Source organism: Hemibagrus wyckioides, linkage group LG03 (assembly GCF_019097595.1).
Source record: "Hemibagrus wyckioides isolate EC202008001 linkage group LG03, SWU_Hwy_1.0, whole genome shotgun sequence".
In the NCBI taxonomy this organism is placed as follows: domain Eukaryota; kingdom Metazoa; phylum Chordata; class Actinopteri; order Siluriformes; family Bagridae; genus Hemibagrus; species Hemibagrus wyckioides.
In genome coordinates this window covers 25861641-26005819 of record NC_080712.1, presented here as the reverse complement: position 1 = coordinate 26005819, position 144179 = coordinate 25861641, and the positions used below count along the sequence as shown (strand labels likewise).

The 144179-nt window shown below is 39.2% G+C and overlaps 3 protein-coding genes and 1 long non-coding RNA gene across 14 annotated transcripts; 1 reads left to right on the top strand and 3 right to left on the bottom strand.

The window, feature by feature from the left end:
- Positions 1–5024: 5024 nt before the first annotated feature.
- On the bottom strand, positions 5025–9926 carry tsnax (translin-associated factor X). 2 transcript variants are annotated; one of them, XM_058385647.1, is made up of 7 exons: positions 9706–9926; positions 9452–9509; positions 9263–9355; positions 8874–8988; positions 8473–8603; positions 6854–6975; positions 5025–5586 (listed from the first exon to the last, which is right to left on the bottom strand). In XM_058385647.1, the coding sequence occupies exons 2-7, from the start codon at positions 9465–9467 to the stop codon at positions 5209–5211; spliced, it is 855 nt and encodes a 284-aa protein (XP_058241630.1). In that variant the 5' UTR covers positions 9468–9509; positions 9706–9926; the 3' UTR covers positions 5025–5208. The 2 variants fall into 2 exon arrangements, with proteins under 2 accessions (XP_058241630.1, XP_058241629.1); XM_058385646.1 differs by having other exon boundaries at positions 9452–9926.
- Positions 9927–14133: 4207 nt separating this feature from the next.
- Positions 14134–24105, bottom strand: gpatch11 (G patch domain containing 11). The gene is made up of 8 exons (XM_058386662.1): positions 23984–24105; positions 19360–19586; positions 17841–17882; positions 17622–17742; positions 16831–16921; positions 16600–16710; positions 16440–16521; positions 14134–16356 (listed from the first exon to the last, which is right to left on the bottom strand). The coding sequence occupies exons 1-8, from the start codon at positions 24031–24033 to the stop codon at positions 16298–16300; spliced, it is 783 nt and encodes a 260-aa protein (XP_058242645.1). The 5' UTR covers positions 24034–24105; the 3' UTR covers positions 14134–16297.
- Positions 24106–33820: 9715 nt separating this feature from the next.
- On the top strand, positions 33821–143974 carry LOC131351347 (signal-induced proliferation-associated 1-like protein 2). 10 transcript variants are annotated; one of them, XM_058386752.1, is made up of 20 exons: positions 33823–33985; positions 54529–56285; positions 67161–67294; positions 70722–70910; positions 74418–74592; positions 76149–76252; positions 89529–89686; positions 90017–90593; positions 91472–91746; positions 101925–102182; positions 108273–108422; positions 114875–114981; positions 115226–115308; positions 118162–118550; positions 119029–119170; positions 124461–124680; positions 137168–137299; positions 139412–139529; positions 139892–139973; positions 142401–143974. In XM_058386752.1, the coding sequence occupies exons 2-20, from the start codon at positions 54896–54898 to the stop codon at positions 142554–142556; spliced, it is 4839 nt and encodes a 1612-aa protein (XP_058242735.1). In that variant the 5' UTR covers positions 33823–33985; positions 54529–54895; the 3' UTR covers positions 142557–143974. The 10 variants fall into 10 exon arrangements, 8 of the variants coding, with proteins under 8 accessions (XP_058242737.1, XP_058242738.1, XP_058242740.1 ...); XM_058386753.1 differs by lacking the exon at positions 101925–102182 and having other exon boundaries at positions 33822–33985; XR_009204377.1 differs by lacking the exons at positions 139412–139529; positions 139892–139973; positions 142401–143974 and adding an exon at positions 132485–132598 and having other exon boundaries at positions 33821–33985.
- Positions 85224–94614, bottom strand: LOC131351349 (uncharacterized). The gene is made up of 4 exons (XR_009204379.1): positions 94485–94614; positions 94079–94235; positions 93266–93353; positions 85224–86092 (listed from the first exon to the last, which is right to left on the bottom strand). It is a non-coding gene; the product is annotated as an uncharacterized LOC131351349 (long non-coding RNA).
- Positions 143975–144179: the final 205 nt, after the last annotated feature.

The following is a 144179-nucleotide window of genomic DNA, read 5'->3' as shown; positions in this document are numbered from 1 at the left end:
TATGTCAGATAATATCGATTAAACATTTGGCTAGTGGTTTGATTATCTAAGGTTGGTGACATGGTGGTACCTGTACCTGACCTAATTTGTTGGAGTGCACAGGCTACAATTTGTATGGGACCTCAGAGAGCTCAAAGTATTGCAAGATCACACAGTCAGCCCAGGGCCATGGTCAGCCCAGGAAAGAGTGTGCCAAGATATATTCAGGATATATTAGCAGTTGCTGTCTAAAAAGCTGAACCTGGGCCACATCATGAAATCTGTGCAGGAACTTGACAAATTTATACACACATGCTCACACCCATGCTCACAACTGCAAACAGTTCAAAAGACTCATAGCTGAACTAGATCAAGAACTGTTAAGATCTATTTCTTCATTAAACTGTAATCGCTTTCAAGAGGTAATTTATTAGTGAAATTTTAGTGAAGCTGTTCTTTGCTGAGAAACATAAGGGGGCATGACACCGCCAGTGGATTTTGTGTTTGGCATTTTTGGTACTAAACTAAACATGGATCTGCAAGGAAATTAAAGATCAGAATCAGAATGTGCTTTATTGCCATGTATTCTCACACATACAAGGAATTTTTTTTGGTGCTTGAGAATATACAGACATAAATTATAATATAGAAAAATATAGAAATATCAGATATAAGCAGGGTGGAAGTATAAATAGGGTACTCATGTACAGGAGGCATAAACGTGCAAAATGTCCAGCTCAGGAGCAAGGTATGAAGTGTGATTCAATGAAATAAGATGCAACAGTATTGTACTTGTGCCTATATACATACATGTATATATAGATTATTATATTGCACTGGGGGAGATGGCCGACAGATTAATTGTTCAGAAGATGAATGGCTTGGAGGAAGAAGCTGTTCTCGTGTCTGGATGTACAGGTGTTTACTGCTCTGTAGCGCCGGCCAGAAGTCTGCATTTATTGTCGATGTGAATTCAGTTATCACCGCAGCACATTGAGTTTAAAATATCACTTGATGGCGAAGCATACAACTGATGCAAATAGCTCTCCTGCCCCTCGCCAAAAGCAGACAACAACTACATTCTTTTCAGTTGAGATGTAATGTGAACCTGTTTTTTCTATGTTCTTTTCTTTATGTGTTTAATAGTCATGAGCAAGTTATTTGAAAAACATGTCTATGTTCTTTATGCTCTATATTTAAGGTGGTTTCAGTAATAAATGTACACTTTGCGTGTTTAGAAGAAGTGATCTGAAAATGTAAACAGGCTTGTGTAAGTAAATAGCTCAGTGCAAAGAAAGAAGTAATGGGAACCTGTGGTTTTTCTATGTTCTTTTTTTTTTCATATGTTTAATAGACATGAACAAGTTCTTTGAAAAATATCTATGACCTTTGAAACATCTCAGTCTTCAGGCTCTATGCTGAGTATGGTTTCACTAATAATAAACAACATGCATTTCAATATTTGTCCATGCCCATGCTGATTAGAGTATTAAAAACTTGAAAAGTATTAATTTAAGGTACATTTAGAACGGATAAAAATGTGCAATTAAGTTGCGATTAATCACGAGTTAACTCATGACAATCATGCGATTAATCACGATTAAATATTTTAATCAATTGACAGCCCTAAGAGGTACATAGGACAGACTCAATGACAACTGAGCAGAACTGTGTTAACAGCTCCTGTGGCTGGTTGAACTTCCTCATCTGGAGAAAAAAAAACAACCTCTGCTGGGCTTTTTTGACAATGGACAGATGCTGCCTGACTTGGTGCAGAATGTTTTCATAATTTTCAATTAACCTAAGCTGTTCTAGACACACATACAAAAGAGAGAGTCCACACATTTTCTGTCCATGTTGAAGGCAAGTGGAGAAGTAGCAGAGCATGTAAAAGTGAGTGCATGGTATGCCACGCTGCTTGAAAATCTCCAGCAAACTTTTGAGGACAGATTCTGCAACCTACGGCTAAAAAAGGCCATAGATTACATTTCACTTCAACCCTTTAACTACTGAATCAGACTGTTTAAAGCCCCTTTACTAGAAGGGACAGAGCGTGGTCTGAGGAAAGGAGTTTTGGGTGATTGTTCTGATGGTGAGATATGTAAAACGGGCTGCACTCAAACTATCAACTATCAACTATGTCACTTGTTTCAGTGTAGAAAAATAATAATTTACAGATGAAAGTTGATAAAACTTACATCTGTAAATTATTTTTTTTCTACACTGAAACAAGTGACATCAAAATCATCATTCTATTATACTGATACAAATGTTAGTAAGTTACAAATAAGTTACTTTGAGTAATACAAGGACTGCCAGGTGCTCCACTGAGTCTAGTTAAAGGAGACTGGAGTCAGATACAAAAGTTCAAATCCATGAAAACTGTTTGTTATTGTAAAACACTGTTGTACATCTGTTGTAAGGCTCTTTGCAGTGATAAAGATTTTTTTTTTTATCATGCCAAAAGTTTTACCAACCTTAGTCAAGGGTAAAATTGTGGTGTAGTTATTTCCTTGCCTGTTAAAATGCTGTGTAGCTAAGATTCACTTTCATTATTTCCTCTTTCACGCAATACACTGATCAGGCAGAACATTATGAGCAGTGACCAGTGATGTGAATAACATTGATTATCTCCTCATCATGGCACCTGTTAGTGAGTGGGATATATTGTGCAGCAAGTGAACATTTGTCCTCAAAGTTGATGTGTTTGAAGCAGGAAAAATGGGCAAGCGTAAGGATTTGAGCGAGTTTGACAAAGGCCAAATTGTGATGGCTAGACGACTGGATCAGAGCATCTCTAACAACTGCAGCTCTTGTGGGGTGTTCCCAGTCTGCAGTGGTCAATATCTATCAAAAGAGGTCCACGAAAGGAACAGTGGTGAACTGGCGACAGGGTCATGGGCGGCCAAGGCTCATTTCAGCATGTGGGGAGCGAGGGCTGGCCTACTTGGTCCGACCCAACAGACAAGCTACTGTTGCTCAAATTGCTGAAGAAGTTAATGCTGGTTCTAATAGAAAGGTGTCAGAATACACAGTGCATGATGGGTCAGGGCTGTTTTGGCAGCAAAAGGGGGACCGACACAATATTAGGCATGTGGTCATAATGTTATGCCTGGTCGGTGTACATACCAGGTGGTGCATGGAACAATATACTGTAGCTGAACACATATGCCAGATCAGACTGCTCTTGGCCATTTCAACTTGGCATTGGTTATTCTTGAATCCATCTTTGAATATGCCTATAGATATGGATGATTACATTATATATGTAACATAGAATTAATATAATTCTCTGATAGTGCATGATAATTTGTTAACTACATGTTTAATTCTTTCTGCAGGTATTCACAAATGTAAAAAAATTTCATTACAATAAATTAAAAATATCTTTTTTCATACATATTTATTATATTGCCTCATCAGTTATGCAAGTAATGAGATGTTTATACATGTTTGTAGAATTGTACTTTAAATATTAGCAAGTTAATGTCAGTCATTCTTAGAAATGCAATACAGTAGTTATCAGTAGTTGTACTAGCAATTTATTTTCAAGGGATTCTTTTCTCCAACGCAAGCTTACATTTTATTTTTATTTCATATACTCTGCAAATGAGATTATCCCTATCTCAAAAGGTAATCCATTTTGTGTCTGCTTCCTCTCAAGGTTTCTTCTTTATAGTCTCAGGGAGATTTTCCTTTGCTTTACCATTGCTTCAGGTTTGATCTTTAGGAATAAATCTAAATTTAATTTTAAACTTTGTAATTTCTATTCTTCTGTAAAGCTGCTTTGAGACAATGGCCATTGTTAAAAGCACCATACAAATAAAATTGAACTGAATAACATTTGTAGCATTTTATTTTTAAAGAAACCACAAAAACCTTTATATAGTACAGCCCTACTACGTATGAAATAATAAACAGACAGATAATCAGTGGTAAGAGGATGGACTTTTATGTTAGAGCATAAAATTTATGTACTGTTATGCACAGTATTTCTGCGAGTCTGTTGTGCTGTGTGGCTGCTTCTTCTCATTCGGCGAGGGCTGCATAAGAAGAAATGGAAAGCTTTTGCAAGAGTTTTATTGATTCTTTAACAGGAAACGTTACGACCGATTATGTATGTGTGACCTTTAATATCTGTAGGGACTATTCCATGTTCTGCCACAATTAAAGGGATATGCCTGTAGAGATGCTGTTTCAATGTTTTTAGTTATTTGAGCCATGAGTTCTGCTCTTAATGTTGTTGCATGTAAAGCTCAGCATTACAAGTAAATGTCTAATCAGCATCAGCATGGGCATGTACACATTTGGAACATCTTACAAACTAAATAATATACAAACTAATAAAATTAATTAATACTAACCTAATATATCCAGGAGTATTGTTAAAACCAGTGATGTGATAAGGTGCTGGACATCAGCATTTGACTTGTTCCCTTCCAGCAATAAATGACCGTCAGGTAGGGTACCAACTCCAGACATTTTTGAATGTTCCCTGAATCTGAATGTATGTTTGGAAATGTATGTCTAGGACTAACCTCTAGAACCTCTTACTAACATGTATAATGTGCTGGTAATGGTCTATCCTGAACATTACTAAAATGCACAAATAGGGCTGGTACTGACATTTACCCCTTGATACACTGTGCAAATGCTAAATTGACTAATTTAAAGTCAAGTTCTTTATTCTCACAAACAGCAAGAGGAGGCAACTAAAAGAAAGAGATAAGAACCAGAACCTGCCTTTTATATTCATCACAGGCCTCTTCAGTGTTGGGATATTGCATATTTATACATCTTGCTGTTCACTGTTTCATTTGTGTAGAACATATACTAATCCTCAATCATACTTGGGAAACAGTCAGTCTCAAGCAATACAATAATTCACAGGCATCTTATGCAAAAAAAACTCAACATAATGTAAAAGAGACTAAATAAACATTTGAACCAACATACAGAAAGGTAATTTTCAAAGCAAAAGTTAAGGACAGCTTAGACACATGTTAATAACAAAAACAAGCTTTATTGGCATCTGTTATTATATTAACAGGGAGAAGACTGGAACATTTCAACATGTGTTCTGACATGCTACAAACCCAGGATTCATAGTTGATTACATCATGCTACAATCAAGGACCTCTAAAATCAATTACAGGGGCATGATTTTTCCCATAATAGTAGATAAAGTTCTGACCTTCATGCATATTTCAGACACAAGAAATAGGCCCTCTATACTGCTCCATCATCTTCCTCCAACACTGCTGCCCTGTTTGAAAAAACATCCGCTAACATGTGTTTGGGAATCTCTGAACCACGCACTCTGAGTGTGTAGCAGGCATCCTCCACCTTACCAAGGCTCTGTCTGAGAGTATGCAACTTTTTAGAGACCTCATAGGGACCCACATTACCAATATAAGAAAAGCCATCATGGATCTGCCGCAGGAAGTTGCTGAGCTCAAAGGGTGTATCCACATCACCATTTCCAACACTGCTGATGCACATGCGCATCAGCTCACCAGTCAGATCAGCCACACCCAGAAGGTAGTCGGTCGGCGTTACTTGGAATGTTAACACGCATGCTCCTGGCCACAAACCCCGGCCACAAACCTGAACCAAAGTGTAGGACACATAATGAGCATCTGTACAATAAAGAGAACCTAAAAACACTAACATCACAGTGACATGGAGGTGATCAAGAGAGGAAAATTAAGGAGTGAAATCAGAGCTGGCAGAACTTACAAAAAAAAATGCACGTGATGATATTGAGCCCAATGTGGAAAAGGTGATTTTTGGAATTTTGGTCTTGAAAAGGTAGTTATAAAAAAAAATCAGGTATAAAAATATAAGCTGTTAAAAATTCTAATTATAGGCATTAATCCACCCAATTTACATTTGGCGCAGAAGGGCAGGCCCTGACAGGAAGACTGGGCAGAGAAGTGTTTATGTATTATCAGCAACCATTAGGGTTTCTGGTGCACATAGCCTTGTTCATACTAGGTCTAAAGCAGCTAGTTGGTCAGCCATAGCTGTAATAAAAATGATGACAGCAACACCCCCACCCAAAAGTTACCATGGTTAACTAATATGTGAGTTCCAAGCAGCATTAGCAAACGGAGATAGGCTCATTTATTTATTTATATAAAGAAAAATAGTTGAATAGTACCAGCCAATGGTCTGTTTGAGCAAGACTGCTTTCAGATAATATGGCCATCATCAAAATTCCATACCCTTAATGATGATGATAATAAAAATCAACAAGAAGCAGTCTTCAGGGTCTAAGCTGTCTTAGTAAACATGTACAAAGAACAATATTTAGATCATAAATGCCTGCTGAAAACTGTCTAGATGAAAGTAGCCATGTTTTTTGAAGCAATTTAAAGGTGATTAAAAAGTCATTTAAATATTAAAAAATTAATGCATGACATGAAACTTCAGCACAAGCTATTTATACTTATCCATACTTAAAAATTAAACTTAACTCCATCCCTTTTCAATATAAACTTTGCATATCACCTCAGAATACTTAGGCCATCATTAAAATTTCCAATTATAGAGAAGGATAATTATGCACTATGCTGAATTTCTGCTCGATCTGACTAATGGTCTGACAATTTAATTCAGAAGTATCTGAAGTGTCTAATTGAATTTTTTCTGTAAAGTATTTACTAATTCAGGTTCTGCTGACCCTGATTTCACAAGTTTCCTGGGCAGTAAACTCTAAAGTCTTGATCAAGCAGTTATTTAAATTGATAAAATATGTAATGAGAAGTACAGTGTGCAAACAACTGAGAGAGCAATGACATGGGCTTGCATTGACATTTTGTTTTTTGTACTATTCCGATCCATGTCACTTCCATTTTGAGTAATCAAATACCTTTGTTTCTGTCTTCTCATCTCTCATGAATACAAGACAGGCGTTTATCTCCTCCAGACTGATCAGGGTACGGTGCTTAATGAAATGATTGAAGGACACCGCCTCCACATACTCCTGAATACCTTATAGAGAAAAAAAGACATTATAATTTTACTTACAGTTGCATGATTGTTCCATGAAAATGTGACCTGATGAATTTAGAATATGTTTTCTAAATTATACATGTCTTGTGTATTGTAATTGAACTGAACAATTGAGCTACTGACAAAAACACTTATGCAAACATGTGCTTAAACACTTGTGACTTGCTTTCCTTATTTGGTATTTAATGCAATAATATAAAATCTCTGGATATTGGGGGTGTCTGCTAAATGTTGTAAACATAATAAAAGTAAGCCATTCACTGGCTGCAGTACAGGAGGCATGTAAGGGGAGAAATCATTGCTTATTTTGCTTACAGTGTTTGGTCCTTACAACAAAAACTAAATACAATACATCTTGAATACTAAAAGGCAGTTTAAGCTCTACAAAACATAATTATGTATATAATTATGAAAATATAAGCATATTCAACTTCACCAGGCGTAATCATCTAAACAAATGGCACTAGCTATTATTTATCTTGAACTTAAAAATTATATAGATCTGCTTTTATGTAGTAGCTATAATCCTATTTCTTTAGTTTGTGCTATCAGATGTTAGCCAAAACTTTAGCACTATGTTTTGAACTTGACCTCCCATATTTTATTTCTAATAAACAAACTGGATTTATTTGGGAATGCCACTTCATAATGTTATATGCATCACTTTGGATTCCAGACTCCTTTGTTATACCCCCTGAACTTAAACCCCGTTTCCCCCTTCCTAAACGAAACAAGCAAAATATTGAGGAGCTTGATCTATTTGGGAACTTTAAGAACAACCTCTTGAAGTTCCTGCATGAAGATGGTTGGAAAGATATCTAAAAAGTGCAAAATAATAAATAAATAATAAACACTGAAAAATATTGTAAATCTAAAATAGTCTATATGTGTTTTGCAATGCTAATCTCTTCCTTTGTATTGTAAAAAAAATATATAATAATAATAGGATAGAAAAAAATAACAGAATAAAAAAAGCCAAAAATAGCTCATGAACTGCATGCTTTCTTTTCTGGTTGTGGTAACCTCCCCCTCACAGGGTTTTAGGTTGATGCTATCTATTTGCTATTAGCTATTTGTTTAGAGATTGATCTAATAAACTAGCATAAAATTAGGTTTAGAAACAGACACTATTGTAAATTACTATGGATAGGGGGCAGGCAGAATTCAGGACTTATAACAGTAATGCAGCCCTAATTTATGGTATGAATTATAAATGCTCAAGGACATAAACAAAATGATAAACTATAAATATGGTATAAATTTCATATCACATGTTTTAATTCATAATTTTGATAAGCATAATTTTTACTTTTTTCATTTTTCTTTTACTCTAATTTTACTTGCATTTTTATTGCATCTATTTTTAATCAGTTATGTATCAAGTCTTTTCTTAAACCAATTATATATTTGTTCATAGCAAAAATAAATATTTCTATTAACTATTAACTTTTATTGATTCCATGATGTGAAACTCACCTGGCATGAAGGCTTTGTGGAACTGATAGAGATCATCTTCTCCAAGCTCCTCAGCTACATGACCAATCTTCTGCCTCACAGCATCCAGTCTGATGTTTGCCTCATTTAAAATCTCCTCAACGTTGGGTACACTGTTAGTCGACAAATATTTCAATTACACTATGTTCATACTAGAGATGCACCAAATTATAAGCCACCAAAAATTTTACAGTACCATATTCTAAAAAGATGCAACACAAACAATGATTAAAATTCTAAGTTGACAGACAAGCAAACTGTTTGAAACCACTATGAAATAAACAGTAAATGTATTTGGTCTGTGACTTTCTTGAAATACATCTGAAATACAACTTTTACATAATTAGATGTATTTCCAGATATCCAACCTAGCCAGCTTTTACCTCGTCACTCTGTGCAGCAGAAATATTGTCCGCTTGCTCTCAATTGTAATGTCTCGGCTGAGTTTGACAAGGCGCTCATATTTGTCATGCTTGGTGTCAAGTTCTTGTTGAAACACTGAGGTTAAAAAAACAACACAAAACAACACACTTTTTTTTCTAAAAAAGTGTTACAAATGATCATAAAGAGGTAAGTGCAGCTTAACTGTGTCAACTAATGAAATGAGTTTGCCAAGCATTATCCTAATAGTTTACAAACAGGTTCAATATTTTATTTAGTTAGATTGGCTTTCGCTTCCCTTGCAGTAAATCATGTTAATGTCTTGAAATCATTGGTGCATTACTGACTATGTCCAATAATTGACAATATATCATAGTGCGAATAGCTTTACATTTGAATGCCTCAATCACAGGAGATGACCTATCCACACATTCCTCTGTTTTCTGCGCTGATTCTGTCTTCCTTTTTCGGCCACATCCATCTCCTATGATATTAAAATCACAGTTTGTTATAACAAACATTTTAAGGTAACACAGATCTACTATTCATGTTAGCTAACATGTAAAGATAAAAAACCTACCTTCTCTTTTACTCATTTCTCTTGAGAGTAAATAAGTTGCAAATCAAATAAATGTGCCCTGTATGTTATACACCGATACATATGTCATATGTTATTAAGAATGTTGGAAATGTAAATGAAAATTTTCTGATTGTCTGTGTGTGTCTGTGTATGTACGCATATATGTGTGTATATATATATATATAGAGAGAGAGAGAGAGAGAGAGAGAGAGGGAGAAAGAGACTGGTGCACAGGTTATTTAGGATACTCTTACCGCCTGCCTATATTCAATAATGGATAGCTGTGTATTTCCATAGACTGTTTATCGGCTTTTGAACGATCCGATTTTAATGTGTTTTAATATTATCGATTTTTCTGTTTACAGCACACGTTACGATACGGCAAGATCAATTAGGCGTGAGAAAGAAAGCTCATAAGTATAAAGAGGAAACGCGTGTAGGAGCGTTGTGAATGAAATGGCCGGTAACGCGCAAACAAATCTTGCAAAATAAAAGTCACAAATACTGACGTATACTAAAAAAAGAAAAGTCGAAAGTAAAAAGCAAAGCCTCTTAACTTCTTATAGAGGTAAATTTAACATAAATTTAAAATATTCTCTTAATGTTTTTCTTAACGTTTTTGTTAAAGAACACTTTTAAAATGCATTCACTGATAGACTTGAAACGTGTCTCTGCCACACAAGTCCCTGTGAGTCAGATGTTACTATAGAAACGACAGGGCATTATTATATAAAGCTGCATTACTGTTAGTGTTCCTGTCATTGAAAATTAAATCATCTGATTAACATGAATCTGGGGTTCATTTGTATTGTTATAAAATTGTCAACACATTCCAACACAAATAATTCATTCTCTCTCTCTCTCTCTCTCTCTCTCTCTCTCTCTCTCTCTCTCTCTCTCTCTCTCTCTAAATACAGATAGTTGGTTAGCATTTCCCTAACATTACAGTGATGATGAATATGAGTTCATGATTAATTTGACAACGATTCTAAAATTTCTCTTTTCTTTTGCAAAGACTCTCCTTCATTGTAGGTTGATTTTCTTCGAAATGACAGAGGGACATTTTAAGGTAAAAGGGGGACAGTCTCTAGCAGTAGGAACAAACAAGTACCATTATAGCAGCCATTCAACTCACTTACTGAGTGTTACTTAAGATGCAATTTTCCTTAAAACAAATAGAGTTTTATGTATGCATACCCATCAAACTCTACTTCCATTTAATGAAATGGCAAAAATATATATGTATATATAAATACAAAACAAATTAATATTTTGCTTTACTCCAATTCTGGGTCTCAAGCCTGGTTAAAAAAAATATTAGGGTTGCATCAGGAAGGGCATCCGGCATAAAACCTGTGCCAAGTTGTTGTGTGGACCAGTTGGTCCGCTGTGGCGACGCCTCACAAACGTAGGGAGCAGCCGAAAGATCAACAACAACTTTACTCCAGTTCTGGCCCAGCAAAAATGAGACATCTGCCAGATGTTTAAATTGCATCTATATTATATCAGTCAGTCCATGACCTTATCGTATGCCTGCATGATGCGCATCTGGACATCTCACTATGACTCTTCTTGGACGTCGATATGCAGTTCAGTATTTAAACAGCTGGCGAAGAGTTTTTGTATGCATGTGGATGTGCAAGACAGGTGCAGAAAATCAACATACAAACTGTCAATTCAATTAAAATGTTGTCCATTGAAATGTCAGTTAGAGCTCATGGTTGCCTGTTGTAGAGTAATCTTTGTATTGCTGTTATTGTGTGCTGTCTAAGTATTTTGACAAATTGTTTGAAGATTTGGCAAAAGTTCTTGAAACTTTTATGGCAATATAGCCCTTATAAAATGAATTGAATTAAACTGAAATAGCAAAAATGCTATGCTATACTCCAATGCTACCCAAAATAATATGCCCTTTTGAGGCAATGTCAATTGTTAAAAGAGCTATACATATAAAATTCAGTTGATTCAAATTGAATGTGCACCTTTTGCAAGGACTGTGTTGCAGCAATTGACAACTGACGAACAACAATCTTTTGTCTCTCTGTCATTTACTGCTTGGAGGTCACTTAAATCTCTTAACACACCAAACATGTAACATGTTCAAATATCCAACTGATGTGTTTCCATTGAATGTTAATTCAATAGGTAACCATTTAATATATTTTTGTCATAGACAAGTCGACTAGATTTAGAGTGTAGTGAAATGATCTAGTTTTGCTAGTTCTATTTAACCAGGCATGTTGTAAATACATGTTTTTAGCATTGAGATCTAGAAGTTCTGGTACTGATCTTAAATGTATTAATGGAATTTGAATGCAATGTCTTATTAAAATGAACATGAACTTTTATATCTCTTTGTCATTTATGCTTATAGTCCACCCCCAACTGCCTGGGATCTGTAATATATTTGTAAAATGTTATCTAATGCAATGTGCATTAAGTTTTACTTTTTTACATAATTTTGGATTTTTGTCATGTCTTTAGCTACTGTGGTCTTTTGATGTTCTTGTGATTTTTTCCATTGTATTTTTGTTATTCTTTTATTTCAGCCTTCAGCATTATACAAATGGTCTTGAGCATGTTCTTTGCATGTACCTCAGTATATGTTTTCAACTCATGTTTCATCTATATTGGACTATGGTGTGCCCAGGCTTTTTGCATGCAATAAGCATCTTTGTTTTATTATATATTCTTAATATTCTCTTTGATTATACCCTGGGTCTTAGTCTCCTGAATATTCAGTCATCAACAGCAGTGTTTTGATCATTTAGAAAGGTTTACAATAATTTCTGGTGTACTCAGGATAGGTTGGTCATCGATTGGTCTCAGGATAGGCCACGTGCTGTGATGACACAAATGATAATCACCTATCTGATCTGGTGATCCTGTTTCCTTGTGGTCCTGAAGCATATGACAGCATAGGCCAGGGAGCTCTCTTAGGGGAGAAAAAAAAACAAAACACAACCTTGCTTGAAGACAGAAAATGCACTAAAGATAAAGATCTTGAAGCACCAGATCAGGTTATTAGACAGCAACATGCTTTCCTGATTCAAAACGGGACAAGAAAGTTACTAAGATGGACAAGCAGGTCACTAAATTGGTCAGGAGTGTGCTAATAATAAACAAGCTGCTGTCTCCGCTCAAAAAACTTGAGCAGGTCCAATGCTCTAATAATCTTCTCCAAACTAAAGTTGTTGGAAAAACAAACATTGCCTTTGACTAAACCATCTAAATCAATGTATCCACTGAATACCTTACTACCATACCAAGGCCAGTATGCTGTTTTGCTAGAGTACCACACAGATAACATGATAATGAGACAAATACCACAGCGGCAGGAACACAAGAAGGAATAGTACTGACCCCAAGACAGCGTGAAAATCAAACGTTTGTGTTACCTCCAGTAGAACCATATGAAGATTGTTTGATATGATATGGTATCATATGAAGGGTGGTGGTAGCTCAAGTGATTCTGGGTTGTTGATCAGAAGATTGGGGCTCAAGCCCCAGCACTGCCAAGCTGCCACTGTTGCCCCTGAGCAAAGCCCCCAATAAAACCTGCTCCAGGGGTGCTGCATCATGGCTGATACTCTGACCCCAACCCTCCAAGGATGGCATATGCATAGAAGGAATTTCACTTTGCAGTAATGTTTATGTGACAAATAATACTACTTCTAATAATACCTAACTTAAAAACATCAGACAGCAGCAGATTTCTGTGTGTGACAAAACAGCTTAGAGCTACATTACCAAAAGGATGGAAAGAAGTATGCACTAGGTAACTTTGATTCAGGAGATTACATGCCCTGGTGTGAGACCTGACCTAAACTCTCCCCAAGCTTGACCTTCAATGATAATCATCAAGCAATCAAAATCTACGACAGACAGACAGACAGACAGACAGACAGACAGACAGACAGACAGACAGACAGACAGACAGACAGACAGACAGACAGACAGACAGATAGATAGATAGATAGATAGATAGATAGATAGATAGATAGATAGATAGATAGATAGAAAGATAGATAGATAGACAGACAGACAGGCTCTGAACATTCTGTCAATTAAGTGATTGGGAGTTTTTGACAGGAAACCCACATGTCCAGTCAGTTAGAAAGAAAGGATTTGAACAGCCTGAAGGAAGTGTTAATAAATGTAAATAGCAGGACAGAATGTTGGCTTTGTACTAGTCACTATAAGCTTAAGTTGTATAGCAGAATTTTGGCTTTGTGCAAAATTATAATAACAACAATAATAATAAAATATAGCTGCAAGCAGCAATGAAGGGGCCAAACACCTGAGGGTAGTAACTAAATATAACGGTGTTTAAAGCTGTTTTTCAGTACAGCACCCCAAAGTGGGCAAATTCCACTAAACTTGGCATGTGCCACTTATTCCTGAACTAAGCACATGTACTGGCGTTTATGCTAATGAACCAAAGCACTGCAGAGATGGCAACTTTTCCTTTATGGCACCTTCAAGGGTGAATTTGTGGGTACACTGTATTGTTCATTTGTTCTCTTAACACCTGTGGGTGACAAAGAAATACAAAGGAAGAAAGGAAGGAAGGAAGGAAGGAAGGAAGGAAGGAAGGAAGGAAGGAAGGAAGGAAGAAAGGAAGCAAGGAAGGAAGGAAAGTAACATTTTATTGTACCAAGAAGCACACACACACTCTCTCAGTTTGTGAAATTAAAACTTGTTTTATCTAGAAAAATTTGGTAGGAGGGGTGGAAAAATAATTTACAAAGACTGAACTTACAAAGGCTGCTATTGTTACTCAGAACAAAATCATACTTTCAAATGGTATTTGACTGTTCCAGACCAATGAACCGAAGAAACTGAAAAAACAAAGGAATCAAAATAAAAAGATATAATAAATCCTTCTGTTTAAGTGTTGTTGAGATTACTGTGGTACCACTAGAAACCATGAAGATGGCTTTGGAATTCAACTGACACAAACAGATTTGAACTCGAGTCTCTATGAACAGCTAATATCTTCAACAAAATAGATCATTAAAACTAGAATGAATTTTCTGGTTATCTAAGTGCACTTTTTGACCATAGAGTACACAGTTTCTTTCTAATATAATCCCAGAGACTGTGACTTGCTACAGTCATCTCTGTCTTGCTCATTAGGCAAATTACTTTTTAAAATGTATATATATGTGAATATGCTAAAGTGATGGAAATTGCAAAAAATAAGCAAAAACAAAGAAAACTTGTCAGCACATTCGTGATGGCAGCCAACCTCACTGCGATCGTCCTGGATCATTCACTGAAGAACTCCCCTTAATTTTGAAATAATCTAGTAGAAATCACAGATTAACAATTTTACAAAATTTCAATGGGGTGGAGTTAGATTCTCAGGTAGACAGTTCTTAGACTGTAAGTCCTGTGAAGTTGAAATTTGTTGTACTGCATTGTTGTGAATGTACTTCATCTATGAATGGATTTGAACTAGATTACTTCAAAAACAGAAGGCCATCAGCCAATCAGATTGCAGCATACACGTCACAGTCTAAACATCAAGCAACTATCACCAAATAGTAATAGTATATAAATCTATATTAATATATTTTAGTGTTATATATTGTGCTTTAGTGTTACAGTGTTCAATGTGATCGGTACACTTTGGTCGCGGGAGTTGAGGAGTTGCTGGTCTGCCATCCACTGCAGGTGAAGAAGGCATGCAGGACCTGGTCACTCTCCTGGGCATGCCCTTATTCCAAGACCTACTGGTGTGCTGTGGTGGGGACATGTAACTTGCCCAGAGGACTGTCTACTGGGTCAAGGTCTCAAGAGCCCAGCAGAGCAGAGCCACAATTCAAAATATTAAAATAGTCTCAGAATCACTGGTCTACAAGTTGAAGACTGGAATAAAGAACAGGTGTTTTTTTTCTAATCTAATTGTCCAGTGAATTTGTACCCATGGTAGCCTTAAATTTCTCAAAATTATTTAAATTATTTTTGCTTTAAATTATTTATTAAATTATAAATTTATTTATATTTTATTATATTTACTCTGTCTTATACAATAGCCTACCTGGTAGCTCAAACAAAAAGCCATTTCCAGATGCTGCCTGATTAAAAACTGATTAGAAAAAGTTTATTAGCCCAACAAAATAAGCTTAGTGCTTGGGAAACTGCTTCTTTGAATGAGGTATAAAATTAATATTTAGTACAGTGGTGCATGTTATATTCATTCTATCACCATATAACCTCATTTCAGCCTACACATTTAAATACAGCCTGTCTTACATTTAAATACATGCAGAGCAAAAATAACATTAAAGAGAGACACTCTGAGTTTGAAACTCATGAGACACTCATGCCATGGACTGAATGCCTGAACACTGGTAGTAAGGTGTCAATTTGCTCCCCCACATAGCCACAGAGATTAATTTCTATAGACTAATTAAACACAATCCCGGAGTCCTGGTCACAATTCATCATATTACTTAGAACATGCACCACAGAGCTTGGGCGTGGTTGAGCTATTTACAACAATTCCTCTTTCTCAGTAAAATCCAGGCTCTCTTACATGTTTCTGTGAACAACATTCCAGTTGTTGGGACTAGTGTGGAATAGATGAAATTTGATCAAAATGACCCAATACAATTACAATTTAATTAGTATAAATGAACCGACACCATTACAACATGACAGGTGTTCTTAAAGTTATAAGTCTAAAACAACTTCAGAAGGGAAATAAAAAAATCTTTCCAAAAAAATAATCTAACAAAAGAGAAAATGTAATTGGGCAATTAAAGATCTGTATGCAAAATAAGAAGAGGAAAAATAAAAAGGCATAAATAGGCATTCTTCCATATGATGGTCTTTGCATCACTCGTCATGTTTTGATGCTGTACAACCAGGACAGTTCGTGTTTATATCCTCCTCATCTGTGAAGTGAGAAATGTCAGGTTATATCGTAGTGCAATTTGTCTCCAAAACAAGAAACAGGACAAGGGACTATATTACCTACCACTATATGCTGTCCCACACCATATGCAGTAGAAATGCACACTCCTCAGGTATGATGTGATAAACTGCAGCTTCTCTAATGACTGAATATGCAATGGTACAATTTAGATAACAGTTTAACAGAATACTAATCATTGTCATATTTATTATTATTTATTTACCGTCAATTCCATATCGTCTTTACTTCCTTCAGTGATGGGCTCTTCATGCTCTGCCTCTTGATTCTTAACTACTTCAGGCCAGTACCAACTGTCCTTTGGTACAATTATTCCCTATCCAGGGAATAATAACATCACAGCAAAACATCACTTCAAAATAGCAAGAGACATGAGTGGGGGGTATGAGTGAGGAGGGCAAAATAAACATTTTTTTTTCTCTTTTGTTGAGCAGACCTTTTGTTTGTCCAGCTGTTCACAGGCCCACTGACTCTTCCTCAAGTCTCCCTCAGTTTCACGATGTTCTCTTTCAGTTCTTTTGCGGTCTCTAAAATTAAGATATTAAAATTAAGATTAAGCAAATTAGATTACTTTAAATACAGTGTGCCCCACTGGGCAAGTTTAGGCTCCAATGTGCTTGCCCAGCAAATTGTTTTTGCACCATCAGCAAAAAAGCAGAAATTCATTTAGGTTATAAGCATGGCTACTAAGAGGCCACAGTGTGTTGTGCTGGCATTAGAGGTATGTAACTGGTTTTGTTTTGCAGTCAGTTTTGTCAGTGTTTCCAGCATCCAATCAAGCTAAATTAGATCCCTAATAAAATAGTTCTACAGGATGCCAGACAGTACTAAATGCACATTTAGAATAAGGAACATTAGGACAGTCCTGAATGTACCTCTTAAGGTCAAATTCATAAAGATTTTAAATCAGATAGGATCTTTTAGCCTTAAGTTTTTAGGACTCCCTTTTTTCACATTTAAAACTAACAGAACGTTGAAGACCTATATATTTTTTAATTTGTTAATAATCTGCTTTGTAATTTATTTGATTACATTTATATTTATTCATGTATCCATAAAATAAACACCAAAGAAGGGGTGTAAAATTTATAAATTTATCAAAGATAAGCAACTTTGTCAAAGATGATATCAACAAATTTTCTGATAACTAGTTCAGAAATAATGAGCCATAATTTAACGAAACGGTACAAACAAGAAAACGTGTTCGGAGAATATCTATTTGCAAACCTGAAATCCTCAAGAGACTTCTTCTCCATATGCTGCCTCACTTGCAATCTTTTTCTGTAATTTGTTAACTTCTCTTCGGCTTTTCTTTTCTTTTGTTCTTCCATTCCAATGCCCCCTCTGTCTAATAAAGATACATGTTAATTTGTCAAAGTTTAGCTTATCCATGTTCACCAATGAACAGTATTTAGCATTATAAACTAAACATAAAAATGCACTAACCAGTTTTTATGTTAAGGGGAAGTGGTTCAACTCGTCCGGTACCTGAGAGATGGAAATCATCTTTTAGTACTAAAAATTTTCAGTGTAAGGGAAATAGGAAATATACTAATTATTCAAAAACCACCAGAAATGCAAGGAATGCAATATTACAAAAAGTAAATAGTCAGTTCTCGAAGTTGGAAGGAAAACCAAAAGGCCAAATAATGATGGCTAGTTGATTAATTCAGCATATCTCTAAAACGGCACTGGTGGCGTGTTCCTAGGATGCAGTGGTTAGCACCTACCAAGAATAGACCAAGAAAGGACAAACAGTGAACCAACAACAGGTTCATGGGAATCAAGGCTCAGTCATATGCATGAGAAGCAAAGATTAGCATGGTGAGATCAAACAAAAGAGCTAATTTAGCTGTAGCTATGATAAAAAGGCGTCAGAACATACAGGCTATACAGACACAGACCGGTCAGGGTGCCCATGCTGACCACTTATCCACCACTGAAAGTGCCCACAATTAAAACAGTAACAGCAGTTCCTGGACAATGAAGTGATGAAAGAAGGTGCCCTGGTCTGAAGAATCACATATTCTTTTGCATCATGTGGACGACTGTGTGTATGTGTGTCCTTACCAGGGAAAGAAGTGGCACTAGGATGCACTATGCGAATAAGGAAAGCCAATGGAGGCACCGTGATGTTCTGGGCAATGTTCTGTTGGGAAACCTTAGGTCCCAGCATTCCTGTGGAAGTTACTCTGACACCTACCTAAACAATGTTGCAGACCAAGTACACGCATTCATGGCATCAGTATTCCCTAATGGCAGTGGCCTCTTTCAGCATGATAATCCACCCTGTCACACTGCAAAAATTATCTTGTTCCTTAACCATTCCTGAACAAAGTTCACAGGGTAAACTTGGCCTACAAATACAACAAAGCTTAATCCAATCAAGCATCTGCAACAAGTGTTTTGTCTTCCTTTATGTTTTTGTTACATTATTAGAAAATAACATTGCACAGAAATGTTGAACATTTTTGCATCAACACTATTTGTGTAGCATAAACTTAACCTCTGAAATGTTATGGACGTGACAAGGCTGTGGAACTCGCCGACAAATTTAATAAGAGGCTTATAAATTTATAAAGCTGCTAACTGTACAAAATCCTCCGTCATCCCCTTGTCAAGCAAAGATTGCCAAAACTTTGTGCAATAGTTTGTTATATAGTTATGTTAATAGTTATGTTTTATCTTCCATACTGTTCCCCGCTGATACCTACAACTAAATCTGTAATGATCATATTGTTCAATATGAGGCACTCAATTTGATTCAAGGTTATCTATTTAATATGTTTGGATATTGATCAAATATTGTTATTGAACACACCACATAAAAATGAGCGTCCACCATAAGGTATTTAAGATTTTCACCAACAAATGAAATATTCTGACCAATATATTGTGACTATTTTTGTATTATTAAGATTACTTTTCATTCATTTGTTTTTGCTGTTTTTGTATCAGTACTGACCTTCTTTTCCCAGACCTTGTCCTGCAGTATAGCCCATTTTCTGCAGTAAGGCAAACCCTTTATTTTCACTGCTTAGAGAGTTCTGCAAAGCAGCATCTCGTCTATTCTTCTCTTTTTCCTTGTAGCTTTTCTGCTGGTTAAGAATATTCTTCTCTTTGTGCAAAGTCTCTCGCCTCAGAGTCTCCTTTAAACGTTTCACCATTGGCATGCCAGGCCGAACGTCCAATCTAAAACAGTGATGAAACAGTGATTATATTCTAAAAAAAAAAAAAAGTCAAACTCCATTATTTTCCAAACTTATACCTATAAAACACAACTACACCGACATAATTTAAAATCTCTATTTTATAAATGTTAAACTATGTAACATTTTATAATGTACATCTTGCAGTATCATAAAAATAAACATTAACATCATGTGACAAAGAAGCATCAGCCCATCCCATCTAGGTGTATGAGATTTGAGCCAGGCTCTGAACATTCCATCAATGGTGGTGAATGGGAAGTTTTGGGAATTTGACGTCTCTTACTGGAAAACTGCAAGTCTGATCAGTTAGAAAAAATAAAACAGATTCTGCTGAGTGTGGTGAAAGTAGCTTGAAAGCTTGACAAGTTATAAAACTCTGACGTTTTGTAGAAGTGGAATTCAAAGGGAATTTTGGCAACTTATGTCAGACCAGGATGAAACTAAGTGTGGTGCATGAGCTCCAGGAGGAGAAGCATTTAGAATATAAATATTATAAAGAATTTTATAGAAAATAATATAATAATATTTTATAATAATAATAATAATAATAATAATCTTAGACAGCAGAACATCTTTGTCAATCCACATAATTATAACATATACAAACATTGTACTGTAAGCAAAAATCTCTCCATACTAAGTAGTATGAATGAGTGACATTATTTTTCCAGACTACCTTGATGACATCATTTATATATAGCTGAGGAGCAATTCATTCATCCATTTATATTCCTTCACTTTTCCTTTCTTCCAATATACCTAAAATTGCCCTATTTATAAATCCCCTTCATATGGGGCATCAAAAATGCGAAAATGACCATGTAGTGCATGTTACATTAATTCTGTGTGCATTTTATACAAACATACGACACCCCGCTGGTCACATTTCCTCATAAAATTAATATTTAATATTTACAGATCTGCACCCATACAACACCAGGTAACCCATTTAAACACCAGATCTGCACCCATACAACACCAGGTAACCCATTTAAACACCAGATCTGCACCCATACAACACCAGGTAACCCATTTAAACACCAGATCTGCACCCATACAACACCAGATAACCCATTTTAACACAGGATCTGCACCCATACAACACCAGATAACCCATTTAAACACCAGATCTGCACAACCCATACAACACCAGATAACCCATTTAAACACCAGATCTGCACCCATACAACACCAGATAACCCATTTAAACACCAGATCTGCACCCATACAACACCAGATAACCCATTTAAACACCAGATCTGCACCCATACAACACCAGATAACCCATTTAAACACCAGATCTGCACAACCCATACAACACCAGATAACCCATTTAAACACCAGATCTGCACCCATACAACACCAGATAACCCATTTAAACACCAGATCTGCACAACCCATACAACACCAGATAACCCATTTAAACACCAGATCTGCACAACCCATACAACACCAGATAACCCATTTAAACACAGGATCTACACCTATACAACACCAGATAACCCATTTAAACACCAGATCTGCACAACCCATACAACACCAGATAACCCATTTAAACACCAGATCTGCACAACCCATACAACACCAGATAACCCATTTAAACACCAGATCTGCACCCATACAACACCAGATAACCCATTTAAACACCAGATCTGCACAACCCATACAACACCAGATAACCCATTTAAACACCAGATCTGCACAACCCATACAACACCAGATAACCCATTTAAACACCAGATCTGCACAACCCATACAACACCAGATAACCCATTTAAACACCAGATGTGCACCCATACAACACCAGATAACCCATTTAAACACCAGATCTGCACAACCCATACAACACCAGATAACCCATTTAAACACCAGATCTGCACAACCCATACAACACCAGATAACCCATTTAAACACCAGATCTGCACAACCCATACAACACCAGATAACCCATTTAAACACAGGATCTACACCCATACAACACCAGATAACCCATTTAAACACAGGATCTACACAACCCATACAACACCAGATAACCCATTTAAACACCAGATCTGCACCCATACAACACCAGATAACCCATTTAAACACCAGATCTGCACCCATACAACACCAGATAACCCATTTAAACACCAGATCTGCACAACCCATACAACACCAGATAACCCATTTAAACACAGGATCTACACCTATACAACACCAGATAACCCATTTAAACACAGGATCTACACAACCCATACAACACCAGATAACCCATTTAAACACCAGATCTGCACCCATACAACACCAGATAACCCATTTAAACACCAGATCTGCACCCATACAACACCAGATAACCCATTTAAACACCAGATCTGCACAACCCATACAACACCAGATAACCCATTTAAACACCAGATCTGCACAACCCATACAACACCAGATAACCCATTTAAACACCAGATCTGCACAACCCATACAACACCAGATAACCCATTTAAACACCAGATCTGCACCCATACAACACCAGATAACCCATTTAAACACCAGATCTGCACCCATACAACACCAGATAACCCATTTAAACACCAGATCTGCACAACCCATACAACACCAGATAACCCATTTAAACACCAGATCTGCACAACCCATACAACACCAGATAACCCATTTAAACACCAGATCTGCACAACCCATACAACACCAGATAACCCATTTAAACACCAGATCTGCACAACCCATACAACACCAGATAACCCATTTAAACACCAGATCTGCACAACCCATACAACACCAGATAACCCATTTAAACACCAGATCTGCACAACCCATACAACACCAGATAACCCATTTAAACACCAGATCTGCACCCATACAACACCAGATAACCCATTTAAACACCAGATCTGCACAACCCATACAACACCAGATAACCCATTTAAACACCAGATCTGCACAACCCATACAACACCAGATAACCCATTTAAACACAGGATCTACACCTATACAACACCAGATAACCCATTTAAACACCAGATCTGCACAACCCATACAACACCAGATAACCCATTTAAACACCAGATCTGCACAACCCATACAACACCAGATAACCCATTTAAACACAGGATCTACACCTATACAACACCAGATAACCCATTTAAACACAGGATCTACACCTATACAACACCAGATAACCCATTTAAACACCAGATCTGCACAACCCATACAACACCAGATAACCCATTTAAACACAGGATCTACACAACCCATACAACACCAGATAACCCATTTAAACACCAGATCTGCACCCATAAAACACCAGATAACCCATTTAAACACCAGATCTGCACAACCCATACAACACCAGATAACCCATTTAAACACCAGATCTGCACCCATACAACACCAGATAACCCATTTAAACACCAGATCTGCACCCATACAACACCAGATAACCCATTTAAACACCAGATCTGCACCCATACAACACCAGATAACCCATTTAAACACCAGATCTGCACCCATACAACACCAGATAACCCATTTAAACACCAGATCTGCACAACCCATACAACACCAGATAACCCATTTAAACACAGGATCTACACCTATACAACACCAGATAACCCATTTAAACACCAGATCTGCACAACCCATACAACACCAGATAACCCATTTAAACACCAGATCTGCACAACCCATACAACACCAGATAACCCATTTAAACACCAGATCTGCACAACCCATACAACACCAGATAACCCATTTAAACACAGGATCTACACCCATACAACACCAGATAACCCATTTAAACACCAGATCTGCACAACCCATACAACACCAGATAACCCATTTAAACACCAGATCTGCACCCATACTGGTAAAAAATATAGAGAGAGCATGCTGAGCCCAATAGCTCTAGATCACAACAGTTACACAACAAATAAAAAGCCTAAAGACTAAAAGGTGTACTATTTCCGATTAAAAAACTAAAGGCTACTACGCAACTTATTATGGTTGTATTATTATTATTTTTATTATTATTATTTACAAAAAAACTCTTTTGATTTAAAAAAGAATTGCCAAACTTATTTCTTAAAATACGTTTTAGACATGATTAACCTGTAGCACATTTTGTTTACATGGTTACATGTTAAGCCTTTGACTTTTATACCGACAAAAATGCACATTGATTTCAGTTCTATATTTTTTCATTTTCTCATGTACATTTAGCTCAGAGTTCTGGAAGAATCGAATTGAATCTAAACATGAAGACAGCATCGAGCATCGAATCCAATCGTGACAGGAGCGTATGGTTACACCTCTAGTGTTTAGACAAATGTTAAAGATATAAAACAGGTAGTGATCATAAAACATCCTGAAGAATATGGCACAACTCACAATGGGTTAAGGAAAGCATCAGACATATAATCATCATCTTCAGACGACATTTTGCTTCTTCTTCTTCTTCTTCTTCTTCTTTTGGTGTTTATTGATAGACCGACTTAGAAGGTGCATTTCCGCCACCTACTGGATTGGAGTGTGGAGCACAGAATGGAAGAGAAGTCAAAAAATGAAAGGATTAGTTAATAGTACTGTAGTACTGAATCCTAAATTCTATTATTCAATCTTATTTCTTTTAAATAATTTATTAGATCATGATAAATTCTTGATTTATTCTCAATGATCTTAAAGTGTGCGTTAGATGAAACCTTGCTCTTTCATATGCGACACATTTAATGAGTACATGTTCTACTGTTTCTTCTTATTCACATTTATAACAATTCCTAGTTTTATGTTTCCCTATTCTGTTCAGCCAATTATTTTACAAACAGTGTCCAATGCACACACTTGAAATTATAACATCCTCTTTCCTGATTCCAAATTTCTTTCTTTCTGCATTTTTTTTCTGAATGGGCTATAAGTGACTTCCTTTTATTCCGGTCTCCCACTCCTTCTGCCACTTCTTTCTTTTTTCTTTTGCTGTAATCCCCTTCACTTCCTTTTTACCTAAAGGTACATGTATGTCCATTTGTGCATGATTCAGAGCCTGCTTGGCTAGAAGGTCTGTCTCCTCAGTTCCTATTACACCTATATGTGCTGGAACCCATAAAAAGTTAACTGTAAGTCTATACTGAATTGTCCTGTTGAAGATGATCCACTTGATTAACTGCTTAAAACCGAAAGTAAATCTGTGCCAATCACTGACCTTGTAGGCTGTACTTCTTCTAATCACTGAAGCACTAGAGATATTGCTGTTAGCTCAGATGAAAAAAGAGAAATATGATCTGAATTTATTTTTTGGATAATTTGACTTCAACTTGTGGGATGAAAACTGATGTTGCTGTTTGTCCAGTGTCTGGATCCTTAGAGCCGTCTGTACATTTTTGCACTGCTCTGCTATGTACTGTTGCACTGTTAAACTGTTTATCATGTTCTGTTCCTTGTTCTGTTTATCATCATGTAACTGAGTGTCTACTTAAGGCTTAGGGAAGAGCCAGGGAGGTACTGCTAACAAAGGCACTGAAGGGGCAATATCTATATTACATAGGCCCATAATCTGTGCCTCCTTATTAATATTCCACCTAAAGCTTATTATACTTTTACACTCATATTCCCAGCAATCTTTTGCAACTTTTCTCCCTGGATGGTTGTTCAAGTGACCTTTTAGGTTAATCCAGTACCTCATTCTTAACTTTAGCCTTCTAATTTCCAGGGGCATTTAACCTGTATCGCATTTATTGGAGAAGATCTTATTGCTCCACAACATATTCTCAGTGCTTGTCAATGTAGAGTGGCCACCTTTAAAAGTTGTGTTTTAGCTGCAAAACTGTACACTATACTACCGTAATCTATAGCTGCTCTTATCAGTGCACAGTATGCCCCCCATTCAAAAGTCTCAAAACATTAATTGTTTTTTGTTTGTTTTTGTTGTTTTTTTTACAATTATGTATAAGTTTCTGGATATGCACTCTGAAACTTAATTTTGAATTCATCCACATGCCCAGAAATCTGACTACTGGCACTTGTTCCAATTTTTGTCCATACATTTCAATACTCACTGTTGGATTTGTTTTGGATCTGGTTCCTCTCAAGGTTTCTTCCTCATATCACCACAGGGAGTTTTTCCTTGCCACTGTCACTGCAGGCTTGCTCATTAGAGATAAAATAGGGATAAACTGGTTTAACAATTTAATTTAATATTTCTCCTTTCTCTGTTTCTCTACTTTTGTAAAGCTGCTTTGAGACAATGTGCACTGTAAAAGGCATTATACAAATAAATTGAATTAAAGTGAATTGAACTGAAATTGAACAGGACTGCTAACACATCCTTGAGGTGTTCCATTATCTACTGTATAAGTCTGTGAGAATGCAGATCCTACTCTTAGTTGTATAGTTTAAACAAGAAATTCATGATCCAGTTATACATTTTTCCTTTTATTCCCATTCTGTCCAATTTTATTAAAAGGCCTTCTCTCCGCCGGATGCTAGGCATATGGTTTCACAATTTGTGGTCCTGTTCTCTTCACAGGTGAATACCTCTTTGGATAGTTTCAAAGTGGCTTGGGAAAAGGAGGCTGGTATCAACTTGTCTGTTAACCTCTGGTCTACTGTCCTGCAGAGAATACATAGCTGTTCCATCAATGCTAGATTACAATTAATCCAGTTTAAAATTGTACATAGACTGCACTATTCTAAAGATAAACTTCACAGGATTTATCCAGTGGTGTCTCCAATTTGTGATCGATGCCAGGTTGCAGACGGAACCTTATCTCATTCTTTTTGGTTCTGCTCAAAACTACATAGGTCTTGGCAAGATATATTTTCTTGGTATTCTGCGGCATATGACCAGGTTATTTTGCCCGAAATGGAGTTGGCCATTTTTGGCTGCTCTGATACAGTTTTATCTTTATTATTTGCAGTTGGCCTTAATGCTGGGCATGGTGGTGGCCAAAAGAATTATATTATGGGAATGGAAATCTACTACCTCCCCATGTTATCAGAAATGGCTTGCGGAGATGGTCTCTGTCTTACATCTTGAGAAAATACGGTTTAGGGAAGCAAAGTCCCTCAAAAAATTTTCCAAAGTCTGGGGTACCTTCCTCAAATGTTTATGTGACAGTGGAATTTCAAGAGTTTGACATATTTGTGAAGTTAGGATTTATATGCTGATTTTTTCCCCTGTTTGTGATTTGCTTTTTTCTTTTGTACTTTATTTAGGCATTTGCTGTAATTTTTGTCTTCTGGCCTCCCCTTTTTTCTACTTGTTTTGTTTTTGTTTTTCTGGTAAGTTCTTTTTTTGTTGTTGTTGCTATAAAACCAGTAAAATATAATATATCAAAAAGGCCTTCTCTCCACATCATGTCATATGCCTTTTCAAAGTCAAAAAATACTCCAACTAACATTTCTCTTTTCACCTGCACCTTTCTCATTTTATTTTCCAAAGACAGCACAGAATCCATAGTGTTTCACACTTTCCGGAAACCACTTTGATATGCAGAAAAAAGTTTTTTTTCTCAATTACATGTACCAGTCTGGTAATGATCATACGCGCCATCAGTTTGCACAGATTTGTAGTTAGTAGTTAGTAGGCTGTGAATAATCCTTGCCGGGCTTTGCAACTGGCTATATTACCCCATGCTTCTAGTCTGCAGACAGCTTCCCTGATTCCCACACCTTTTTAAAGAAAAAAATATTTAAATATTTTCCTAAGAGGCGTTTAACCATCTCATAGCAATGGTTAACTCCTGGAAGAGATTTTTTCAATTCAAAAAGAGTAAACTCTGCATCTAGCTTACATCCAGATGGTACTTTTTTCTCTAATATTTGAGGGCTCTCAATCAGTTTCTGATCTCTATACCTCTTCATTTCTTCTGATATGTTTTTATTACTGTGCACTTTAGCAAATGTTTCTGCTAGCAACATACAGAGGGGCCCGAAAAATGTATGCACACTTCAACAACATTGGCAGCAATGTGTAGTACGGTTTATGCAGATGAGCAATTTTACTTCCAGCAAGATGGTACACCATCTCACTACCACTGAGACATGAGAGCCTCTCGAAGGGAAGGAAACGTGATGTATCTTACAACTACTGGATTAAGTTTTTTCAGCCGACTACTGCATCTATTGTCCTCAACATTGACATTTTCTTTGAGCTTCTTCAAAATTGCTAGAACAGCACATCTTGACAACCCAATCTGCTTTGAAATCTTTGCCTGGGAGAGACCTTGCTGAGGCAATATAACTACCTTACCCAGTTTTTTTCCTCCTACACAGCTGTTTCTGTTTCAGTTAATGATTGAAATTGATGATCATTACCATCTGCTTGGTATAACTGGTTAATCATACACCTGACTCTTATTTTACAAAATCCCTGACTTTGTGTACAAAGTGTGCAACATGCTGGTTTGAAGGGACCATCACACCAATTAGTGATTTGATTTAGATTTTTGTTCTGTTCACTCTTTAACCTGATATTCTGAACTGTACACAGCAGGTGCATTCTCTCCTGCTCTGCCGACTCGTGAGCTAGAGGGCAGGAGGCCAGTAAAAAGGCCAGATGGATGGCTGTAATAGGAGATTTAAGGAAACATTTCCTACCCTGAGATGCAGGGCAGGCCACAAATTGCCATATGCATTTCACCACCTATGGGTAAAGATGCCATTCCCTGGGTCTCAAACCCTGCCTTGACAGGAAGCCTGCTTCCCAGTCCTGGAGTGTAAATCGCTCTCAGCAATTCAGAGAAACCTGGTCTCTACCTAGGGCAAGATCTAGTGTGCCAACCTATCCAGAGGGTGCAAACACAGACTGCCCTAATGATTGATGTAGGGGATTACCAAAGGTAGCCCCTGAGTTTCAGTAAGAAGTGTTTCAGTAATAGAAACACAGCCCCCATCTTTCACATAAGAAGGGTATGAAGCTTGTGTTGCATAACCCTTGTGACCCTGAAAAGGTAGTTTGCAGGGGTGAAAACCCCCTGCTCCTGTCCCAGAGTTGAAAACAGCCAAGCACCCCCTGCACCTGGGCAGCAGAAAGACATTGGCCTAGCCTAATAAAAGTGAACCTGGACAGTCTCATATGCTCTGGCAAGATGCCTATGTGAAGATAGGCATCCTTCAGGATTTTTGTTGCAAACCAGTGCTTGGACTTGATCTGCGACACAATGACCTTGAGCGTTAACATCTTGAACTTTTCAGGAAACTTTTTATGTTTCAGTATTCAGAGCATGCAGTTCCAAAATCCAGTGTAGCCCCCATCCTTCTTGGGAACCAAGAAATGCTGGCTGTGAAGCTTGAGGCTCAATCTGGGAGGGGATTTTGCGCTAAAGCCCCTTTTTCAGAAGAGAGAGAAGTTTCTCCTGGAGAAATGAAATTTGCCCAACAGTAGGCAGCACACTTATAAAGAAGACAGGAGGCGAACTGAATTCTATAACATTTTCCCACAGTATCCAGAACCCACTGCGACTGAATCTGAGAGAGGTGTTAGCCTCTGGCTGTTTTCACCCTGCCTGTTGCTCTGAAACATCAAGCTGGCAGGGACTAATCCAGAAGGTGGTGACACATAAGGAGCAGGAGTATGGTTGGGAATTGGCAACCCCCAAAGCAGGGTAGGCAGCAGTGAAGATGTCCCTAAAGGGACACCCCTAGAAAGCTTAGCCCTCAAGTGTTAGGATTTCTTTCTGGCCCGTCTGGTGGAACAACCACTGGTCCACTCTCACCTGGTGGGCCTGCTCCTAAGCGCTGACTGGCTGCCCAGATTTTACAAGGGGGTGGGCTTGGGCTGCAATGTTTGCCTTCTTTTCCTGCCTCAGCAGGACAAGGAGTCCTTAGGAGTAATTGTGCCATCTAAAATAAAGGTTTTGTCCTTTTTTTTTGTAGCAACCAATGGAGGCAACCAATGGAGGCATGGAACGGCCGATGGCATGGGCCATCTGCTTTGTGGTAGGCTAAATAATTTTTTTGAAAGAGTTCAGACCTCATTGGTGAGCCCCTCACAGTGCTGCCTTGACCTGCGGCCATGTAGGCCTACCCTATAAGGGTCGACTTGACCCAACAGGGATTCAATGGGAGTGCAGATTTTCTCCATGCAGCCAATGAAATGTAGCTTGCATGCATCAGTATCTGTGTGTAGCTTGTATCTTGCATCTTGTATCTTGTATCTGTGTGTAGCATGTAGCTTGCATGCGTCTTTTCAACCCTAGGCATCACCACATACCTGTGTTCATCTACGGTCACGATGGCTGAATAATTAGCAGTGGCTAGGGAGAACAAACAGGCAGAATAAGGATTATTCTACGACAGTGGTAGGCAGTGTAAAGGTAGTGGCTGTCAAGCTCAGAGCAAAAAATGCTAAGCTTTTAATCAGGCCAACCTAAGCTAAGCTTAGCAACAGCACATGTAGTGAACTCCTGGAGCTGAAGCGAAGGCATCACAGTCAGCTGAGAGAATTAGACAAAGGGATTCATTCTTCTCTCATTCCACTTCCACTAACTCAACCTGTGACCTCCATGACCGAAGCTGGTGTGCTGCCTTGACAGATGTGGGACTCAAGCAACAGGGCACAAGCACTTGGCTGGAAATACAACAATAATTCTTTGTTTGAGTTAGGAGAAATCGCAAAGCGAGCTCCTGAAACTGAAGTCAGAAAATCTAAGTCAGGAGAGAGGACAAGAGAAAGGGGATCAGTCATCTCTTGTTCTGTCTCCACTAACTTGACCTGCAAGACTCATGATCTAAGTCAGACTGCAGCCTTAGCAGACGCTGGACACGAGCCATGAGGCACAGGCACTTGGCTTAAAAAAACAGCCAAGTGGGAGCAGAGCTTATGGAGAAGAAAAGTTTCACAGTGCACACAGCTGACTCCCTATGACAGCTGGACGTACATGCTCCTCTACCAAGCAAACAACACAGATAAAGTGTGAATCATCAACTCTAATGCAATGGTGGAACCGATGCACACACTTTCTGAACTGTTTGCTAGACATTATTTATCTATATCTTCTTTTTCCCTAATGTAGATGGAACAAACAATAAACCCACACATACACCGAGCACTTCCTGAAAACAAAGAAGCTTAAGTAATTTGATGTAGATGCCATTTTATAGTCTTGCTGGCGTGCTCCGCTTCGTCACATGACCTACCCGAGTCGATAAATTGGCGTGATATCACAAAGAGCTTCAGACACAACTTCCGCAAAGAAGCATTCCCATAGTGTCAGCCATGATGCAGTGTTGAATTCCCTCGGAAAGGAACCAATTATACCAAGCAGGTGCTAAAGATCATCAATTTCATATGTAGGTTAAACCAAGTAATTATCTGAAACAGAAACAGCTGTCCAAGAGGCTTAAAACTTGGTGAGGAACTGCCAAACTGCAGTGCACCTAAAGTACGGCTACTAAAGTGCAGTTGTGTTTCATGTCACAGGTCATACACCATTGCAAGACTGAACACAGCAGCAAGATATTTATACTGCATCAGCAAGGTCTCCCCCAAGCAAAGATTTCAAAGCAGGTTGTGGTTTCAAGCTGTGCTGTTCAAACAACTTTAAAGATACACAAAGAAATATTATTTCATGTTGAGGACAGGAATATTTTTTCATGTTGAGGACCATAGATGCAGTGGTCAGCCAAGACACATCATGCTTACTTCTCTTCATCATTGGAAGATGTCCAGCAGTGCCATCAGAACTGGCAGAAACCAGTGGGAGGAAACCAGGCACACCCATCTACTGTCCAAAGAAGTTTGGCCAGAACTTGTCTTCATGGAAGAATTGTGGCCAAATAGCCATACCTCTAACATAGATACAAGGCTACATAGACTCAACTATGCATAGAAACATAGGAATTGGGCTGCAGAAAAATGGACTGGTAAGTCAAAATTTGAAATACAAGTATCTGGCTGTTGTATCTGGCAGGTTGTTTGCCTAGGGTTAGCTGCATTTCTGCAAATAGAGTTGGAGATTTGGTTAGGATTAATAGTGTCTTCAATGCTGAGAAATAAGGCAGATATTTATCCATCATGCAATGCCATCAGGAAGGTGTCTGATTGGCCCCAAATTTACTCTGCAGCAGGAAAATGACCAAACATACAGCCAATGTCCTTGAAGTGAGAGTTTGGCCACACAGAGCCCAAATCTCAACACCATCGAGTCTGTCCGGGATTAAATGAAGAAATGGAAGGAATTGACGCGGCCTACATACAGAGATGTATTGGAATGTAAATAATTATTTTTGCAATAGGTAATAATGGCACATAAGCAGATGTTCCCAGCTTTTCTGCTTAGAAAATAGTTATAAGCACCCAGACTGCAATAAGCTTTTACAGCTTGTCTTGTATAGACACACTCAGTTTCAACCAGATAATGATACACTTTTGGAAAGGTTATTTGAGGTAACTGGTGTAGGCTTTGACTGAAAGATTGTGGCCTTAAAATCTGATTTAGAGCAATTTCAATTGATCGTTTCTTTTTTAGTTTTTGGAAATACTTTAACCGTTCGGTTCAAATCAAACGGTTAATTTGTATGAGCTTTTTTTGTTTTGCATTTTAAAAATGACACCAGTGGAAATGCTTCAGGATCTGCAGAAGCATTGCAACACATTTTTATTGTGTGTGTGTGTGTGTGTGTCCCAAGAAAAGCAATGCTTATGAGGAGATGTCTATAAGCTTGGCCAGCCCTGCCAAAATAGCAACAGGTTAGTCTGAAACATTAAACTCGCTGAGCACAGCTTCAGTGTGCAATGTGAAATACTTCACTTCATGCAGTGCTTCAAACATGTAGAGATGAATATAATAAAGTTGGTTGTAAGGTCTCTTACGGACAAGGACTAATGCTGGTGTCTTTGTCTCTCTCTTTCTCCAGATTCACCATGAGGCCAATGACATATCCTGCCTCAGCTGCAGTGAGAAAGTATAAACTGACAGCATCAGCACTTCACTCCACTTACGTAAAGCTTCACTTAATGCTTTGCTGCTTGCACTATGTAAAATTTTTGTAAATAAATCACTTTTTGCCTCTTTTTGTCGCTGTGCTCAGCCCTATGCAGCCAGAGTGCGCTACAAAAGCATATTCATTTCTTTGTAAAAGATACTTTATTATGCCTTTAAATTTTAATTAGTGTGTCATGATGGTGTAATGCACAATTAGTATGACTAGGTTTTAAGGAAGCCATTTTTAAAATGTTGTAAGAAAATTAAACAATGAGGGTGTTGAAAATCTTAATGAAGAAGTTTATTGCAGCACAGCAGTGACAAAATACATGAAGTACTTTGGGTTCATCTGAATCTAAAAGAACACAGGACAAATCCTGCTTATTTTATACTTTTTTCTTGTTTGTAATTTAAATGGGGTTTCGTTTTAAATATAAACTGAGTGTAAGAACTGAGTATCATTCAAATGGCATGGTGATACTATTTTCTAGCCCGATGTCTTGGTAAATCATGGTAAATGGTAATCATGGTCAGGTACACCTTGGCTTGGTATTTTTACAGGTGTTGTCACCCAAATGGTCAGGTGATAATATTGTTTAAATGGCACATTGCACCTTTTCAATAAACATTACTGGACTGAGGCCAGAAAGAGAATGAAGGATCTCAGCTATCTGAACAATGAAGCACCTATGCTCCCTAAAGGCCAACACAGAGAATGAGGAGGAGCTTCTTCCCACAGGTCATTTAGGCCCTAAAAGAGGACAACATTAGGTGCGTTTACATGGACACTTTTTAATCAGATCGGACTGAAATTAATCAGATTGATGAATCACTGCACATTGTACTGTGTATAGTGTGTGACTAATAGAATTTGAATTGGAAAAGTTTCTGCAAGAAAATGTTGTCTTACCTGGTGAATAATATATACATATAATAACATGTGAATAAAATTTTAACTAATTATTTCTGCAATTATGCAAATGACTTGTCATTTCCTGTAAAAAAAAGAAAAGAAAAAAAAGCTCAAGTTAAACACATTACACAAACTTGGTAAGGTTTTGTTTATTATTAGAGCAACAGTCTAAGAAGAAATTTCAGGTCAATGTTTATTTGCACATAGCCACACATGATTTTAGATCAGTCACGTTAGTAAATTCCCCTGTTGAATTGATTTAATTAAAACTAGTCTTTACACATTATTCTTAAGATGATTATTATTATAATTATTATTTGTTAACTGTTTATGTGAACTGCTAAGAGGGTTTCATAAAAAGCACTAAGCGTAAACTCAAGGGGGTGGAGCTTCCAGAGGGGCTTGGAATGTTGGGGGAAAGCGGTATCACTAGTCGGGTGGACTAAGCGTTGTCGGGATGGTGGATAGATTTGATTAAACTTAGTGCCTTCGCAATAATCCAAGAATAACAATTTTTACGTCATTAAAGTACTTGAATTTCATCTCCTCATATTAAAGGTAAGGTCATTTTTTCATGTAGCAAAATTCTAGCTAGAGGCAGCATCCTGTTACGAGCAAGTGTTTAAATTAGCTTTCTGTTGCTTTGAGTGTAGCAATGTTGTCTTTGATAAAATAAGAAAATAAAAGAAGAGTGAACGATAACGCTGTTAGAAAACTGGGTTTTGTTGTCTTTCATCCCCCCCCCCTTTCGCCTAATATTAACTGATGTATAAGGCTAGCCTACTTTTTGTGATGCTCTAAGTAGGCTACGTTGTTTGATTTTGTCTCTTTCTCTCTAGGAACAAAACGAGAGGACCATTGTGCTTGTGCTTTACTAGCGTTTCTGACAAGTCGATAAAAATGCATTTCTGTGCTTACGACAGAGTTAAGACACGATCAGACAGTGAGCAGTTCCATGTTTTTTTGTAGGCTAAAATAAACAAACTAAAGGCCTTTCACCTTTTTGTTAGTGTGTGCTCCTGTTCTAAAAATATTTTTTTCACTCATGTTTCACGCATTAATATCCAGCCAGGCCAAATACATCGATGTAGATTGAGGGAGCTGTTTGTTTGTTTGTTTTTTTCCGAACTGAAAAAATCTATTTATTATACAGTATTTATTTCTCTGGGGCGGTTGACGTGACCTCTGTTACATTGACTGTAGTATTTCTGTTTCATGTACTGAAGTATTTTGTAATGTAAATGTTAGGGCGACGTTAGCTTCTTAGTACGGATATACCAAAAGGCTGCAGTATGTGATGATATACCACTATATGTATGTATGTGTGTGTGTATATATATATATATATATATATATATATATATATATATATATATATATATATATATATATATTATATATATAAAATTGCACTCTACCTCATTGGACACGAGTGTTTCTCTTAGGTAGTGGTGAGTCACATGATCTAACCATGCACATTTGGGACCTGATGGAAGCCACTTTATATACATGGTAACCGACCTCAAATGGAGGGCACATTTCAATTAAATACCATGTAGTAATAATCAGAAATAGATTCTCATAACATTTCAAAACAAAATTGAAGTGAAAAAACATTAGAATTGAAAAAAAGAGCATTTTGTCGGTATGATGCAAAGTTTATTTTTTTTTAAAAACAAGGTAGGAATAGAGGTTTATTAAAATGTACATCAGGTTCTGTATCTTGAAAAGAAATAAATACATGTATAAATTCTTCCAAACGTGAGGATTTTTTTCTGTTATTATGAGGTTTTTTTTTTGTTTTGTTTTTTTTGTTTTATCATATCTGATGTGTAATTGGAGTTGCAGTACGGAGTTATCAGGCTGTCACAAGTGCAGATCTTGCAGGCTCTTTAAGAAAGAATGTGGTCACATGACCAGAGTGCACTCTGTATATTTTAACTCCATGGGTCTTGCAGATTGGGACCGCTGGGGCCTTGTCTATAAAGAGTGTGCACAAAAAAAAAAATGGGTTTGAAATATGTACACAGAGCCTCCAATGGAGAAAAATGAATTTTATTGAATTCTTGGTAGAAAATTAAGTGCGTGTTTATGCTTTAAACCATTCCAAACTAGGGTTAGCTATTGCATTTTATGTTTGTATATGTGTATCACAATTTTTGTCTGTAATTGTCTGTTCAGCACATTGTTCTTTCTTGGATATTTACTGTGACTGATGGCACTTCCAAATACAAACACGCCTTTAGTATATGTTGACTCCCAAGGCAAATGCAAAGGTTTCTATTTCTATTTTTGTCGTCTCTATGCACACTATAGAAGAAAGGAATTTGATCATTGGAAGTGAGGGGGTAACTGCTATTACTATTTCAATATGACAGTGTTGTAATTCATAAGGCATATCAAATGCCATTCTAAATAGACCTTGTTTTTTCATCTGAAATTTGTGGACATTACATTTAAATGAATTATTTAGCCTTCTGGTGGTCCAGTGGCAGGATCCCTCCCTCTCATTGCTGCGGCCCGGGTTCGATTCCCTGGCAGGGCACTAACCCAGCCACTAAAGAGTTCACTCTCAGTGCCGGTCCCAAGCCTGGGTTAAATGAGAGGGTTATGTCAGGAAGGGAAAAACCTGTGCCAAATTGAAACATGTGGACCAAATGATCCGCTGTGGGCGACCCTAAATAGGGAGCAGCCGAAAGAAAAACAACAACATAGTTAAATGAATTATTACACTCATAATATCTGATTTGCATTTTCCAATAGAAAATGCAACTGTAAATACAATTTGCCATTAATTTTTAAAATTGTCTAGAAAATATATGCGTAGAGCCATCCACAATTTTTTATAAAATACAGGAATTAAGGACAGCCTGAGGATATGTTGAGAAGTACAGCGAAGTGTGCAAATCACCGCTCTCACGCATAGCACACCATATCAAAGCTCCATATGCACCTTCATATCTGCATACATAACTGCATGTACAATTGAATTTCCCCACTGTGGGATCAATAAAGTTTTATCTTATCTAATATACTCTGCCTGGACAATCTGTTGCTGTTGGCCTTTGGCTGCTCCCTGTTTGGGGTCACCACAACAGATCATTGTTCTGCGTATTTGATTTTGGCACAATTTTTATACCAGATGCCCTTCCTGATGCAACCCTTCCATTTTATCTGGGCTTGGGACCAGCACTGATAGTTAACCATATACTCTACCTGGACATAAGTTTTAAAACATATCAGTATTGCTCTATGTTTCTATGTTACTTAGTTATTTCCTGACATAAAATAGTCTGCCTGTTTGAATGTATTGATTTTTTTGCTGCTGCTGCTGACTGCATAATGAGCTGAATTATTCATGTGCCCATTGTAGATGCTTTTGGCAGTGGACAGGGGTGGACAAGTTGTTATCTAAAGCGGTCACATGCTGTATTTATCCAATAAATATTGGATACAGCACATATTCAAATAAGAACATTAACCTAGGATTAGCCTAATTATTAACCTCAGGTAGATGGTGCTACCTCAGTAGTGGTGCTGCTTCGGTGGTGGTGGTGCTTCAGAGGTGCTGTTGGCTTTAGCTACCTCTAAAATTTGTTGCCACCATTAGTCTTTTAGGTTTTTTCAGTTAGGAGAGGTTTTCTAAAAATCATCCTACCACATGTATTTTCAGGCACCTGGGAGAGTTGGCAGATAAGACACAGAGATAGGTTTTTAGATGGCAAGATCTTAAAGTTTATTCAGAAGTATAATCATGTATACAGAACCTGTCATGGAAGTGGTACCAAGTTGTTCCAGTATGTGGAGGGTTCTGATTGGCCAAGTAGAGGAGTGATTTTGTCTAATACAATGGCCAGCACAAACTTGGGGAAAGACAACTCCTTATTTGGAGAGATAGAAATAAAGTAAAGGTTGTATTGTTCAGGGCTTGGTTAAGCAGAAACTGATGATGATTGAGGATTCTGGTGCTAAATAAAACAACATAACATATAGCTACAAAACAACACAGAGCTAAGGAAAGAAAGTAAGTTGTCCTAGCTACACAAAGTGCAGTGTGTGTAAACAATGCAACAGACAGAAGACAGTCCAAACAGACAATTCAAAACAACAGTACAGGACAGATACACAAAATAAACAATAAAGACAGAATAGTGCTGACCAGTATACATTCTGCAATGTTTGAGCAGTGCAATGTGCAAAAGAGGAGAACTGTAAACAAGAGGGTTCTTGCAAACATAATACACTTCTGTTCAGTTGGAGGCAAAACAGCAACAGCAGCAATTGGATAAATGTGGAAATACAGCATGTAAACAGTTATAATGTGGGTGGTGCTATAGACATGTAGGTGTTGAGTCTTGAATTTGGAACAGATCAGTTCACACAGTTGAGTGTGTGCGAGTTTGGTACAGTTCAATTCTGGACGTTGAGGAGCCTGAAGGCTTGATGGAAGAAACTGTTACAGTCTTGTTGTGAGGGCCCAAATGCTTTGTTACCTTTTTCCAGACAGCAAGAGGGTGAAGAGGGTGTGTGAGGGGTGTGTGGGGGCAATGCTTTTGGCTTTGCAGATGCAACGTGTTGTGTAGATGTCTGAGATAGAAGGTAGGGACAATGAGCTTCTCAGCTGTCCTCACTATTTGCTGCAGGGTCTTGCAATCTAATACGGTGCAATTCCCCAAAGCAGGCAGTGATGCAGCTGCTCACGATGCTCTTGATGGTTCCTCTGTAGGACATAGTAAGGATGAGGGGAGGGAGAGCCTCAGCCTCCATAGGAAGTAGAGACGCTGCTGGGCTTTCTTGCTGATGGAGCTGGTGCTGAGTGACCGGGTGAAGTTCTTTGCCAGATGAACACTGAGGGATTTAGTGCTCTTGATGGATCTCCACAGAGGATCCATCAATGTACAGCAGAGAATGGGCACTCTGTGCTCTCCTAAATGTCAACAACCATCTCTTTAGTTTGTCAACGTTCAGAGACAGATTGCTGGCTCTACACCAGGCTGTTAGCTGTTGCACCTCCTCTCCGTATGCTGACTCATAGTTCTTGCTGATGAAATCCACCAAGGTCGAGTCATCATGTAGGCCAGTTTATTGTCCAGTGAGCAAACGTTCAATAGAATAATGGATGGGAGAGCCGGCCGGCTAGGGTATGTTTTTAGCCTAGCATTGACACCGGCCTACTTTCCGTGCTCCCGCTTCCATGAGCACCAATTCTGACGTCCCCTCTCTCCACCACTCCAACGACAGTCACCCAAGCTTAGCTGTGCATCGACAGGTGTCAAGGGAACAGAATCACCAGGCTGAGGATTAATGGCAGATAATCGACAAAATCAACAGTACTTATTTGTGTATAAGTGCTAATCCAAGGATCTCTATATGTGTATGTGTTAAGGTCAGAAGAGATGAGGCTTGTAAAGAGCTGCTTGACTGCTGATTCTCTTCTTTTTGTCCCTTATACTGCTGACATGAATACACTGGGGCTAGGCTTCCATGCAAGTAACTGCCATCATCTTTGAAAAGCTGCCACACCTACCTTCTTTGGGTTCAGGCTGTTAACCTCCTGGAAGAAAGGGGAGAGTAAGCTTTCTTACTTTCTTAAGGGAGGCAGAGTGAGAGAAGCAGAAACATTACCATGCATACTGTTCAGTTTTTCATTAAGTACTTCTGAATAATCACTTATGATCAAATATAGCTCTCGGGCTGAAACATATCGATAATAATCAATAATAAAAATCTTTTTAAACGAATGACATTCAATCATAGTGTTGTTCCAGGCGTGCATCGGAAGAATGGCGGAGAGTGCAAGCACGTCCATGTGTTGGTCATTGACACAGAACATTTTATTCCTAATTCCTTTTCCATTTTTTCAATGAATGCAATATACGAATGTTTGACTGTTGTGCTTTTCCAAGCAGCACAGCTCATCAATGTCACTCACAGAACATTGGACGAATCAGAAGGCCCCAGAGGTGGGGCAAGCTTTGCAAGCTTCGTTTACAGTAGCAGGTTGGCATGGCAATTTCATGGCACATCTTGAGACCTTCGCCTTCTGTATTGTGCCTTTTAAAACCATTCCTAAACACCATGTCTTGCATTTGTAGACGCAAAGATGCCTTCTGTGTGAATGCTTCACCTGCAGGCTTACAGTGTCCGGTGTTTATTGTGTAAAGAGCGCTGCGCTGCGTATGACCGTTAAGTACTGTCAAATTAAAACAGTATTTGTTATAAATTAAAAAATAATGCAATGCAAAATTTTTGGAAGACTGAATGAATCATACCTTGGTAGTCTAGTAGTTCTGCCTCTTTAAGAAACACAAACAGTTTGTGGTTTAAGTTTTAAAAGTTCAAAATTTTTCTGCTTAAAAGCTGGAAAAACATTGTGGTAGTGTAAAGTTTTAGTTTTACGTTCATATTTGTAACACCCAATGTGTAAATTTAATTTGAAATAAAAATAAAAAGGTATTTAAAAATGTGGTGTTTTTATCTGATTCATCAGTTAATAGAAACATTAATCGCCCGATTATTCGATTATGAAAATAATCGTTAGTTACAGCCCTATATAGCTCTTTGTAAGAGTAATGCTGGGGTTATCTTTAAACCATGTGGGCTGCCCAGTACAATGTCAAATCATTCAAACCATTTTTTACCAGTCTCTGTTATGGCTTTAGTCAGACTGACTTTGATAGTTTGGTTCCGAATCGGTTAATGAGAAATATGAAAGTTCCAATTGATATTGATATTGAGGTGAGTTTTTGTGTCACCTTTGATATAAAAGGAGTCTCATTGTCATGTCTTACCAGTTGACTGAGTGATGCCGTACCTTGGAATGAATTGTTTGGCTAGAATTTTGGTAATGCGTCATGCTTAGCTGCTTTGCATTGTACATTGGTCCTGGTGCAAATAATACAAACATCGATGACTAGTTCATCAGTCTTTTTAACATCCAAAATGCAAAAATGTGATGTATTGATGTACTCTTGTTGTGTGACATGAGACGCTCTGTAAAAATGGTGCACGAGAAATGGTAAAACAGAACGTGGGAAGGCAATACAACCACAAGGGCAAAGTGGATGGCAATGGATGATCCCATCAGATGAGTGCATACAGTTCTCTTTGGATCAAAAGTTATATCTTCTAGTGAGGCTGCAGATTGGAGAAACATTATGTCAGTGTCAAGGGTACATGCGTATGCTGGAAAAGCCAAAAGGCATTGAGTCATATGTGCATGTGGTCAAGGTGGGCCCTCTTTAGTGGCCCATTTAGCAACCTCGTCAGCCAGGCAATTACCTCTGGCCTATCTCGAGTTAGTGTATATAGTTAAAGTCACAGCTTCTAACTTCTAACAGCTTCTAACTGCTTCTAACAGCAGTTTTAAAAGAAATGGAGTGAGCTTCATGTTTAACATTTGGTAATAAGCAAATAGCATAACCAGATGGGGTGGTAGCATCACTAGGTTTTTCACAAGAGCCGTCTACATAAATGTTCCACTTTCTGTCAGGTGAGACAAATCAGGATGTAATGAAGAAGAATTTTGAGAATTCATCCAAGTCAATCATGTTTCAGCTAGGTGTCTAAAGCTTGAACGAGGCAGTCACGTAACACAGCTGGACTATTAAACGAAGTAAGTTGTTTAATTGAGAGATTGTGAGTTAACTGACATCTGTATCATGATCATTTCTCAGACCTTGTATTAACAGGCTTGTGTGAGTAGTTAGAGATTCTTCTCACATCAGATGAATAGTTAATTACAAAAATGACAACATTCATAAGCTAAAATAAATGTAGTACTTTTTTACTTAGGTACATTTGGATACAAGTACTCTTATACTTTAACTCAAGTAGAAATTCAAATTGAGTACATCTACTTTTACTGGAGTAACTTTTTAACTAGGGTTAAACTAGGGTAAAACTAGGGTTTCACTCAAGTACAGAAGATGTATACTTCCACTCTCTACAGCTGAGTGCAAAAGTTTATATAACCTTACTTTGTGTCCTCATAGGTGTAATTTTATCCCATTTGTCCTGGCATATTTGTTCCAAGGCTACCAGATTGCTTGGCTGTATGGATGGCAAGCTATCTATAGGTTTTCTATTATACACTATATTGCCAAAAGTATTCGCTCACCCATCCAAATAATCAGAATCAGGTGTTCCAATCACTTCCATGGCCACAGGTGTATAAAATCAAGCACCTAGGCATGCAGACTGTTTTTACAAACATTTGTGAAAGAATGGGTCGCTCTCAGGAGCTCAGTGAATTCCAGCGTGGAACTGTGATAGGATGCCACCTGTGCAACAAATCCAGTCGTGAAATTTCCTCGCTCCTAAATATTCCACAGTCAACTGTCAGCTGTATTATAAGAACATGGAAGTGTTTGGGAACGACAGCAACTCAGCCACGAAGTGGTAGGCCACGTAAAGTTTGGTGGAGGGGGGATTATGGTGTGGGGTTGTTTTTCAGGAGCTGGGCTTGGCCCCTTAGTTCCAGTGAAAGGAACTCTGAATGCTTCAGCATACCAAGACATTTTGGACAATTCCATGCTCCCAACTTTGTGGGAACAGTTTGGAGCTGGCCCCTTCCTCTTCCAACATGACTGTGCACCAGTGCACAAAGCAAGGTCCATAAAGACATGGATGACAGAGTCTGGTGTGGATGAACTTGACTGGCCTGCACAGAGTCCTGACCTCAACCCGATAGAACACCTTTGGGATGAATTAGAGCGGAGACTGAGAGCCAGGCCTTCTCGTCCAACATCAGTGTGTGACCTCACAAATGCGCTTCTGGAAGAATGGTCAAAAATTCCCACAAACACACTCCTAAACCTTGTGGACAGCCTTCCCAGAAGAGTTGAAGCTGTTATAGCTGCAAAGGGTGGACCGACGTCATACTGAACCCTATGGATTAGGAATGGGATGTCACTTAAGTTCATATGCGAGTCAAGGCAGGTGAGCGAATACTTTTGGCAATATAGTGTATTCAAGTTTGGAGACCTCACATTATTCTTTTCAAACCATCCCTGAATTGACTTTGCTTTGTGTTTTGGATTATTGTCTTGTTGAAGGATCCACTACCTCTTCATTTTTAGCTTTTTAGCTGATGGTAGGATGCTTTCATTTTTCCTTTTACTTTATGGAGCGCTTCAGTGTCTAATGCAGGCATACATCCCAAAAACCTCAGCAAGCCTCCACCATGTTTGACTGAGAATTTTGTTTCTTTTCCTCATAGGCAGCTGTTTTCTCTCACAAAGACCTGTGCAAATTGTGACCAAATAATTTGACTTTGGCTATCAGACCGTATAACCTAATTCCTTAACTCATTTGGTTTGTTCATGTGTTCTTTACTTTAAGACGCAATGCAGCACGCTTGGAGTATGGTAAACAGTGGCTTCCCACATGCTTTTCTTCCAAACAATCCGGTCTTATGCAGACTGCGCTTGACTGTGGAGATGTGGATTTTTATTCCACCTGCCATCAAGAACTTTGTCAGGTCCCCTGCTGTTTGTTTTAGTCTAGTTATGTCCATCTTTCTGGATTAATGTCTTCACAGTCGGTACTGGTATCCCTAAACTCTTTGAAATTTTTAGAACCCTCTCCAGCTGTATAAAAGTTTACCAATTTCATTTCGAGGTGTTTTGCTTCCCAGATCCCATTATTGCTCGTCCCTGGGGTTCTACTCCCTTGCAAATATAAATTTTACACCAAATGTAACATATCTGGTGTCCTTTATCAAGCATTAAGTACCTGTAATGTTTTTTTTAAGATCAGGCATCTAATTTTAAATATTAAAGTTAAATACCTAGAAGGCTTATCAAATGTGTTGTAAGATTTTTTTTGTTTGTTTTACATTAAAGCCATACTATACCAAACGTTTTCAGAGAGGAAACACATTTAAATCTTCAAGATAACCTGTGCAGTAAAGGCAGATTTATATGATTATTTACTCAGGGACTGAGGGGGATGTAAACTTTTGCACTCACTTATGTGCGAGTTTGAATATTGTTAAGGATCATGCCGACCTCATGAGATGTGTGAAGAACAAGTGGGTGTAAAAATACTATCTTCCCAGTTTCTGAGATGACTTGAGTAGAGGCAGCCTGCTACCGGCATACCTTGTACCACAGGGTCAAGAGATTTGGACAAATATTCCACTGGACGATAACTACTGTGGTTTTGGTCCAAGACCCCCGCTAGTTTTGCCTTCATCCTCTGAGATATCTAGATGAAAGTGCGAGCTGTAATCTGTGAGACCTAGGGCTGGAGATGGAGACATCAGTCGACATTATCAGAGGAGAGGCACCATACACCTTGGGTGATTATGAACCCAGGTAATGCACCAGTGTGAGGCAGAACTGGAGCTTTACGAGGAACCCTGAAATAACCCATCACTGTCTTCAGAACTCATTTGCTGCACTCTGAAAAAGCAGTTAATCTGAAGATAATGGTGGAACAATTCCAAGCAAAGTTGGATGACCTTGAAAATTGGGGACACCATAACAATCTGAAATTAGCATCCCTACCAGAGAAAGTGGAAGGTACCATCCCACTTGCATTGTTCATCCAAGTTGTAATCCCAAAATGGCTGGAGCTGCCTCCTGATTTTCACAGCGCAGACATCGGGAGGGCTCAACTGAGAAATATTCAAGTTTCAGTTCTGCTTTTTACTGACAAGGAAACCATCTTGAAAGTGGCCTTGAAAAAGACTATAACCCAGAGTGGCATGAAGCTTCACATTTATTGAGACATATTAGCTGGTCTGTTGTATGCCATTAATTCAGCAACATGGGGAGAAAATGGATTTGTCTTTCTGGCAAAGCTCAGGTGTATGGATAATGGGAAGATCTGTCAGTTTACTGATCCTATGGCCTTTTTGAGTCATCTATGAGTCATCTATGGCCTTTTTGGATTCTCAGGACAAATAACTTTGATCTCAGCTTGGGACCTATACTTGAATTTTTTGAGTAACAGTCACTGCAGTTTTTCCCTGTTGGCCATGTCGGGCCTACATGCTTTTTATTTGACTTATAACAGTTTAAACTGTTTGCACCTATAATTAGCCTACATGACAGGTAAATTAAAACAAGAAACATTTATTATAATAAGCGAAATAATAGCTTTATTTCAGGAAACTCATTTATCTGATAAAGGGACTCGGCTGGTCAGATTTATTTTTTTGTTCAAATAGCAGGAACACTGCCATTCTTATTCATACATTTCTGTTGTCAGTTTAGAGACCTCTCTGAGCTGCTTGTTAGTGAATTTCAATGAAACACTGTACCTGATATCTTATTAGCAACTTAATCATCAATTAGCCCTTTCTTAAAATTACTTTCTTAGAATTTAATAAATATAAAATACATATTAAACTTTGTTTGTATAGCACTTTTGAAAATGGACATTGTCAGAAAGCACCTTTACAGAAATATTCTAATTTAGGACATACATTTTAAATGTATAAATTTATCCTTAATGAGCAAGCCAGAGGGCATGGTAGCAAGGAAAAACACCTGAGACGATATTAGAAAGTAAATAAAGAATTTGTAGATTCCCAGAGGTATAAACCTCAGGTGATCCTGTTGAACCTTGAGTCCCTGAGGACTGCCACTGCTAGCTACTAAAGTGCACCATTTAAAGGTTAGAAAGCTAATGATAAATATTCATTTGTTGAATAAAGGTAACAATTGTTTTGCAAAAATCATTTAATCATTCAATCTGTTATAGTTTGTCTAAACTATAAGCAAAAGCTCCTGTATAAATAAGCATGTCACATATCTTATTTATTCTATCCAAAAGTGCTCAGCACTCTTCCCAAATGAAGACACCAACAGAAAATGTTGGAGTAAACCAAAAGAAACTAATTAAAAAGAAACACACAAGTGACACTGCTGAAGCCCTTGTTTATTGGAAAGCTACAGCATTTCTGTAATAAATAAAACAAACTGAAAGAACTGAAACAGTTTGTAAGCCTAATGATGGCTTGTTTTAGTGGCACGAACAGCTCTTTGGACATCATATTGAGAGTTAGCAACAACAGATTCCAAATGCAAATGCCATTCATAAAATCAGTTCTAGACATTTTGGAAAAGAATTTGGCAGCACAAGGCAAATGGCACCTGGGAAAAGTGTTACCTGCTAGTCATTGCACTTAGAAATTGGCCACCAAGGTATTGATTGTGCCTCCAGTTTAGTAAGATAAAACATTTACCATTTACTTTCTTTGTTTGCGAAAGATTAAATGAGGATATGAATACACTTTGCCTAGTCATACCCAACATCCTCAAACACTCGGAAATTTGCTGCTGACTGTTCGTATAATGTCTTTGTTCTGGGATATTCCTCCTGAATACATCATGACCAAGGCAGTTTGAGAAACAGCTATTCATCCAAGAAATGTGGAGAACTATCTAAAAGATATATTGGAAAAGATGATCAGCAGAATTATCTATGCCTATAACCGAATATGAAAAAAATGGGTTCTCTCTCTTTTACCTTTTATTTGGGTGGTCTCCAAGACTTCCTATTGATGTTTCAGACTGAAGAGTGGGAAAAGTCCTGCAAACCACAGTCTGTACCTTGAAGAGTGGAAGAAGCATCACCCATCCAAATACTTTTCAGTGTAGTGAATTGTTGTAATGTTGTTGAGTCAGAAACGGAATGTGAGGAATCCATTTATGGGTTTTTATTGAACACAGGCAGTAAATCCAAAACACAATCCAAAAGCTCAGTCAATGGAAACAGGCAAATAATCCAGTACCTAACAAAGAGAATCCATGAACGCAAACAAATCCAAAATGTTATGCAAAGGAAAATACGATAGTCAAAAAGCACAAAAGTATGTACACAAGTCAATACACAATAAACACTGAGCAAAGGCAAGAAAACAGCTTGGTAATGCAACGAGTCACAATACTTCTCACAAAACACTAGCATGAGCATGGTCTTTATGGTGAAGAACATGGAAGTAGGACTTGGAAGTGGACTCATATTTGGGTGACTCTGGCAGCGTGTAGGAGGAATTGCAGGTGGAGCCATTACAATTGTCTTGTCTCAGTAGTAAATCTCATGCTTGAGAGTGGCTCAGAGTTCTCAATAAGATTTAAGTCATTTGAGCAAAGGGGGCCAGGTCATCATTATTTCATCTCTGACGCCTTTGCTGGCTAGCAGTGGCTGCCTTCTTCCTGTCACTCTGTACTACTACTAAGAAAAGTAGAAAATGTCTTGCAGAAACTTGTAATTGGTTTAGGAATTCATTATACGTCATCCTATTGATACAAACCTTTGACTCTACTAGTGACCTACCCAAGGGGCCATTCATCTTGTCCATCTAGTCATCTCACAGAGTTAGGATGCTTCAGATTGTGAGTTTTATATATTGATGGTCATGTTCAGCCTTTCTAACCTTTTGCCATTTTGCTGTGGTAGCTTAGTGGTTAAGGCATTTGCCCATTGATCGGAAGGTTGTGAGTTCAAATTCCAGGGTCCACCAAGTGTCTGCCCTTGGGCCCATGAGCAAAGCTGTTAACCCTCAACTGTTTAGTTTAAAATGACCGAAAATGTAAGTTACTCTGGTTAAGGGCGTCTGCCAAACGCTGTAAATGTACTGAACTGCAGATCCTCGCTCAGTAAACCTTTAAACTTCACCTGAAAATAAGTCCCAATTATGGATGAGTTGGATAATATGCATAGAAATAATCAATTCATGACACTTGCCTAGTAATTGGGCATGTTGTGTGTTGTTCATGAACTGTTGCAGTAAGAGAGCACTTCTCCCAGGGAAGAAGGACAATATAAGAGAGACATAGACTTTTAAAGGTGTGCACTTTAGTCACAACGGAAGCCATTACCATTTCTTTGTATAGATTACTTAATGGTAAAACCGGGAATATGAAGGTGAATGTGCATATTGGGAAGATAAAACAAGTTATGTTTAGTTATGTGTGGCTGAAAATGGTAGATAAAAAATGTTTCCATAATTTTTGTATGGGAGTGTGTAACCTGCTATAATAATATAAAATAATGTGTTTCCCTAAACATTCCTTGATTTACAGCATTTTATGTATGCAATTTAAACATTTTCATAAGCACTCATTCTTTTTCTGATTGCATTTTCAATATGCTTGCACACCACCAGTGAATATTGACACAAATGCCCGGACAACAGAAATGTGCCATGAGATAGCTCAGTCTTTTATTCTGCAGCAATTGTCCAGCCATGGGATTACAATGAGTCTCCAGGAACGTGAGTATGGCTGTTGGGTACCATTAATTGAGGCAAATTGGCACTGAGGGCACTTTTTTCAAAATTTACACCAGCTTAAATACACTTCCTGCTTATGTGAAGGCAGTTGATGTTGGGTTTGGTGGAGACTGGTGAGGGATTTCATGATCAGACTTGTAGGAGTCTTCCTAGATATTGGGCTTTGGCAACACTGTAGAATCCTGTGTGAGAAATGCCATATTTTTTTCACTCTCAGGTTAGGGGCTCTACTGAAAAAGCCAAGAAAAACACATTTCCCATGTAGACTGCTTGTAATAAGACCCAGGTAAGAATCCCCACACATTCAGCTGATGCTTAAAGGTGTAGTGTTCAGAAGATTTATGGTTGTGGGGGAAAAACAGATTTCTGAAATACACAGTCATTTGAATAGTTGATATTGAGATACACTATATTGCCAAAACTATTCGCTCACCTGCCTTGACTCGCATATGAACTTAAGTGACATCCCATTCCTAATCCATAGGGTTCAATATGACGTCGGTCCACCCTTTGCAGCTATAACAGCTTCAACTCTTCTGGGAAGGCTGTCCACAAGGTTTAGGAGTATGTTTATGGGAATTTTTGACCATTCTTCCAGAAGCGCATTTGTGAGGTCACACACTGATGTTGGACGAGAAGGCCTGGCTCTCAGTCTCCGCTCTAATTCATCCCAAAGGTGTTCTATCGGGTTGAGGTCAGGACTCTGTGCAGGCCAGTCAAGTTCATCCACACCAGACTCTGTCATCCATGTCTTTATGGACCTTGCTTTGTGCACTGGTGCACAGTCATGTTGGAAGAGGAAGGGGCCAGCTCCAAACTGTTCCCACAAAGTTGGGAGCATGGAATTGTCCAAAATGTCTTGGTATGCTGAAGCATTCAGAGTTCCTTTCACTGGAACTAAGGGGCCAAGCCCAGCTCCTGAAAAACAACCCCACACCATAATCCCCCCTCCACCAAACTTTACACTTGGCACAATGCAGTCAGACAAGTACCGTTCTCCTGGCAACCGCCAAACCCAGACTCGTCCATCAGATTGCCAGATGGAGAAGCGCGATTCGTCACTCCAGAGAACGCGTCTCCACTGCTCTAGAGTCCAGTGGCGGCGTGCTTTACACCACTGCATCCGACGCTTTGCATTGCACTTGGTGATGTATGGCTTGAATGCAGCAGCTCGGCCATGGAAACTCATTCCATGAAGCTCTCTGCGCACTGTTCTTGAGCTATTCTGAAGGCCACATGAAATTTGGAGGTCTGTAGCAATTGACTCTGCAGAAAGTTGGCAACCTCTTCGCACTATGCGCCTCAGCATCCGCTGACCCCGCTCCGTCAGTTTACTTGGCCTACCACTTCGTGGCTGAGTTGCTGTCATTCCCAAATACTTCCACGTTCTTACAATACAGCTGACAGTTGACTGTGGAATTTTTAGGAGCGAGGAAATTTCACGACTGGATTTGTTGCACAGGGGGCATCCTATCACAGTTCCACGCTGGAATTCACTGAGCTCCTGAGAGCGACCCATTCTTTCACAAATGTTTGTAAAAACAGTCTGCATGCCTAGGTGCTTGATTTTATACACCTGTGGCCATGGAAGTGATTGGAACACCTGATTCTGATTATTTGGATGGGTGAGCGAATACTTTTGGCAATATAGTGTATGTCTGCTACTGATGCTCTGTAAAGCCTTCATAACGGCTCTAATCTGAGGCGCTGTTAATTGGTAATTTCTGAGGCTGGTAACTCTAAATGAACTTCCCCTCTGCAGCAGAGGTAAGTTTTGGTCTTGCTTTACTGGGAGGGTCTTCATGTGAGCCAGTTTCATCATGGTGCTTGATGGGTTCTGCAAATGCACTTGACAATACTGTTCTTGCAAAAACTATTCCAGAACACCTGACCTTCGTGTCTTAAAATAACAACTGACTGTTGTTTTTTGTCATTACATATGGATTACTTAAGTCCATGTGTGTTATTTCATAGTTTTGAAATCTCCAGTATTGTTCTAGAATGTAGAAAATAAATCCCTAAACAAAAAACATTGAATTAAAAGGTGTGTCCAAACTTTTGACTGGTAGTGTATGTATTGTTATTATCTAGGTGGGTGAGAGCTAGATGAATAGCAATGGGAATGGCATCCTCTGTTGACCTCTTCAGATGCTATGCAAACTGGTGTTGGTCCAGTGTAGGTGGGAGGCTTGCTATGAGGTGACTTAGAACCAGTTTCTCAAAGCACCTCATAACAATGCAGGTAGTGCAACAGGGCAGAAATCGTTCAGACACTTTGCAGATGAATGCTTGGGCACTGATTTGATAGTTGTAGTCTGCAGACATGTGGAAAGTGTGGCCTGGGACAGGTTGAAATGTCGGTGAAGACTTGCGTCAGTACATTTACTCTCCTCAGTGCCGAGTGCACCTCTTGGTGTGATGTATGATGCCTTGGTCGAAGTGAGCAAAGAAGTGGTTGAGCTTGTCCGGGAGGAAGGCATTGCTGGTTGGTAGAGACTGTATTGTAGGTTCTAAAATTTGGCACACTGATGGTGCCAATAGTCATTTAACCAATTTTGGGCTCTACCCCTTAATACATCTAATGCCACCATTTTGGTTGAAACTCTCCAAATTAGTGCTTTCACCATGACCTCCATGGGACTTGCCCCGCTGCCTCCACAGTTTTCCACGTTTTCATCCCATTGGATAACAGGCCCTGTTATTCCACTCTGTATGTCCATATCCGAATATGAGCCAGCAAGTCTGGAGCAGATAGGGCATATTATGGCTGGCCAAGCCACAGCTCTGGGCAAACATGAACAGGCCCTGGCAACCTTGTTTACTTGTAGTCCAGGGAATCTCAGACTGGCTGGAGCAGATCCAAGCCCTGCTGCAGCCCTAGGCTGATTCTGCTATGTGCAATGTCCTATATGTATGTCTCTTGGAGGAGTTGAAGGATAAGTCATGACCCCCCAGTGATATGGAGGCCTTGGATAACCTTGCTGTCCATCTGGATAACTGCTTTCAGGTGTGGCGATTGGAGCACCAGTCAGTCAGGTTAATCCAACACAAGTGTTCCAACACACAAGCATGTCTAGCTGCCCAGGTGCCCTAAACCATTAGAGACTCCTCTAGAAACTATGGTGTTCGGAGCTGTGGGTCTATCACAGCAAGAGGGGCCTGTTCATCCAGACCCACTGCTGGGTCTTGGAGCTGTGGGCAGTTGGGCTAGAGCCAGGGTGGCCACCCATGCAAACCGAATCCCACAGACATTTCATTGGTGAGGGCTTGCCCCGCAATCTGAAGATTGCCCTGGAGGCCTATTCACACCCTTTGCCTGTTTCTGCCCTGTATGTATGGGCGACCTTTGGCCTCCAGATCCATATCCACCCAGACAGCACCACTCACTCTACATATTGGGAGTGTGTGGTGCCAAACGTTACTAGGGCCCCAAGCTACATCTCATCCTGGGCTTTCCCTCGTTGCCCCTGTGTTCTTCCTGTGCTTTATAAACGAGTCCCATTGCGAAACACTGAAATACTATGAGTTTGTCCACCTTGACAACATTTTAATCTTCAGCAACTCCCTAAAGGAGCATGTGGTACATGTTTGCCAGTTTCTTATAGCTCTTCCTTCAGAATGGCCTGTATGTTAAACTGGAGAAGTCACAGTTTCAATTCACCCACTATCTTCTTGGGCTTTGTCATATCACATGAAGGGCTGAGTATGGACCCAGTCAGTGGACTGGACTTCAGGCAGTCTACTGGTTCCCGGGCTTTTCAAACTCCTGCCTCTTTGTGAGGAATTTCAGTACCCTGGCCAGTCCACTTTGCACTCTAACCTAGAAAACCCAGGGCAGGTATATATTAGCAGCTGAGCTGAAAGGCCTAAGACCTCTTCATAGTGGAGGTTGACACTTCCCACATAGGGGTGGGGCTGTCCTATCTCAATGGTCAGAGCCTACAAAGGAGCTGCACCCTTTGTATATTTCTCCCATCAGTTAACCGCACCTGGCTGTCAAGTTGGCCTTGGAGGAGTGGAGGCATTGTCTTGAGGGGGACAAACATCTGTTCCTCATTTTCATGGACTACAAGAACCTGACCTACATCCAGTAGGCCAAGCTAAATCTGCACTAGGCCAGGTGGTCCCTGTTCTTTACCCTGTTTGATTCCAACTTGTCCTTTAAACCAGACTCGAAGAACTTCAATCCAGATGCACTTTCATTCCAGTGGGCCCCCCTGGCAGAGTACCCCAATCCCCAGCCCATAATTCCATCTCTCAAATTAGTTGTGCCTCTACACTGGTATACAATATGCTACATGTATTGTAGATGGGTACCAGGCCTTTATGGTATGAAGGATTTCAGACTCTTATTGCTGCATGGTCTTTTATAGTGTCTCTGCTACGTGCAGGTGATCAGTGCCGATTTTCGGCAATTTTCCCTGTATTTCTTTCATCCCACCTGATTTCCTACTGTGTAGGATTTAAAGAAGTTTTATTGCGGTTCAGGCATAGAGTTGGTGTCTTCTCGTTTTTAAAAATACTTTTTGCACATAGTTCAGTGAGTGATGTTCCTTGCTGGACCATTCATTTAGCTATGATGGTCCCTCCCCCCTTTTCTATGCACCGTGTATTTCTGGCCAGCAATTTGCCATAGATTATCAGTCTCGCTGCAAAGAGAGTGGCTCACTGATCCGCTTCTGGGCACGAATAGCATGTTGAGGCTCCGAGATCTGTTGTGTTCCTCTCTGCCCGGCTCAGCTTCCTGTCTATAGTTTTCCACTTCACTTCTTTGTAGGAAAGCCATTAGATTAAGTGGATTTCCTAGGTTTCAAATTGATTGTCAGCTTTGAAGAAATAGTAAGCATATTTCATTCTACAAAATTGGCAAAATTGCCCCTGGTTAAGGGATAGACCTAATTAGTATTTGTGAGAAAATTAAGAACAAAGAAATAATTTTTGGAAATGAGTAGTTTGTCATTCTTCTGAGCTCTGAACTGGGCCGCAGAATTGATTTAATCTGTGCATTTCATTTAAGCACATATTTGCAATGCGTTTCTTTTCAAAATGGCATCAACTCCATTTAAATCACTTAAAAACGTTAAGCTTTACGTAATAGTTTATACAACCCGAATTCTGGAAATGTTGGGACATTTTTTAAATTTGAATGAAATGAAAACTAAAAAAACTTTCAAATCACATGAGCCAATGTTTTTATTCACAATAGAACATAGATAACATACCAGATGTTTAAATGGAGGGCTGAACAAAGGGCTGAAAAATTTAGAATTTTGAAATTGAAATTTTGAAAAGATTCAGCTGAGAGAACATCTAGCAACTAATTAAGTTAATTGACATCAGGTCTGTAACATGATTAGCTATAAAAAGGATGTCTTAGAGAGGCAGAGTCTCTCAGATGTAAAGATGGGCAGAGGCTTCAGGAATATTTCCAGAAACCACTGTCGGTAAACACAATCCGCTGTGCCATCTGCAGATGCCAACTGAAGCACTATCATGCAAAAGGGAAACCATATGTGAACATGGTCCAAAAGCACCAGCGTGTCCTGTGGGCCAAGGCTCATTTAAAATGGACTATTTCAAAGTGGAAAAGTGTCCTATGGTCAAACGAGTCCAAATTTGACATTCTTGTTGGAAATCACAGACGCTGGGTCCTCCAGGCTAAAGAGGAGGGAGACCTTCCAGTGCGTTATCAGCGTTCAGTTTAAAAGCCAGCATCTCTGATGGTATGTGGGTGCATAAGTGCATACGGTATGGGCAGCTTGCATGCATTGGGAGGCACTATGAATGCCGAAAGTTATATAAAGGTTTTAGAGCAACATATGCTCCCCTCCAGATGACGTCTATTTCAGGGAAGGCCTTGTGTATTTCAGCAAGACAATGCAAAACCAAATACTACAGCTATTACAACAGCATGGCTTCATAGTAGAAGAGTCCTGGTGCTGAATTGGCCTGGCCGCAGTCCAGAACTTTCATATATAGAGAACATTTGGCACATCATTACACAAAAAATATGTCAAGGATGACCACGAACTCTTCAGCAGCTGGAAACCTATATCAGGCAAGACTGGGACCAAATTCCAATAACAAAACTCAATGTCAATGCCTAGACGTCTTCAAACTGTTTAGAAAAGAAGAGGAGATGCTACAACATGGTAAACATGCCTCTGTCCCGACCCGACCCCTCTATTTTGTGACCTATTGCAGGCATCAAATTTGAAATGAGCTCATTTTGTGCATAAAATTGTAAAATTACTCAGTTTAAACATTTATTATCTATGTTCTATTATGAATAAAATATTGGCTGAGATATTTTCAGAGTCTAATCAGATGGACACAACCTAGCTAGTGGGTTCAGTAGACTACTTGAAATTGATCATTTTAGTGTTGTAAACAATCATGGTGATAGAATGAAATGCATAGTCATAATCCATTTCACATTTTGCTGTTTCAGTGGAAGTTTAAGAAGCATTTGTTCATTTCAGATATGCAATTGTGAAAACATTGAATTTTCATCTTTGTGTTTTATTTACCATGAATTTATTGTTCTTTTGTTGATGATTGAAATCGCTAAATCATGGATGTCCAGTCCCTGGGTGGATGGGTGCAGGTCTTCATTTTAATCACACAAGCCACACGATAGTCTGTTGCTTGATTGAAATAAAAGCCTACCCTTTCACTGGCCCTTTGCAGATATGATTGGACACCTTTGTGCTAAGTGCTCTTGATTTTTTCGGATATTGCATAACTACTCATCTTGATTTGTTTTATGGGAATTGTCTTTATATATATTTTTTGGAATCTGTTCCTTTGTTTCTAACTGTTAATGCTTTTTTCTTTTTTCTAAATTCTGCAGATTCAACTCCACCAGGCTATGCACTATATTAGCTCATCTTTCTGCAAAGAGCTCTGCCTGTATAAACCTCATTGCCCATCAGCCATTCATATTGCCTGCAGTCTGTCATTGACCTAGCCAATATGGACTTAAGCTGAGTAAAGGTTGGACTTTGCCACATTGAAGCTTCTCATTTGCCTTTTGCCATCTTTGAACCTTAAGAAAGAAGTTCTCCTTACGACCTATTACAATGTAATTAATAGGGTTCTTGTGTTCCTGCTTTCCCCACTACCTGCAAACAGGGTTTTATTCTAAGCAAAGATCTGGCATAGACAAGACAACTCTATAGACTGCAGTGACTGGAGTCCTTCAGGTCACCTCTAAAGTTATGCAGTCTTCAGAGGATCTGTTGAACAGGAAACAGAAGTCCTTGAATGCAAACAAAGAAACTCCAGCTACCAGCCTGCAGTGCAAACCTAATGGGGTAGGAAAAGTCAATAGCACATTTGCTATGCCTAAAATGGGGGTGCGTGCCAGAATATCAGACTGGCCACCCAAAAAAGGGTGGGAGAATCTATGTGGATCAAACTATGAGAAAGTTATTATGGCCTTTGAAAATGAACAGTCAGACCAAAGCACAGAGATCACTGATGGGAATGAAGCACACTTGGAACTTGTTCACCCTGGCACAAAATATTCACTGAGTGAACTTTTGAGTCAGTCCCCTTCAAAGTTACTTCATCCAATTCGACAGCGAAGCAACAGTGATGTGACTATCAGTGATATAGATGCTGAGGACATAATGCATCAGAAAGCTATCAACCCAAACACTGGTGCCTCTTTGCATCGGGAGTATGGCAGCACTTCCTCTATTGACCAACAAGGTCTAGGTGGGGATGGAGTTCTTGCACGGTTGAAGGGTTGCAGAGTTGACAAATTGGATCATCTGAATACACACTCAACTTGTTTCCCAGAGCTGTGTTATAATAGTGCACTCTCACCTAGTTTGCAGACAGCAGCTCAGATAGCACGTGGAGAGATCATCTGTATCTCAGGCTACAACTATGTAGGCAGTTCCCTTCTTTACAGTCAAGAAAGAGAGAAGTCCTTCGCGCATCGGCTCAAGGCAGAGACATCGGAGACATCTTTCTTCCGGAAATTGAGAACTATTAAAAGTGAGCATGATGGTCTCCGGCTCTCAGTAGAGCAGGAAGACCGGCGGTCTCTTGGCATCCCTAAATGCTTTGCTCACTATGATGTGCAGAGTGCACTCTTTAATGTTAGTGATGCTGTGGCAAATCAAGTCAACCTTGGTCATAGGAAGAACACTACAACTGGTGCCTCGGCTGCTTCACAGTATCAAGTCCCATGCACTAGTGCAGTATGTGGAAATACTTGTGGATCTGCACCAATATTTGAATCTCCACTGGGGAGCCATGAAGAGCTGAACCCTAAACAGAATCTTGAGACAGATGAGGGTGATGGAAAGAGTAATGAGCTAGTGCTAAGTTGCCCACATTTCCGGAATGAGATTGGTGGTGAGGGTGAAAGGAAGATTTCTCTGTCTAGGGCCAACAGTGCCAACAGTGCCAACTGCAGTGCAGGAGAAAGCTGCTCCTTTGAGTCTTCATTAAGCTCACACTGCACTAATGCTGGTGTTTCTGTGCTGGAGGTACCTCGGGAAAACCAACTAGTCCATCGTGAAAAAGTGAAGCGATACATAATTGAGCACATTGACTTGGGGGCATACTATTACCATAAATATTTCTATGGAAGAGGTAAGTACTGTTTCCTCCTATTATGATGATGATGATGATGATGATGATGATGATGATGATGATTATTATTATTGTTTAATAAAAATAATTGGTCATTAGCCATGTACAATTGGCCATCTAGTACAAAGCATTACATACTCCTGTTTATTAGTGATACATTCATTTTAGTTAAGTTGAGTAGCATTGTTTGAGAAATAATTACATGTGAGTTTTCGTTACAGGTGGCACAAATGTTTGCTAAATAATTATTTTGTAAAATTTGCCAAATAGTCAAGAACATGTAATAGGAATGTATATATTTTCATGGGGATTTGACAGTTGTTTTGACAATAGCATTATGTATTATTAATCATGGTGAATTAATCATGGGTCATAATTACTCAGTTTTGCACAAAGAAAACAATTTCAAAACAGTTTTTTTGCAATTGTCTGAAAGCCTTTAATTTAAGCAAAACTAGAATTTATTTAATTATTTTTCTCTATTTGCTCGTATTTACTTTATTTCATTAGTTACTCCCTATGTATATACTCCTAAAATGCTTGGTAATCTACCTCCATGCACCCAGTCAGAGCTTTCTGGTGACCTGAATTGACACTGAAGAATGATTTGGTTACATTAATGTAATTTCTGATAACCTAAGATCGATACACCTGTTTTCACGACATTCTGTAGCATTTATAATTAATACTTAGAATGATGGGTAAAGCTCAGGAAGGGAACAATCTGAATATTATTTCCCTTTGGGAAGTGTGTAGCATGGCTCCAATTAATGTGATCTGTTGTTGTTATTGTGCTATTATATCCGTCTTTGCTAGGCCTGCTAGCTTTTAATACTCACTATATTTGGTTACATGTTGTATTAGCATTAAAAAATTCATTGTTTCCCTTTTCCCATGCCATGAGGATAGCATTGGCATGCAAAGTTCATTTTCTTTTTACCACAAATAGCAAACTTGACTCACATTGATCAGTTAAATCTGCTGATTGCCATTCACATGTTCCTATTCCAATCTGTAGACAACTGATCTCCCCACTCCCTCCCAAGTGCATTACTATAAATTAGTGCAAAATACACAGAATACTAAATACATTTTGCATTTAAATATTAAAAGACCACTGAAAACAAATGTGATGGGTCACAAAATATCTTTCTCTTAGGAAGATAAACATATGGTCAAGAACATCCTTCTAGAGGTCTGTGTCAGAGTAAGCACATTTTACATAGTAAATACAGCGAGTACCACGGTATTTAAACCATTGGTAAGCCTCAAAAACAGGAAGAACACATTATAGTAATCTTGCAAAGCCTGAGCAGTTCAGAAACAACATCCTATAGACAGATGAGGCAAAGATCAACTTGTATGAGTATGCTGGGAAGAGAAAACTATGGAGAAAGGAGAGAGCTACTCATAGATATGAAGCATGTGAAGCACTGTGGATTTAGTGTGGGCATGTATGGCTGCCAGAGAAACAGATTCCCTTGTATTTATTAAATATTAATGGACCTGGACATATGTTTATGGCCCATATGTGGGGCTTTGCCAAAATGTTTTGAGAACACAATTGTCTAGAATGTCTGTACCATCATACCATCAAGAATTCCCCTTTACTGAAATTAAGGTGCTTAGCCCTAAATCTTTCGCTGAATACGTATATCTTCACAGCCATGATTCAAAATCAAGTGGAAAGCCTTCCCAGAAGAGTGATGTTTAACATAACAGCAAACTGGGTCTAGATTAGTATAAAAGGATGTTCAATAAACACTTATCAGTGTGATAGGTCATATATATACAGCTTTGGAAAAAAATAAGATACCATTGCCCAATCTCCAGATTTGGACCCTATTGAAAACTTCTGGAATGTCATCAAGAGGAAGATGGATGGTTACAAACCATCAAGCAAAGAGAGTAAAGTTACCCAACAGCAATGTGAAAAACTGGTGGTGAGCCTGGAGCCAAAATGCATGCAAATCGGGGTTATTCCACCAAATGCTGATTTCTTAATGTTATTTAGCCAAAGCATTAACACAAATTATTGTTTGCAAATTATTTGCATTTTGTTTTATTTGAGTTATTAAGGCTTGGCAAATTCTGCATGATCTTGGGGTATTTTGATGTGTTGTCATTTCCTTTAAATATACACTCTAAATAACAAGTTATATTTTGAATTTAGGAGAAATATTGTCAGCAGTTCACAAAAAAAGAAACAAAACTGTTCATCTCACCAATACATGCACAGAAAAAAACATAAGAGACTGATTATTTTGCAGTGGTCTCTTATTTTTTTCCAGAGCTGTATTTATAGAAAGTCATCATACTCTGTGAAAACCTTTACCATTTGTCACCCTGGAAAATAAAACAAATTAAGTCTAAATTTTTAAAGATGCATTTACACATTATAACCCTAATCATTAAAGTAAAAATATCATTTTAAAAAATTCTGGAGGATTATTAAAAATTTATCAGTGAAATGCCTGGTTTGGTAAAGTGATCAGCCCCTTAGAGTATACCATTATAAACTTGCTCAGGTGCAAGCAATCAACTTCCAGATTAAACACCAGGCTAACTGCCCCACCTGACATCAACAGTAGAGGAGTTGATTACTAATAAAATAAAAACAAACTGTTTCTTGAAGATTCCATTGTTAGTAGTGCATGGTATGGCAAAGAATTGGGAAAGTGCTTTCAAAACACATCCATAAAGTTGTAGAAAGGCACAAGTTAGGAGACGGGTACAAAAACTCTTCTAAGGCTTTAGCTATCCCTTGGAGAAGTGTTCAGAGCATCATTAAGAAGTGGAAACCACCACCAGCACATAAGAAGTGGCACCACCAGAATATTGCCTAGAACAGGCCATCCGTCCAAAGTGGATAACAGAGCCAGGAGGTCATTTATAAGCTACCAGGAGGCCAAAGGCAACTTTGAAGGACTTGCAAAGCTTTATGGCTAGGTCTGGTCAGTCTGTGCATATGACAACTATCTCCCAAGCTTTACACAAACCTGGCCTGTATGGCAGGGTGGCACGAAAGAAGACTTTCCTAAAACTCAGTCTCCTTTGTGCTATGCAAAAAACACATTTGGAAGGGTCTAAGACCTTCTGGCAGAAGGTGCTATGGTCTGATGAGACCAAAATTGACCTTTTTGGACTGAACTCCAAAACGCAAACACAGCACATCACCAAAAACACACCATACCTACTGTGAAGCATGGTGGTGGCAGCAGTATGTTGTGGAGGTGTTTCCTTTCATCTGGGACTGGGCAATTTGTCAGGATTGAAGGGACAATGGATACTGCCAAGTACATCCAATCAAAAATCTGTGGATGGATTTGAAGAGAGCAGTCCATTGCCACTCACCACAGAATTTTACTGAAGTGTAATTCTGCAAGGAAGAATAGGCAAATATTCCCCAATCAAGGTGTTCAAAGATAGTACAGACATACACTATATTGCCAAAAGTATTCGCTCACCTGCCTTGACTCGCATATGAACTTAAGTGACATCCCATTCCTAATCCATAGGGTTCAATATGACGTCGGTCCACCCTTTGCAGCTATAACAGCTTCAACTCTTCTGGGAAGGCTGTCCACAAGGTTTAGGAGTGTGTTTATGGGAATTTTTGACCATTCTTCCAGAAGTGCATTTGTGAGGTCACACACTGATGTTGGACGAGAAGGCCTGGCTCTCAGTCTCCACTCTAATTCATCCCAAAGGTGTTCTATCGGGTTGAGGTCAGGACTCTGTGCAGGCCAGTCAAGTTCATCCACACCAGACTCTGTCATCCATGTTGGAAGAGGAAGGGGCCAGCTCCAAACTGTTCCCACAAAGTTGGGAGCATGGAATTGTCCAAAATGTCTTGGTATGCTGAAGCATTCAGAGTTCCTTTCACTGGAACTAAGGGGCCAAGCCCAGCTCCTGAAAAACAACCCCACACCATAATCCCCCCTCCACCAAACTTTACACTTGGCACAATGCAGTCAGACAAGTACCGTTCTCCTGGCAACCGCCAAACCCAGACTAGTCCATCAGATTGCGAGATGGAGAAGCGCGATTTGTCACTCCAGAGAATGCGTCTCCAGTGCTCTAGAGTCCAGTGGCGGCGTGCTTTACACCACTGCATCCGACGCTTTGCATTGCACTTGGTGATGTATGGCTTGGATGCAGCTGCTCGGCCATGGAAACCCATTCCATGAAGCTCTCTGCACACTGTTCTTGAGCTAATCTGAAGGCCACATGAAGTTTGGAGGTCTGTAGCGATTGACTCTGCAGAAAGTTGGCGACCTCTTCACACTATGCGCCTCAGCATCCGCTGACCCCGCTCCGTCAGTTTACGTGGCCTACCACTTTGTGGCTGAGTTGCTGTCATTCCCAAACACTTCCACGTTCTTATAATACAGCTGACAGTTGACTGTGGAATATTTAGGAGTGAGGAAATTTCACGACTGGATTTGTTGCACAGGTGGCATCCTATCACAGTTCCACGCTGGAATTCACTGAGCTCCTGAGAGCGACCCATTCTTTCACAAATGTTTGTAAAAACAGTCTGCATGCCTAGGTGCTTGATTTTATACACCTGTGGCCATGGAAGTGATTGGAACACCTGATTCTGATTATTTGGATGGGTGAGCGAATACTTTTGGCAATATAGTGTATCTAAAAAGACTGATGGCTGTAATTAAAGCAAAAGGTGGCTATATGGAGTATTAAATCAAGGTGCTTGTGACTTTTCCAACCTTGTTATTATAGTTTTTTTGTTTTTTTATTAATTTACAGAACTGTTTTTTTTTTTTCTTTTATTGGTTTTATGTTGTAAGCCCAATTTTTTAAAGAAAGCTGGAAAAGGTATTTGGAATGGGGTTTGTTTTCAGGCTGTGTGACAAAGTAAATATTTCAAAGTGTTATGATGAGTTTCTATTTTCTCTATTTACAGCTCTGGAAAAAAGAGACCACTGCAAAATAATCAGTTTCTTATGTTTTTTTCTTCCAGGTGCATGTGTTGGTGAGATGAACAGTTTTGTTTCATTTTTTGTGAACTGCTGACAATATTTCTCCTAAATTCAAAATATAACTATTGTTATTTAGAGTGAATATTTAAAGGAAATGACAACACATCAAAATAACCCAAGATCATGCAGTATTAGCAGAGCTTTAATACCGCAAATAATTTTTAAACAAATTGTGTTAATGCTTTGGCTAAATAACATTAAGAAATCAGTATTTGGTGGAATAACCCCGATTTGCATGTGTTTTGGCATGCTCTCCTCCAGTTTTTCACATTGCTGTTGGGTAACTATACCGCTCTTTTTGCAAAAAAGCAAACAGCTCAGCTTTGCTTGTTGGTTTGTGACCATCCATCTTCCTCTTGATGACATTCCAGAAGTTTTAAATAGGATTCAAATCTTGAAATTGGGCAGTGGTCTCTTATTTTTTTTCTCTTATAAGTGGTCTCTCATATAAACACTACTCACAAAAAGTTAAGGATATTTGGCTTTTGGGTGAAATTTATGGAACATGTAAAAAGTTCACACTACAGTGATATTACTTCATGAAAGTAGGGCATTTACGTAGAAGCATGCAATGGTGATTTCCTCATCTCAAACAATTCATTGAAACAAAAGCCAACAACAGTGGTGGGTATACCACAACAAAAAATGTCAATGTCTCAATAATTTGTCATGTGCCCTTGACCATCAATTACAGCTTGACAACGACGTCTCATGTTGTTCACAAGTCGACTTATTGTCTACTGAGGCATGGCATTCCACTCTTCTTGAAGGGCGGCCCTCAGGTCATTGAGGTTCTGGGGTGCCGGGTTACAAGCCTCTACATGGCAACTCAGCTGATCCCATATGTTTTCTATGGGATTCAGGTCTGGAGAAAGTGCAGGCCACTCCATTTGAGGTACCCCAGCCTCTAGCAGCCATTCCCTAATGATGCAACCTTGATGAGCTGGAGCATTGTCGTCCATGAAGATGAAATTAGGCCTGTGTTGTTCATGCAGGGGCACAATGACTGGATTAATGATTTTATTCAGGTTTTATTGGCTTGTCACTGTACCAAGATGTAGGGCAGTTCTGTATTGAGTAGACACACCTGCCCAGACTGTAACACCACCACCACCAAAGGCTCATCTGGTGACAACAGTGGCTGATGCATAGCGCTCTCCTTGACGCCTCCAACATCATTGGTGGCCATAATTTCTGCTCACTGTGAATCGACTGGTCCCTCATGCAGCGTAAATGCTCCCTGGCCTGGTGGTGTGGTCAGGTAGCCTTGCAGGTCGTCTAGCACGCAGACCACGCTGATGAAAATGGTTTCGAATGGTCTGACGTGACACTTGGGTGCCTCTTACCTCCCTTAAATGTGCCTGGAGTTGAGTAGCATTCATCATCCGGTTCTGCAGGGTTCACAATGAAGCGGTCATTAAAATGGGATGTGGCCAAAGGACATTCACTTCTGTGCCTTTCTGTGACTTCCAGTCTCTCTGTATCTTGGTCGCAACCTGCTGATGACACTCTGTGACACTCTAAGCTCAGTGGCCACTTCCCTCTGAGAACATCCTGTTTGAAGCCTCGAAATGGCGAGGTACTGTTGATCAATTGTTAGGTGTCGTCTTGGTCTCATGATGTGAACAGCATGATGAAGAGGACTGTTTAAATACCAATTCTAATTGAACCAGAAAATTTTTTGGTCGATTCATGGATCAAACACCAGTTGTGAATTTTGTTAAGCACCTTGTTAGAGAACAGCAAGTTATGCAAAAAGTACTGAAACACTGAACAGTTGGACATGTGCATTCAGAAGTGTAGAGAAGGTCAAATTAAGTTCACCTGTAAAGGTTATACAGCATTTTAGGTGCATCCTGAAATTTCCCCCGAAAGTCGAATATCCTTTCTGTGAGTAGTGTATATACAGGGGTTGGACAATGAAACTGAAACGCCTGGTTTTAGACCACAATAATTCATTAGTATGGTGTAGGGCCTCCTTTTGCGGCCAATACAGCATCAATTCATCTTGGGAATGACAGATACAAGTCCTGCACAGTGACCAGAGGGATTTTGAGCCATTCTTCTTGCAGAATAGTGGCCAGGTCATTACGTGATTCTGGTGGAGGAAAACGTTTCCTGACTCGCTCCTCCAAAACACCCCAAAGTGGCTCAATAATATTTAGATCTGGTGACTGTGCAGGCCATGGGAGATGTTCAACTTCACTTTCATGTTCATCAAACCACTCTGTCACCAGTCTTGCTGTGTGTATTGGTGCATTATCATCCTGATACACGGCACCGCCTTCAGGATACAATGTTTGAACCATTGGGTGCACATGGTCCTCCAGAATGGTTCGGTAGTCCTTGGCAGTGACGTGCCCATCTAGCACAAGTATTGGGCCTAGGGAATGCCATGATATTGCAGCTCAAACCATCACTGATCCACCCCCATGCTTCACTCTGGGCATGCAACAGTCTGGGTGGTACGCTTCTTTGGGGCTTCTCCACACCGTAACTCTCCCGGATGTGGGAAAGACAGTGAAGGTGGACTCATCAGAGAACAATACATGTTTCACATTGTCCACAGCCCAAGATTTTCACTGCTGGCACCATTGAAACCGACGTTGGGCATTGGCACGAGTGACCAAAGGTTTGGCTATAGCAGCCCGGCCATGTACATTGACCCTGTGGAGCTCCCGACGGACAGTTTTGGGGGAAACAGGAGAGTTGAGGTGCACATTTAATTCTGCAGTGAGTTGGGCAGCTGTGGTTTTATGTTTTTTGGGTACAATCCGGGTTAGCACCCAGACATCCCTTTCAGACAGCTTCCTCTTGCGTCCACAGTTACTCCTGTTGGATGTGGTTCGTCCTTCTTGGTGGTATGCTGACATTACCCTGGATACCGTGGCTCTTGATACATCACAAAGACTTGCTGTCTTAGTCACGGATGTGCCAGCGAGACGTGCACCAACAATTTGTCCTCTTTTGAACTCTGATACATCACCCATAATGTTGTGCGCATTGCAATATTTTAAGCAAAACTGTGCTATTACTCTGCTAATTAAACCTTCACACTCTGCTCTTACTGGTGGAATGTGCAATCAATGAAGATTGGCCACCAGGCTGGTCAAATTTAGCCATGAAACCTCCAACACTAAATTGGCTAGTGTTTCAGTTTCATTGTCCAACCCCTGTGTGTGTGTGTATATATATATATATATATATATATATATATATATATATATATATATATATATATATATATATATATATATATATATATATATATACACACACACACACACACACAGATCAGGCATAACATTATGACCACCTGCCTAATATTGTGTTGGTCCCCCTTTTGCTGCAGCCTAGACCCACCAAGGCATAGACACCGTAGATCCCTGAATGTGTTCTGGGGTATTTGGAACCAAGATGCTGCAGATCCTTAAAGTCCTACAGGTTGCGTTGCTAGGTGGGGCCTCCATGGATCGGACTTGTTTGTCCAGCACATCACACAGATGCCCAATTGGATTGAGATCTGGGGAGGCCTAGTCAAAACCTCAAACTCACTTGTTGTGCTCATCAAACCACTCCTGAACCATTTTTGCTTTGTGGCACAGCGCATTATCCTGCTGAAACAGGTCACAGCCATCAGGGAATACTGTTTCCATGAAAGGGTGTACATGGTCTGCAACAATGCTTAGGTAGGTGGTACATGTCAAAGTAACATCCACATGGATGGCAGGAAGGTTTCCCAGCAGAACATTGCCCCAGCAGAACACTGCCTCCGCCGGCTTGCCTTCTTTCCATAGTGCATCCTGGTGCCATGTGTTCCCCGGATAAGAGATGCACACACACCATCTATGTGATGTAAAAGTAAACGTGATTCATCAGACCAGGTCACCTTCTTCCATTGCTCCGTGGTCCAGTTCTAATGCTCATGTGCCAGTTCTAATGCTCATTGTTGCCTCTTTTGGCGGTGCACAGGAGTCAGCATGGGCACCCTGACTGGTCTGCAGCTATGCAGCCCCATATGCAACAAACTGTGATATACTGTGTATTGTGACACCTTTCTATCAGAACCAGCATTAACTTCTTCAGCAATTTGAGCAACAGTAGCTCGTCTTTTGGATCAGACCACACAGGCCAGCCTTTGCTCCCCATGTGCATCAGTGAGCCTTGGCTGCCCATTACCCTGTCGCTGGTTCACCACTGTTCCTTCCTTGGACCACTTTAGATAAATACTGACCACTGCAGACCAGGAACACCCCACAAGAGCTGCAGTTTTGGAGATGCCCTGATCCAGTCGTCTAGCCATCACAATTTGGCTCTTGTCAGACTTGCTCAAATCCTTACGTTTTCCCATTTTTCCTGCTTCTAACACATCAACACTGAGGATAAAATGTTAACTTGCTGACTAATATATCCCACCCAGTAACAGGTGCTATGATGAGGAGATAATCATTGTTATTCACTTCACCTGTCTGAAGTCATAATGTTATGGCTGATCGGTGTATATGTGTGTGTGTGTTTTCATATTATTATTATTGACATTTTATGCTGAAAGTCTACTGTAGTCTACTGTAGTAAAACATACTATGTACAGGCAAGCCCATACACCTATTCCACAGATGTTCAATAGGATTTAGATCAGGTCTCATAGAAGGCCACTATAGTCCAGAATAGTCCAATGTTTTGTTCTTAGCCATTCTTTGGTGTATTTAGCTGTGTGTTTTGTATGATTTTCTAGGAGTGCCATCATTTTTGTCTAGGCCAGTTTCATTAATTTGTTTTAATAAATGTTTCTGTTGAACCACACTTCAAAAGAAATGTTTGATTTTTATTAGTAATTCTTATTTATTTATTAATACTTTAGTCAGTTTCAGTCATTTCAGTAAGCTTTGTGGGCTTTTCTTTCAATTTTCTCCTCGTGTGTAAGACCATAATCTGAAGTCAAGACAGACATAACCTAAGTAATCATGCTGTCATGAAGTCACTAAACCAATATCAACAAAGTGTATACTGAATTTGGTCGTATAATGTCACTGTCTACATGCATTAAGTCATGTTAAGCAGCTTCTTTATAACAGGTTTCTATGGGGAGAAAACACTTAAATGTCCATTGGTAAAAGCACTCTACAAATAAATTGAATTAAAAAATTGAACTTAATATAAAAACATCATACCTAATGTTGTCTGAGCAGTAAATCTGAGAGAAAACTGGTTTTCTATTTGCTATTTTAGCACATTAGGCCACATTAAGTATTTTTTAAGTTAAGCAAATTAATGTCCCCAAGGAATTATGGTGTGTAGTTTCATTGGCCTCCGCTACATATACAGATATAATGGTGCATTAATTGTTTTTTAATAGCTTTGCACACAGCATATACACACTGATGGATTTCACTAACCCCAAAAGTTTACCCCACTAATCTGTACTCAGTGAAGGTTATTATTATTATTATTATTATTATTATTATTATTAAGCATCAGTATAATGTAAATGCATTGTATTATATGGTAACAGAATAAGAAAGCTTAAAAATTATAAAATATTCCTTCCTTGCTTCCCTCCCTCCCTCCCTTTCCCATACTTCCTTCCTTTCATCCTTCTTTTCATCCATTCCTTCCACACTTCCTTTTGCAATGATTGCAATTTAAATCACTAGGCATAGTGACAGTGCATAATGTGACTGTTTACCAAACAGAAACTGAGGGCATATCTCATTTGTAGATAAGTAACCCTGTCCTTTAGCCCCTTAATGGTAAAATATAAAGTTTGGATAAACTAGAGCATAATAAAGTGGAAAAAAGTAAAATACAAAGAACCACCAAAGAAACTAAATTTACTTTGCCACTTTAACCTGCTCTGCTGCACTTATCTCAGACCACCAGAACTACTTTGGCATGGATGAGAACCTGGGTCCTGTGGCTGTCAGTGTGCGACGAGAAAAGCTTGAAGACAAGAAGGAGAAAGAGGGGTCACTGTATAATTACCGTATTATCTTCAGGAATAGTCAGGTAACACATCCTATATTTCTATGAGTTGTTGTGTATATTATATGAGCAAACAATGAGTACTAATTTATGAATTAGAGCTTCATAAGCCGGAAAAATGTACAACAGTTGTTAATGACTAAAAACATTCTTGTCATGGTTCATCTCACCAAGAACTTCCATTTTCCTACAAAACACTTTTGCACATTTCATCAGCATCCATGTTTGCTATTGTCATGGAGAATTCTTTCCTGTCTCATATGTAGGTTTGAGAATAAGCAAGTAACAAAACACTGATTTCTCAAAATGGAAAACATAAGAAATAAAAGTGGTTGTTCTCTAGAGCAAACACTGAAGAGCTGACCATAGTGCATGATCTTAAATGTCCCAAGGGTGGGACAAACGTGCCTCCTCTAATTGGCTTGTTCTAATTTGTCTTACTCACTCTTTATGGCCACTAGATGTCTCTCCATACCTTTAGATCACCCATTGTCTTTTTTGCTTTCTAAAGCTAACGAGGCTGATGAGCCTGCACCAGATCAGTTTTGGAGTTCTCTCCACTCCCCTCCTTATCAATATTTGATGCACACATTTCCTGGGTGTGTACTATGGGTTCTGCCTGTTGGTCTATCAAGGTTTTTACTTCTCTTCCTTTTAGCAGTCCTCTGTATAGCCTGGTACAATCTAAACTTATTAGAAAAACTAAAACTAAAAAATACTGGTGCCTGCCTTGGTGATGGTGCTCTAAATCATAGGAATTTAGATAATTTGTTAACAGCAAACAAGTTTTTCTCATGTCAGGTTGGCTTCAGATCAGTCAAGTATTAATTATAAAATAAATTATATGTGATATAAAATAGGTAATATGAAAGTAGAACATACAATTCTGATTATTTTCCACAACACCTCCCCCTAACCAACTTATTGATCAAAAGAATTTCCCTAATCAATAATTAGATAATACTTTTTTATTTACTTTACTAATGTCCATTCATTCCCCAGAGGCAGGCAAAAAAAATTCATATTTTATATTTCCAATTAGGAACTTACACTTTCCCTGCTTTGTACATGGTTGAGTATTCACCACGTTTTAGGACTTATAACACTTATATAAGTATATTGTTGGTTAATAGAATGAATATCATATCACTAACATACACTACTGTATATTGCCAAAAGTTTTGGGACATCTGCCTTTACATGTACATGAATGTAATATGGAGTTGGCTCGCCCTTTGCAGCTATAATAGCTTCATATATTTTGGGAAGGCTTTCCACAAAATTTAGGTGTGTGTTTAAGGGAAGTCCTGAATAAGTAATATGACAAAACTCTTCACTCCTGTCTCCAAATAAAGATGTCTTTAGGAAAGAAATGTACCTGTTTTGTCATTGTCATTTCCATTGTCACCTTAAGATTCCTGTCATATTTTGTTTGTTGTTAATTAAACGGTTAATATTGACAAGACCATTCTAATATTGTCCTCCATTCTTTGTACTGTTCATTATGCAGTAGTTTTCCTTCATCTAGAGTTTTATTTCATTCACAGTTTTTTGTGGTGCATATGGGTGGGGTGCTGCCCCTAGTAAAATTCTTTTTTCCACGTCACAAATTTATCTGAAAGTCACCAATGTAAATACAAGTCACTTGGTGCCAAATAGTCATTTAAAAAATGCAAGGTATGTTTCATTTGTCTTATTCTGCTCCTTGTAGTTTTACACCACATAGAGTGGTAGTCAGAGGGATTTTCTTGGTGATCTTTATTCATTGGTTTTGCTTTTAAGTGGTCAGAAGACCAGTCGGGATGTTGAATGAAGTAAAGGCGTTGAGTGATGAGTAAATGGTGGTGCAAAGGCTGGATTCATTGAATTGATTGACTCACTCATTGGTGTCATAGGGTTTAAACCTTTCTGGCTAGGCCAATCCCAAAATTCAATCATTGTCTAGAGTGGGACATAAGACATATTCTCTGCATATGACATTAATTAACGTGCTAGTCATGTGCGTTCTAATTTTTTTTTACAAGGTAAAGTTAGAATTTGGGCATTGATTTTGTCACCTGTATGTAATAGTATCGTACTCCAATTTACTTTATCCCAACTCTTATCCCAACATACATACTAAATATCACATACTTGCATTTTTCAAGTATTATGTTTTATATTAAAGCATTTTGTCAGAGCAGAAACAGGGCACCAGGCATTCATGCAGGTTATCGAAGATTTAGGGCACAATGGTGGGCATTGGCCACTGGAGCTCTCTCAGTTGTTTGCCTCAAAGCAAGCATAAAAAGTATTAAGCTCATCTGTTTCTGAGGCAGCAAGGTTCATAGCAAAGTGCTTATTTTTGTGGTGATGTTGATTCCTTGCAACATGTCTCTTGTGTTAGTGGTGTTGAATTGTGTTTTTATCTAGTTCTCTGTACTGTTTTTCTGTACTGATTGTTTTGTGAAAGGCATAGCTGGCTTGTTTTTACTCCTCCGCATTGTCAGAAATGAAAGTAAAGGCCCTGTGAACATTGTTAATCCGCAGTTAATTTGGGTTGATCCGAATTGTTTTGGTTAACACGATGTTTTCTATGCACTTCATGATTGAACAGATGTAACACTTCCCTGGGTTGGGTTGTATAAAAAATTGGAAATGGGCTTGGGACAACATAAAGGAAACTTTTTGTAACTGCTTCACAATCTTTGCTTTTTAGCTATTTTAATTGACTGTGAGATTTGTAGCCATCCTGGAAGGGAGAATAGCAATGGTCCGAAACCATGTCACTCTGTGTGTTGTATTTAATGTGTTAAATATTTTGAAGGAATTGTTTTGAGGTTGGTGTTGTTGATGTACCTCACAGTGAATGGGCCTTTGTGTACATGGTTTACTGCTTACATATTTTCCAATACAGTTCCTTGAAGGCCTGTGTTGGTTTGAGTTTGGATGTATACAGTTATAATAATAACTAGCTTTAGCAATAGCCATGACTGATAATTCCCTTGGATTACCCTCCTAACTTGGAAGAATTACCCTCCCAACTCAGATTATTCTGATTACCCTCCCAACTTAGAAGCTTGAGGTATTCCATAGCCATAGTCTGCAATCTTCAAGCAACTTACTAGTTGGCTACATTAGTCAGTACAGTGCAAAACTACAGCAAAATAACAGCAACATTTTTTTACCTAAACTACTTTAATGATGAAGACAAGCTAAGCTGAATGTTAATAAATATATTATGTAAAAATAAGGTTGAATAATTATTAACCTTATTAAATTATTTGTTAAAGTTCTCTTAGCAGTAGAACTTTAAATAGGCCACATGGTCACTTCCTTCCTTTTCATTATGAATACATTTGAAGTGGTTATTGATTTACCACCGAGCCAATTAATACTTGACCCTTCATATTTTACAATCATTTAATATACTCTATAGCATATTTGGTATATTTATTCTCTTACCTGTTAGCTGACTACTCTACGAGGAGCAATTCTGGAAGATGCAGTGCCGTCTACAGCAAGGCATGGCACAGCCCGTGGGCTCCCCCTGAAGGAGGTGCTGGAGTATGTAGTTCCTGAGCTCAACATTCATTGTCTCCGACTGGCTCTCAGTTCCCCCAAAGTCCCAGAGCAGCTTCTCAAGCTGGATGAGCAGGGGGTAAGTGCTTCATGACCTACACCACTTATCATCATGTGTACTTTCACAAAATACATATATAATAGATGACCTTCAATATTAACACAGCACCTATCTGGACAATGGTGAAGATTTGGTTTCTAAATACCATTGTTTATTTTTGCTGAACCTTCTGATCTATGGTTGCTTCATAATAATTAATATTGTTCTTACAGCACAAGTTCATCTTTATTTAGCACTAGTTGTGCTTTATACAATGCTTTATACTTTATATAAAGCTACATATGACTTACATTACTTATGGCTTAATAAATGAAATATAAATTTAGAACATTTACTAGTAATGTGTAACACTAGAAATAGTTTTGTATGACATTATTTTCATACTCATCAAACAATTCATTGCCCTAATGATGGGGACACTGTCATCCCACATGAGACCACTGCCATCAGGATAGAGATACCTGTCAGTCAGAATACCTTTATATTGACCTGCAGTGTTTCTTGCCTAGGTATGTTTCCTACCTTTTTGTCTAATAGGGGCTGCTTTTGTTGTAACATGCTTGGGGATGATGGGACCAGACAATCAGTTGATGTTACATATCTTTGATGACATGATATAAAGTGCAGTTTGTTCCCAGTTTCTTTTCATACCTTTTCAATTCTCTTCTCTTCACCCTCTCACTTTAGCTCTGTTTCATACATTGTAAAAAAAAAATCTGTTAAATTTATGGTTACAAAAATGGCACAGCAATAGCCAGAACACTTACAGTAAGGAAAATGGTAATAGCATTTACTGTGATACAGTTAAATATTTCTCTGCCTGTACTATTTTATTTAAGGTAAATCCTGGCAACTGTAGTTGCCATGTACTGTATAAAAAATTCTGGAACCCATAGAGTACAGTGGCATTGAATCTAGTGAAATCAGAATACATTGCCCTAACCATGATGCTTTCAGTATGTTGTGTGGACAGAGGAGAAAAATTGAAAAAAAAAAGTGACATTAGACAGTTTTATCCTGTCCTAGACTCCACACTATGGGATTATAATGAGCTACAATAGGCTTTAGATCCACTCCAACCCTGAACAGGATAAAGTAGTAACTGAAGATAAATGAATTAAAAACTATGAACAACTTTGTGACTACTTTACAGATTATGTAATTGTAATATGTAATGATTATGTATTAGGTTATGTGAGGTTTTCACATTATGGTATTTGCTAACAGTGTTGGGAAGGTTACTTTGGAAATGTAATAGGTTACAGATTACAAGTTACCCTGTTTAAAATGTAATAAGTAGTGTAACTTTTCAGTTACTGTATAAAAGTAAAGAACTGATTACATTTAATTACTTCTTTGATTACTTTTAAGTTTCTAATGGATATTTTCAACTAAATCATTTCCAAACATTTATACCAGACAGGGTTAACCTTATAGTGGTACTCAACTCTGTTTACTGTTAGAATTTTAAATCTTTCATCACTTGAATTAAGATTATATTAATTTAATTTTAAGCACAGCCACCACAAAACCAGACTTCATAACAAAAATTGTTCAATACTGTTTTAGGAATGAAATCTTTGCATAGCTATGACAGGACACACTGGCAAGTAACAATGCCTTGCAAAAAAACAATCTGAAAAGAGTCATCATAATGTATGCTACAGTGCTAAAATAACTACGTTATATTAGATCTGACATTACCAACACATTTTTAAGTAGGAAATATGTGAGCTATATATTTTCTGTCAAAGGGTTCATAAAAAGAAGTATGCCTGGTAAAGGTAGCTAGCAGCAGGGACGATTTTAGGATTTTCATTTAAGGGGGGCTCAGCCCCCAATGAGGGTATAATGGTAAAAATAAAATAAAATAAAATAAAGGTTTGACTAACAGGATAGGATGGTAAACTTATTGCAGCATTCTACTGTATTGCATAGATGTGTATAACATTTGAGTACTGAACAAGCCAAATACGAGTCTTCCTGATCACACACACACACACTTGTCCTCTGATCCTCGCTCTGTGACGCCGCGGTCTGCGGATTGAAAGATGGGGAGGAGCCAAAGTCTGCCGCCATTTTCATGTGAAATTTAAAGAGGACTGAGGCGATCACCAGTCTTTATACAGTTTATGGAGAATCGCAAAATTTTTAGGGGGGCTGAGTAGAAATGGCCTAGTGATGCCCATGGCTAGCAGACTAGCTAATTTGTTCTGACTGTTTTGAATACAGGTCTTGAGTACACTATGGGCTCGATGAATGCGCAGGCGCGTTTTAGTGGATTTTTTCCACAGCAGCTACAGTATATCGACTGACCACTCCGTCACTTTTTATTAAACAGAAACGAGTAATATATCATTCGAAACTAAAGGGTCTGTTTTTATTTCTGTACACTCGCAATAATAAATAAAGGCTAGGTTACATACCTGCAGATGCTTCCTCAGGTTCAACATTGAAGCCTTTGATGTCGAAAGCATTTTAACAGCTGGCAAACAAATTTTGCACTGAACTGTTATATTTGTGCCTTTATTGGATTTCAGGATGAAATTATTTTTAAATTTAAAATTCAAACCAGAGAATCATTCAAAATCATCAGAATAGCACCGCTTTAACAAACTCTAACAACAAATTAATATCATTTAACATATCCTAGTTTTTTAAAGAAAATATTCAGATGTATCTCTATTTGTAATCTTTAACATTTTCATAAGTAACTGTAATTTAATTACATATTTTTCTAAGTAACTAACGAATTACAGTTACATTTATTTTGTAATTAAATTACGTAACGCCTTTACATGTTACTAGTTACTCCCCAACACTGTTTGCTAATGAGAGCTAATGACTCCAGAACTCTGACCAGAATAAAGTGCTTACTGAAGACAAATGACTACATGATTTCTTGACAGCATTTCTTTCAATTAAATTATATAAATCACAAATTTTATCCATGTAACTTTACTGTGATCTATTTCACTTTGTATAACTGCATCTTCTTTAAAGAGCAGTATATAAGAACATTAACAATAACATTTTTGGCTGGTCCCTTTGTTTTGACTCAGTTTTCCTGTCTTTAAAAAAAAGCAAGGACATGATGTACTTGCTTTCTGGCAAAGTAAATGGAAAATGTTTTGAATTCTTTAAAAGTTAAATTAAAACCATTAACTGTGTTCACGCTGTCATTAAGTATGTTTATAATATAGCTGACACCAAATAACTATATTTATAAGGAACGTCCTAGAAATATTAGTCCAAAAATTATTAGTAATTTTAGTTCTTTTAGTTTTAGTACTTGCTGAAAAAAAGATTAAATAAAGACTAGTGAAATCTAACACTTTACAAATAATTGGACTGTCAAAAAGTTGATCAACCGTCACTGCAATATTGCAGTGCATTATTTCTCTTTGGGATTGGCAGATCTGCTGTATAATTTGACTCCTATATTAATTTGGTTTAATTATTTATTAGTATTGGCTAGTGAAGCTTATAAAATGCAGCATGCTTTTCTGCCTGTATGTTTTTCAGCTAAGTTTCCAGCACAAGGTGGGTGTGTTGTACTGTAAGGCAGGTCAGAGCACAGAGGAAGAGATGTACAATAACGAGAGTGCTGGACCTGCACTGGATGAATTCCTGGACCTGCTCGGACATAGAGTGCGACTAAAGGGCTTCAATAATTACAAGGCACAGCTAGATAATAAGAGTATGTGCACAAAGCATATCTATATATGTCTGTTTTCTTTACATGTACTTATGTTATTTGCAATGGTGTATGCAATTATGTATTTTACTCTTATCAGCCATAACATTTAAGCCACTGAGAGATGATATGAATAACATTGATTATCTTATTACAGTGCCACCTGTTAAGGGTTGGGATACATTAGGTAGCAAGTGAACAGTCATTGTTGATATGTTGGAAGTGGGGAAAGTGGGCAAGCATATGAATATGAGCAGCTTTGAAAAGTGCCAAATTGTGATGGTAAAACAGCTGTGTCACAGCATTTCCAAAATGGCAAGTTTTCACAGCATGCGGTGGTTAGTACTTAACAAAGTTAGTACAAGGAAGGAAAACCAGTGGCTCACTGGTGCTTGTGGGGAGTGACGGCTACCCTGTCTTCTCCAATCCAACAAAAGAGCTGCTGTACACTAGATTTCTGAAAAAGTTAAAAGAAAAATGCTAGCTATGATCGAAAAGTGCCAAAACACAGTGCATCATGGGTTGATGGATACTAGACTGCATTGCTACAGACTGGTTAGAGTGCTAAACGCTATCCACTGACAGAAGTGCTTACAAATGGGCATGTGAGCATCGGATCTGGATCATTGAGCAGTGAAAGAAAGTGGCCTGGTCTGATGAATCATGTTTTCTTTTACATAATGTGGACAACCTGGCACATGTGTGTCATTTACCTGGGGAAAAGATGGCATAAGGATGTGCTATGGGAAGAAGGCAAACCAGCAGAGTGTGTTTATCTGGGCAATTTTCCTCTAGGGTACCATAGGTACTGGCATTCATGTGGACATTATTTTGACATGTACCACCTACCATGTTGTAGCATACTATGTACACCCCTTTATGGCAACTGCATTTCCTAATGCCAGTGGCCTCTTTCAGCAGGATAATGTGCCCTGCCACACTGCAAAAATTGTGCAGCAATGGCTTGTGGAACTTGACAAAGAGTTCAAGGTTGGCTTGGCCTCCAAATTTCCTAGATCTCAGTCTAATCAAGCATCTGTGGGATGTACTGGACAACCAAGTCCAATCCATCCAGGGCCCCACCTTGCAACTTACAGGATCTGCTGCTAATGTCTTGGTGATAAATACAACAGAGCCCTTGTGGAGCCCATGCGTTGATGGATCAGAGCTGTGAGTAGGACCTACAGAATATTAGGCAAGTGGTTTTAATGTTACGGCTGATCAGGGTAATTTCATGGCAAATCAAATTTGTGAATTCCACTTGGCCCCAAAATCTGGTTGCTGTCTTAGAGGTTAATATATGGCTGAAGATAGATTTTGCCTTATTCCATCATATTTTCTCTCTAGTATTTTTTTTTTAATTGGATTTTTTTCTCCAATGTCCCTGTATTTAACCTCTCTCTGTGTAATTGATGGTAGTCATCACTGGCTACAGAGCAGCCTTTTTTTTGCCATGTTCTACATAGATATAGATGCTGAAATTATTGTTAGGACTAGTCATATTTGGGTTGTGCCTTGTCTGAATGCCTGTGTTTTTTATGGGACTTTCTGTGTTACAGCGGACTCTACGGGAACCCACTCACTCTACACTACCTACAAGGACCATGAACTAATGTTTCATGTGTCCACTCTTCTACCCTACACACCCAATAACAGACAACAGGTCAGTTTTCTTATTGTTAATAATTTCACCAAAAACATTTTTATAAAGGAAAACATAATTTCCTGCACGGAAGCTGTGCATCTCTGGGAGTTCATTTGGCTGTAAGTGGGTTGGTTTATACATAGAAAACACACTGCAACTTTTATTCAGTGTGATTTCATAAATTTTTGTCCATATAGTGTATATTTTGTCAATTTAACACGTGTGTGCACACACTTTGTCACACGCACACACAAGGTTGATAGTCAACAACATACAGACATACAGCATATAATCGAACTGCTCATTTTGGCGGTTTGTTATTTTATTTATTTGATTACTGTTAATATTATTACAGTGTGGTAATATTAACCAGAGTTAAGATGTTTCTACAAAATATCTAGCCCAAATACATCTTCAGATCTTTAAAAATGAAAAAAAAAAGGGTATTGGAAAAAGGAGAGATTTTCTTCGTTATTTTTTGGGAAAGAAGCATTTCAAAGACATTTCTGGTGTATGGACATTATCCACCTCATAAACCCTCATTCTCTTTCAAAATAGATACACTGCCTGTACATTCACATGGCTCATCATTTAATCATTTAATTCTGATTTAAAACAATAAATAAATCAAAAACATGATCTTGGTGGGTGCAGAAGTAGGCTTGTTCAATATAAGAATATTATTAGCCCTACACTATAATACATTGAAGCTTTGCAAGAACACCAGAGTTCAGTAGTATTAGATAGTGAAGGGTTAATGTTTTGGTGTAATTATTTTTGTTATTATTTTCACCTGGTTTTTTACACAGTACTGAGACCTGCTGTAATGATGCCCTGGACTCAGAGGATTAAGGATCCATAAACAGAGTTTAATGAACACAGGCAGAATAATCCAAAACGTAATCCAATACAACATGGTGAGTGAGCAAGCAAACAGATCGTAACAATATAGGCAGCCAGACAGGGCAAACAAAACCAAAATCACAAGTCAGAGAATTGAAACAAGGACTTGGAATGGGGGATGAGGGTGCCTTCTGTGGTCGGCTTGTAGGTGATTATGCTGACAGATTGTCCTCTGGAAGCTCACAAGGGTGCTTTCCTATAGCACTTGGCTCCTACACATCCAGTTTTTGACTGCTGAGACATTGGAGGGTTCCCCTGACCATGGAAACAGGGGTAGTTAATATCTCATCATGCACTGGAAATGGGATAGTCCATTGGAGAACTGTGTGAGGGATTTTTGGGTGTACTCTGCCCATGGATGGAGAGGTGAGACCAGGGTCATTGCAGCAGATGGAAAGGTTCTAACAGTTCTGTAGGCAGCAGTCAATAGTATTTGGATTGTGACAGTTGTGACAGGCCTTGACTTCTTGAACTAAGGGCCACCAGATTGCATTTTGGATGAGGGCTGTGGTCCTCTGGATTCCCGGATGCCCAGAACTGCAGGCCTCGTGTACCCATTGTATTACCCTGGTGCATAGGCTGGTCAGCATATATTGTTTAGTGGGTGGGCAGACAGGAGGAGGTGATTCAGTTTATTGAGCCCGTTGGACTTCTTCCATGACGTCCCAGTGTACAGGGGCTATAACTATTACTGGAGGTAAGATGGTTTCTGGGAGCTGTGGTTGATTGTGGTTGGCATTGTGAAAATGCATCGGCTTTGCTGTTTTTAGTTCTGGGTTGATTATGGTTATGGTAAACTGGAACTCTGTTTAGAAGCGAGCCGACCTGGCTTGACGAAGGTTGAGCTGTTTAGCGTATTTGAGTTTCCTGTGGTCTGTGATTACTTGGAACAGGTTTAGCCCCCTCAAGCCAATGCCACTACCCCTCCAAAGCCTCCTTTATTCATAGAAGTTCCTGGTTGCTGACATTGCCAAATAGTTAGCTTTTGTGAGTAGAAGGCACATGGGTGCATTTTCCCAGGGTCCCCATGGCACTGTGATAAGACTTTCACAGCTGGAGTCATCAACTTCTACAATGAACAGTTTATCTGGACCTAGTGTTTTAGAATAGGGGATGTTGTGAAACTGGTTTTGATTCTTTCAAAGGCCACTTTGGCATTTTCAGTCCAGAGAAGACATTTGGGTTTACCCTGTAGCAGCGTGGTAAGTGGCAATGCTATGGAGCTGTAATTCCTTATGAAGCACCTGTAGAAGTTGTCAAACCCCAGAAAGCATTGCAATTCCTTTATGTTGGCGGGTAGTGGCCACTCCATCACAGCATGTACTTTCCTAAGATCCATCTCCACCTCTCGTTGGCTAATGATACATCCTAAGGATGATGCAGTGTCCTTGTTTAACATACATTTTTATGCTTTCACATATACTTGATGTCAAATTCAAATTTTATTAGTCACATACATAATCGTACACAGTATGATATGCAGTGAAATGTTTACACGACTGTTTTGACCCTTGAAAAAGGAAAAGGAATAAGGACAGAACAAAAGACAAGGATAAAATATAAAAATACGAAATATAAAAAATAAGAATACGAATTATACTACAAATACGAAATATAAAATATAAAAACAAGTTCACAGTAAGTAAAAAACAAAATAGAATAAAATATAATAAATATAAATAAAGTAAGGTATGTATATATAGAATATGTATATAAGATAAGATGATAATAAGATATGTATATAGGAAGTGTAAAATGTAAAATACAGGACGTGTAAAATACAACAACTGTGATGCAAAATTATATAAAATTATAAAAATTATATAAAGTGAATAGTGTGAAGTGCAGTAGTGTCCAAGGTGCAGACAGCAGCAGTACAAAATTTTGCAAAATTATATAAAGTGAAGTGTGTAATGTGCAATAGTGTCCAAGGTGCAGACAGCAGCAGTACGGGGGGTCACGAAGTGGAATGAGGAGATGAGAGCAGTGGTATTGTCCATCTTTAAAGTGCAGATGTGCAAAAGTCCTCTTTGTATGTAAACGGGAGCAGACTGTGCAACATTTATGTTTGTGTTGTATTGTGTGCACAGTCTTGAAATGTGCAGATGTACATAGTGTGTTTTTGTGTGCCACAGTCCTGTAATGTGCAATGTCCGTTGTGGTTGGTTGGAGTTCCAACACGTGTGTAGGAGCATAGTAGGTCTAATCAGTTGAGTCCTATGTGAGATTCTGATTGAGAGACCGTATAGCCTGCGGGAAGAAGCTTCTCCTCAGTCTCTCAGTGTTGGCCTTCAGGGAGCGGAAGTGCTTCCTTGACCTCAACAGAGAGAAAAGTCCATTGTTGGGATGGCTGAGGTCCTTCACGATCTTCCTAGCCTTGGTCCAGCACCTCTTGATGTAGATCGAGTGCAGGTCAGGGAGCTCGGTACAGATGATGCGCTCAGCTGATCGCACCACCCTCTGAAGAGCTCATCTGTCCTGCATGGTGCTGTTCCCGAACCAGGTGGTGATGTTTCCCGTCAGGATGCTCTCTCTGGTGCAGGAATAACAGTTGCTTAGCACCTTAGCAGGCAGTCTAAAGTCTCACGTGTGTCTGAGGTGGAAGAGACACTGTCGGGCCTTCTTCACCACGGTGTTGATGTGACAGGACCATGACAGATCCTGCGTGATGTGAACACCGAGGTATCTGAAGCTGTCCACTCTCTCCACTGGGCTGTTGTTGATCACAGGGGTCTGGTAGTTCCTCTCCTGCTTTCTCCTGAAGTCCACTATCAGCTCCTTAGTCTTGCTGACGTTAAGGTGGAGGTTGTTCCTCTGGCACCAGTCCTCCAGAGTCTAAATCTCCTCCAGGTAGGCCGTCTCATTGATAATGTTGGTGGAGTTGGTAGTGGCCATGCACTCATACGTTTACAAAGAGTACAGCAGGGGACTCAGAACACAACCCTGGGGGGCTCCAGTGCTGAGGGTGAGTGAGGCTGAGACATGTCTGCCCATCCTTACTGCCTGTGGTCTACCAGTTAGAAAATTGGAGATCCACTGACAAAGAGATGGGCTGAGTCCCAGGTGATCCAGCTTGGTGGTGAGTGTGTAGTCAACTGTAGTCAGCAAACAGCATTTTAACATAATTCCCCTTTCTAGTGTCCAGGTGAGTGAGTGATATGTGAAGGAAGTGGGAAATGGCATCGTCGGTTGAGCGGTTTGGGCAGTAGGCGAACTGTAATGGATCCAGTGTGTCTGGTAGTGAAGTGATGACCAGCCGTTCAAAGTACTTCATCACTACTGAGGTCAGGGCTACAGGGCAATAGTCGTTGAGGGAAGCAGGATGGGGTTTCTTTGGGACAGGAACAATGATGGACTCTTTGAAGCAGATGGGGATTGCCGACTGGGTTAAGGAGAGGTTGAATATGTCTGTGAACACAGGTGCTAACTGGTCAGCGCAGGCTCTGAGGATTCGACCTGAGATTCCGTCTGGTCCTGCTGCTTTCCTGGTGTTTACTCTCCTGAAGGCTCTCCTCATGTCATGCTCAGAGATGATGAACGCATTGGTGTTGGAATTCTCTTCCTGTCTACAGCCATTAGCATTTGGTGTAGCATTAGCTTTAGCATCGTTAGCTGCTGCCTCGAAGCGAGCATAGAAGGTGTTCAGCTCGTCTGCCAGAGTCACTTCCGCATTCATCATACCGGATGTTGGTGCTTTATAGTCCGTAATTGTCCTTAATCCCTGCCACAGGTTCCTAGAGTCACTCTGTTGGAGCTGTGACTCTAGTTTCCTCCCGTATCGCTGCTTCGCCTCCTTCACCACTTTCTGCACGTTGTATGACGCAGCCTTGAATGAGGTCATGTCACCCGACACAAGTCCCGCGTTGTAGGCAGCGGTGCAAGATCTCAGAGCGCCGCGGATGGTCTTATCCACCCATGGCTTCTGATTGGGAAAGGTTCTAATGGTGGTTTTCTGCACAGTATCTTCTGCTAGTTTCCCGATGAATCCCCCAACCGCTTCCGTAAACACATTGATGTCATCAGAACTGCGCCGGAACATGTCCCAGTCTGCGTCATCCAGAGTGTCCTGTAGAGCGGCCACCGATTGGTCCATCCAGCATGAGACCTCCCTCTGAGCCGGAACTTCCTGCTTGAGCCTTTGTTTATATTTTGGCATGAGGAAGATGGCGACGTGGTCAGACTTTCCAAACGGTGGGTGAGATTGTGCCTTGTACTTGTCTTTAATTGTAGTGTAGCAGTGGTCCAGTGTCCTTTCACCCTGGTGGGGCAGCTGATGTGCCGGTAAAAGTCGCTGTGCATTTGAGGTTGGCGCTGTTAAAGTCCCCCGCCACAATAAGCACAGCGTCCCGGTGTTGACTCTGGTGCTGTGTGAGTGCTTCATGCAGCTCTCATAAAGCACTGTTGCACCAGCTGCTGTTCACCATTAAACACACGCCGCCTCCCCTTGACTTCCCCAATTCCAGTGTTCTGTCCATGCGGTGAACCGAGAAGAACTCGGCTGGCTGGATGGCGTGGTCCGGTACCACTGGGTTCAGCCATGTCTCGGTGAAGCATAGGAGATTGCAGTCCCGAATGTCTCTCTGGAACTTCACCCTGGCCCTGAGGTCATCGAGCTTGTTCTCCAGCGACTGGACGTTGGCGAGCAGAATGCTAGGCAGAAGTGTGCGGTGTGCACGGGCTCTCAGCCTGTTCCTGACGCTGGCTTGTTTTCCTCGGGGTCGCCACTTCGGGTCGCGTCCTTTGTTCTCACTCAGGATCTCACTTGGCCAGCTTGGATCCGGGGTTGGATCCGAATTGTGAGTACATTGTGTACCGATAGAAAAAAGAGTATCTCTATTGTACTCAATGCACTCCATTTAGAAGAAATTGCCAGTTTAAAAGTACTGTAGGTTAACTTAAAAGAGCAGTTGCGACGGCAGCCGACCTCACCGGTGCCATCTTGATGTTGCATGAGGCGTGTGAGTACTGTGCGAACATGGTGGATATGCTCCTCCTGGGTGGCAGAGTATACCAGGTTTTCATTGATGTAGACAATCACAATGTGGTTCACTAGGTCGTTGAACACTTCATTTATAAATGTTGGAACAATGGCGGGCACGCTGGTCTGGCCGTACAGCATTACTCGGTACTCATATTGTCCTATAGTGGTGTAGAAGGCGATCTTTTATTCATTTTCCTCATTTTCATTTCCTCATTTTATACATTTTCAGAATTAAGTCATAGACACTTCACAAGTCAAGGTTGGTGAACATGTGTCTCCCTGAGCTGTTTTAAGGCTGATGGCACTAATGGAAGGGATAAGGAAAGCACATGGTGATAGTGTTGAGGCTTTTTTTTTCTTCAACAAAGTAGAAACCTGCACCACTGGGAGATGTGGAGGGGCGGATGGTCCTGTCTGCTAGTGGCACTGGACACAGTTGTCCTGGCCAAATGGGGACCATTGAATGAGTTCTTTACTTTGCCGGGATAATTGAGGGTTGTGTAGGTGGATCCAGGGGAACCCCAGGGTTATCGGATTGGAGAAGAGATAATATAGAGTGCCTGATTTTCAATGTGAAATAACCCAATTCTGAGAGTGATGCAGTCAGTTTGATGTGTAATGTAGACTGGGCGGTTGTTGATGGCAGTGACATGGAGGGGGTGGTGCATGGTCTCGTGGGTAGCCGCAGCTCGTCAATGGGGTGTTGATCGTTCAGATTCATTGCGGCTCTGGAGTCCACTAGGGAGATACAATGAACCTCATGATGGTCCTGCCTAGCTGCATGGGCTCAGCAGTGCTCTCTCTGGCATGGAGGTACTCCCCTGGATATTGAGTGTGAGCCCAATTTGTTGCTATTGCAGCATGTTATCCTGTCTAATGACCACCGTTATGAATTGGGACAGTGGCCTGTCCGCGTCCCTGCAGGTGAGTTCAGCCTGCAGCCCTGGGCGTAATCCATCACGAAATACAGCACAGAGCTTGGTGTCATTCCATCCACTCTGGACGGCTGACATGCAGAATTCCACTGGAATCCAAGCCTTGGTGCAGCTGGAGGAGATGAACAGACACCTCCCTTTCCCCTGTGGGATATTCGAACACCTCGCAGATTAACTGCGCAAAGTAAGCAAGTAAGAATTAACTGTAGCCCCTTCTCGCCTCCTGCTGAACCAGTCCCACCCACTCTCTGTATTGTATATGGATTCCTGGCCTTTATGGTACAACAGATTTTAGACTCTTGGCACCACATAGGGGTACCAGTACTTAGGTGACTGGGAGGGATACAGATCAGGAGAACACTCATGGGTTCAAGCTCAACACATCCTGAACCCAGAGCTTATGAGGAACTATCGGAGGAACCTTCTCAGGCAAATCCGTGGCCACCTAGAAGGTCTTTTTTTTAGCTTTTCTGTCCTGTGCAGGTAATCAGCGCTGATATGTGGAATCTGTGCATGCCTCTATTTAAACCCCATGGTTTTTTATTTGGCGTGCCAACAGTTTGTGCCACGTATCAGAGTGGTAGTTTCTCTGAGAGGTAATCTCCCCCAATCTTTTCAGTCCCACCTGATTTTTCCCCAGTGTAGGATTTAGAGATGTTATATTGAGGTTCTTGTCAAGAGTTAAGACTTTCCTCAAAAATCCTTGTGCCTGATTCAGTGAGTGACTCCATCACTCACACTGAACCATTAAATTAGCTTTGACAAGTGGGTCTCTCCCCCTGGTCTTCCTGGCCTGTATTTCTGGCCTGCAGCTCTCCTCATGAGAGATTTTTTTCTTTTTTGCTGCTGAGAGTATGGGCCAGAGGGGTTCACTGATCGACTTCTGTGCGGCTTCTTGTCCACAGTTGATCCGGCTTCCTGTTCACAGTTTTTATCCTTTTTAAAAACTTTTTATCCAATCGGATAACAGGCCCTGCTTGGTACTCACTTCCACTCTGTACTCTCGAGTCCCCCCCATGTTTTAGCATGATTTGATTCATTCAACATTTACAGATTACATAACATAAGACTAAAATTTTCGTTGTGTCTGTAAAAAATTATAATACAGTAAAATTGTTAGGACAACTACTGATGATATTACTGCATGACTGACAATAAATTGTTAATAGTTAAAATATGATTTACAAATATGTATAATCTCATTATTGTAATGGTAATTTAAAGTTCATTTTGATGATGCAGTACATAGTGAAATTAAACAATGTTTCTCCAGACCATGGTGCTACATAAAACAACATAGAACTACATAAAACAGCACAGAGCTAAGGACTAAAGCTACACAGAGCTAAAGTAAGCTAAAGTAAGTTGTCCTAGCCATATAAAGTACATCGTGTGCAACCTAGTGCAAACAGCGCAAGACAAGAGACATTGCAAACCGACAATACAAAACACTACAAGACAAATACACAAAATAGCACCGATCAGTATACATTCTGTATATTTTACATTGTGCAAAAATAAGAGGATTGTAAACAAAGAGGGTTCTTGTAAACATATATACAGGATAGAGGAACGGAGATGGGCTTTCCTCAGCCTTCGCAGGAAGTAGAGATGCTACTGGGCTTTCTTGCTGATGGAGCGGGTGTTGAGTGACCAGGTGAAGTTCTCCACCAGATGAACTCCATGGAATTGTTCAGTGGAGAATGGTTGCTCTAGTGCTCTCCTGAAGTCAACAACCATCTCACTGGTTTTGTCAACGTTCAGAGACAGGTTGTTGGCTCTAAACCAGACTGTTAACTGTTGCACCTCCTCTCTGTATGCTGATTACTGAAGTCATTGTAATTGAGTTAAATTTAAATTGAGTAATATTAAAATTGACAACCTAAATTGAGCAATATTTATGTAAACACTATCTTGTGAATACCTGAGGAGAGTGCAGTGATTTGATAATGTTATTGATGTCAATTTTTTGTGGATATTTTACTTTTTGAAATCACTGTAAACATACATTAAATTATCAGACACACTCACAGAATTATGTTAATTGTATGTTAAATGTATAATGTAATAATCCATAAACATAAGCATATTTAAAGGTCAGTTCAGGACTAATCATTGTCAAGTTGATGTAGGCTACAATATGATCTGACCTAGCTACTGTGTTGTACAGTATATCTGGTGGATATTGTGTGAAACACAACAAATGTATTTAAATTCTAAGAAGCATGCATGCAAGGTGTCCAATGATCACGTCTGATGAATTGGTGAAAAAAACATTTTAAAAAAACACACATTCTTAAAAAGCACATCAGTAGGTTCACTGTGTTTCTGGAAGTCCTATTGAAATTTGGTAAAATGCATATCTGTGCTAGTTACCTTTGATAATAACCTAATTACTTAAAAAGTTTTGTGCCGGAAAGGTAACACTAGTATTGCATGTTTTGCGCAGGTGTTTTGAGCTCTTTTATATTAATTAAATTCAGTTCAATTTATTTTGTATAGCACCTTTTACAATGAACATTGTCTCAAAGCAGCTTTACAAAAGAAGAGAAACAGAGAAAGGGGAGGGGAAAAATATATAACTAAATAACTAGAAATAAGAATAAATTATTAAATTAAATTATTAAAGTATTTTATTTTATCCCTAATGAGCATGGTGGCAAGGAAAAACTCCATGTGATGATATCCTCAGAAGGGAACCCATCCTCATTTGGGTGACACTAAACAGTAAATAATGTAACTGTAACTGATTAATGTCCTTTCTACAACAGCAATCAATGGCCCATGAGGAACTGTTAGGTCATTGTAGATTCTAAGGTCATTATAGACACTAATTCTTTGCTGTCACAAGCTGACAGATGAAATGGCAGATCTGTGACGGTGTGAAAGTCCCCAAGTGGCTCTGTCCATAGCTGTCTCCTGGTCCACACAGATCCATCCACAGCATCAGTGGGCACCACCAAGCGACGAGACTAGGGGAAGGGCAGTGGTCACACTGGAGACTGGCAAACACTGGGAGCTCAGGAGTGGGGTGTATAGCTCGATAGAGAAAGACAGAGAGAGAAAGAGAAAGATATTAAGTATGATTCTGATCATGTGATGTTTAAGGACAATGCAGATTATGTGTAAAGTGCAGGCAGGGACTCCGGCAAGACTAGCTATGACAGCATAACTAAAAGGGAGAGCCAGAAGGTGACAGACATGAAGGCTTCTCAGGACATAAAGCGTCCAACCACTTCACAGTCAGCAAACCTGAGCGACTTGCGAGGGTGGTAGGATGACAGCATCCAAATATCCCAGTACACCAAACACTCTATGCCCATGAACCTTCCAGATCTGCTCCTTTACCTAAGAAAACTATATATTAAAAGCTTGACTAAACAAATGTGTCTTCAGCCTAGTTTTAAACATTGAGACTGTGTCTGAATCCCGAACACTAATAGGAAGACTGTTCCATAACTTTGGGGCTTTGAAAAAAAAGGCTCTGCCCCCTGCTGTAGCCTTTGCTACTTGAGGTACTTAACAGAAATTTATAATCAATGCGAAATTTGACTGGGAACCAATGTAGTGTGGATAAAATAGGAGTGATGTGGTCATATCTTCTGGTTCTAGATAGGACTCTAGCTGCTGCGTTCTGGACTAACTGGAGCTTGTTTATGCTCCTACTGGAACAGCCAGACAGTAAGGCATTACAATAATCCAACCTAGAGGTAACAAAAGCATGAACTAGTTTTTTTTCTGCATCATGAAGTGACATCATATTTCTTATCCTGGCAATATTTCTAAGATGAAAGAAGGCTACCCGAGTGATATTATCTACATGAGCTTCAAATGAAAGACCAGAGTCAATAATCACACCAAGATCTTTTACTGCTAGACAAGATGAAACCGAAAGACCATCCACCATTACTTTGTAATCAGAAAGCTTACTTCTAGCTGCATGTGGTCCTAGTACTAGCACCTCTGTCTTGTCCAAGTTAAGCAGGAGGAAGTTAGTGGCCATCCAATGTCTAATGTCCTTTAAACACTCTTCTATCTTAATAAGCTGGTGTCTCTCATCTGACTTCACTGAAACATATAGCCGTGTGTCTTCGGCATAACAGTGGAAGCTTATACCATGTTTACATATTATATACATATATCATATATATATAGGGAGAAAAGCAGTGGGCCTAAAACAGAACCTTGTGGAACACCGAACATAACATTGGTATGCATAGAGAAGTCACCGTCTAGATCTACAAAATGATAACGGTCAGTCAAATAAGACCTGAGCCAGGAGAGGGCTGTTCCTTTAACACCAACAACATGTTCTAGCCCATCAAGTAGAATAGTGTGGTCAATGGTGTCAAAAGCTGCACTAAGATCCAGTAGCACCAGTAAGGAGACACAACCCTGATCAGAAGCCAGTAACAGGTCATTTACCACTTTAACCAGTGCTGTCTCTGTGCTGTGATGAGGCCTAAATCCTGACATCAATCCTGATACATTTCATAAATGTTATGTCTATGCAGGTATGAACATAACTGCTGTGCTACAGCCTTTTCTAGGATCTTGGAGATAAAGGGCAGGTTTGATATCGGTCTATAGTTAGACAGCTGACAGCGGTCGAGGTCAGGTTTTTTAATCAAAGGTTTGATAACTGCTAGCTTAAAAGATTTAGGCATGTAGCCAGTGCTAAGGGAAGAATTAATAATTTTTAGAAGGGGTTCGGTAGCTACTGGTAATATCTGTTTAAGGAAAGACGTGGGTAAAGGATCTAGAATGCACGTTGAAAGTTTTGAAGAGGAAATTAGTGACATTAGATCAGGCTCTTAAAGTGGAGTGAAGCACTCTAAGCTCTGATCAGAAATTATCTATCAAATAATTTGGTTTTAAATTAATAGTCTGAATTTTTTGCCTGATATTGTCAATTTTTTCATTGAAAAAATTCATGAAGTCATTGCTGCTACATATAGATAGTGTGCGCTTTTCTACAGTGGTTTTACTCCTAGTTAGTTTTGCTACAGTACTCAATAAAAATTTAGGATTGTTTTTGTTATCTTTAATTAGGGCAGAGAGATATGCTGATCTAGCAGCACTAAGAGAATTTTTGTATTTCAGAAGGCTTTCCTTCCACGCTAACTGAAATACTGCCAATTTAGTTTGACACCATTTATGTTCTAGTTTCCTAGCTGATTGTTTTAAAGCTCTTGTATGGTCATTGTACAGTACCAGGGTGCTAGTTTCTTCTCTTGAATTATTTTCATTTTAAGTGGTGCTACAGTGTCTAAGGTGTTGCAAAACATTGACTCCAGGTAATCGGTTGCCTGATCAAGTTCTGTGGGGTCAGACGGCGAACCAATCATGCGAGATAATTCTGGGAGACTTTTGGTAAATCTCTCTGCAGTAGCAGATGTACGCTTGATATGGTAACGTGGCACATTGCGCATCTCGTGTCTAAGACGCATTTTAAATGAAACAAGATAGTGATCTGAGATAGTTTCCGACTGTGGAAGAGTGACTATGTTTTCTATATTTAATCTGAATGTAAAAATGAGATCCAGAGTGTGACCTTCATTATGAGTGGGTCCTATTACATTTTAATTAACACCTACTGAATCTAAGATGGATACAACTGCTGTTCTCAGAGGGTCTTCTGGCTTATCAAAATAAATGTTGAAAGTCTCCTACTATTAATGCTTTGTCTAAAGAAACAACAAGGTTTGAAGAAAATCTCCAAATTCACTGAGGAATTCAGAATATGGCCCTAGGGGGTCTGTAAACAACAATTAGTGGAATTGACTCTGTGAACTTATTATTTGTAGTTGCATACATTAGGTTAGTATAAAGAACTTCAAAAGTGTTGAATTGATGTATGGGTTTTTGTGTGGCACTTAGCTTATTATCAGGAATAACTGCGAAACCTCCTCCCCTGCCTGTTAGACGCGGTTGATGTATATAGCTAAAACCAGGCGAACAAGCTTCATTTAATGCTACGTACTCATTTTGTTTAATCCATGTTTCTGTTAAACAAAGAACACTGAACTCCTGATCAGTAATCAGTTCATTAATAATACATGCTTTAGTAGAAAGAGATCTTATATTTAACAGTCCTAGCTTCATTAAAAGACACTTCCTGGAAGCCCTGCCTTAATTATTTGCTTACACAGGGTGAAGCATACTTGAATGTAATGTATTCATTGTACTTATTAATTTTAAAGCAAAGAGACACAGGAAAAATGAATAATCCATATACATGTAAACAAAATAGCTTTAGCAAATAGGTTTATTTTTTAAGCAGGATTATTGAATTATAGCTAGGAAGCAGTCTTGTTTTGGTGAGTGCAGAGGTAATGTGCTTCACTTTAACCACATATGGAGACAAGTGTGACAGCATTCATGGAAATTTTGCATAACACTGTGAAGACCATAATATGTAAAGTTTCAGGACTCTTAAATCATTCTTCACTGCTTTGTCTGTTTGTTCTTCTAGTTGCTCAGAAAGAGACACATCGGAAATGACATCGTCACCATTGTATTTCAAGAACCAGGAGCCCTGCCCTTCACACCTAAAAACATTCGATCCCACTTCCAGCATGTTTTTGTTATTGTTAAAGTCCACAATCCATGCAATGAAAATGTCTGCTACAGGTATGCTAGCTATATTCACCTTTTGCACACAGAGGTAAAATCAATGGCTTTAATCAAAGCTATTGGTCATAAACAGACTGGAAAATAGTTTTCAGCCAACAATTTATTGTGACCTTCATTTACCATGGAGGGATAAAAAAGTCTTTTTCTCCGGCCTGTTATTCTGAAAAAGACCAAAATTGATTGATGCATTTCTGGACTTCTATTACAAAACTCACTCAGATTGTAAATAAAGTTGGATATTTAAAATTGGTGAAATGTTGAATTTTTAATGCTATGCCATATTGGTTCACATCTGTGTTTTTCATTTTTCTTCTTTCCACTTTGCAGTGTTGCTGTGTCAAGATCAAAAGATGTGCCTCTATTTGGTCCTCCAATTCCTAAAGGTGTGACCTTCCCAAAGTCATCTGTATTTAGGGACTTCCTGCTTGCCAAGGTAATCAATGGTGAGAATGCAGCACACAAGTCAGAGAAGTTCTATGCTATGGCTACTAGAACCCGCCAAGAGTACCTTAAAGACCTAGCTGAGAATTTTGTGAGCACGGCTACTGTGGACTCAGCTCTGAAGTTCAGCTTCATCACACTGGGTGCCAAGAAAAAGGAGCGGGTCATACCACGTAGGTATGCCCACCTCCACAGCATAGGAGCCATCATGTGGAGTGTAGTGGCATGGGATTTTTGCCAGTCTGTGGATGTTCATTGCCTGCTGGGCATCTCCAATGAGTTCATTGTGCTGATCAAGGAGGACTCAAAACACGTGATCTTTAACTGCTCCTGTCGTGATGTAATAGGATGGACATCCACCATCATAAGCATTAAGGTATACTATGAACGTGGCGAATGTATAATGTTCTCAGCCCAGGAAGGGTTTGAAGAAGACATCAGGCAAATCATCCAGCGGCTTGAGGTGAGCAAGACAGACTTTTGATAGTAAGTCCATCCTAAAAGCTAATTAAAAATGAAAAGACCACCTAAACTGTATTCTCACAATCAAAAGTTGATCACAGACATTTGTTTACAGCACTGTAACACTGTGTATGGATAGTTAGACTGACCTGTTAAGTGGAAATAGAGCACCCCTAAATAGCTACCATAATGGATATAATCAGGTCCAGCAGTGCTCATGGAGTTTTAAAACATCTTAGTATAACTTTGAAGAATACAAAGCCTTTTGAAGCCTATAGACCTCAACAACAGAACTCAACTGACGCATGAATTAGTATTTGTGAGGATTTGTGATCCTCCTATTAGTACCTATACCTAAAGGCAAATGTAGCAATATAAAATATTGTAACTAGTTCACTACATTCAGAATAGTTTGATATAGCTAGACAATGCTTACACATAGTATTAAATTAGAAGGAGACGATAGACCCTTGACATAGGCAATTTTGTATTTATTTTTAGGTGATCAACTAAACGGTCGAGTTGCCAGGAGAAAGCTGAACTTTATAGTCACAACCATAAACGCTATGTTTGGAGAGGAGTCAACAAGGTCTACAGTGAAAAGTACACCATCCCCACTGTAAAGCATAGTGGTGGATCTCTTTATTTTTGGGGGCTGTGTGCGCTCCAGTGGCACAGGGAATTTAGTCAAAATTGATGGAAAGATAAATGCAGCATGTTAACAGAAAATTCTTTGTTTTGCCTTCTCACTCATGTTTTCTTTAAAAATGGTACACATCTTGTAAATTCCCCCGAGGTATCCAAACTTTTGAGCACAACTGTATGTTTTGCAGTACTTAAATTTTGTTTGCCAATTCTCTCCTCTCCCAATCTGTGCAGATAACCACCCATGGCTGTGAGACCACACAAATGGTACTTCGCCGGAATGGCTTGGGACAGCTGGGGTTTCATGTCAACTTTGAAGGCATTGTGGCTGATGTTGAGGCATTTGGATTTGCATGGAAAGCAGGCCTGCGCCAGGGTAGCCGCCTAGTGGAGATTTGCAAGGTGGCTGTAGCCACACTTACTCATGAGCAGATGATTGACTTGCTACGCACTTCCACCACAGTCAAGGTGGTGATTATTCAGCCTCATGACGATGGTACTCCCAGAAGGTATTTCATTCTTTTGCCAAACCCCGTTTATTCTCGTTTTCACTCTCTCTCCCCTCTCACCCTTCTCTCTCACTTTCAGTCCTGTTTTAGTTTTCTATGATCTTTATAAATCTTCATTATTTGCACCTAGTCACCCTGCTACAACAGGGTGTCCGTGGATCCTTACAAAGTCTTAAAAAGTCTTAAATTACATATGAAAATAAGGCCTTAATTAGCATTAAAATGTGTTATATTTGCATTTCAAAGGTCTTAAAAATAAAATCTAACCAACTCCATAAAGAAGATTTTATTTTTATCGTTTTTGAAATCAATTTGAAATCTTTTCATTTGTTACGCATAACGAAACAGGCGGAACCAACTAAAATACACATTTGTGGGGAGTTTGTTTAACACAGGCTTTACGGTAGCTGTGTGAACTGTGGAAAAGTTTGAGCTTTAGCCTTGGGGAAATGTAAATCAAATTTTTCATGTGTTCAAGGTCCGGTGTAGGCTGTGCAAAAAAATTTTTTAACTCGGAACAATGGGGATAAAAGCTTTGGAGACCCACATGCAGTGTGAAAAACACAAAGTGGCTGCAAAAACCTGTTGGAAAACACCTGGCATTTCTCAGTTCTGTTCCATCACTCCCACATCATTAAGCCTATTACAGAGCGCTGCTGCATCCCGAACACCGGCGTCTGCATCAGCTTCAAGTTCAAGCACCGCGACTCGGGGACGATTCTAGGATTTTCATTTAAGGGGGGCTCAGCCCCCAATGAGGGTATAATAGTAAAAATAAATAAATAAATAATAAAATAAAATAAAGGTTTGACTAACATGCTAGGATGGTAAACTTATTGCAGCATTCCACTGTATTGCATAGATGTGTATAATATTTGAGTACTGAACAAGCCAAATACGAGTCTTCCTGATCTCTCTCTCTCTCTCACATACACATTTGTCCTCTGATCCTCGCTCTTCGACGCCGCGGATTGAAGAACGCGCTGAAAGACGGGGAAAAGCCGAAGTCTGTTTTCATATGAAATTTAAAGGGGACTGAGGCGATCACCAATTTGTGTACAGTTTATGGAAAATCGCAGAATTTTAGGGGGGCAAAAGCCCCCCTAAAAATGGCCTAGCGACGCCCATGGCGCGACTTCTGCTCCAGCATACATCAGAGCAACACTTTTGGCTCCATCGCAACACTTTTATTTTTTCTCTCATTTATTTACTTTTTTTCTAGGAATGTGCACTGCAGTTTGAATTAAAAAAGTTACTCTCTGTTTCTATGGATGTAACAAATGTCAATTGGAGGTTTTTAGAACTCCTGCAACAGGAGCATCATGAGCAGTTTGGTGGCACACAGCTAATTGTGGTGAGGAGCTGTGGCCTCCACACCCTACACAACGCCTGCAAACTCCTGGCTTCTCCATTTGGCACCTGGAGAAGGTTCTGAGGGCCTTGCACATACTCTTTCCAATGCACCAGCTAGGAGGGAGGATTTCACTTCTCTAACCAAATGCACAAAATTTCCACTTACATTCTGTGGACACAGGTGGCTTGAAAATCTACCAGTCGTGTAGAGAGCTTTGGAGGTCTGGCCATCAGTGACCATGTACATGGATGCACTTAGGAAAAAGAAGAAAGCAAATCCAGGAATGGCATCTTATGACACTCTTGAAGCTGCTTAAAAAGACCCTCTTCGTCTTAAATTTCATTCTGCATGGTATTAAAAAGGTCTTAAAAAGTCTTAAATCTAACTCTTATAAACCTGCAGATACCCTGTACAACAGTAGTAGAGACAATGCCTTAACCTTACAAAACATTGTTGTGTAGCTTGCCATAGACATGTGGTCAGAGTTGTGTAGTATTTTTCAAATTATGTCCCAACATAACCAATATGAAACAAATATGTTTTAGCTATGGGTAACCCACACAGAAATTCTAATTGGTCAATTATGCAATGATGCATGTCATCAAATACATCTGAGCTCACAAAACAAACACATTTGACCTATGAGCCTCCAATTTACTTTAAGTGGTCCTGGAAAGACAAAGATTCTGGAAGTGAAAGTGTTTTGGAAAACAGCTGGGTGTGAAATCTAAATGCAGGTACCATAGCCTAAATCACAGACTAAAATCACTGTACCACAGAACAAAATTCCAAAGTTATTAAATCCAGGAGTTGCAAAGACAGGGACTAATAAAGAGTTTTGGGTCATGGTTACCCACTCTGGATTAGCTAAAATCACTTTCCAGGAGCCATCTCTGCTACTTTCAAACATTCATTCTCTTTGTAGTGTCTTTATACATATTTAATAAGGTCCTACAGGAGAAGATAAGACAAAATCACCTGCCTTGAGGATGCAGTAGTAATCAATTGTGGGTAGAGAGACACTGGTGATCTTCTCAGCTTTTCTCACAATCCACTTTAGGATCTTTTGGTCTGAGGCTGTGCAGTTCTCTTACCACACAGTGAAACGGACAGTCACAATGCTCTCCTTTATCCCCTTTAAAATGTAGTAATTTAATTTAAATTCAATGTATTTCTATAGCATTTTTAACAATGGACATTGTCTCAAACCAGCTTTACAGATAAAGAAAAAAATTAAAATAAATTTTAAAAATAAATTAAGTAAAGTAAGTATGAATGGAGGTGCTCTCATTTGATGAGCAGTGATGTATGATCAAAGATAATCACTTGTTTTGTTAACAATAAAAGTCATTTGCAGCATTCTGCAAGTTTTCTCCATTTTTACCTTGTATGCTGATGCACTGTTTTTGGTGGCCCACAACTGTAGAGTCTTCAGCAAACCTGATGATGTATTTAGAGCTGTACTTAGAGCACAGTAGTAAGACAGCAGAGTAAAAAAACGTGGCACAGACCTGATGGTGTTAATCTTCAAGCACCCTGAGACAACTACATAGCTCAGGGATATGCTGAAAATGGCTGTTAAACTTTAAACTTGTCAGCACATTCCCTGGGCACCCAGCTTGGTACAATGTCCAGACAAGCAGCTTTCCTTTGGATTAACCCTTGACAGGTTTTTTTTCTAATGTCCACTGTGAACAGACAGAGTACTTTGTCAGGAGAAGTTGTGGTGGTCCCACTTTTGCTGCCAAAACGGCCCTGACCCATCGTGGCATGGACTCCATCTCTGAAGTTGTGCTGTGGTATCTGGCAGCAAGATGTTAGCAGCAGATCCTTTAAGTCCTATAAGTTGCGAGGTGGGGCCTCCATGGATCAGACTTGTTTGTTCAGCACATCACACAGATGCTGGATTGAGATCTGGAGAATTTTGAGGCCAAGTCAACACCTCAAACTCATTGTTGTGCTCATCAAACCATTCTTGAACTATTTTTGCTTTGTGGCACGGCGGATTATCCTGCTGAAAGAGGCCACAGCCATCAGGGAACACCGTTTCCATGAAAGGGTGTACATGGTCTGCAACAATGCTTAGGTAGGTGGTATGTGTCAAAGTAACATCCACATAGACAGTAGGACCCAAGATTTCCCAGCAGACATTGCCCATGACACTGCCTCCACCAGCTTGCCTTCTTCCCATAGTGCATCCTGGTGCCATGGGTTCCCCAGGTAAGAGACGCAGACACATTCGGCCATCCACCTGATGTAAAAGAAAATGTGATTCATCAGACCAAGCAACTTTCTTTTCTTGCTCCGTGGTCCAGTTCTGATGCTAATGCGCCCATTGTTGGTGCTTTTGGTGGTGCATAGGGGTCAGCATGAGCACCCTGACTAGTCTGCAGGTCTGCAGCCCCATACACAACAAACTGTGATGCACTGTGTATTCTGACACCTTTCTATCAGAACCAGCATTAACTTTTTCATCAATTTGAGCAACAGTAGCTCGTCTGTTGGATCGGACCACACGGGCCATCCTTTGCTCCCCATGTGCATCAGTGAGTCTTGGCTGCTCATTACACTGTTGCCAGTTCACCACTGTTCCTTCCTTGGACCACTTTAGATAGGCATAACATTAGCTCATAATGTTATGCCTGATCGGTATATATATATATATATGTATATATGTATATGTTTATATATGACAGGTGATCAAAATTGTCCCTTGTGTTTAGGGCAATATATGTAAGTTTTACGTCTGATAAATCCTCAAATCTTTGTTAAAATTGTCAGAACATAGAAAATTCCTTGAAATTGTTCAGCTTACTATCATTTTAATTTCACAAATAATCACAGTTGTATATAAGAAGACAGACAAAGTAACTGCTCTTATGTGACAAAGTCCATGGGTCTGGAACAGACGATTCTATATGTTGTTCTTGGAGGTAATGTTTGTCATCATCAGAGACATCACAGAAGTCTCCTGCTGGAACATTTTAGAATATCATGGCCCACATCTTTGGCAATTAATTGGTTCTGATTTTGGACATCGCAGGTTGCAACTGACCATAGGTTTCGACTTGAAAGCAGAGTGTCATCAGCCTTTAAGGGTTAGTAAAATGACTGTCCATCACTATGTGTACGCTGTGTGCACATTAAAGAAAAAGTAATGCATTGTTATATCAGACTGCTGAATTTAGTGGAAATCATATATAGCAGCCTTTCTGAAAATGTTCCTATCTGTATACTCAAAATTCCTGAATAGAGCTGCTCCTAACCAGTCAAGTAGTTCATCAATGTGACGCATCGGTTATGCATCAAATTTATACATTGTATTAAAAGGTCCACACAAAAATGGGTTAAACTGTGTCAGCCTTGGGCACCAAAAACACTGGGCTGATGCGGTGCAGGCTTGTAAATGCAGCCCAGGCGAAGAATATAACCATTTGGTATTGATAATGGCTCATTGGCATTATGTAGTTATTGCAAGCATGAGATAATAGACCAAATATTAAATATATAAAATATATTTGTTTGTGTTGAGACTATTTGTTCCAATATTTTTAATATGACTTCTTTGACATGCTGTATGGTCTAAACTATTTTGTGAGCAGTTTAAAGCTTGACACAGGTCATAGATAAATACTTTTATTTAAATACTCGTTGTGCAAATTCCCATAGCTGAGTACCCCTCTCATACAGTTAGGAATGTGTGTTCAGAATCTGCTTATACATGAATGAAGGTTGGTGTACAGAGGTCACAGTGCTGAATAGATACTGCAGCCCAAACTAGGAATCATTATTCATGAACTGTAATCCTTTTTTGACGGGAATATTTGTCATTCATCCTGACAGGATTTTACATCCCACCCCAGGTAAATGTGAAGCACAAAATTTTTTTCATTTGGAGCAAAATAAAATCCGGATTCTCTCTACATCATCCTTGAGAGAGCAAAAGTAACTCATGAACTTCCAAAATACAGGCAGCATATAAACTGTCCTACCAGAGAAAATAACACACTGGATCACTGATGCACAATTATTTTAAAGATGCATATTGCTCAGTACCCCGGACAGCTTTGGGACACTCTGATCATTGCCTGGTTCATCTTATTCCATCCTACAGGCAGAAACTTAAATCTGCTAAGCCTGTAGTCAAAACAGTGAAGAGATGTACCAATGAAGCAAAGCAGGAACTACAGGACGCCTTGACTGGGGTGTTTTTGAAGCTGCAACTGACAAGATGAACTGACTGATACTGTCACATCAGTATTTGTAAGACATATGTGTGCTAACCCAAACCTTATATAGCACATATAACAACAACAACAAGCAATGGTTCAAAGCTAGACTGAAACAACTTCGTCAGGCCAAGGAGGATGCGTACAGAAGTGGGGACAGGACCCTGTATAAGCAGGCCAGGAACTTTCTGACGAAGGAGATCAGAGTGGCTAAAAGGAGCTACTCTGTGAAGCTGCAACCCTATCATAATTTGCAGTCACAATTTGCTGAAAGTATATCAATCGACTCTTTCAGAGGCAGAAAACCAGGAAAGCACTTGTCCCAGATGGTGTCTCCCCTTCCTGCCTTAAAGCATGTGCTGACTGATATATTTTGAATATTTCTTGGCCCGTGCTGCCCTGGGATGACTATGACCCTTGGCTGACTATGTGATACCATTTGTTTATGACCTCATCTTATGATATTGATATACTTTGTTTTGTCATAGAAATTCTTTCTGTTCTTTTTTGATGAAGATGTGCCAAACACAGACACTTGCTGACAGTTATTTAGATAACCATTTTTATAAACTCACCAAACTGCTAGGTGAACACATCAACCACCACTTCTGTTTTTGCTGACATGTTTTGTTTACCTATAGATAACAAGGAATATTACACCTTTCTTCTGTAAAAATACTTCCAGTTCATCTCAGTTAATTTCAAAGAGTTTTGCTATTCAATCATTGTCTCTGTATGGCAAAAAGTTTCCGTGAGGTCAGTAGAGGCATCAGCAGCAGCATGACTCAGGATTCTTCTCTGGGTGAACCCGAAAATTCTAACAGCTTTCTAGGAGCTCGTCCAGGATATAATCGTGTGGAGCAGGAGGTAAGAGGAGAATCTTTGTATCTGCCTCCATGCGGTTATATTCTGTGTTATTTCAGTTAGGATTACACAGATTTCATAATCTCAACCTGCAGTGTTTCTGTCAGGGCCATTCTGTTTAATAATTATTGGCACATGAATTGTGTAAGAAATTACTGAAAGGAGCTGATTCATTGTTACTCAGTTTTCCATTCATTCCCAGGTCCGCCGAGAGGTACTGTTTGTTCCTGGTCCACCAGGTGGTTTTGTTCGTTACCTGGTTCTGCTGAGAGGTTTTGTTTGTTCCCCGGTTATACCGGGATGTACTGTTTGTTCCCTGGTTCTGCCAGGAGGTACTGTTCATTCCCCAGATCTGCCAGGAGGTACTGTTTGTTCCCCGGTCTGCTGGGAGGTTCTGGTTTGTCCCCTGCTCTTCCGGGAGGTCGTGCGTACATTAAACGTAAAACCTTCCTTTTTCCTGCTGTTTGCGCTGCCCAAGCTCCTTTAACTCTGTTTTCTGTCTGTCTTGTTTGTTGTGTCTTTGTGTCTTTGTGTGTTGTAACAATGGGTGGAATGGGATGTAGAAACGTGGTATTGGCATTTTTGTCCAATTTTTTATTGATAATATAGCAGGGTGGAGCAAGAGAGAGAAACAATGGAATCCCTGTCTTGTCTTTTGATGATGATGATTTAAACCTATTTAGTATACCATTTAACTTTTACACTAGCATAAGTTAAATGAAGATGTTGTTTACCTTTTGTATGATTGACATAGGTGCCATATCCACCTCATCTAGAAAAAGGTACAGTGAGCCTGTATCAAATTCATGCATTTATTCTTAGTGTAGACAGGGTTCCTGTCACCTGTCCTAAAACATTCTCACTCAAAACTATTAGTCCAAATGATCCCAAAATCCTCTTTTCTAATAGATTTGTTGTCATTCTATCCTGACTATTCAATCTGTTGGGTCTTGAAGTTTTAGCTAAATTGAATTGTTATTTATATTTTGTGGGCCACGCACTCCAACAAATTAGGTCAGGTATAGGTAGCACCATATGTCACCAACCTTAGATCAGTTTCAGTTATCCTGGTGGTGATTGTCAGCGATTACACTCGAACACTAATTGAAAAATTGCACATTATGCATGATAATGTCTCTGCCTCTCTCCCTCTACTCATAGAACAGGTGACTCATGCTTTTTCTCCCAGGCAGTACTAGTAAAAAGCCTCATCTCTCCTAACATTAACAAGGTTCTTCAGAGACATGAGAAACCCAGCAATCAGACAGCCCTTAGTTGGCCTCAGCTCACCTTTTCACAAACATACAGTGAGGGAAATAATTATTTGATCCCCTGCTGATTTTGTACGTTTGCCCACTGACAAAGAAATGATCAGTCTGTAATTTTAATGGTGTATTTGAACAGTGAGAGGCAGAATAACAACAAAAAAAATCCAGAAAACGCATTTCAGAAAAGTTCTACATTGATTTGCATTTTAATGAGTGAAATAAGTATTTGACCCCCTATCAATCAGAAAGATTTCTGGCTCCCAGGTGTCTTTTATACAGGTAAGGAGCTGAGATTACAGTAGGAGTACTCTGGGGGAGTGCTCTTAATCTCAGCTTGTTAACTGTATGAAAGACACCTGTCCACAGAAGGAAGCAATCAATCAGATTCCAAACTCTCCATCATGGCCAAGACCAAAGAGCTGTCCATGGATGTCAGGGACAAGATTGTAGACCTACACAAGGCTGGAATGGAAGACCATCGCCAAGCAGCTTGGTGAGAAGGTGACGACAGTTGGTGCGATTATTCCCAAATGGAAGAAACACAAAAGGACTGTCAATCTTCCTCGGTCTGGGACTCCATGCAAGATCTCACCTCATGGAGTTTCAATGATCATGAGAACGGCGAGGAATCAGCCCAGAATTACACTGGAGGATTTTGTCAATGATCTCAAGACAGCTGGGACCATAGTCACCATGAAAACAATTGGTAACACACTACGCCATGAAAGACTGAAATCCAGTAGCGCCCGCAAGGTCCCCCTGCTAAAGAAAGCACATGTACAGGCTCATCTGAAGTTTGCCAGTGAACATCTGAATGATTCAGAGGTCATGTGGTCAAATGAGACCAAAATCCAGCTCTTTGGCATCAACTCAACTCGCCGTGTTTGGAGGAGGAGGAATGCTGCCTATGACTCCAAGAAGACCATCCCCACCGTCAAACATGGAGGTGGAAACATTATGCTTTTGGGGGTGTTTTTCTTCTAAGGGGACAGGACAACCGCACCTCATCAAAGGGACGATGGACGGAGTCATGTACCGTCAAATCTTGAGTGAGAACCTCCTTCCCTCAGCCAGGGCATTGAAAATGGGTCGTGGATGCAAAGAGGAGTGGGCCCAAATTCCTTGAGATGTAAGATGTGTGCAAACCTGGTGGCCAACTACAAGAAATGTCTGACGTCTGTGATTGCCAACAAGGGTTTGCCACTAAGTACTAAGTCATGTTTTGCAAAGGAGTCAAATACTTATTTCACTCAATAAAATGCAAATCAATGTATAACTTTTTTGAAATGTGTTTTTCTGAATTTTTTTTGTTGTTATTTTGCCTCTCACTGTTCAGATAAACCTACCATTAAAATTACAGACTGATCATTTCTTTGTCAGCGGGCAAACATACAAAATTAGCAGGGGATCAAATAATTTTTTTCCCTCACTGTATATAGGAAACTTATGTATTAGCTTTTACACATGTCTGATAATCCGACTAGGACTGCTAATGTCCCTAGACACTGGTTTTGTAGACTCTTTGGTCATTCAAGCGCTTGCTCACATTATGATCCTGATAGATTAAACCATTGCTTAGAAACTAAGCAATTAAAAAAAAACATGTTTATTATACACTTAGTAGGGGCCTAATGCTCCTGTGTATGTGTACTTATGTCTCAGCAGCAGTGTTGGGAAATTTGGCCTGTGATTTTTCTTTAGAAATTGCTCACAATTTGTCCACCGTTTATAATGAATAATGCTATTGGATTTTGTATTCCATTGTATTGGTCACTGTGATCATCATTTGGTCTCTTTGTTGTCACTATGTATTTTTCAGCACATTTCTCTGATGTAGGCAATACGTACATATCCTAGACAACAACACTTATGTAGCAGTTCTACTCAATACAACAAAGTTGGTCTTGCTTCTTGCTGGACAAGACCACCCTCTGACCTCTGCATGGCCTTAAAGGGTGACTGTCATGTGAGGTTGAAGCCTGAAGTCATATAGTTCTTTCTGCAGTACATGATTTATTGTACCTCAGCTTTCTTTTTTAAAATTCACAGGGTTTGGTGATTGTTGATCAGTAATATAAGCTCTAAGTCCTGATATTTGGATCTGAAATGGCCTGTGCACGCAACCATTCCACTATCTTATCATTTAGGATAGTCATTGTAGATAACCATTTTTATCTTTGCTGTGTAGCTTAATGTTCCTAATATTTGCTTGTTAATGTTCCTATATACAAGCAGTTCTTTGTCTTGTCATGTTTTCCCAAAGCTTTGACCATTAATGTACTCTGTGCAGTTCCATGCCATTCTGCCTTTCTGAAGAGTACCTGTATCTTTGTCCCTGTGGCTATAAGAAAAAAAAAAAGCTAGTGGAAGCTATTAATAAACAAAATTTGATTGTTGTAACTGGTTTTGCAAATCTTAGTATTTTAAGAGAAATCTTTTTAAAGTTAGTACCTGCTGTTTCAGAGGTTGTTCGGAGCTGTACCGCATACCCATGGTGGAATACAAGCTGGATAGTGAAGGCACACCCTGCGAGTATAAGACCCCATTCAAGAGGAACACCACCTGGCACCGGGTGCCCACTAATCCAGGTTGCCAGCCCCTGCCTCTAGGCTCACCCACTCAGGGTCCTGAACAACTGCAATGTCAACCCATCTCTCAGCACATTGAGATATCCATTCCACGCAGCACATCCTTCGACAGGAAACTGCCAAACATTTCCAGGTATTCCCACAATCTTACGTTATATCTTTTATTGTTACTTTTAATTTTCTGCATATCAATAATGTTCTGCAAAATTATCCCTTATTCACAAAATACACACTTTTTTGAGCGGTCTGAGTTTGAGTGGTCTATTTTAAGGTAGAAGGTGAGATAAAACTGTGCCATAGCTGACATAAATGTATATGTGATGCGGTAGCATGGAAAGGGCAAATATTATGACTAAGACACATTTTAAATAAGATGAGATAATGAAATAAGATTGAGGGAGTGTAAACAACCATTATCAGTGGGTTAGATTAAGAGTGTTACAACCATTATCATATGAACAGATGGTCGCATTTATGAGGGAAAAGGTGCTTACTTGAGAAAAAGATGGCACCAGGATGGGATGCACTATGGGAAGAAATAAAGACGGGGAGGCAGTTTGATGCTCTGGGTAATTTTCTGCTTGGAAACCTTGATTCCCGGCATTCTTGTGGATTTTGAAACAAACCACCTACCTATAAAATTTTTGTAGATTTAGTACATCCCTTTGTGGCAACAGTATTCTCTAATGGCATATTGGCGTATGTTTTTAACGAGATTCTGTAATGGCATTTGTTTCTTTCAGCAGGATAATGCGCTTAACTTAACTTCCACACTTAAAAAATTGTTCAGGAATGGTTTGAGGAACATGCCAAAGAGTTCAATGTATTGACTTATGGCCTCCAAATTCAAGCATCTTTGGGATGTGCCGGAGAAACAAGGAGCACCTTGCAACTCACAGACTTAAGGGATTTGCTGTCTTGTTGCAAAATATCACAGCACAACCTTCAGAGGTCTTATGGAACTCTCTGGCTATGAGCCAAAACTGTTTTGTCAACAAAAGGGGGGCTACATGATATTAGGAAGTTAGTTTTAATGATTTAATGTGCAGATCAGTGTATGCATTATAACAAAGCACTTTACTAGTGTAGGGCTTCACAAGGCCAAAAAAGGCAGCGATGGTGATGTTAGAACTGTACAGGGACAAAACAATAAAACCAAAAATTCCATGGGTGACTTCCAAATCTTTACTCCAAAAACATCTGGACCATAAAACAAGGGTTCTGTCAAGATGGCATCTACAAGTCTAATAAGAACCAAATTAACACCAATAGGTCACCCTGAGTGACCCTTTGCCCTAGTGTTTGTCATGTACTGTGTCTATGTGCAGGATTTTATATTTCCAGAATGTTTGTGAAGTGCGTATTTTAACTAGATAGGTGAAGTTCGAGAGATACATGTATCCTTCACAGCTACAGGGACAAAGCAAGCAGGAGAGAAGAGGGAGCCTTGTGCACACAGGTGGTGTGAGATTTGAGCCAGACTCCTAACACTCCCTCAGTGTAAGTGAATGGGAATTTTTAGGATATCTGATAATCCACTACAATGAAACCAAGTCTGAATGGTTAGAAAAAGTAAAATTTCATCATTCTGAACAACCTGAATCGGATTCTTCTGAGTTTGGTGGAAGTAACTTGAAAGCTCGATGAATTAGAAAACTGTGAAATTTTCATTGGAAGTCAGTGGGAAATTTGACTTCCAGAACTCACTTAGAAACACTTAGAACTGAAAGAGCAACTTGGATCAGTTAATTGACTTTGCCAAGTTTGGTGCATGTAGCTTGAAAGCTCCTAGAGGAGTAGCATTCTGAAATGTTTGATCTAAGAAGAAGAATAATAAGCTTGATCAGCAGAACAGAATGATGGTTTTGTCAAGTCAACATTATAACTGCTACTGTATTACAGTAATATGGACCAAATAACCCTAAGAAAGAGTGGGAAAATGGAATGGCTATGACCCTAGTGTAAGAACTAGTCTTATTTTGTCCCGGACTAGTTGGAAACTCTAGTAGGCTGAATTAGCTGGGAAGGGTTAAAATCCAATGCCCAGAGTGAGTCATTGAGCTAGCACAACTGGAGGGCTCTTCTTTCTAATTTGTCTTCGCAGTTGTACCAGGAAAAATGCTTGAACTTATTGAAGCTTTATTTTTCATGAACCTTTCATAACTCATTAGCACAGTCTTTTTGTAGTTTTTGTAGCAACACTGCTAAAGAGATGCCTCCCAACTTTATTAACTGGGCAGTAAAATGTGAGCTTTACAATCTGTTCACAGGCAATGGTCTAACTTCCATACATTCTACAAAATCTTCAACTGCAGCTTCTTTTCTTCTGTCATTCTTTTTCTTTTTGGTTGAATGTGTATGTATATGTAGATTAGTTTTTGTTTGGTAGTTTAAGATAGCTTAATAAAGAATTGTTCATATTTAAAGTAATGCTGTTATTTTGTTCATGATCCTAAGCACCTAAGCTTGCAGATATTGTTACCTGTCTAGGAAATATTATTGTCATCATAGGGCCTTGATTTATTATTTTAACTATTTATGGATTTTATATAACTTTTATTTGTTTTATTTTATTTTATCTTTGTTTTTATTCTTTTTTGTTTAAGGTTAAGAAGAAGGATGAGATGCTGACTTTGGGTTCACTCAGCCACCTCATCATGTGCTTTTGTTTATAATGGCCAGCATACTCTGCTGTGATGTGTATTGTTCCCCCACACACATACCATAAGAATATAACACACTATGTATATGTATTTTATGATTAAATTAGTCTTTACCTTAAGGGTATTTGTGGTTTGGGCGAAAAATCCTTCAGTAACATGAGGGTATTTAAATAAATAAAAAAAATTTCATAGTTTTTTTTTTGACCATGAACAAAGCCCTGCACTTTAATTCAGTGTGAGTTGCATGGCAAAAATAGACTTGGTGCTGAAACAATGGAGGCCCTCCTTCTTCGGCTCTGCTATGCACTGCTGCACCACCTTGGTGTGCCCTGTAAATGCTGTAACCTGCCACACTATGGCTGTGATGGCGTGAATGAGTAAGTGTACAAAAGTGTTTAGCGAGTATATATCATAAAAAATCATGTACAATCAGATCATGTCACAAAATAATTAATCACTACTATAAGTAGAAAATGAACTGTGTTTCCTATAGTTTATTAGGCCTAGATACTTACTCTCACTTTGAGTTGTTCTTGCTTGTGCTCATTACTGGGAGTAATGTAGGCCAGCTCATGTGGCACGCAGGGTTAAAGAGGCACAGAAATCAAAGTCTTGACTCTTTGATGTGATTTGTGGTCCAAGAAGTGTGTTTCTGTGGGGTCCAAATGGTCCAGCCGCTTTGTGCGTTATTCTCAGATGCTTTGGTGGCGGTTGGGACAGACTTGCAAGTGAAAATAAAATAGAAAGCAAGGAAAGATTAATGTTTTGGTTTTTGGTGAAAGTCCAATTTTGCTGACATTTGATGTGCTGCATCATCATGATAATTTGTAATGGATTATTAATCACCGCAGAATTACTGCACAAACATGGCCATCTTCAGCATATTAGCTTTCAGCAGGCATTTCACAGTACTAGCAATGAGCTTTTGTCACAAAACCTGGGGACAGTGTTTGCTGAGGCTACATAGATCCAGTCACAAGATCCGGTCTAAGCACCTATTGTTGGAATTGTTTTGTTTTTGTCTGGATTTTTCTTTTATTTATTTTGATTGCTGTGTTGAAATGAATTGTGCAGACCAAACCTTAACTCAGTCAATTGGTAGTACTCTATGTACGAGTAAGTGTAAGGTGGTGTGATTAACCCGGGTGGCTTGATGGTGGCACTATAGCACCAGCATCTTTCGGCCTCTAAGAAATCTTTCACTGTTTGGTCATCATTTCCTGCTTTCACAGTTTTTTTTGTGTGTTTTACTTTTTATCAGTTTTTGTGTGTAGGCAAATTAGTATGCTTCAGCAACACTCACCGGAACATATGTACACATGTATGAAGAAAGTAAACATTTCTGAATAATCCATATCTAGTCTTATTCATGTCTTAGTATGTACATTATAAAAAACGTTAGCTCAGCAGGTTGAAACATACAACCAATCATCTTTATTGCATTTAAATTCAGGGCTCTTTTTAACACAGGGACTTTTTTGTTTGATAGTTTTGTCACACCCTGAGATGTTTGCATACATGTTCAAATGTCCTCACCTTGCACAATGTAGCGGTTTCCAGTTTTGTAGTTAACAGCGACCATAGTCAGAGGAGTATTAGTAACAAGCCCCATACTGGCATAGTTTAAAGAATATCAGTAGTTTTCTATGTAGTGTGTTGCTGTACCCCATGTGTTGCTTAAGTGTGCAGTTGTTCAAACTTTCTGCTATCTTGTCAGAAGAAAAAAAAAAGAAAAAGAAAAATTTAGCTTGTGTATTCTGCTATACCAAAAAGGAACAGCCTTAAAGACTTGTGGACATCTCTTGCTGACATCATCAGCAATCTTGTAGAAGAAGAAGAAGACCAAAGTGGTCTTTGACAGTACTCAAAACAATGTTGTAAAAAATAAAATAAATAACAGTGCCTTTCATCCAACATGGTCCCTAAAACACAAGTCTTTGACAAAGAAAATTCTTGCTGTGTTACAGAAAGTCTAACATAGATCTTGAAATATTGAAGAACATCTGACCCTATATAAACGCAGACAAGCATCCAGCTGTTGATAAAGTAAAAGAAAAGTAGTCTCAAAGGGCAAAAGGGAACTTAGCCACAACTCTCTCCTGGGTCTGAGAGCTATTTAGTTGAGTTTAGTAGAACTGAGATTAGGGCCTTTTTTAATCAACTCTTTGCTCCAAGTCTGAAAAAAATTTTTTTCCTGCCACAAAATATGGCAGAAATGGTCTGGAAAATATTTCAGATGTGTAAATTGCCATTAAATCCAGCATTCTGTTAAATAAAAAAAAATGCACTTTGCATGCGATCTCATTCTGTGCTTACCAACACGCTCAGCCAGTGATCTCTGTTTATGTAAAGGAAAAATAAATATATTTGTTGTTTTGATTGCTGACCATTCGTGCGTGTGTTTTCCTTGAAAATGCCACTATACTTTTCTCCCTATTGTTCTCCTGTACCACATAGCAGGATGTGTGGCCACCTGTCTCCACCCCCCCTTATATCTCTCTCTTTTTCTTTGAGGAGATCCCCTTGCAATGTGATAGCCCAATTTGAAAGATGTGCTGAGTGGGTAGACTCTTATACAAAAAGACTGATGTCTGTAGTATAAAGAGCATTGTGCTTTAACAAAATGTTAGTTAAGTAGCGTGTTCATCGCTAGATAGATCCCATTAAAGGTGGAAAAAGGTCTGACCTGATTTATCTTGGTTTTGTTTATTTGCATCACAGAAAGCTGATACTTTATCAGGGGTGTATAGACTCATTATCTCTAGCATATAAATACACCGTCTGGTATATTTATACGCACATACATGGTATGTATGTGCCTTTCGTTGACTGCAAAACTCTCATTCTGGTGTCAAGATCTCTACTTCAAATAATCTGACACAAAACTGTTTCATGACATATTGGTATCTTTGCTGTTACTGTTAATTGGGTGAAGCTTTATTTGTGTGATTGTTACTGTTACTCATGCAATATACCCTGGTTCCAAATACACACTTGTGACCCACCCCTTATGTGTAAATTTTGCAAATCTGCACAGAGGGTAGAGTTTACAGTTACCCTTTTAGAGTTCCCCTAGAAGGAGAACATAATAAATAAATAAAATGGTTATGAATGTATAAAGGGTTCCTTTTTATATTATGTGCAGTCTTCACACTGTAATCTACATTATAATATGGAATATAATATGCAAAAATCTGTGATATTTCAGAGATTAAGTTACATACAAAATCCCATGCACAAAGTACTATACTAATTTACTGTAAATGTCTTCTTGCAGAATAATAAAAGTTGCAGTCTGCTTACATATCATTTTAGGGATTATATTAAATGCTAATGAACACCACAAAGACAAAACATCTGGATTAGGTTTAACCTAATGTTTGATTTTTATGATCTCCCACTCATTCTGGTAGTGATAATTGATTAATTGATTCATTAATTGATTTGATTTTTTTAAAACACATCATAGGTTTATACTGTTATGCCATTACACCACAGAGCTTTTTTGCTGTATCTAAGAATTTGAGAAGAGCTTAAACAGAATCCCTTGTTCTTTTCAGGATGATACATGATCTGGAGAACCCACAGTTATCCTGTAATAAGGCACAGGCCAGCCAACAATACCGTAGTTCTCCCAGTAACCAATCCACATCCAGTGACCCAGGGCCAAGTGGCAGCACAACTTGGATTCATCAACCAGGATATGATGGGTATGTCATACAAACATGAATGCATGCTCACTTATTACTCATTTATTGCTTGTTTTAAAGCTCAACACAGTAACTCATGAAGAGTACCTGATTTAACTGTCATACAGTATCTCACAAAAATTTCATGTGACAACACTGAAGAAATGACACTCTGCTTCAATGTAAAGTATTGAGTGTACAGCCTGTATAAAAGTGTAAATTTGCTGTCCCCTCAAAACAACTCAACACACAGCCATTATTGTCTAAACCATTGGCAACAAAAGTGAGTACACCCCTAAGTGGAAATGTCCAAATTGGGCCCAAAGTGTCAATATTTTGTGTGACCACCATTATTTTCCAGCACTGCCTTAAGCCTCCTGGGCATGGAGTTCACCAGAGCTTCACAGGTTGCCACTCTTCCACTCCTCCATGATGACATCACAGAGCTGGTGGATGTTAGAGACCTTGCGCTCCCCCACCTTAGGGTTTAGGTCTGGAGACATGCTTGGCCAGTCCATCACCTTTACCCTCAGCTTCTTTAGCAAGGTAGCGGTTGTCTTGGAGGTGTGTTTGGGGTCGTTATCATGTTGGAATACTGCCCTGCGGCCCAGTCTCCAAAGGGAGGGCATCATGCTCTGCTTCAGTATGTCACAGTACATGTTGGCATTCATGGTTCCCTCAATGAACTGTAGCTCCCCAGTGCCGGCAGCACTCATGCAGGCCCAGACCATGACACTCCCACCACCATGCTTGACTGTAGGCAAGACACACTTGTCTTTGTACTCCTCACCTGGTTGCCGCCACACACGCTTGACACCATCTGAACCAAATAAGTTTATCTTGGTCTTATTGGACCACAGGACATGGTTCTGGCCATGTCCTTAGTTTGCTTATCTTCAGCAAACTGTATGTGGGCTTTCTTGTGGATCATCTTTAGTAGAGGCTTCCTTCTGGGACGACAGCCATGCAGACCAATTTGATGCAGTGTGTGGCGTATGGTCTGAGCACTGACAGGCTGACCCCCCCATCCTTTCAACCTCTGCAGCAATGCTGGCAGCACTCATACGTCTATTTCCCAAAGACAACCTCCGGATATGATGCTGAGCATGTGCACTCAACTTCTTTGGTCGACCATGGCGAGGCCTGTTCTGAGTGGAACCTGTCCTGTAAAACCACTGTATGGTCTTGCCCATGGTGCTGCAGCTCAGATTCAGTGTCTCTTCTTATAGCCTAGGCCATCTTTATGTAGAGCAACAATTCTTTTTTTTCAGATCCTCAGAGAGTTCTTTGTCATGAGGTGCCATGTTGAACTTCCAGTGACCAGTATGAGAGAGTGTGAGAGCGATAACACTAACAAGTCACATGACACCTGGGAGGGTAAATGGCTAATTGGGCCCAATTTGGACATTTTCACTTAGGGGTGTACTCACTTTTGTTGCCAACAATTTAGACATTAATGGCTGTGTGTTCAGTTATTTTGGGGGGACAGCAAATTTACATTGTTATACAGGCTGTACACTCATTACTTTACATTGTAGCAGAGTGTCATTTCTTCAGTGTTGTCACATGAAAAGATATAATAAAATATTTACAAAAATGTGAGGGGTGTACTCACTTTTGTGAGATACTGTATGTGTGTGTCTTAATACAATGAACAATAAACATTTCCATTAAAAATGTGAAATTCTCTTAAGAATCAATAAATAACAAATCTAAATAGGAGACAAATCTAAACAGGAGAGAAATATTAGAAAGAAAAGCTATTTCCTGTAATTTTATTTTTAATATTATATAAGATTTCTAAGGTTGTTTGGGAGTTTTACATTCTTCCTACATTTTATTATTCCTTCACACACACCAGTCACTAAACAAGTCATATAAACCAAAGCTGAAAATCTGTAACTCCCAAAATTAGCTGAGATGTCACCATGCATTGCTTTTAATGATTTTGATACTTGAATATTGAATCTGAATCTAATCGAACACTAACACCCTAAAAGCAGCATCTGTCATACAGCTAAGCTGAACCATTTTGCACTCTTTCAGCTAACACCGAAATGACAGTAAACTGAATAGCCTTGGGTTGGGTAACAAAGTGATGCATCACTGGATAGACAGATTTGGTACAGTATTGTCCTAAGTATCTTTGGGAGAAAAGAAAACATGCCCTTCCAATAAACCTTTAAGCGCTTGCGCACAAAGTAAATATACAGCACATTGGCTAGAGTTTTAGAATTAAATTGATCTGCCTGCTATATGTTCAATCTCTGGCTCAAGTATCACACCTTTACTAATGACATATGTAATCCCAAAACCAAAGTTGAACGCTTTTGGACAGCAATGGGTTTCAAAGCTTGCGTCATAAAATTATACATAGCAATTAGAATGTGATTGCAGTCAAAGCCCAGAGTAGTCACAGAGTTACTCTCTGAGCTAGTTGAAAGTAATTGAGGAGGCACAGCAAATAGTGTGAAATGCATTTTGCCTGACAAACAAATGAGAGTTGCAAGTCATTAAACAATGATGGACTGACATCTGTGATAGATGACCAAGTTGATGTACATAGCCTGTGCATGAACCATACATGTTCAGAATTTGACCCCACCAGGTCAAAGAGCAGTACTTGTATACTCTCTAAAACGTTTCAGAAAAGACATTGAGAAGATCATATATTCAAGAGTCCTTTTCTAGATTATAAATGGTCGGAGACCATCAGGGAGGGAGAAAGCTAAAGAGACAAAAAATCTAAAAATTAGAAAAGCTAAATTTCAAACTGATGGGTGGCAATTTATATAAAATGGTTAAGGACCCACTGAATGAAAAAAAAGCAGTACATCATTTCTGTTTCACTGGTCAAACATGATGATACAGGACACCAAGGACAACATTAGGTATTGCATCTTGCATGACATAGATTCACTTGGATAAACATGCTTCAGGATGTTAAAGAATATGCGTGTAAGCACTGCATAATAAACATAATCTCAGCACTCAAGGGAAGAGTATGCATCAACAAAAATGGAAAACTAATAATGTACTAGTAGTAGTACATTAGTAGATTAGTATCACAAATGACATCTCTCACAGATGACAAAATAGCCCTGACCTGTTGAGGCATGGACTCCACTAGACCCCTGAAGCTGTGCTGTGGTATCTGGCACAAAGATGTTAGCAGCAGATCCTTTAAGTTCTGTAAGCTATGAGGTGGGGCCTCCATGGATCGGACTTGTTTGTCCAGCACATCCCACAGATGCTCGAGTGGATTGAGATCTAGTGAATTTGGAGGCCAAGTCAACACCTCAAACTTGTTGTTGTGCTCATCAAACCATTCTTGAACCATTTTTGCTTTGTGGCATGGCACATTATCCTGCTGAAAGAGGCCACAGCCATCAGAGGATACCATTTCCATGAAAGGGTGTATGTGGTCAGCAACATGCTTAAGTAGGTGGTATGTGTCAAAGTAACATCCAGATGGATGGCAGGACCCAAGGTTGCCCAGCAGAACATTGCCCAAAGCATGACACTGCCTCCGCCAGCTTTCCTTCTTTCCATAGGGCATTCTGGTGCAATGTGTTCCCCAGGTAAGATGAGCACATGCACCCGACCATCCACGTAATATAAAACAAAATGTGATTCATTAAACCAGGTCCAGTTCTGATGCTCACATGCCCATTGTTTGTTCTTTTGTCAGTGCACAGGGGTCAGCATGGGCACCCTGACTGGTCACACATCAACTTTAATCGATCAGGCATAATATTATGAGCATTGACAGGTGACGTGATTAACATTGATTATCTCCTAATCATGGCACCTGTTAGTGGGTGGGATATATTAGTCAGCAAGTGAACATTTTGTCCTCAAAGTCGATGTGCTAGAAGCTGGGAAAATGGGCAAGCGTAAGGATTTCCGTGAGTTTGACAAGGGCCAAATTGTGATGGCTAGACCACTGGATCAGAGCATCTCCAAAACTGCAGCTTTTGGGGGGTGTTCCCGGTCTGCAGTTGTCAGTATCTATCAAAAGTGGTCCAAGGAAGGAACAGTGGTGAACCGGTGACAGGATCATGGGCAGTCAAGGCTTATTAATGCACCTGGGGAGTGAAGGCTGGCCCGTGTGATACGATCCAACAGACAAGCTACTGTTACTCAAATTGCAGAAGACGTTAATGCTGGTTCTGATAGAAAGGCATCAGAATACACAGTGCATCGCAATTTGTTGCGTATGGGGCTGCATAGTTGCAGACCAGTCAGGGTGCCCATGCTGACCCCTGAGCACCGCCGAAAGTGCCAACAATGGGCATGTGAGCATCAGAACTGGACCATGGAGCAATGGAAGAAGGTGACCTGGTCTGATGAATCACATTTTCACATTTGCATCGCTTACCTGTGGAACACATGTCTCCAGAATGCATTATGGGAAGAAGGCAAGCCAGCAGAGGCAGTGTCATGCTTTGGGCAATATTCTGCTGGGAAACCTTGTTCAATCAAACATCTGTGGTATGTGCTGGACAAACAAGTCCGGTCTATGGAGGACCCGACTTGTAATTTACAGGACTTAAAGGATCTGCTGCTAACATTTTTATGCCAGATACCACAGCACATCTTCAGGGATCTAGTGGAGTCCATGCCTCAAAGGGTCAGGGCTGTTTTAACAGCAAAAGGGGGACCAACACAATATTAGGCAGGTGGTCATAATGTTATGACTGATCGGTGTACACACGTTGCGTACATATTATTGTAGCAGAACTTGAGTTGAATATAGTGTAATGAGTTTTGGTGTTAATTTGCAGTACGTAACTGAAACAAGAACAATGTTTATGGCATGTCAAAACATTTCTAGAGTCTTAAAAAAGACACCAGACCTCTATGGGTTAAACATGGACACCGGGTCGGAATCCAGAACACTAACTGGAAAGCCTTTTCTATAACTGCAGGGCTTCGTAATAGAAAGCTTTGCCCCCAGCTGTAGGGTTTACTACTTGAGGAACCAACAAATAGATAGTTGTGATCAAAGTAGGCATGGCAGATAAAGTCTAACTGCTGCTTGTGTTGAAACAGAAAGACCATTCAGAGTTTCTCTGTAATTAGAAAGCTTACCTCTGGTTCTATGTTCTCCTAGTATAAGCACTTCTGGTTTGTCAGAATTAAGTATGAGGAAGTTATTAAGCATCAACTTTCTATAGTCCTTTACACATTCCTTATCATTAAGTTTTACATTCCATCTGGCTTTGCTGATACATATAATTGTGTGTCATCAGCATAATAGTCAAAGCTAAACCCATGTTTGCAAGTAATTTTACCTAAAGGTAGCATTTATAAGTAAAATGTATGGTGGCTGAGAAGTGCAAAACAAAATAACAAATCAGAAAACAAAAGAACGAATCCAAAAACACAACAACAGTTGTGTTGTATTTAGATAATCCAGAAAAGGTAGGTATAGATTGCAAATGGAATTCTTATTGCTGATTCGAAGAGACATCCGTCACTCTAGATATACATGAAGTACAGCTGGCTGTGGCAGTAGAAAGTTGATTGGCGGGTATATGAACGCAGCTCCGCTCTTATAACGCTCCTTATATCGTTTAATCTACAAAAGTTTGGTTTTCTAAACATGCATGCGTTATTTAGGTGTGTTTTTAGTTATTGCACATTAAACTTTAGATAAAAAGAGATTATTTTTACATGGGGCTTGACTGCTATTGATATATGTTTGAAGAAACATGTAATTAAGGGATCTAGTATGCAAGCTGATTGTTTTGAAGAGGAGATTAGTGAAATTTGATCGGTCTCTCAAAGGAAAGTGAATCATTCTAAAAGCTGTTCTCATATAGTAATTTTTCTGTCTATGGGATTAGCTATCATATTGTCAGGTTTTAAATTTATAGTCTGATTTTTTTGTGACATTTTTAATTTTGCCATTGAATTAATTCGTGAAGTTAATGCTGCTACATATTGATGGTGTGCACATGCTGTGATTTAATTCCTAGTTAATTTTGCTAGCTGTTAAATACTAGTTAGTGAAAGTGACTTTACTGAGTTCAGTTCCATATCCATATTTTTGGTAATGCCTAAGGTGTTTTTGCAAATACAAGTATGACTAAATGTACACAAGTATTGGTTAATCAGACATATACCAAATACCAATATCAGTAATGAAACAGGCCAAAGCATATGACAAGCATTGTATATCACCTTCACTTATTTGCATACCTCTGCAATATTAAATTATTAACACTTAATTGTCTTTGAGTACATAAAAGAAAACACTCTCAATAGTCAGAGTTGCCTCACTGAGTGTAACAAAACTGTTGGATATGCAAATCATATAACATCAGCTTCAGGAGAAAAGTCTTGAAAACAGCACTGTGTCAATTAAATTAGATACACCTTGCTAAAATTTTATGAATAAAATTTTAAAATACACTGAATTCAAGGATTTAACCCTGGGCACTAATCTTGCTGTGTACTTCCTTCAGGTGTCATTCACCTATATTGCATGAGCAGTCCTCTAATCCTCCTGCCCAAGTCATAGCAGGTGGTGGAAGTATGAAAGAGAAACAACCAGATAGGGCATGCTCTGCAGGTAAGATGCAATTATTGACAGAATTTTAAACAGCTCTCTGTTTGGCCATACTATGTATGAATTATATAGTAATATAGAAACTGTTGAAGTAGCAAATGCCACAGAGCCAGTAGCCATTCTTCTAGAACTGACAACTAATACTGATGGCACTGTATATAGATAGATGCTATAGCTTCATCTCTGTTTTATCATAGATATTAAGTGACTGTATCTTAGTGGGGGTTTTGTGTTCTTCCTCATCTAGAGGCCAAGTGGCACACTCAATCTACAAAGATCCTCAACTCTTTGAATGAGAGAGGCCAGGACTCACCCAACAGACTGGCCAGGGTGAGTTTCATTCTGACTAGTACTATAAACTACTTACATTTTTTACCTTTGCCCTAAATGTTACAGCATGTTTACGTTTACAGCATTTGGCACATGCGCTTATTCAGAGCAACTTACAAAAGTGCTTTGAAGTCTAAATACACACACTTAAATACAACCTAATGCTGGTTCGTTAGCTCAGGAACTAAGAGTACTGTCAGTATAAAAGTAGTATGAAAAAAGCACACAAAAATAGATTTTTAAATAAAATAGAACTTCATGAAGTGGTATGTCTTTTAAATAGGAATTCTTTAAATACAGACAGTGGCTCAGCTGTCTCAGAGTGAGTCATGCATCGTCATCCTTCATGCAGTGGAACCATTGGAACAGGTGTGATCATAACAGAGGGAAAACGGGCACTCGATCAGTGCTGGGTCAGGCAAAAACTTGTGACTCTTCTCCAAAAATCACAATCATCACCTGGATCAGCCCAAAAAAATCTGATTCAGAAAGCTTCCATTAATGAAGATACAGATTTTTCCATTGGCACGTTCACTGGTATTTTCCATTTGATGAACCTGGCACCAGTGGGCTTGACAAAGTAGGAGTATTGTTCAATCTTGGTGTGAAGATGAAGAAATTTTTATCAGCAGTATTGGACACAGACAAATAGGAAGGTTATATACATTTCCTTTTAAGTTCACTAATACAGTCCCTGTAAGATTCAGTAAGTTTCTGAGCACATAAATGTCCATTACAGGCTTCAAATTCTTGTACTGATTCATCAAATTAGTGACTTCCCTCATTATCAAATATTCACAAGCGACTGGAGTGAATTGGGTGAACGGAGACACAGGAACAGCCTCTCTCCATGGATTCAGGGGACTGAGGTTGCATGCTCTGTCAGGTTAATTAATCAGAAATGTTGCCATCTTTCATGAGGTGGAGCCATTGGTTTAGGGTGTGATCAGTCCAGAGGGTAAAGGGGTGCCCCAGCAGGTAGTTCTGGGGGATAAGGATTACCCACTTTATGGCTAGACACTTCTTCTCAATCATGCTGTACATACTCTCTCTTGCTTGCGGATGATGTATAGCATGGGGTGCTTCCCCCCTCCACCACCTGGGACAAAACTGATACACTGGCTCTCACTTTTAGTGAGATCAGTCAGCAAACTGGTGGCATCCGAAAAATAAGGCGAAACCTCTAATATCCAGCCAAGACTAGGAATTGCTTCACCCCCTTTTTTTGTTCATGGGTCTCAGGCAAGTCACAATCGTTGCAGTCTTATGCATTTGGAGATGCACCTGTCCGTGGCCCAAGTAGAAGGCCAGATACCCTACTTCTACAATCCAGTTGCACACTTCTTTGTGTTTGCTGTGAGAGAAAAAGAGAATAACAAATAATAGCAGTTTTAATTTAAAAAAAAGCTACTTGCCAGCCAACTGAGAGGTGCGCAAGCAATTTATCAAATAAAACCACAAAACAGCCACTTGCTAACTTATTCCAAACGAGATTTATGCTCTGGATTGTTGATCTGATGGTCGGGTTCAAGCCCCAGCACCACCAAGATGCCACTTTTGGCCCCTGAGCAAGGCCCTTAACCCTCTCTGTTCCAGAGGTTCTGCATCATGGCTGACCCTGTGCTCTGACCCCAACCTTCAAAGTTGAGTTAAGTGCTCTGAATAGCACACAACCTTTAACGCACCACCTTTTGCCTGACCAGTCTGATACTGATACTGCTGATCTCCTGGGATTTTCATACACAACAGTCTATCAAGTTTACATCAACAAAAGAACACCCAGTCAGTATAGGATATGCAGGATTTTTTTTTTTTTTTACTAATATTTAATTGTCCAGTTGAAGACAGCAATGTGTGCTGTTGCTGCCCATGCACATCATGGTCTGGTCAATGTTTATTCTAAGATAATTTTCTTATCACCAAACTTGTAAATAGTGATTATTTTAGTAGTTATTTTATTCTTCATGGCATCTCAAACCAATCTGGCCATTTTTCTTTGAACTTTTTGAACTTTCATCAGGAACTGTAGCTCACTCATTGTTTTTGTTTTTCACACATTTCTGTGTAAACTCTTGAAATTCCCAGGACATCAGCAATTTCTGAAAAATTCACCCAAACCATCCAACAACCATGCTACAATCATAGAGACCATAACATTTTAAAGTTTCCCAATTATTATGGTTTATAATATTCAGTTCATTCATTTGGCCAGATAAGGATATCCAGAGTAATTTATAAGTAATTTAAACTTTCCCTGGTCCCTGAGCCTCAACACATGAGAACAGCCAACTGTCAGGAACAGCTGGACAGTTCCCTGCCAGGCCCAGAGAGGGCGCTGGCAGGTGAACCTTGGAAGCCTGCTTCTTTGTGTGTCTTTTGTTACGCCCTTCCTATTGTTCCTATCCTGATTGTGTCACCTGTATCCCATTAGCCCTAATGTCTACCCCTATAAATAGGGATCCTTGTGTTTGTGTCCTTGTCCATGATTGTTGTCTGTACCGTGGTTTCTGTTGGGGTTTTGTTTGCTAGGTTCCATGTCCAAGCTAAGGTCTAGGTTTTGTTTTGTTTAGTTTAGTTAACCACGCCATGTCTAGTGTTACGTTTGTTTCCCTATGTCGCGTCTTAAATGTAATAAAAGCAGTGCTTCGCTGAATCCTGCGCATGGGTCTCATTACACCGTGTGCTGGCGTGCGCACACACACCACGGGCGTCTGGGGTCGAGCCCCGCATAGGGCGGGGGTCCCAGACGTTACACCAACATTCATACACGTTCTTTTAATATATGGAGATGGATATGCAAACAACTGGAAATTTATTATCAGCAATAAATATATTTGTTTGTGTGTTTACCAGGTTGGAGATAAGACCTCCAGCCACTCCAGCACACTGTCAAGTACTGCCTCTAGCAGCAATAGTGATGAGAAGCACTTTGGTTCAGGTGACCTGATGGACCAAGAATTGTTGGGCATCACCTACAGCAAAGGAGCTTCTACAGACAGTGGAATAGATACAACACCTTGCTGTGCACCAGTTCCCGCGGGGAATCCCCTTTCTGTTATGGCACATGTGGTGCTAGAAAACCAGGCAGCAGTGGACTGGAGCCACACTTGGACCCAGGAGCATCCAGAGAACAGAGATGAAAAACCTGTACAGCTGTACCTGCCTCAGAGTTATATCATGACCAGACACACAGGCATGGACAGAAGCATGTTAGACCTGAAAGATTTCTCATCACACAATAGGTGATAGAGGCATTAATTAAATTTTATTTAATATAGCTATTCTTTTTATTTGTATATTACTATGATCACTTTGAACTGAATAGCTTTATTGTTTAATAAATATAAAAAGTAATAGTAAAAAAGCATGGATAAGATTGTGCTTGCGTTTTCATATGATAATTTTCTTAATTTTAATAAATTAACAATTTACCTGAATGAGTCTACCTGTTCCCATCAACGATTCAGACCCTTGAAGCTTCTTATTCAGCTATACTTAAAACAGCTGACCAGGATCAAAGTCATTTTGTATCGTAAAAAACACTAAAAAATAAATGCCTGTACTATTTTGATCTTGAGAGGTCAAATAGCCCATTTAGTTAGCAGTATTCTTTAGATAGACCTATGATTTTTTCTTTGACCTGCATCACATCAAAGTATGACTTTTTACCTGAAGTTGCAGCTGTACTTTAGGCTCCATTTGGCTCTGTGTACTCTACAGACAGCTGTACCTGGTGGAGGCAGCGTGTCATGTCCAAGAAGGAGATAGAGAGAGGAGAGTAAGGGAGCAGTCAGACATGACAAATGAATATCCGAAGGTTATGCTTACAGAAAGCCTGCCTGGAGAGGAGGTCTGCAAAAAGGTAAACTAATTTAATTTTTTTATACCCATCATCAGCTGAAGCATGCATCTCACCATTAATTTCTGTTTCATTAACATTTAGGCCAGTCCTTTTTCACAAAACAATACTGCAAAGAAAACTTATTAATGAAGTAATGTTTTAAATCTCATCCAATATTTGCATTCACTCAGAAATTCATAATGCTAGTGGGATTGTCAAGCACATGTATTCCAACTTGACATCTACTTTATATTATCTGACTCAAAAATTATAAAGAAATATCTGGCCCCAGTATATACTAACACTTGATCCACAATTCTTATTAACTCTGATCCACATTCCTAGTCACTGTACTCAGACCAGTCCAGAATTTGTTTTCTGCCATAAATCGACTACAAATCCTTCCTCCAAGATGCCTGAATGCAATTAATTTTCCACAAACATGTGGCAGTCATTGTAGGCTGAATCAGTAATGTGTACTGGTGATGGTGATAATTGGACTGCAATGCTTAATGATTCAATTCCATCAAACCTTTTCAGCTGAGTGGAGGCATTGTTCAGGAATCCTGTCATCCGATTTGCACTCAGGTGCAGCTAAGGTCAGTTGGCAGATATGGGCTCTGGAAAGATCATGTTTGTCTTTGCAGCAGAATATTTCTGTAGTGCTCATATCCATCAACTGCTTCCTCTACCTTTGTCTAAGCTGTTTTTATTTCTTGTATTGGTTTGCTCTTTACTTTTAAAAGGATCAAATTGACAAACACAGAATCCTTTAAATGTAAAAACAAACAAATGTTTAATTGGTAGTACAATGAAACCTCATAGCATGTTGGAACCACTTGACCTTTGAAGTTGAAAAGTGTACTGCATGGTGACTACGCTCTGGACTTGGAAGAGCAGTAATGTGAATGCTGAGCCGGGAGCAAGACAGAGTCACATGAAAGTGGCACTTGAGACTGAAACTGGTTCCCTTTTAAAGGGAACTTGACACTGTGTCATGGCTCAACACTATGGTAACACCTCTCTGCTGAGTGGTGTTTGAAGGTCTGTGTGGAAACACGCCAAACCTATTGGCTTAAGGACGAAGCAAAGCACAGTAGCAAGACCATAAAAGGGAATCTACATCACATCACTCCCCTCTGAAATCTCCACTGTCAGTTTTGCTGTTTTTTCCAGCCAGGCATCTGCAACATGGGGGTCAGGTCAGATTATCGACAGGTATCAGAAGGTGGCGGCATTTAAGGAATTAATTCCCCACTACACCCAGGAGCCATGGCCTTCCTCCAGTTGCCTTTGGTCTCAGTCTAGCTCTCTGACACTGGAGAGGAAGGCTAGCATCGCTAACCGGGCCACCCAGTCCATTGCTTCATTGGTACAGTGCTGGAATTCCTGCAGACTCCCCTTGCTAAGGGTATAACACCCTCCATTTTAAAAGGGTATATGGCAGCCCTATGGCATTCGTGGGGAGGCACCCACTGGTCTTTCGGGGCAGTGCCTTATCTTAGGCAGTGTCTGGTCTTAGGGCTCACTCTACTATAAGTATTGCCTCATCCAGTGACCTGGCTAGAGGTGTTCCTTCTGTGATATCTGCGCTGCGGCAGGCTGGACGTCTCCACACACGTTATTCAGGTTTTATAGCTTGGATTTGTATGCCACCTCATGGTTCCACATCCTACAGGGTTAGCTGATGTTCTGCTCACGTGGTTCCCTGTGCTGCTCTGCTCTCCCAGCATGTGCCTGCATTAGTATTGATGCTCCCATGGCGTCAAGCTATGACATAGTGTCGAGTTCCATCGAAAGGGAACTACACCAGGTTACGTATGTAACCCAATTCCATGAAAAGGAAATCAGACGCTGTGCCGCATGCCACACACCAAGCATCAACGTCTTCAGACAAGTAAAACCTCGAGTGATGTGATGTAGATGCCCTTTGATGGTTTTGCTGGTATGCTTCACTTTGTCACATGACCTCCTTAAGCCAATAGATTGACGTGTTTTCACACAGAGCTTCAAACACTAACTGAAAACACATTAACTAAAAATAATGCTGATTGTAAGCATGCCGTCCAGTACTGCAGATGGGGCTTAGAGTAAACTCTGAAAAAACAAAGGAAAACTTGGAACATATAAAAAGAAAATAAATGATATTAACTGACTGCTCTCTGATACAGGGAACATGGAGGTTGTGAAAATATTGATGAATGTTTTTAACAATGTCATGACAGACTTTGCAAATCAGGGCAATGATGAGGAATGTGTGAATTAAAATGAGCCCCAAAATGAGCCATTTTGAACAATTCATGATGGATGTTGAAAAATGGTTGCAAGAAGATTCACAAATTGGCTATACTGATGCATCAGCAATGTTATTTGGATGTGAAGTTCATTCTGAGTGCAGTGTTTTGGTTGTTCTGCCTAACAGTTCAAGAGTCCAATCATCCAATAAATGAGTCTTTAGCACAGAAAAAGAGCTGTTCTGAGGCATGTGCAGCATTATAGCAGAAAAAAATCCATGGAAATGAATATGGTCCATCTTAAAACAAAGGAACTTAAAATCAAGGAAAGAAAAACACATGATATTTTTATATTTCTGTAAAGCTGCTTTGAGACAGTGACCATTGTTGAAAGGGCTATACAAATAAAATTGAATTGAATTCCTTCAACAACCAAAATTAAAGGGTATGACCAGTATGAGCTGTCTTCCCAGTTGCATACAGTACAGCCTGTAATACAAACTGATGCCATGAATGAATATTACAAGGAGAGTCAATGGCTGCCATGAGCCAAATGCACACAAAGACTGGAGGCAAAAAGGCTGCTTAAAGAAACTTTTGGGGATTATGTGAGTGTCAAATGCCTACATAGACAAGGCACTAAATTGGTCAAATATTAAGACCATTTGTAATAAAGAACACAGACAAGCCTTATATGTACATGCTCTTTTATCAAAGGTTTGCTGCAATGTAATGCAATATCTTAATAAAATGCATGAATTTGATACTGTACAAAGAAGTAATGATGTCAGTTCCAGAACGTGAATTGCTGCATTGCTGCATCCACCGGATCCACTAACTTTTTTTATAAAGTTTTTTTAAAAAGTTTTTATAAAGACAAATGTTTTACTAGAAGACGCATTTTTTCAACTGTAGGATCAGTATATGATACACTAGGCCTTCTTGCGCCATGTTTCCTGAATGGCTAGCACATCTTGCAACTGCTTTCTTGAATGAAATATGAAATATATCAAGACTGTTCCAGAAATATTATGGAATCTTCACAAAGGTGGCTTTTGGATCACCTATATATCAACAAATGCATGAACCCAAAGATGTTTTGCCAAATCAAATCTATTCAACTCTGTAATTTCTCAGAAACTGTGTCACACTGGTAATAGCAAAGGCAGGATTTACACCTTAAAAAAGAGTTCCCAGACAGGTAGTTGTAGCTGCTACACTTGCATCATGCAATGACAGAAGGTTGAAAGAGGAACAGCAAAAGAACCTGGATTAATCAGTATTCTGGGGAGACAGTGTCACTGTACTGAAATACATGAATGGTGGCTGTTTATTCAAAGCCAGTGTTGCTACCAGACTTTCTGTCAACAGCATTTTTCTATTGAGACATGCAGGGCTTTGGGTGTGTATGTGCATGCTTGTAAGGATAAGTTGCAGAATAGAATAAGGTTGTGGTGATTTTTAAAGGACAGAGATATTGGTGGAAACAAAATTTACCTCAAAAATACCTTTAACTCTTTTTAATATCCTTACTTCAAAAAGTACCACTAAAAGATTAAGCAGAGATCCAAAATTAACACAACAGATTAACAGTTGAAGCCTAAGTCCAAAAAAATAAATAAATAATAAAAAATCAAGTCAAATGAAAAAGCGCAAGGGCAGAATTTTTTCAGGTAGCATCCAAAATCTATATTGTCCAAAATCCTAAAACAGAGAAGACCCAGCAATGCTAACATAAAATGCAAACCTACACCCTATGATGGAGTATAGGACCATGAGAGTGGTAGGAACATTGTGCCTACAAATATTTTGATGTTCCTGATGATCTCACAAAACAGAGATGGCTACTGTATGACACCACTGCTGGATCAAAAGTCTGTGCAAATGTAAATGGTCACAGGTGTATCAGTATTGGTGATTTCCGAAACAGTTCATAAATAAAAGCTACAACATTTTATGCAAAAGAATTTGATTCAGAAAATGGCACGACTATACAAGTAAAAAGAGCTAAACAGTCAGGAACATCACCTAATGTTATATTGTTCACACAAACTGATCCACTCATACCAGTGTATTGTCTTTTATGGAAGAAGAGGGGAGATGACAAGAAGCTTAAAGCATTTGTTGGCGAGAAGAAATGAGCTCACAGTTTAGTCTAGTTGCTTCTTGTGGAAGTTATATATAGTTATATCACAGATGGCTTTGGTATGTGTAATGATGTCACACAGCAGAATATGAAACCAGTAAAATATAAATTCTACTTACTTTAACCTGTATGATAATACTTAAATTTATATGAAATTTACTTAATTTAATTGAAAGGGAATATATTTATGCACACTGTAAGTAGCCAGATTCATTCCATGTGTTTTCTCTGACCCATTTTACTCTGACCAGTAAAGAATATCCTGTGAGCTTACATAATTTCAGCATGTGTTCATTTGGCTTACTCATGACTTTCACATATTTTATATAATAGTAATCTAAGAAAAAATATACACTCACACGAGAAACATTTTTGCCCTTCCTAATTTTTCTTTAAAATATTAGTTAACCCTAACCCATTCCACCCATCATCCAACCTTCCATTAATCTTAAAATCACCCTTCAGAAGCTAACAAGATTATTATTATTTATTATTATTATTATTATTATTATTATTATTATGTTTACCATTATTTGTTTTTTGTCCCACAGCCTATTCTTTTTTCAGATCTGCAGTCTGTCAGTCATGCCTAATACATACCATAACATTGACACATGTTCGTGTTGTGTCAAAAAACATATCTACCCCCATTTGTTTTGTCTTCACAGTTAATGCAAATTCTCATTATGTTATGATCATTAGCATTGATAGCCCTCTATGCAGCACTGCCTAGACATCACTCTTCTACGTTCCACCCTCACCATCACTCACTGGTTCATGACTCAACTGCATGTGTTATGGGTTATGTCTGACTGGCCAGCTACTCCATAGGCATCAGCAAAAGGTAGAATTAATATGGCCTTACCATGCTCTCTGTCTGTGTAGTTAATGCAATTTCTTATGTAAGTTATATCTGTTTGTCTTTAATCAGGCTTTGGTCCCTGAAATGCCACTTCCTTGCCGTGTGCTGTACCGCACTCTGTCAGAAGAGAGTATGTGCAGTAATCGCAAAGGCTCATCCTATGCCAGCTCCCGTAGCTCAGTGCTTGACCAGGTTCTACCGAATGATATATTGTTCAGCAGCACTCCACCTTACTGCAGCACTCTCCCTCCTCGCATTGGCCACAGCCAGCCTGTTTCCAACCTCCGGAGTGAGTACCTTTTAATTCTATTTATTTTTGTGTGTGCTGTGTGCATATATATACAGTACAGTATGTATATATATATATATATATATATATATATATATAATATAAATGAGAGGCTGTATAGGGCATAATACATACTTTCTCACACATACACTACCATACCATCACTAAAATAATTAGCATTCATACTCTGGAGACCCTAACTGTTCACTGCAAATTCCATTAAATTCTTCATTACCACAAACTGAATTCCATTTCTCACTGTGTCTCACTGTGCACAATTCCTTGACAGATATTTTTTGAGGATAGATAGATAGATAGATAGATAGATAGATAGATAGATAGATAGATAGATAGATAGATAGATAGATAGATAGATAGATAGATAGATAAAAATATTGTTTGGAATTGATCCTTTCGACTCCATCTACAGTAGGTTAATTAACTATTTCAGCATATCCTTTTGTAATTTATTCTATATGCCCCATAGGCATATAGATGGGAACCATATGCTGAGGTGGAGGATGGTCTTTCATGGTTGTGTGGATGGCTTTAGTCGGGGTTAAATAACTACAGTGTCATTGCTGGACACAGTGTCCAAAATCAGAGGATAAAATGGTTGTGAGCAGAGTATCATTCCACTTCAGTAACCTGTTTAGCTTCATAGAAAATGAAGGCATATTGGTCTCCACCTGCCAAGAGTCCAGAGTTCTAAAATCAGTGGAACAACTACGGATCATCTACACAGGGAAGACAAATCCCTCTCCAACTGTGGCAGAGAGGGGTCCTTATGAGTACTGGAGCTGGTAACATAGCAATTGACAATATTTTTACAGAAATCAAGATCTTGGGATTTAATGAAGACATGCCTCTTTTTTCTTTTCTTTTATTTTGTTTCAGTAAATGTTTTTAAGGTCAGTTGAACAGGGTTCAAGAGGCATTAGACCTACTGAGTGATGATGGTAACCATGTCATACGGGTATTTTTAGGCCTGATTTATTTTCTTAGTGAACAGTAACAAAGCTGATCAATGGAGAGTTCAGAAGTATAAATAAACATTGTACACAAATATTACTATACCCTCTACATTGGCATGTTGGGATCATCTATGCCTGACCGGTGTTCCTGTTAGTAGGCAAAATTCTAAGTAATTCACCAGTTATATCTGCAATTACCTCACTTGTTTAACCCTGTAAGACCCAAATATAAAAAAAAATGAGCAAAATTTTTTTTGACCTCCCAGATATTGTTTTAGGAGGCCTCTGATGTAGAAATTAAAGATTTTTTACATTTTAGTAAGTTTTTAGTGAAATGTTGTAATATTGCAATGTTGGGCCTAGTTGTGAGCAAAATTTCTGTATTTGTACTCACTTTGTCTGAACAGATATACAGAACATTTAAGCATTCATTTGCAGGGTTGATTGCTTACTTAGCCCCATAACAGTATATATCATGAGTAATAAATACACAACTATCATAGTTTTATGAATAAACATTTATTAATAAAAAATATTGGAAAAAATTGTATTTACAAAACTTTTTCATTTTGGACTACAGCAATCACATCCTGCACACTGAATAGATGACCTTTCTGCACTGGTGGCATTCTGAAATGGAAAAAGTAAAAAAAAAAAAAATTAAATATGTGAATAATACATATGGGTCTTATAGTGTAGTAGATAAACTGAAAGAATAGACAGGGTGGTAGACCATGTGTCGAGGGTAGAGATCTAAGTATTATCCATTAAAGTATTATCATTTCAATGCAAATGCTAATCAAAACTCCACTACATTCAAACAGTACTGTCTGGCTGACCTATTATGCTCTCTATGCACATGCACCCCCCCCCAGAGCACTTACAGGTTCACATTCAAGACCATTCACACCTGTCCCTGAACAATGCAACAGGCATCCCCCCCAAAAAATCCAGAACATTCAGAGCCTGATGCTACAAACTGCTACTTGATCAACACTCATAAAAAAATCTCAGGATCATTTAGAAGTTAAAAAACAAACAAAAAACTACAAAGATACAGGGAATTTCAGATACTGCTATAGATGATGGAGTTAATACGACATACAATTTATTCCTGTGTTTAATTATGGTCTAAACTAAACTAAGTAAAAATTTAACAGAAAAGCACATTTAGAACTTACAGTGAATCATCTAACACTTTAAATTTGTACTACAATTTTTTCAAGTTGTGACCATGTGAGAAGTGCAGTGTCCTTACTGTATGTAAGGTGTAAGGAGCACAGGCTATTTTGACCACCACTCTGGCCCAACGTTGTAGAATTGCAACATAGACATAACAAGCTCTAAATCAAATTTGATGAATATTTTCCAAAGTAACTAAATATGTGTGTGTTCTAGACATTGTAATAAACACAAAAAAATATTTAAGGAGTTTTACTTACTTGACAAATCCAGTCATGCAAAAAAAGGAGATGAGCTCAACGCGAAGTTTGCAGGTAGAGTAAGTTCATGGCCAGATGACTGGACCTATAAACACTTCTTCTATCCAAAAGCATTGTGAGGACAAACAATAGGACCCATTAACTATGTAAATGTGGTATTGAGAAAAAAAAAACATTTGCAGGCCTTTTTTTAAGAATTGTTAAAAGTGATGTTGTAATTCTGCAACAGTGGGCTTTACAGGGTTAACAATGTCATTGTTGAAAGGTAGACAGCATAGTCATCATTGCTGGTTGATTGAATGATTGAATAGTAATTGTCAGTGGTATCTCTGTGACTGGATGTTGTAGTGTCAACCTCAGCACAGCTGTCATCTGAATCAGTGCTGTCAAACTCACTGGCATAATGCATTCCCTAGCCCCTTAATCTAATCATCATAACTGAATAACTAACCCTAATACCCTAATGCTTACTTTTACCATATTACCTTTTACCTAGCCTAATTCTGAGCCTAACCCTGATCCTAACCCTAAACCCAAGTCTTAACCCTGATGGTTAAAATCCTTTAAAGTTGTAGGTTGTAATCTTTTTCTTCTTTTAGAAGGGTTTTGCATTTAAATATACCAGTTCAGTGAGAATATGGATGTACTATAATTGCATTTGCATTCTCTTTTGGGTGGAATTTCTGAACAGTAGTTCCCAGGCTGCATTGATTTGCTGGAGGTCTGATTGAGTTTGGAGTGATGGAGGAGGATGAATGAAATGCAGGCATACCTATTGGTGACTATTGAAGCATGGTTCTAGGGGGTGCAAGGCTGAGATCAGGGCCTTTTGAGTGATCCAGTCTTGATGCAGATGACCTGGTGACTCTGGTTGGCTAGGTTGACTCTGTTAGCTCAGTTTGACTCAACTCAGTCATTGGTGTCATAAGGTTTTAGCTCTTTCAGGCTAGGCCAACCCTGTTTCTTTAAGTCAGACACATGTTTATTGTGGGGCATTAAGCCACGTCTCCATTTATGACATTAAGTAACATGCCAGTCTCTGAATTATGTATGTTACAACTTTCCTACAAATTAAAGTTAGAACTTGGGCATGGATTTTGTCACATGTATATAATGATATCATACTTAATATTAATCTGTCTCAGTGCTTATGTGTTAAATGTGAAAAGCATAATAATGAACTGACAGTTATTGGCATGACACTATGCATATCTTTTCCAATGTCCTTTAAAGATCTATAAGGTTGTAAGGTTGTGCTGTATTTCGTAACAGATGGGTTCTGTGGAATATAAAGTTGCTGGTGAAAGCAGGGGGAACTTTGTTTTCCCAGGGGAAAGATCAAATTTCTCCTTGGGTTAGTCGTTTTATGTTATATTTTCGTTTGAGAAGCCTTCTCTTCAGCCTGTTATCTGTCCTTGGTCAGTGGCATAAATCAAGAGAATTGCCAAGGATTTCCTTGGACTAAGAAGGTCATCCCCTGGTCAGAGTTGCTATAACACTCTCTCAGTTGTTTGCTGAACAGTGAATGTAGGCAGAAATTAACAGGCTCCAGAGTGAGGGTCCATGATTGTATGTCTCCTGTGGCGAAACAATTAGAATTTCTGTTTATAGCTTTGTCCCTGGAATCGTGTTCTGTATCTATTCTTGTGCTTCTACAGATACAAGTCCTGGAAGGTGGGTCCATAGGAAGAAGCTGTCTGAAAGGGATGTCCAGGTAGTAACCTGGATGGTAGTATTCAAAAAGTATTAAACCAAAGCTGCCCAACTCACTGCAACTCACTAAATGTGCACCTCATATCATGTTTCCATCAGAATTGTTCATCAGGAGCTCCACAGATCAATATTCATTAACAGGACTTATAGACTGAGAAACAAGTACTTGAATCCAACTCTGCCCATACTGAAATATGTAAGATGAGCTCAGTTTTGTTATGACTGCACTGAAGGAGCACATGATTCAAATGAATGCGATGGGTGTCAAAATGTCATTTTGAGGTAGATATCGAACAGGGATAGACCTTAGTAAAGGTCAGATTTTTTAATCAGACATTTAGCTATGCTGTTAAAGTAATAAATAAATAGTAGGGCTAAAATGTGGACACTTAGATAAAGACTTTTGCCATATGTGCATTTTCAGAGCAAACTTAAATGTATCTATATAAGCACTGCATCATTAGTGGCCGGATAAATACTGTCTTTAAACATAAGGTCTTCACATGCTAACTGTGTAATTGACCAAGTGAACATGTACCAGTTATGACCATGCACTTAATGGACTTATATTCCTTATCTCAACAATACAATTTAACTACAAAGTAGTGGTAGAGTTCACCATAATAGCCTTACTAATGCCATCTCTAATATTACCATATTATGCGTTCGCCCCAATTAAAGTCAAGCAAAGAAAGAAGTGGCTCTCGAATTTAGTCCAGCTCCTTTTACAGTGTTGCTGAGTTCAGTGCTAGTGAATGGCACACTCTGATTGGTCAGTTCATTGTAGCCCATTTAAAGGGACCTCTTTCCCGACAGTTCCATCCTCAGCATTTTTCTTCCAATATAATCCATATCCCTCTTCTGCCCAAACTATCTCAAATCTTACTTTGTCTCCAAACCATTCCACCTGCGCTGTCCCTCTAATATACTCGTTTCTAATCCTCTCCATCCTCTATAACAGCTTCTTCAACTCGGCCACCTCCAGCTCTGCCTCCTGTCTTTTTGTCAGCACCATCGTCTCCAAACCATACAACATAGCTTGTCTCACCACAGTCTTGTAAATTTTGCCCTTCACTCTTGCAGACATCTGTTTATTACAGATCACTCTTGCCACTCTTCTCCACCCATGTCACCCTGCATGTACTCTTTTCTTCACTTCTCTACCACACTCTCCATTACCCTGGACAGTTAACCCCAAGTAATTAAACTCATCCACCTGACTTTCATTCCCTTCCTCTCTAGAGCAGACCTCCACCTCTCCAAGCTCATCTCAAACTCTTCTCTACTCCAACTACAGATCACAATGTCATCTGCAAAAATCATAGTCCATGGGAGCACCTGTCTGCTCTCATCCGTCAACCTGTCCATCAGCATTGCAAACAAGAAAGGGCTAAGAGCTGATCCTTGATGCAATCCCACTTCCACCTTGAACCAGTCTGTCATTCCTACCGCACACCTTACCACTGTCGCACTTGTCTTCATACATATCCTGCACCACCCCAATGTAACTCCTTCTGACATTCTCTATACTTCTCCGTCAACATTCTCATAGCAAACATAGCATCTGTAGTGCTCTTCCTTGGCAACTTTATACCTCTATACTTGCTTGTCAGAACATTTCTGTTTGCATCTTTTAACACCCTTCCTAGCTTGGGCCCTAGCCAATCGATACAAGATCGATCCTCTTCTCCTTCCTTAGTATCCAACTTCTAATACAACTTCTAATAAATCTCTCCATACATCTTTTTCTTAGCCTTTGCAACATTTTTCTTCGCCTTGCGCCACATCTGCTTGTAGTCTTGTCTACTTTCTTCATCTCTCCGCCTGTCCCAGTTCTTTATCGCCAGCCTCTTTCTCCTAACCCTTTTCCTGTACTTCCTCATTCCACCACCAAGTCTCTTTGTCTTCTTTCCATCTTTCTAGCTCTCTCCCTCACTGCTTCTGCAGTAGTTGCCCAATTGTCCATTACCCCTTTATCACCTCCCAGCAGCTGTCCCATCTCTTCTCTGAATTTCACACAACAGTCTTCTTCCTTCAGCTTCCACCATCTGAACCGAGATTCAGTCCTTGCTCTCCTCTTCATCTTCGCTTCCAAAGTCATCCTACAGACTACCATCCTGTGCTGTCTAGTTATACTCTAGTTATCCTATGTTTGTTTTATAGGACATATTCCCCCTGTGTACACCTTCCTCCATTCTTATGTTGTCACCCTGTGCTCCTCTTTCTTCTTAAAATATGTACTGACCACCATCATTTCCATTCTTTTTGCAAAATCTACCACCATCTGTCCTTCCATATTCCTTTCCTTGACCCCATACCTACCCATTATCTCCTCATTACCTCTGTTCCTTTAACCAACATGTCCATTTATGTCTGTTCCAAACACCACTTTTTCTTCCTTGAGTCCACTTCATCTAACACACTCCAAAAATATTCTTTTTCCTCCTTCACACACCCCACTTGTGGGACATATGCACTGATGATGACATTTACCACCTTTCAGTTTCCAGCTTCACAATCATCACTCTGTCAGACACTCTCTTTACTTCTACTACACTCTTAATATACATTTTTCCTTCAGGATTACCCCTACACCATTTCTGTTTCCATCTAAACCATGGTAAAACAGTTTGCAAACCACCTCCAATAGTCTTGGCCTTACTCCACTTCTGCCTGGCCTCTTGTACACAAAGAATGTCTACATTTCTCTGCTCCATCATATCTGCCAGCTCTCTCCCTTTACTAGTCATAGTGTCAACATTCAGAGTTCCAACTCTCATTTCCAAACTCCTACTGATCCTCCACTCCTGCTTCATCTGGAGATGCCTTCCCCCCTCGCCTTCTTCTCCTTCTCCCAACAGTAGCAGAGTTTCCCCCAGTACCCTGCTGGCCAACAGTACTAGTGGCAGTTGTTGGTAAATTGAGCCTTGACCGATCCAGTATGGAAATCTGGTTTATGATCCTCATATTTGATTTGGCACAGGTTTTACACCAGATGCCCTTCCTGATGCACCCCTATCTATCCAGGCTTGGGACTGGCACTAAGGGCACACTAGTATGTGCAACCCAAGTGGCTGGTTTAAACTTGTAATGTTTTCTATATATGTTTAGCAGTCTCTCTCATCATTTTGGAGATCTCTTCAGCCTTCTCTCTTTTGGAGGTGCTTCAGTTCCTTGATGCTTGAGGGTTTTCATTTATGCACAGCTTTTTTTAAGATCCCACCACATCATCTCAGTGGGTTTGAGGTCTGAATTTGGTCAAATCAATGCCTTGTTCTTAGAAGGTTTTACCTATTAATCAACTTTTCAAAAATCTAAGTGGAACTAAATAGTCCAAAAATTTCGGGGGGTAAGGAGACAAATCATAGGGGAAAATAGGTTTAACTTATAAAAGATATGCTTGTTTTATGTGCATTGTCATTCAGTTATTTTGTGATGTGTGATGAGAATTGGAGTCCTGTGTTTGTTTTGACCTGAAGAATTCACTCTAGGACAACTCACTTTTCTGGACCTCCCTCTAGAGCAGGGGGGCCAGGGCACTCTCTGCGCAGATTAGGTTAGTCAGCAGGGTTGGTGTGCCATGGGAACAGAGGTGGTTGAAAATGCAAAACACATTGAAAAGGGGCGAGCTGTGTGGCTGAGTGATGCAGGGAGTTCTATGCATACTCTGCCTAGGGCAGGAACTGGGACCAGTCCCCTGGGTTGCTACTACAGAATGAGTGGAGGATATGGCTTATCTCCTGGTTGTCCCACTCGACTTGGACGTTGGACTTGGGGTGGTACCTGGAGGTAAGGCTGACATTCACCCTCAAATTCCATGAACTCAGCCCACACCCTAGCGGTGAACTGTGGTCCCTGTGATCATGCACATCAACAGCACCTACTGGAACTTACAGACTGTAAGGCATTAAAATAATCCAATCTAGAGATTGTAATATTATCTACCTGAGCTTCAAACAAAAGACTGGAGTCAGTATTTATGCTATGGTCCATTACTACTGCACATGATGAAACAGAAAGGTCATCCAGAGATGCTATGTAACACAAGTACTTTTATTTTGTTTGAAGTAAGTAGAAGAAAGTTAATAAACTTACTGCATACTTTAGAATGCATCAAGAAGTCAGCATTTACATCTAATATATATATAATCTAATAAAGTATAATCTGCTTGGAAAAACACATAGAAAAGAAATGTAGTATACAAGTTGCTGAGGAAAGCAGTGAATTTAGTTTGGTCTCTCAAAAGGGAGTGAAACATTCTAATTTTATCTACAGCGTTTGTTAGCAAATTAGGTTGTCTTTTTTTTTTTTACCTGATATTTTTTAATTTTGCTACTGAAAATATTCATGATGTCATCACCCTGGTGTACATGCTACTGTGGTGGTCTAATTAATAGTTAATTGTGCACAAAGAACAAAAATAATCCTTGTGTAACGAGGAATACATATGGATACATATGCAGAGATTATTAAGAAACTCACAGGCAAACAATCCAAATCGAGAGGCAAGGTCAGAAAAAATAAACAAAAGGCAAAAAATAAAAGGCAGAGTCTCTAATAATCTCGAATAAACAATCTGTGGAGCAAAGACACAAAACAGAGCAAGAGATCAGAATACACAAAGAACAATAACAATGGAAGGAAACAGCTGGGTATGATCAGGAACTAACAATACTTCGCAAACATATCCGGCATGAGCATTGTTTAAATGAATGAGAACCCGGAAGAAAACTGTGTGAACTGGAACCTTTCAATATTCTGGTGAGGACTCCCTCTGGTGGGTCAGAGGGGAAAGTGCTGGTGAATATACAGTCAATACTGTATATTCAATAAGAATCAAGGATTATTTTTGTTCTTTTCTGTTAGAGTGGAGAAATATATTGATCTAGCAGCACTAAGAGATTTTCTGTAGTTCAGGAGGTTCTCAATCCATTTTTTTTAATTGGTTCAAATTTAGTTTCATGCCATTTATTTTCTAATTTATGAGGGGTCTTTTTTTAGGTGCATGTGTGACTGTTATACCAGGGTGCTATTTTTTAATTGTTATTTTAATAGAATTAAAGATGGAATACTATTGAATAATAATCTTTAAATCTTTTAGATAATTAAATGGTAATGTATCTTTGATGTTTAACACGAGTGTGACCACCATTAGAAGTGGGTCCTATTACTTTTTGAATAAACCCTACTGAATATCAAAATGAATATGAAAGTTAATGATAACTAATGCTTGGTCTGAGGAAACAACCAGATTTCCACAAATTCATAATGTAATTCTGAATATGGCCAGGTAGGTCTGTTAATACTAATTAGAGAAATTGACTGGGTAGATTTCTTTTTGTGGCTAGCACTGTTATGTCTAGGCTCCTCCTGTGCCAGTTAGATGGTCTTTATAACTATATCCGTGAGAACTAGCTTCATGTAATGCTACATACTCATTTGGTTTAATCCATGTTTCTGTTAAACTTAGTAGTCATAGTAGATCATAATTTGATCAGTAATCATTTTATTAACAATGAGCAATTTAGTAAGAGTTCTAATATTTACCTAGCTTTAGCTTAAAGGTGCCAGCTGTGCATTCTGTATGAATGCTTGTCTGCTCCTTGGCCTTGGTTCTGTGTTGTCATTAATTAGGCCAGTTCTGAAACTATGTGCTGTGCTGCCAGAAATGTGAAAAGCACCTTCCTGGGTGGGATGGATACCACCTTGCTTTACCAGGGCAGCCTTGCACTCAGAACTATTCCAAATTCATATAAAGCCCACAATATTTTTGGAGCATCTGAACATCCAGCAGTTTATCAACCATAACCTGCTTAGAGCTACACTGTCATGCCTCACTGGGATGGGGCCAGAGCATATTACTGTATCAGAAGTCATCAGTGTGACAGAAGGGGAAAGTGAAAAATACAACAAATGAAAACAATTGTGCAATTATTATTGATAAGAAAGAACTTGAATAACTTTGTCTTTATATGTCTTTATATGTTCACACTTTAATATACAGTGGGGAAAATAAATATTTTATCCCTTGCTGATTTTGTAGGTTTGCCCACTCTCAATGAATTTAAGGGTCTATAATTGTTATGGTATCGTTACTGATTTCCCCCACTGTAGGCTTTTATCTTTTAAACTTTACATGCATAACAACCAAATAGGAACACCTTAGTCACATATATCAGTATTTTTTAGCATATTAACACAATAATCTTTAAACATGTTTCAACATTCTTACCTTTACATACACTGTATTGCCAAAAGTATTCGCTCACCCATCCAAATAATCAGAATCAGGTGTTCCAATCACTTCCATGGCCACAGGTGTATAAAATCAAGCACCTAGGCATGCAGACTGTTTTTACAAACATTTGTGAAAGAATGGGTCGCTCTCAGGAGCTCAGTGAATTCCAGCATGGAACTGTGATAGGATGCCACCTGTGCAACAAATCCAGTCGTGAAATTTCCTCGCTCCTAAATATTCCACAGTCAACTTTCAGCTGTATTATAAGAACGTGGAAGTGTTTGGGAACGACAGCAACTCAGCCACGAAGTGGTAGGCCACGTAAACTGACGGAGCGGGGTCAGCGGATGCTGAGGCGCATAGTGCGAAGAGGTCGCCAACTTTCTGCAGAGTCAATCGCTACAGACCTCCAAACTTCATGTGGCCTTCAGATTAGCTCAAGAACAGTGCGCAGAGAGCTTCATGGAATGGCTTTCCATGGCCGAGCAGCTGCATCCAAGCCATACATCACCAAGTGCAATGCAAAGCGTCGGATGCAGTGGTGTAAAGCACGCCGCCACTGGACTCTAGAGCAGTGGAGACGCGTTCTCTGGAGTGACGAATCGCGTTTCTCCATCTGGCAATCTGATGGACGAGTCTGGGTTTGGCGGTTGCCAGGAGAACGGTACTTGTCTGACTGCATTGTGCCAAGTGTAAAGTTTGGTGGAGGGGGGATTATGGTGTGGGGTTGTTTTTCAGGAGCTGGGCTTGGCCCCTTAGTTCCAGTGAAAGGAACTCTGAATGCTTCAGCATACCAAGACATTTTGGACAATTCCATGCTCCCAACTTTGTGGGAACAGTTTGGAGCTGGCCCCTTTCTCTTCCAACATGACTGTGCACCAGTGACCAAAGCAAGGTCCATAAAGACATGGATGACAGAGTCTGGTGTGGATGAACTTGACTGGCCTGCACAGAGTCCTGACCTCAACCCGATAGAACACCTTTGGGATAAATTAGAGCGGAGACTGAGAACCAGACCTTCTTGTCCAACATCAGTGTGTGACCTCACAAATGCGCTTCTGGAAGAATGGTCAAAAATTCCCATAAACACACTCCTAAACCTTGTGGACAGCCTTCCCAGAAGAGTTGAAGCTGTTATAGCTGCAAAGGGTGGACCAACGTCATATTGAACCCTATGGATTAGGAATGGGATGTCACTTAAGTTCATATGCGAGTCAAGGCAGGTGAGCGAATACTTTTGGCAGTATAGTGTATTATAAGCTTTTAGAATTTAAATGGACACATCCTAGAAATGTCATAGCAACCAGCTGAGCAACAGAATAGATACAAACTTGCAACCAACTAGACTTATGCTGAAACCTCTTTGAATCCTAGCAACCATCTGGGATCTCATAACCTCCATTTAGCATCACTGTAGCAACCAGCTGGGATAGCAAAGGAACAAGTTAACATAGCAACCACCTAACAACAGCCATGGAATTAACTTGAATAAACTAGCACTCTTTATGTTTTAGTATAGCCTTTAATTTTTTTCTTATCTGTTCATAACCAACTAGCAACAACCTAGCAACCAATAGCTTAGCAGCATTGTAGCATATTAACAGTATAACCTTTAAAAGTTTTTCATTCTAACCTTTGAACTGACTAAACTATTAGCCTTCTAAACTTTACATACTAATCTATTACATGTTTTAACATTTTGAAATCAGTGACAACAAAATATTGTAATATTTTTATTTAAGACTTTTAGCATGTTTAGCAGGCTTAATCAAGGTAACATCAAACTTGTTCACAAAGATTAGTCTTTTAGTTATTATTGTGGTACTGCACAAAGGATTGCTCCAGCTGCTGAACTTTCATTTATTTGTCAGCATATTTCACATTTTAACATTTTTGTGTAGCAGATAAGACATTTCTGCCATTGCTGCTTTTGATTTTTGACATAGGGTTGATTTCAGCAGTCCACCTTATAACTGATGAGAAGTCTATGCTGTGAGGTAGAGTGGCAGAGATACATCCTTGTGAGTGTGTAGTAAGTGAAAGTCATTGAACTGTGTGTGTGTGTGTGTGTGTGTGTGAATGTGTGTGTGAATGTGTGCGTGTGTTTGTGTGTTTTCAGATGAGATCTGGTTTTCTGATGGCTCCTTGGCAGACAGGTCAAAGTTTACTGATCCTGGACTTCTCCCCCTTCCAGACACAGCAACAGGTCTGGACTGGTCCCACCTTGTTGATGTTGCACGGGCCTTTGAAGGTAGGCACTGAAGTATAAATGTGTGTAGAAAAATCTAAAAGACAAATGCAACATTCTTCAATAATAAAAATAGTAAAAATTACAGCATAGTACTCAAAGTTTCACTTTGCAGCTCTGCAAGCACTTGTGCTTGCAAGCATGCTGTGTATTGAAGTAAGTGCTTCCAAGCACGCTATAAAGTGAAGGTAATTACTGTTTTCAGATATCACTGTAACCACTCAGTTATATGTATAAAAATATTCAGCCAACTATTCAGTATATATGAAATATTCTGCAATATCAAATGTGATCCGAAACTGAATGTAATTATGGGCTATTTTTGTTGAAAATATTCAGCTGATAGGGAAAAAAATAAATGAAATGCTGCGAACCTTTAGTTTGTATGCCAGCAAATGCTGTCACATCAACGGCCCAACAATGGCTGCTTGTCAGTGGTGGGATTTGAACTCACTACCTTTCAATCAGTAGTCCAATATCTAAAGCACTATAGGAATTACACTCAACCTTTAACATACAGTAGGTGAGGTCAAAGGTTAAGTGTATGTAACTTTTTGACTCCAATATTCAACAATTGATCTGAATATAATATTATGTTGCTTAAGAAACTTTTATGTAAAGTTGTAAAAAGTGAAAAAAAGTGTTTAATTATAAATATTATCTAAACAACTTTACACTGAGCCCTTACTAGAATGTAATGTTGCTATGTCAAATACTTTTAATAACCTATTTATTGGAACAATTATTCTGTTAGTTCATTGGTTTCTATTAACATGAAAGCCTTAAAAAAATAAAATAAAAACCTAATAAAAAAAAGTATTTGTTTGGTCAGTGTCAATCATGAGTAATGTCTCAAAATTTTGGCTAGAGTACTATTTCTAGTAATCATACACAAAATTTGTTTGGTAAATTTAGCTATATTTAATTGTTAACTGTCATGTATTCTTTAGATCTCAACACAAACCCCAACTCCTAGAATACTTCATGACTCTTACATGTATTTCCCACAATACACTACCTCAAAATACCACCACAAGATCAGTCAGAATTCATATCCATAGTCACAGCCTCTGGACTTCTATACTACATGGACATAACCATCTTTCTGGTTCACAGCCCTCCATTAGAACTTTATTCCTGATATTTCTATTTCGTTAGTACATTCTAATTTCATTAGAAATGAAAATTGGTTGATTGGTTGATAAGACTATTATTTGTTTTTTTGCCTTTCTAGATTGCAATATTTGTTTGCTTCTACTTTTCTTACTTTTTAACTTCTTTTAAAAAAGAAAAAAGCTAAAGCTAGACATAAAAACTAGAGAAACCAAAAGAAAAATGCCTTGAGATGAACCAGACTGAAAAGGCTGACCCATCCTCATTTTGATTTACATTGGATAGTGTGAAAATTTCCTTTCTAAAACTACACAATATAGACAAGTGTAATTGTGTAACCAGTTTTTGAGCAACATATGAGTACAAGCATCAGCATTATTTCTGAATTTATTATAGTTTTACCCTTTCCTGCCTAAGTCATCACATATGTTCAAATATGGAGAACCAAGCATAAAACTGACCACAAGCGTAAAACTGCACAGCAGTGCAAAGGCATCCCCATGGTCTCCAAGTGGTACTATTCACTGCAGTCAAATGTACAGTATCTCCAAGTAGTCCATGTGAGGCCATCCTCAAAATGTGGCCTCTAAGTGTTAAGGCCCCAACCAGAAGTAGGGCATGAGGATGTATCAGGCAGGTCCGAAGAGCAGAAGGGGTCAGGATCATTGGTATGATTAGCATGTGTAGTTTGATGGTAGGAAAGAGAGAGAGACAGAGTATGAGTCATGTATGTGATCACTGAAGAACAATGTACATTGTGGGCATAGTGCAAGCAGGGACTCTGGCAAGACTAGCTATGACAGTATAACTCAAGGGCGCATTATAACATTTGTTTGAGAGGAAACGTATTCAAATAGGGATAAGAAATCATGTTTCTCTGACAAGTGAGCCAATACTGATGGTAGATATCACAGTTGAATGGTCTAGTCAGTGACAAATATAAGTCTGCTGTTTTCAGTTAGAAAACACATAAAAGACACTATTTGTGTATTTTGCTAATAGATCAGAATATGGCTTCTGTCTACAACATGACTGACATGCAGGGAGCTACTCCTGGTCAGCTCACTCAAGAGCCCCTCAGACAGGCTGCTGCAGTGGATGGAGCTACACTACCACCTGGGTGAGTTTTTCACTGCAAGTCATAAACAGTTTTCTAGCTATTGTGTTGAATGACATGAATTAAATGTAGTTATTAATAATTAATACTACTAATAATTAATAACTAATAATCCAGTCTTTCACAAATGGCAGTTGTATACAAACATACATGTGTTGAAAAACCTTACTATTTACAAAAGTTGCTAAATATAATAGAATGGCAAATTAATTTTATGTAGAAGAAGTAATTAAAATGTTACTTTAAAGCCATTAGCTTTTATTCATTAGAATATTGTGTTTTGTCAGGCATGCTTCTGCAAGCATAATTTCTTTGTACAACCAGAGTGAGGTTATGACTGAACTGACATTTGTGCTTTTCTTTAGAAACGGCTCATCTGCCACACTGACTGGTAAAGTCAACCAATTAGAAGTCCTCCTGAAGCAGCTCCAGCATGACTTAAGAAAGGTGAGTCAAGTCACTGTTTGGTAGCCTCATGTTTGGTATACCTTGGAGGTACCCAACATAAAGCTGTTCCTTGCAAACATTTTGATAATGACTAGCATAGACCCTAATTCAGAGGCCACTCATATCCAATCCGGGCCAAAACAGGAAATGCTTACTCATACAAAAGTTCAAGATACATCTTGAAATTCTGAGGATGCAAATACACTATATTGCCAAAAGTATTCGCTCACCTGCCTCAGTCTCCGCTCTAATTCATCCCAAAGGTGTTCTATCAGGTTGAGGTCAGGACTCTGTGCAGGCCAGTCAAGTTCATCCACACCAGACTCTGTCATCCATGTCTTTATGGACCTTGCTTTGTGCACTGGTGCACAGTCATGTTGGAAGAGAAAGGGGCCAGCTCCAAACTGTTCCCACAAAGTTGGGAGCATGGAATTGTCCAAAATGTCTTGGTATGCTGAAGCATTCAGAGTTCCTTTCACTGGAACTAAGGGGCCAAGCCCAGCTCCTGAAAAACAACCCCACACCATAATCCCCCCTCCACCAAACTTTACGTGGCCTACCACTTCGTGGCTGAGTTGCTGTCGTTCCCAAACACTTCCACGTTCTTATAATACAGCTGACAGTTGACTGTGGAATATTTAGGAGTGAGGAAATTTCACGACTGGATTTGTTGCACAGGTGGCATCCTATCACAGTTCCACGCTGGAATTCACTGAGCTCCTGAGAGCGACCCATTCTTTCACAAATGTTTGTAAAAACAGTCTGCATGCCTAGGTGCTTGATTTTATACACCTGTGGCCATGGAAGTGATTGGAACACCTGATTCTGATTATTTGGATGGGTGAGTGAATACTTTTGGCAATATAGTGTACATTGATTACAGGCATGGCTCAGAAAAAAATTGCTGATTTTTAAGCTGAAGCTATGCCCACTGGCTCAGATGCCACTATGAATTCCTCCTAAAGACTGAGCTCCCCCTGTGTTGCTCAGCTGAAATGCAGGAGGACAGCATGTCTGTCATTCAGAAGGTTTTTTAACCAGACAACAAACCAACAGCTGAATTATATGTCTTGTTGGCTATGGCAGCAGCTAGTAAAAGGACTAGGTTTAGCATGCAGCAGCTCACAGATACTACCTGCAGGCTTCAGATCAACCATGAACATCATACATAAAATGGTGGCAGAGCTTTTAGGGCTGGATACAGTAAGTCAACCTGTTACACCACAGGTTAACATAGGCTTTTTGCTTGACAGTTGTCACAGAATATTTTGCACCTCAGTGTAAATGGACAGTTATTTGCCAGGTTTTAGCAGTCACCTTCCATGTGCTGTAGCTCCATGGTAAGTGTCTTGGACAGAGGTATCACTGTTCTTCCATACCTGAAAAATTTGCTACTCTGTGAATCTGCCAGATAACATGGCTTGACGAACCCACTGTTTTTTGAGATTTTGAGATTTTTGATTTTGGTGATTTTGAGCTTCCCAACACAGAGACAAATCAACCAAGAATGCTTTAACTGAGCCACATAGGAGGTTCTTTGAAATGCCTGTTTATGGTCCTGCAACAGCATCTCAGTGTTGCTCAGGTCAGGAGTTAGACTAGGAAAGGTTTCTTTTCTGAAAGGCTTAGGAAAAGCCTTTCAGAGGTGGACCTGCTCTTATGCTTTAGAGCATTGCCATGCTGAAAATCTCTATTGCACTTGAGCTTCAGGGCAGTTGCCTTCAGGATTTTCTGCTAGAATGCAGAATTGTTAGATCTGTCAGTTACTGTGTATTTAAAAAAAAACAGGCCGTGAAGCAGCAAAGCATCAGCACACCTTCAAACTACCATCACCATGTACCTGTGGGTATGATGTTCGTATTGTGGAATGCTAGATGCAACAGGACCCATGTCTCCCAAAAGGTTCCACTTTCAATTTATCAGTCTGCAGAATATTATCCCAAAAGACATAGGGATTTTTAAGAAGCATATTGAGAAGACACTAGACATATGAAAGTAAGACAGAGTATAGTTTATCTGCACTGAAAAGAGAGAACCCTACAGCCTTCTACCATATGTTGCTGACTATTTTGGGGTTGTAAACACAATGTGCTCAGACCCTTTCTTAGAAAAGGGTCTTGTCTATATGCTTTGTGTTCTAAATGGGAATACTTAACTACCTACACAGCTTGTCATACTTTATTACATTGTTAGGTATTTTTAGGTTGATATGGTTTCTTAGCAAAACATGAGACTGGTGCTAGTGCTTTTACAAATGTGTTGGAAAACTTTCATTTAAGACCTGAATTTCTTATAATTAAACATGACTTTTCCCCATACATCATACTGTTACAATTCAATGGAAATTATTAGATAATATCACAAAGTCTATTTCAAAACCTTCTCTAGACTAGGTTTTCATAAAAGTATCTTGCTGACTCTGCTTAGGAGAAAGAAGATAAAGCCATCTTGCAGGTGGAGGTACAACATCTTCGACAAGATAATATCCGTCTACAGGAAGCAAGTCAAACAGCAGCTGCCCAACTCAGGAAATTCACAGAATGGTTCTTCAGTACCATTGACAAGACCCCTGAGAACAACTGAGCCTATTGTGTTAGCAAAGGTAAATTGGTGGTGACCCTTTAATTGTGTGTCTCTGTCCCCAGTGTGACATCTATGTTCAAACGTTAAAGAGGACCCTTTGGCAGGGTAGGTAAGCTGCTGTGGCAGTTTAAATCTATGCTAGCAAACTGCTGGATTTCCTAAGAGAAAATTGAACGAGACTTTGGAAAGAGACATTGCTAATACTGTTCAATTAGTAAAGGTGAATGCTTGGTAAGTTAAATGAAGAAGAAAATGAATGTAATTCAACCGGGACCTACTTTTGCTTGCCAGATTATTTATATTGCCATTATATCTGACCCCTTATTTGCTTTGGTGTTTTTGTTGACCTCCAGCATTGTAAGATAAAGTGCTGCTGTTATGGCACTAGCAGTGTCATTATTTTGGATAATTTTATATGCATTTTTAAGAAAACAAAGTTTTCACAGTAGTTTAGAACTACAGATATGTCCAAGCAATGATGTAGTAGAAATAGGAGAAAATGCATTATGTGCACAGTTCTTGTTAGTGGAAAATGTGATCAGTTCCAGTATTTATGCCCTATGCCTAAAAAGGATAGAAGTGTTTATATGAATGATTTATCTCTCATTATCTTCAGTGAGCACATGAATGTCTCACTAAATTCCTGTGTGTGTGTGTGTGTGTGTGTGTGTGTGTGTTTCTGCCTGTCTGTGTCTCTGTGTGGTTTTTTGTTTCAGCAGTTTTATAGAGTTTTCATTTCTCTATGCGAGACAGTGAACCACACTCACAATGCCAAATTGTGTATCTATTTGTACCTCAGTTGAAGTGGCTTGTGTTTAACAGTTATTTATGTTTATTTAACCTAATTTTGTTTATTTTATTTAAAAAAATATATTTTTGCTTCTGAACTAGGAGTTAAAGAGGCTCTGAATAGGCTAGACTGAAATGTTGATGTTTCATCAGGGCTGTGTTGTTTTTTGTTTTTTCTATTCCAACATTTGGATGCTGCTAGATGTGAAAGTTTTTTTGTTTGTTTAATTGTTTTTGTTGTTGTTTTTAACAAAATTGCTTTTGTAAGTATTTTTCTTTTCTTTTTTTAGAAAATGTAGAATGTAATTACAATTTTGGTAGTTTAAGCAAATTGTTATTTTAGTGGTAACCAGAAGTTGATAGATTAATGGCGGAAGATTGAAGAGCACAGGTTTGATATTGAATTTCCAAATGGATTGGTGCTTGGTGCTTACTGTCATTGTATACTTTGATATTTTTAGACATATTTTTCCATCATTTCAACTGACATAAGAAGTAATTGGGGGAGCATCTGTTTAGATGGCACTTACGATTTCACAATTAGCCATGGTGTATGAACTTGTCAACTTTTTTTTTTTTTTTTTTAAATGTTTTTACCATTTATACCAATTAAAATGCATTTCTGTCTATTACTGTCTATATGTTGATTTCTCTGCATGTTTCTTAAAAAAAGGAATTAGATAGATTTACACACTAAACATTACACAATTAAATACAAATATTGTTAGTCCAAGCAGCCCTAGTAGCTCCTGTGCAGCAGGCAGCTGATGAAGTTAAACTTTTCTCACTTTCTTTTCTGCAGAACAATTTCCTAGCCTAAACATTCCTAATGAT

Excerpts from the sequence above, each read along its gene's own strand:
- tsnax (XM_058385646.1), bottom strand. Across the intron at positions 8,989-9,262 it reads TGTGATTGAGGCATTCAAAT|TGTTTCAACAAGAACTTGAC; the intron begins GTAAAGCTATTC and ends TTTTAACCTCAG. Across the intron at positions 5,587-6,853 it reads ATGAGAAGACAGAAACAAAG|GTTTGTGGCCGGGGTTTGTG; the intron begins GTATTTGATTAC and ends ACTTTGGTTCAG.
- gpatch11 (XM_058386662.1), bottom strand. The coding sequence starts at position 24,033 with ATGTCGTCTGAAGATGATGATTATATGTCTGATGCTTTCCTTAACCCA. Across the intron at positions 19,587-23,983 it reads GATGCTTTCCTTAACCCATT|ATTGGACGTTCGGCCTGGCA; the intron begins GTGAGTTGTGCC and ends TCACTGTTTTAG. Across the intron at positions 16,522-16,599 it reads AAGACGATATGGAATTGACG|TCATTAGAGAAGCTGCAGTT; the intron begins GTAAATAAATAA and ends TTGCATATTCAG.
- LOC131351347 (XM_058386752.1), top strand. The coding sequence starts at position 54,896 with ATGCAGTCTTCAGAGGATCTGTTGAACAGGAAACAGAAGTCCTTGAAT. Across the intron at positions 114,982-115,225 it reads AGATAGGGCATGCTCTGCAG|AGGCCAAGTGGCACACTCAA; the intron begins GTAAGATGCAAT and ends TTCCTCATCTAG. Across the intron at positions 124,681-137,167 it reads GCCTGTTTCCAACCTCCGGA|ATGAGATCTGGTTTTCTGAT; the intron begins GTGAGTACCTTT and ends GTGTGTTTTCAG.